This window comes from Delphinapterus leucas, chromosome 1 (genome assembly GCF_059928025.1).
Source record: "Delphinapterus leucas isolate spDelLeu-1000000601 "Yukka" chromosome 1, BTC_Dleu_Yukka2, whole genome shotgun sequence".
Taxonomy (NCBI): domain Eukaryota; kingdom Metazoa; phylum Chordata; class Mammalia; order Artiodactyla; family Monodontidae; genus Delphinapterus; species Delphinapterus leucas.
Window position 1 is genome coordinate 46152266 of NC_143129.1, and position 137106 is coordinate 46289371.

Here is a 137106-nt window from a genome sequence, read left to right on the forward strand (position 1 = left end):
AGCAAACCAACTGCACGGGCTATACGGACAGGGTGGGCTTTCCGGTCTAACAGACCCATGGTGCCACCTTGTGGTTGCTGTCTCTCAGAGCATCTGGTTAATCTTTCTCAAATCCAATGACCCTTTTTCAAATGCCTACGAGCAGGCTGTGCTTGGTGACATTCATTATTGTTTAAACAATAAAAGGCTGTAATGGTAAGTATGGTGTTGATGTCATGCAATGCACCTTAGAAATATCTTAGAAAGTGATGCTGAAGAAGCATCATTTGGGAGGACTCTCCCGGCTCCCCCGTCAAAGAAATCCTCTTCTTAGATTACGACCATCATTGCCCAAATACCCTCAGATGTTCCCAGCTTTAGGGGTGGAGATGCATAAGCAAATAAAAACATCACTCCTCAGTTTCCAAGCTTCTGCTCGCTTTCAAGTACTGCCCTATCACATCTCCCAGTCATGTTCGACTTTCCCCTCCCCTACTGATATCTCTTCCCGGACCACATACCCCACTCAAACCTCCCTTTTCCTTTTCTCCTCCACCCCACTTCAACACTAATGACCACCTCTTCTAAAATTGCACCCGCCCAGTCCTCCGCCCCTTTCGTGCTTCATTCCTCTCAGTGGCACTCAGCAATGACTCCCCCTACTTGGTTCTTCTTTGTTTACTATCTTGCCCCATTTGAACGGCACCTCCCTGAGGGCAGGGATTTTAGCCTTTCTTCGTTGCTGTACCTTCAGCACCTTAAACAGTGCCTAGCTGTAGTAGGTGCTCAGTAATTGTTGGTTGGTTGATTGAAGGAAGGAATGAAAGCAAAGGTGGAGTCTGAGATAGGGGAAACTAGAGAAGCTCTGCATGCCACAGGATTAAAACTGGAAAGAAATCTCATTTCCTAAGGTAAGAAAGGAGTTTCCTAAAGAAAGGGCTGGTTCACGAGTGTGGGTCCAGTGTAGTCACATAGGCCTCACATACAGAAGGAGCTGGCATTCAGAAAGGTCCACCTGGAGTCTAATGCTCTGTGCTTGCAGTCTTGAAACTTATCATGTGTTGCTGAATTCGTGTTTTGTAAGTCAAGTCCAGTGGGGCAGGGGTGCAGGTATGGGCTCAGGGCCTCAGCTCACATGGTCCCGCCTCCTGCCCCTGGGGCACCGAGCCCCACCCAGCCTCCCACACTCTGTTCCCAGAGGGGCCTCAGCATGGGCAGGGCAAGGGTGCCCAGAAGTTTCTCCGGAGAGGGGTTGGCGGCAGCTGCCTCCCAATGCCTTTCCCCCCGTCCTGGGCTGGCAGCCCCATAGCACGGCTGGTGGGCAGCCAGCTAGAGGCCTTATCTTGGCAGGGGCGATCCAGGCACCTCGATCAAGGTACAAAGAAAGTCCCAGCTTGGAGGTGTAAGATCCTTGGGGGGACCTATCTGCTGCAGTGGAGGCTGTGGGCTCCACTTCTCCAAACCAGCAGTGTGTAGGGCAGGCGCCAGAGTCACGCGTCCCCAGGCACCTGTCACAGGCATGTGTGTGTGTCTCTTCTGGCCAGCTTGAGTCACAAAATATGAATTAAATAATTTCAGTGATCCCACAGATAAGCTAAATGTGCTGCTACTTGCATTTAAAACTGGCATCATACTACATAAAAGATGAATAGTAAAGTGCATACTAATAATTTAAAATTTCAAATTCTCTTTACTTATAAAATTAAATAGCAAACACCACCACAATAAGCAGAGGGACCTTGGAAGAAAGGACAAGGCTTTATATATACCTTTACTTTTATCTATTTATTTATAAACTTTATTTATTTTTGGCTGCGTTGGGTCTTCGTTGCTGCGTGCGGGCTTTCTCTAGTTGCAGCGAGTGGGGGCTACTCTTCGTTGTGGTGCACGGGCTTCTCATTGCAGTGGCTTCTCTTGTTGCGGAGCATGGGCTCTAGGTGCGCGGGCTTCAGTAGTTGTAGCACACGGGCTCAGGAGTTGTGGCTCGCGGGCTCTAGAGCACAGGCTCAGTAGTTGTGGCGCACGGGCGGAGCTGCTCCACGGCATGTGGGATCTTCCCGGACCAGGGCTCAAATCTGTGTCCCCTGCATTGGCAGGCGGATTCTTAACCACTGCACCCCAGGGAAGTCCCATATGTACTTTTAATGGTACTTGTTTCCTGCTTTTTGAACCACATTTTTATTTTGCACTGGGCCCTGCAAATTATACTCAACATTTACATCAAAGTGGTTCTGTTAGGATTAATCTGTGGGTATACCATAAAGGCCTGGTAATCAGTTTCTGATTGTATTTCGATATTATATCTTTGATAGAACTACGTTATCAACGGTGTAATAAACCTATAATAAGATAACTAATAAAGGAGCTATTTCTTCCCATTTATGACATTATAACCCTTCATAACTTGGTCTTATTTCATTAAGCTAAAAGGATTAGCATTGCCAGGAAAACATCACATGAAAAATGTGATGGGCACAGCAAGGACTGCTAATTCATATTAAAAGTCAGACATGTAAAAAAAATCCATCAAAACCAAAATAAGTTTCCTTCAAGGGTGGGGTATATTCCAACAAGTTTCAGCTGAGATCAGGTTTCTCAGGCGTGGTACTCTGACATTTAGTTGTGAGGGCTGTCCTGTGCACTACAGGATGTTTAGCAGCATCCCTGGCCTCTACCCAAGAGATGCCAGTAGCACCCTCCCTCCAATCGTAACAGTTAAAAATATCTCCAGACATTGCAAATATACCCTGGGGGGCAAACCTGCCCCCGTAAGAACCACTGGCTTAGATGGACAAATGAGATGGGTAGTAAAGTGCCGTATAGCTCTTGAGAGCATCACATTCACTTCCCTACCCTCCAATGCCTAAATATCATAAACACAGACTCCCTCCAACTAAGATCAACAAATACAAGCGACATGGATACAGGAAAACTAAAGAATTCTTTTATTTAGTGAAAAAAGAGTGGGCAAATGACAGACAGCTCACATACTGCTAAACAGGATAAAAAGGGAAAGAAAAAGAGTAGAGACATCATAGTGATGGATTTTCACAAAAGGTGACAGATTTAAACTACAGAGCAAGGGGATATTTATAAGCGAGATGTCAAGGTATTAGTGACCAATCTATATCCAATTAGGTTTTCTCTAAGCTCAAGAACATTTAAAACCTCAGACTTAAATTTTAACTCTAGACGTGACAATTGTAAGCACACCACTTCAGTCTCTTAAAACTTCTAAGTGCTGCTCCTGGGTAAATATCTTTTTCTAATATTATTTCCCCACCCCAACATATAGAATATAACATTTCATGTTCCAGTAGTAATCACACACAGGATTAAAAACCCAACTGGCCAAGAAAGCGTTATTCTTTCTATGAAGCGTTCTTTACAAAAGAAAAATGAAAGGGGTGGACATTGGTACCTTTTTTTTTTTGCGGTACGCAGGCCTCTCACTGTTGTGGCCTCTCCCGTTGCGGAGCACAGGCTCCGGATGCGCAGGCTCAGCGGCCATGGCTCACGGGCCCAGCCGTGGAATCTTCCCGGACTGGGGCGTGAACCCGCGTCCCCTGCATCAGCAGGTGGACTCTCAACCACTGCGCCACCAGGGAAGCCCCATTGGTACAATTCTTGCTGAAAAACAGCAAGAGTAATACCAAACCACCCTGCTTACTATAGAAAAGGCACGGCTCGCAGAACCAAGTATACAGGCTACAGCAGTAGAATACCCATCGCGAAAGGGCTGGCAACATTAAACACTGTACACAGGTCTGTGTCTCTGGGTCAGGCTAGCGCATGCCCAGGATCTGTCTGCTTTTCAGTTGGTAAGTTTTTTCAATGTCTGACAGGGCTTGAGCGCGAAGCTGAGCAGCATGAAGCCTTTTTTTCAGGTCCTTGCACTTGGATTTGAAGGTGAGCTGATTCTCAGAATTCTCACTCCTCATGACATTCTCCTTACTCTCCCCACTGAAATGAACTTTCTTCTTCATTATCGAGGATGTAAGATCAAAAAGTTCTTTAGAAAAAAAAAGAAAAAGGTTTTTGAGTTTCATGAACAGGAGATGAACTCCTCCATACTTATCAAACTTACCAAAATATTTATTGTCAGTTTGCATGTGAAATCTGGGTACCTGTTTATTCTCTCTGGGATAGAAGTGTTAAACAAAATTCAACCGAGCAAATATTAAAGATCTTACTGGCTTTATTCAACGATTCATGAATCGGGCAGCACCCCATCCAGAAGACAGAAAGGAGTTCTAAGGAGCTGTACAAAAGGAAAGGCTTTTATAGGTAGAAGGGGGCAGGACCAGGAAGTTATACCAGCAAAGGGGGGATTGTCTGTGGCAAGGTCACCGTCCTTTAGGGGACAGCAGGGGTCTATCAGGCAGATGACCTCACTAGTGATGACCAGGTAATTCCAGATTAACTGGTTTAAGATTCCATTCCTGAGAGAGGCTGAAACTGAAAGTAAGTTAGGTATTAAGTCCTGATTTGGTGATATTTGGTGACCAGTGACTCCATTTTGGATCTGTTGTCTCTTTTTTAACAGGTTAGGGGCATGAGGTTGGCAGAAATCAATCAGCCTTTTAATCTGTAGCCAAAACTCAAGGAACCTATGTTTTATTCTCTCACAATCAACATTCCTCTTAAGGTTAAATGCACTGAGGATTATGGGCCACAATATAAAACTTCTGGAAACCCATGTTATTTATCTCTAAGCTTGAAAGCAAGTGCCATTCTACCTAGAACACAATTCTTCCAGAAAAGTACGGAAGCAGAAGCTCTTTTTCATAGCGAGCACCTACAGTTTTGGCTAAATACTTAAGAACACATTTTAAAGCAGCTTAACTGACCAGAAACTTCTTCCAAAAAGAACCTAAGCAAGATTCAGCATGGTAAAAGTAAATCGAGTTAACAGTGAGTGAACTGTACTTTTAACATGAAAAAAATAATAATCTACCTAAAGTGGCTACACTATTAGGAACTGACAACTATCTGGGGGTTGGGGGCTTGAAGGTTTGAATTCTAAAATCTTTTTGTTTTTCCTTTGCGTTCATTTAAAGGAAATACGTTCAAATATTTACTGAGCTCACTGTATGGGTCGGTGTGGACCAAACAAAGGCCCTATTGTGGTAGGAGGAGATAGACCATAAACAAATAAACAAGCCCACATGAGGAATACTTGAGGATGGTATGTGCTGTGAAGGAAATGAACACGGAGAGAGGGAGACAGAGGTGCTGGGGGTGTTGGCAGTGATGAAGCTGCATAATAAGTGACTTCTGAGCAGAGACCTGATGAAAGTGAGGAAGTAAGAAGTCACGTGACTATCTAGAGATGAATGTTCCAGTCCAAAGAAATGGAGACGCCCTGAGGGAGGAGCAGGCTGCACAGAGAAACGCTGCCCTCCGACTGTCCCAACTTCCTATTTCATACACTGCTTCTCTGCAAAGCATTTTAGGAGATTGCTTTTAGGCCTCAACTCCGTTGTTTCAAATAGATCCACCTTTATTACCACAAACACCTATACATTTGTAAACAGACAGTGTCAACTGTAAATCCTACTAATAAGACAGTTTTATAAGAAAGTGTTTAAAAAAAGAATTAGTATTTCACTAAACAGACTAAGTAGAGCTTTTAAAAAGATGCTGTTGCTTACTGTCATGATCTCAATTTATTTGTTTTCCTCATGTCTGAATTCTATAGCCCAAGGATGGGGAGAGGATATTTCCAACTGTCTTGAGTTCACAAGGGCACCCCCTCCCCACCGCTTTGTTGCTTTTCTTAGGGCTCTGACATGCTCAGTACTTTAAAACACCTCCTACCCACATTGGACACATTCCCACAGCTCATTTTAAGTCTTTGCCGTGATTCACATACCGGTAGATTCTTCTACCTACGTGTCCTACGAAGTGAAACATCATCCTTCGCCAGCTCTTCTCACCCTTTGCTCAAAGACTCTCAGGGCAAGATGTAAATAAACTCTTTGACTGGGAGAGCCGTCCCCAACAGGACCTTCCATATAATTCTCGGCAACGGGCTTGATGCATGACACTTACCCAGATAAAAATTCCTCCTCACTCTATCACAGTAATCATGATTTAAGTCTAGTTTATCTTTATGGATGGCAGTGTGGAATCTAAGAGAAGCTGAAATAAATATTATAAAAATACTGAAATGGTAGATAGCAATATTGAGAAAAACGAGATTTACTTCCATCACTGGTTTCATTTGTTTCCATCACGTATTACAGAGCATATGCAGGTATTAAGCAGTCACACTTTGACATACACGTTTCAACTGGAACGGGTCTTAGCAAAGATCCAAAAGTGATGGCCTATTCTACAGTTGGCTTATCACACCTTTTAAGCCATACTTTCTATGAAGGATGTGGCAAATATGAGTTGGTCGTGTGGTAATAGTAAAATGCTAGGATTTTCACTTGAAAATGGAGAGAAATGTAGAGTTTTGAAAATATACCCAGAGAAAAACCTGAAAGGCACAGCATTTTTTTAAAATGAACTAGTTTTTAAAAATAAATATCAAATACTGAACACAGTTTGATAAAGCAAATAAAACCGAAGATGAAATCATCCTGACTCATTGCCTCATGTCTCTGATCACAGTTAAGTCAGTCATTGCTAAAACACAATTTTTATCTCCACTGAAATGCACATATTCAATTCACTCCATCATAAAATTCAAGACTCTGGAAATTTAAAGGGCTGCCAAAGCCACCTTCGGGGCAACGCTGGTGCCCGTTTCCTCATTTGTGGCACCAACTTCTGTTCTCTGAGCTGGTTCTCATACCTGGACCACCTGCCAGAGACAGGAACTTCTGGTCCTTCAGCAGGCTGTAATTCCTCAACAGACTTTCTGCTCTGGCCAGCTTGTTCTCTGCCAGTCTCTCACGAACACAAAGCTCACGTTCCTTCTCTTTAAGAAAGAAATGGAACGAGAAAGAAAGAAATTAACAAGTGGCATAAACAATTCACATTTGGTAATCTTACTGCTTTTCCTTATCGCTAAGGCTAACAGCCTGACCTCCGATGAGTCATGTTTTGTGAAGGGTTTCCTACTGTATACTCCAGCCAACCGGACTGTTCCCGTTTCATAATGCTGTGTGGTTAGTATGTTGTATGTTGTCTTAGGTTTTCTCCTAAGGACTGGCTTAAGCACAAGGACAAAGTCAGCTTCAACCTTTGGTTGTGATTTGTGGGAATAACTCATGGGGGAAAACAAAGAGCTACTGCCATCCCTGCTCTCCGCGGAGAAGGGGCAACAGTTCATTTTCCGGGCGTTACCCGGCTGCGGTACAAACCCTTCTCCCTCTGGGTGAATGACAGCACCCAAATAGAAGGGAAAAAACCACAGCTCAGTTAGGTGGTACTAACAAAGGCTATTATTTATTCATGGCCCAGCATTCAGAGAGTTCAGATTTCAGCTGCTTTGTGAAATTACAAAACACTCGGGAAAGTTTTAATGAAAAGTTTTTGGTTGTTTGTTTTTTGTGGGTTTTGTTTTTTTTTTTAAAGAATTCTTTTGACAGAAGAGACAAAGATTTTCAGGTAAGCACAGGCTGTACCTCCCACAGACAGCGTATCTCACAGTACTAGACAATTATCATTAGGAAGTAAAACATTAACAAACGCATTTAGATGCTTTGTAAGTACGTTTAAATAGAAAAACACTTATGAAGTCTGCATTGGCATTGAGCTGCAGAAGCGAGATTGGGTGAGCCATGAGGGGGGAAGGAGACAGTCGCAGCCCGTCTCTTCCCTCGATGTCAAAATGCAGAGCTGCACTGCTGCTGCTGCCTTGCAGAATCCTAAAACCTGGGTAGCAGCTCTCACTTTAGTGGAGTAGACAGAGTTTCAACATCAAAAACTCATTAGCACCCAGTCCGTCAATACCCATCAGAGTATTTAAATATCTTGTACCAAATGCTCTGTGGAACTGCCCAAATACATCTAGTCTTACACACTGTAGGATTTCAGACCTGGGCTGTGTTGGAGCAGTGTATCAGAAGGGAGAAGCGCTGGCAAATTCTAAGACCTTCTTTACAATGGGAAACCTCAGGGTCCATATATTAAGAAAGATAAAGAAAAGAGTGACTCTACAGTACAGTGTGATGGCTACTGTGCTGGGCTGTCACAGTTAGGGCCCAACAATGTGACGACAACAGCTGATCTCAGAGAAAGGCTCAACGTGAAGGTGCAGCAAGCTTGATATGCATATCTTGGTTTCGCAAGTATTTATAAAAACCTTCTAATAGAACACAGACATGAGATCCTCTGTTCAGATAGATTTTCACATACATTAGAATAAGCTTCCTGGAGCTCTCTGTGCTTCACCCCCACTCAGACTTACGCTCCAGGTTTTCTTCCCTTGCTCTGAGGGCTCGCTCCCGCTCCTGTAACTGTATTTCCTTCAGTTTCAGCTCACTCAATACAGGGCTGGAGTCCTGCAACTTTCCTGGTTCTAATCGCCGCCCTCTTCTCTCAGGATTTCTCCTTTGCTCTTCTGCAACCAAGTCTGCTATCAAAGGATTCTCAAGAATTTCTTCAACAGAAGGTCGATGGTAATCCTGGGGAAAAAATATTCGGTGTTACAGGCACACTACATAATGGACTACTCATCCTGAAAGAGCAGTTACATTTAAAACAGCATATATTGTAGAGCTGATTCACTTTGTTACACAGCAGAAACTAACACACCATTGTAAAGCAATTATACCCCAATAAAGATGTTTAAAAAAATAAATAAATAAATAAAAATAAATAAATAAAACAGCATATATTTCCAAGGCAAAAGAAAGGACTCCTTTACAGATGGGTCTTTTCTTTTCTTACTTGCGCAGCATTATAGTTCAACATCTGTATATACTACAGAGTGATCACCACCACAAGTTCAGTTACCATCCATCACCATGCAACTGACCCCCTTCGCCCATTTTGCCCATTCCCCCCCGCCCCAACACACACACATGGGTCTTAAACACCTGAAAAATAAGTTCACTGGTGGCTTTAACTCATGAGGTTCTGGGTCCACAAAGTAATGCAGATTTTAACTTACCTTTGTTCCCCTTTTAACCTAAGAAGGCTCAATCCCTGTGCTGTGCTGGGTAGCATTGCTAGGGTCGGTCTGTTTCAGGGCACGTACTGCCCTTGCATCTCCAAACTACATTAAGCAGGGTGCTCTCTCACCGACCTTCAATCCTGTTACTTCACCTGCATCCTTCCTTCTCTTTGAACTCCCATGGCATTTAACTCTATTCTTACACAGCCTGATCCCTAGGACATCTCCCTCCCCATCCCACTGCCAGATTTTTTTCTACATAATCTCTTTATTTCCCCTCTACTCTTTTTAGTCAGCCCTCCCCCACGATTTCCATCTCTAATGATCTCTAATCTCTCAGAGCTAGAGGCAGAGTAATAAGGTATTATTCCTGGCCCCTTCCTGTACCACCTGCCACTTTGAGGTAGGCAAGGACAAGGGGAACTGAGGATTTGGATCCTTATTGCAATCTCTCCTTGCTACCAACCATCTGTTAGCATGGCAGAGTGGGAGGAGACACAAAGAAAGCACAGAAGGCAGGCCTGCAATGTGCCAAGGATACATGTTTTCACTCGTGGTAACAGTAGATTTAGCTAAAGAAATATATTTAATGTTTCTTTAGACTCATTGCTCCACGAGAGGATACACTGCAAAACTTAGCTGAGAGATGGAAACATACAGTATATCATCTTATAAACTTTACCTTTAAATTTAACATCCTTGTAATAATGTCATTTAATTCATCAGAGTAACGATATGGAATTCGCCTGAATTTGCCTTCTCTGATCTTCCCAGCTAGTTCTTTCTGGTTGAAAGCTGTAAATGGAGGCCTGGGGGAAAAAATTTTTTTTTAAATGTAAAAATGAAAATATATAAGAAGAAGCAAACCAAAAGCAGAGTTTAAGGTCCAGTTTGTATTTATGTTTCTACTTCTGGGATCTTCTTCTGTAGCTAAGTTTCCCAACCTTGGTACTACTGACATTTGGAGCCATATGATTCTGTTATTGGGACTGTCCTGTGCATTGTTTAGTATGTTTTGCAGCATCACTGACCTCTGTCCATTAGATGCCAGTAGCTATCCCTAGTTGTGACAACTAAAACGTCTCCAGACATTGTCAAATGTCCCATGGGAGGCAAAACTGGGGGGCAAAATTCCCCTTCGTTGGTTGAGAACCACTGCTCTACAGAATACTTTAGAAGGGAAAAAACAGAAAGAAAAAAGGGAAAGAATCAGAACTCTTTCCTGTCCAAACCCTAGACTGCTTCTCTAGATCTTTATTTCATTTTTTCCATAGGCTTGACCTATATGCTCTCCCCTTGAGCTAAGCTCAGTCTAACAGAGAAACATCTAACCAGGTTAGAAGCTTGAACAAGTCTAGATCCAGCCTCAGGGATTATATTATTAATTTGTAAATAATTTTTTTTAACCTGTCCATCTACCTTAATTTTAACCCACGGTATGATTCTTTCAGACTTGAATGTGCATGGATGCTCAAAAAGCTGAACCTGGTGAAAGGTGACAAATCTCTCTAAGTGTAAACCTCAGACTAAAAATCTGTCTTCATTATACTTACATTAATGCACACAGTTCATACAGCAAGCAACCTAGTGACCAGATATCTGACTTCTCATTGTAGGACATGTGATTCATTTGCTCCTTAAGGGGGAAAAAAAAAAAGGTAAGAAAATAGGAGTTTAAAGTTCATTTTGTTTTAAAACTTATAAAATTAGTCCTGGGACAAAAATGGAACCTTAAAGTTTGGTAATATTCACTCAAGGAAAAGAAGGGAACAAATTTTATATTATAAATATTTTATATCTATAACAAAAATTTCAAATACAAAAGGCTGATTACTCTTACATTAGATCTTGTATCATAACAACAAAAAGATGGTACTTTATACTTTATATTCAAATTTATAATGGAAAAAAGGCAATGATCTTATCCTAATACACTTTGTCATATATAATTCATTCACTTATTTTTCATTCGCAAATATTTATTATGTTACTACAGGCAAGGCACTGGCAAGTTAAAGGTGAACATGAGATAGCTCTACCTTCTACCCTCAAAGAATTCATAATCTAGAAACTCCATTTTAAAAGGACCAGAGAAAATTCTAGAATAACATCTAGCCCACATTTAAATGAATATAGACATAAATGGCTAATTGAATCATTCATTTATATATTTTTCCCTTAGTCCACTTATATACCACAGTAGTAAGTAATATTCTCACTTCCTATTTTAATTGTTTGCCTTTCTTCCACACGTACAGTAACAACAGTCCACCATGGCTCTTATTCTCAACAGAGGGCACAGAGGCAAGTACTGTACTGAAATCTTCAGAAGTCTTCTTCGTAATTTAAAGTCCAACAGGGGAGTCTGGTACCACTTCCTGACAATCCCATAGGGAAGGCTAAACTGATCTATTTACAAGGGCAGGGCGGAACAGGAACAAAAGAATTGTGCAGGTTTCAATTTTTCCAAGAACCACCTCTGGATAATTTTCCTTTATATCAAAGGCTTTCTATTTGGAATCTGCTCCAGTGAGTAAACGACACTGCTCTGGCCATGTCTAATCTGAGTCAAAAACAAAATCACTGGGCTTCCCTGGTGGCGCAGTGGTTGAGAGTCCGCCTGCCAATGCAGGGGACGCGGGTTCGTGCCCCGGTCCGGGAGGATCCCACATGCCGTGGAGCGGCTGGGCCCATGAGCCATGGCTGCTGAGCCTGCGCGTCCGGAGCCTGTGCTCTGCAATGGGAGAGGCCACAACAGTGAGAGGCCTGCGTACCGCAAAAAAAAAAAAAAAAAAAAAATCACTAATTTACAAAGTTTTATACTGTAGTCAGATTGGTTAACATAACTAAAAAAGACTGAGAAAATCCTGAAAATGTTTGTAACAGCTAAAAAAATAAATCTCTCTCCATCTTTATCTGCTCATCTTTCATATACAACACATTGGTGCTATCAATTATTGATTCTTTTCAAAACTCACTAGAGAGCCATAAACAGTTCATACCCTTTGACCCAGAAATTTCATTTCAAGAGCTAAACACCAAGGAAATAACCAAAAAGGAAGAAAGAATAATTCATACAAAAACATGCATAGCAGTGCTCTTTAGAATGGTGAGACATTTTGGAAACAAAATATTCAGCAACTGAGGAAACAGGTAAATCGGTGGGCTCTGCAGCTGCACTGTAGGAAAAGGCAATAAAAAAAGAATAAGTACAAAAAGTTAACACCGCAAAAATATGTTGTCAAAAGCGAGTGAGCCTCCTGAGCCCTGAATCTCCATGCACAAGAATCATCTAGAAGGTCTGTTAAAATACAAAGTCCAAAATAAAAAGTGGTGGAGGACAAACAAAGAAAAAAACAGTTGAGTGCAAAGACCTGTCCAGAGATCCAAATTCACTGGATTTGGGGCTCAGGACTCTGCATTTTAAACGATCACCCCAGATGAGTTCCAGCTGGTGTCCAGGACCTATGGCACTTTGGGAAGTGCTGCTCTTGAGGGCAGAGACAAAACCTATCTCATCTTTGTGATCCCAGAGCTTAGCACTTGGTAGTCATTCAATGAAAGCTTGATTTATATTGCTAATACAGGAACTTAATGGTCTGGTGATCCATTTGGAAAAATATAAATTTAAAATAAAACAGTATTGTTAATTCTTGGCTATTGGATATTACTAAACAAACAAAAAGTTGAGTGTTTAGCATTAAGATGTTTAAAAAGCATCTAAATTCTGAAATACTTACAGGAGACATATAATAAGGTGTGCCAACAAATGTTTTTGCAAAACTCGTATCGTGGTTTAATATCCTAGCTAACCCAAAGTCTCCAAGCTTAACGTTTTGCTTGCCATCCAGGAAAACATTGGCTGGTTTCAGATCCCGATGCAGCACAGTATGACCACCATCACTTCGTCTGTGACATTCCTTTAGGGCCAGAGTCAACTGAGTCATCACTCGAAGAACAAACTCTTCATCCAAGTATTGCCTGAAATCAAAGCAGTAATATAGCCTATAACTTCTGAATAAAACCATAACAAAGATGGGATGATGTGAATTATATAGTTTTCAAAGTGTACACATAGGGAAATAAATTGATATGAAATATGGGTGCTGACGTACCAGGGATTTTCTAAAGTACCGTGGACCCACCAAACAAACACCAGAAGACTCTTCCGCATTACTAAGTACTCTGTCCCTGATCTTAATACAGGATGCTTAACAGAAGCAAAACTAGGCCCATTTAAGAGATTTTACCTTTCCTTGGTCCCCTTTGTAATTGCACTAGCCAGGTCCCCTCCTTCACAATATTCCATTACAATGTACAGTGTTGTGTTGGTTCGGTCAATAATTCTATCATAGTATTGGACGATATTTGGATGCTTCAGCTCACGAAGTAAATTCACTTCAGAAACAAGCATGTGTTTCTCAGCTTCTGTCATGGAGCCATAGTCCAGTTCCTTCCAAACTAAGATCTGAAATAAAAATTTCCAAGGCACAAATAAACTCATTATACTCAAAACCTTTTTAAAAACTTTTAAAAATTACTTCTCTAGTAAGTAGATCATACAGTGACATCATCTAATGTAGTTCAATGAACCTAAGGACCCCTGAGTTTACTTCCATAATCTTCCCCCAATTTTTCAGCAGTAAATGATGCAACAGAGAGTGACGAGGTACATTAGACCTCCCCCAACCCCCTAACCTCCGTTGCTTAGTCAAAGCTGGTCAAAGCTGGGGCAGAGGTAGTCAAAGTCCTCGAGCATTCCAAGTCAAGATTTCCAAGGTAAGAGAACTTAGTAAAGGTCCTTCCGTCAGAGCCAATTTCCTCTCCATTGTTTCTTTGTGTAAAGTCTACCTACACACCTTGGGAAATCTGAATCCAACAATCCGAATAATGGGTATTTTAAATGAATTCTGACTACAAGACATAAAAATTCGACGTGCTGATGGTCATGACCGAGAGGGCTCTTCTTCTCTAAAAACAGCTCAGGAGGGCTTCCCTGGTGGCGCAGTGGTTGGGAGTCTGCCTGCCGATGCAGGGGACACGGGTTCGTACCCCAGTCCGGGAGGATCCCACATGCCGCGGAGCGGCTGGGCCCGTGAGCCATGGCCGCTGAGCCTGAGCGTCCGGAGCCTGTGCTCCGCGACGGGAGAGGCCACAACAGTGAAAGGCCCGAGTACCGCAAAAAAAAAAAACAGCTCAGGAGTCAGCTAGCTGTCACCAACTGAAGGCCCTTAGCAGGTCAAATTGGGAAAAAGGAAGAAAATGGAAGAGAAAGGAAAAAAGATGTTAAAAATATATATGCCTATAACATAAATATATAAAAATGCGCAATCTCATGTAAATAGCAAAGCGGTGTTATGTATTTGACAATATTCTATTTGGCACACTCTATTAATTTTATTTAAAGATTAAGGACAGATTCACAAATGAAAAATAAAAAGGAAAAAGGGACACAGTTTCCCATCCCTTGAGAGACCCAGGACCGACACAGACCTGAGGGGAGATGGCTAACTCTTCTGAGCGCCCTGCTTTCCAGACGCACAGCCCCAGGCCCCTCGCTTCCCTTCGGCGGCAGAGGGCGCGCCCCCCGCAGTTTGCACAACCGCGGCGGGGGCGGAGACAGGCACCGAGCCCGCGCTCACCTTGCCATCGCTCTTCCTCCGGATCTTCTGGCAGCGGCCGTAGGAGCCCGTGCCAATGGTGTACAGCACCTCGTAGTCCTCCGCCCGAGTCGGCATGGCCAGACCCGCGCAGGACACCTGAACGTCGCACCACCGTCGCGGATATGCAGCCACCGAGTCGGAGACCTCAAGCCACAGCGCCAGGCCGCCCCAGTCTCCAGCCCAGTTTAACCGTCGCGGGCCCCCGCCTCGCAGTCTATTGGCCAGCGGTAAGGCCGCTTCGCCTCTCTGATTGGCTAAGAAGAACACAACACCCTGGGCATCTTGGGAAAAGTGTATCGCTAGGCAACCGCGTCGGCGTCGGTGTCGGCGTCTGCTTCCGACGTCTCGGGAGAAAGGGGCGGAGCTAAAACCAAAGAGAGGGCGGGGCACAGAAAGCCGCAGTGACAGGCGGTTCCCCGCCACCCTGTTCCTCTGGCTGAGGCCGCGAAGGCAACCGAAGTCCAGAGCGCTCTTCAGACTTTTCTGCTCACTGCCTCAACCAGCTACCTTTGCACTCTGACCGCTCACACAACCCATTCTCTGTACGCGCCCTCCTCTCTCAGGTTCCTGTACCCTGAGCCCGGGGCAGGGTTACGCTAAAGTCTGGGTGAGAACTGAGTACAGAGATGAAAAGGACTGTCTCTCCCTGAAGGGTGCGCAAGTAAGTGCTGACAGTGCTGCGGGACTGTGTACAGTGCTTGCGGGACAAGCACTTTACATGTATTGTAAAGTAATAAAGCAGGAATTGGCGTTATTTCCGATGAGGAAATGGAAGCACAGGAAGGTTATAGTATTTGCTTAGTTCCAACATCCAGGAAGAGAAGAATAAATGCAAAAACAGTGGATACTCATAGTAATGATTTAAAGTTCACACATAACTTTAGGATGTAGTCCTCATAGAGAGACTATATCTTTGAACACCAAACTTAGAGGCCTGTTTAACATGCAGAGGGTGTGTACAAAACCTCAGGGTGCAATATGGAAGTCCCTGATGTTTTGGAATACCCAGGAGAATATGGTGGCTCTAAGGCAGAGAGAGGTTTACCTTTAAGACTCCTACAAATTTTTTTTTTTATTAGAAAAGACTACCAAATAGGTTATAAGGGGTGCCAAGCACATAGTTGATTGACAATACTTCATTGAATGCAGCCTTTTCTGGGCATGCACAGAGACAAACACTTTCAGCTCGCCCAGCCAGATGGAGCAGTCCCACTTTTACCTGTGAGAGGGGACCTGGAGACCTCCATCCAAAGGTGGAGGAGTACTTTACAAGAAGGCTAATAATTTGGCAATGCATAAATAGGTCAATTTTCTTTAAATATCTGATCAGCATGGGATTGAAAGTAACTTGATTTCCTATTAATAAGAATTACAAACCTCTTTATGTTAAAAATAAGGAATTTATTACCTGCACTGAATATAACATAATTGGAATTGCCAGCCAGGAGATTTTTAAAGTAACATTCAAGGGCACTGTCTTACCTCAAGGGAATGGAACCAGTTTAGTTTTCAAAAGTTATGTAAGGAGCCACAAGTGGCTCAGTTAATTGGCTTTATATTTTTTTATTTTAGTACCTCTTAAAGATTGACATCCCTGGAGCTCTTTCGCTGGCCCACCTCAAATCCAGCCCTGCACCTTCTCTCTGGCCATTCTTATGCTCTGATGCTTTGCCCCAATTCCCCAAACCCGACACACTTTCTCAGTTCCCTCCTACCACCACCACCTTTGCACCTGTTACTCCATTTGTCTGGAATACTGTCCATCCCACTCCCTTATCCACTCCCCTACCCCTGATCATGTCTGTCTAGAGGACACAACTTGTCTTTCAAGACTCAGTGCCAACTTTCTCTCCTGTACTCTGGAAAGCCTTTCCTAGCATCCTAGAACAAGCAATTCCTCCATCTATAGTGTTCATAAACCACTTTGTACATAAGTCCACCTTAACTTGTTATTTATCATTATTTGTTTATATGGATCTCACAGTGGCTCAACTTCAAATTCCTTGTAGCTAGCATAAGCCCTGTAATAAAAGAGGCATGCAAAAAATCTTTGTTAAATGAAAATATGAGAAAGCAGCTTATTAATAATCATGTAAGAATTTGGATAAGCCCTCAAGTACTCACGTTTCGATAGCCTCCAGCCCTGTGGCAGAGACTAAATACTGGGTAAAGAGCCATCCCAAGAGTATGGAGAGTGGCTCCTAGGCACATATGTTCATTCAGCAAATATTTATTGAGCACTTTTTATGTGCCAGATATAATGATAGGAATTAATATGCTGAGTGTTCATTAGAAGAGACAGAGATGGTAAAGAGTGACATGGGTATGGCATGACAAACCCTAAAAACATGCCAAAGTTAGCCCATATCATTGGGTGGGAGTGAGGGGCAGGACAGCCTAGACGCTGAGAAGAAAGAGACATTGGTGGCTGAGGAGCATGTGGAGGTCGATCAGGAACACTTTAGAGGAAATACCCCTTCCCCCATCACTTCCTCCCTCCTTCCTTCATATTCCACCCATCCTTTAAGACTCAGCTCAAGCCCAGTTTCTTCCCTGAAAAATTCCCTGGCTGCCCTCAACCCACGGTGACCTCCTAAAAGAGCAATTAACTGTGTTCTTTACTCATTTAGGATGTGCCATATAATAGTCTGAATTACTTGCTGCTCATGTATATCTATCTTACCTGACCTATTAAATCGAAAACTCATCCTTCAACCCCGCCAGGTGCTGAAGATACCCCAGTGAGTGGGACTGACGTGCAGTCTTGGAGGTGGAGAGAGTAGATGTACCAAGGAGACAGAGAAATCCAACCATTACAAATTCTGCTAAGAATTAAGAAAACAAAGAACTGAGACAGAAATGGAGAAGACTACATTGAAAGAGAAAACTAAGAGATGACCAGCTCCATAAGGGTGGGACCAAGGCTTGAACTTGTCTATAACCAGGCTCCCACACCCAGGGTCTGATTCAGTGTCTTCACAATTTCCTTGCTAAATATGCTGATTGTTGTCAGTTTTAATTTAAATTTGGTGAAATCTCAAATAAAGAGATTATTTGCACTATGTCTGTGTGTTCTGCTCACAAGTGCTCTACAGGTGTTCCCAAAGACACCAACACATTTTTTGGAAGACTAATGGGCACCTCCAACTTAACGTGTCCAAACTCATACTCGAGTTTTGTCCCAGACTTGTTCTACTCACTGTTTTCTTCGTCTTAAGTAACTAATGCAGGTGATTTTTTTGTTGTTTCTTTTGTTCACGGCAGTATCTCCAGCACCTAAAACGTGCCTGGAACGTAGTAGGCACTCAGTTGGCATTTGTACATTGAAAGAATGTACCAGTGAAGGAACAAACAAATGAGCCATCATACTCCATTGCCCTCGGCTTCCCTTTATATGTTGCATTAAAGACCCACTAGAGGGCTGTAAATCACCACATGATAAATGAGGAGTCAGTACGTCTGCACCAGCCCACCCCCAGACCTGTCCTGAGAGGTCACTTGGAGATTTGCATATTTAGCATTGCAAATCTCAGAAAAGGTGTTTGTGTGTCTTATCTTCACAGTTACTTGGAGCCATCTGAAGTCATGGATTATGGAAATTCTTTAAAGTGCTTAATAAAGATTTCTAGAAATAAAAGAGAGAGAGAGATTCTTTAGAAAGAGTAGAAGCTAAAAGATGTTAAAGAAAGGTGCACGACATAGTATGTGCTCAATAAATAACCATGTTCTAGAGGAAAGAATGAGGTGTTATGGAGACTGACCCTAATAGCGACCCACCACTTGATCTAAACAGAAGGACCAGATGAAGCTAAGAGACAGCTTTGGATTTAATGGCAGGCAGCTGATGGAAGAGGGTGACAAGAAATTTTTCTTTGAGACCACATTGTGGTTAGTTCTAGCTCTGTCACATTTTAAAGAGGGATAGCGTCATGCTTGCACCCAAGGGTACAAGTTAGGGAAAGGCTGACTTTTGTTCAATACAAGGATCAACTTTCAGACAAAGAGCCACCCACAAATTTTATGTTTTTTTTAATGATATTTGTATATTCAGGATATATATTATCAAATCTCTAAGAATATTGATAATATAAATTGGTTAAGAAGAAAGAACGAATCACAGATGCTGAAGCCATAATGTGTATCTAAGGGACTTCAGGAGCTTTTAGAGAACACTCCTAATTTTCCCTTCAGGGGGCAGCACAGTGAAATTGTAGGAGCAGTGAGCATGAGGTCTAGGGACCCAGGTTCGGCTAGTTCTGTTTTGATGAACTGTATGACCTAGGGAATCCACTTCACCTCCCTGTAAAATGAGGGTTTTAAATGTGATGACCTTTAGTGATCCTTCCAGCTTCACATGAAAACTGAAAACTGAAAACCCTCCTCCTGAAAACTCACCGGAACTGCTATCAGAGCCAGAAAGCTGGTCTGCTTAGCCCTTGGTTTGACCCCAGATAACAGCTTTTATTAAGAAGCTATGTCTGCATTAGCTTTCTCAACATCCTCTTCATTCTTGACTTTTATCAGCAACATTTATTGAGTAACAGACACAGTGACAGGTGCTGGAGATAGAAAGATAAAAGATCAGCACTTGCCCTCAAAGAGGTTCCCCTGGAAAGGTGAGACGTGTAAATCAGCTCTCCCTATTCAGTGTGTCAGCTCTCCCTATTCAGTGTGATAATCTCTCTGCAAGAGCTTACCTAAATGTCAAGGGAACCCAGAGGGAGGAGCCAGGCTCTGATAGGGATGGCAGGGAGTGCAGGTCAGGGCAAGTGTTCCTGGGGGAGGTGACCCCTGAACTACATCTAAAGGATGAATTAGAATTAGGAGAGAGGGGACTGTGGGTGAAAACATGAAGGCATGCCGTGGCCTGCAGGTTAGCGGACCAAAGGCTGCCTGTGGTTACCTCGTGAGACAGCCAGTTAGGTAAGCAGGATGACCCAGGAGTTGAGGCAATCTTCTGAAGGTGATGGAGTCACAGTGGAAGCTTTGAGCAGACGAATATTACCAGGCTGTGCTCTAGAAAGATCCCCCAGTAACAAGATAGAGAATGAACGTGGGAGGACAGGAATATGTTACGAGAGGTTATGGTAACAACTCAGGAGGAAATGATATCGGCTGAAATGAGGCAATGGAGGAGAAGGAGGGAGTCTAGAACCGTTTGGGTGGTAGATTAGATGAGATACGGTGAGCAACACTATGTAGGGGAAGTCGGGAGGACAACTCCTGGCTTGAGTGACCAGATGGATGGCGGTGTCCTCCACTGCAGGAGACGATGCTGAAGGAGGAGCAGGTTGGGGTGGGGGATACTGAGAGCATGATGAGCCCACAGGCCTATGGGGGGACTGGCCAGTGGGCAGCTGGATGCAGAGTCTCAACAGAGTAGTCTAGGCTGGAGCCAGAGAACTGGAAGTAGGTTGTGACAGAAGCCAGGTGTGGGGATGAATATGCCCCAAGAGTGGCAGAGAAGGGAGCCTGGAGGTTATACTGGGCTGTAAAGGAAGAAAAGTCAGCAAAAGAGACCAAGAAACATGACCAAAGGGGTAGAAGGCAATATGGAAATAATCTCTAACCCAGGTTCCAATAGAGGAGATCGTTTTAAGAATGTGGGAGTGGTCCACGGGGCCGGATGTTGCAAAAAGAGCACAGAAAGGATGGGCAGAAATGAAAACTGGATTTGGAGAGCACAGGTGACCTCCCTGAGAGCATTTGCAAGTCGAGTGGGGCAGAGACCAGCCTGCGGGGGTTGCCGCTGGACCAGATGGGGAGGGCGGGCAACAGAGTGTGTGTGTGTGGACAGCCCCGCACAGCCTTCCAGAGCAGCTGCAGGCCCGGCCTTTCTGTTTGTTTGCACCTTGGTCCTGTGCCCCTGGAGAATGAGTGACCTCTCCCGGAGGCATTTCCACCCTCATTGTCACCACTCCCATGACACCAGCCTGCAGCTGACGTCACGTAACACACTCATGACATGTCACCCAGAGGAGCGAGTGGTTCCTCACAGCCAACGCCTGCCCCAGGTTCCCAGCTGCTGCCAGCCACTGCCAGCACGGTGGCCACGGCGACCTGAATGCAACCCACGGAGACCTTGGGAGAGGCTGCGTTTGCTTAGTGAGGAGGGTTTGGAAAGAAGTCAGAGGAGGAACTTTCATTTCGACTTTTAGGAGGCAGAACTCAAAGACACCGGCTCGGGCCTGTTCCACTATAGGGACCTCCACGAGCTCCCAGGTGCCTCCCATCAGCAGCCAGCTTGAGTCTGGATTCAGTCCGCAAGAGCCCCGCGCCCTTTGTGTTGCTTTTCCGCGCTAATCCTTTAACAAAGCCCAGCTAGAGGGTCACCTCCGTGCTGCTGCCTTTCGTTTGGGAGGACACCCCAGGGCAGAGGCAGAAAGGAAAGCCTGCAGCGACAGCCTGTTACGGTGACCAGTGGCCGGTCACTGAGCTCAGGTCCAGCACCCGGTAAGCCTGTCTCGCTCCATCTCACAAATGCCCATGGGGACTTTACAGATGGGGAACTGGAGACACAAAGATGTTAAATAACCGACTCAGGGTGCTGAGCGGCAGATCCAAACTGAAGGCCTGGTGGCGTCCAGTACGGGATCCAGGATCTTGACGGCTAGTTTGTGTGACTTAACTGGTCTCGTCTAAGGGGGAGAGGATTTTCAACAGCAATGGCAACCACCCAACGTCTACTTTAGGTTCTGTTTTAACAGCTGCGCCTCGAGGCCTGGCATCTGCCTGCTGATCAGACTTCCCCACCCTCACTGGACCCCAGAGAGCTCAGCTACTGCAACCATTAGACACCGCGGCAAGAGGGGCTCTGAGCTTCTGCTCACGAATCATCCGGACCTGAGGTGGATGCCCAGCCTGGCACACAAGCTGGGTGAGACCATGGCAGTGACCCTGTAGAGTGGGGGGCGGGGAAGATGGTGCCAACCTCTCAGGGCTTCACTGAGGGTTGAATGCAATAATGTATGTAGTGTCTGCCCCTCTGCAGATGCCCCAGACAGGGTGGCTATTAGGGTCTTTAGTGCAATTCTCTCACTGGGTGGAACCCTGGAGGACGGCGCAATCCCTAGACTTTCTGCTGACTGCCAAGGCTTCCTGAGGGGCATTTTATCCAACCTGGCCACCCTGGCCAACATGGCTAAGGGAAAACACTTCCTCCGCTGGCCTGGCTCATTTCCTTGGCTTCTCTTCTCTCTGCCTGTACGTGGCATCCTGCCTCGGGTGGGTTCTCAAGCCTGCATTCGAGGGTATTTGAGCACATATCTCTCAAGACAAGGCAAGGGGAGCAAGGCCAAGACATGGTTGTTTTGGGGGTGTTTTAAAATCCACTTCCCCATTGATGAGCAGGTGCAAACAGCCCCCAGGTGCCTGCCAGCCTTCTTTTTCTGCTCTTACCTTCTCTCTCTCCCTTGTTTCCTTCTCTTCCCATCCTCAGCTACCCATACAGGGCAGAGAGGGTATCTGAGGAGAGGAGAGGCCCTGGTCCTCGGCCCTTCAGACCTTATTCCCTCCCCCACAAGCCTCGAGTTCCAGAAATGGCTTCACTCAGGTTTGAGACATGATGCAGAGACCTCACTCTTCCTCTCTTCTTTTTCAGGAAACATCTGGAAGCTCCGCTGGGGAGATCTGTCACATGGCCTCTAGTGAACTTCAGACTCCTGCATATTCTGCCAGAGTTCTTTGTTTGTTGAATATTATGAGAAATCATATATATATATATATCTATATAGCTGTCTCCCAAACACATAGCTTGAACCCAAAGCACAATGTTGTTAGTTAAATCTCTTAGTTAAGAGAACCCAACACCTGAAATCAGAATTCACCACACACAGTAACTGGGAAGGGGATGATTGGAGACACAAACCACTCATCACTTTACAAAAGAATTTGCTACTGATTATTTTAAATACCAATCTTCCCGAGTCCTCCTAAAACACAGTTTAAGTAGAAAATGTTCTTTGCACTTTTGTTTTTCTGGAGCAATGTTGTCGTGCATAGAGACCTAATTTGAGCAGGTCTTGGCAACTGTCAAACATACAACTCTTCAGGTTCAGGCCAGGCTGTTGCATCGTCACGTTGCCGCCCTCACACTGCCTCTGACCCTGGGCAGCAGCAGAGAGCTGTCCTGGAGCATCTGGTGAGCTGAGGGCACAGGTATACCCGGCCTGATGGATGTGGCCCGTGGAGCCGGGAATGATAACAGCCACTCTTCTGTGCCAGGCACTGTGCCCTTCACTCTCCACCACGTGCCCGTAACTGGAGTGTCAGTTTATTCGCATTTTTCAGGAAAGAAAACCGAAGCTCAGGATGGCTAAGCCTAAGGTTTCAGGCCACTATAACAGTTCTCATCTGAAAAAGAGAAAGCAGAAATGTGCCCACCCACCCTACAGATTCTTAGAGGTCTGGCTCACGAGACTCTGAGGAAGCTCCCTCATCCCAGCCCCTCCACTCCGGACCACCTAGATACCATAGGCTCCTGCAAGGACTCTGGTCGGAACTAGTGCCTGCAGGGGGACAAGTCAGGGGTCAGCAAGACCCCTGGCTCGGTGGGCGTGCTCATCACCCTGGATGGCTGTATACCAAGGGTAGGCATTTCTGCACACAGAGGGAAGGATACAGGTGGGGACGAGGGTTGTTTTTTTTGTTTTTGTTTTTGTTTTTTGCAGTACGCGGGCCTCTCACTGTTGTGGCCTCTCCCGTTGCGGAGCACAGGCTCCGGACGCGCATGCTCAGCGGCCATGGCTCACTGGCCCAGCTGCTCCACGGCACATGGGATCCTCCCGGACCGGGACACGAACCCGTGTCCCCTGTATCGGCAGGCGGACTCTCAACCACTGTGCCACCAGGGAAGCCCCGAGGGTTGTTTTTATAAATGAAAAGTCTGCAGCCTTCTCACAGCCTCGCCACAGAAAAAGGGAAGCCAGACAGAAACTGAACAACTGGGCCACAGCAAGCCCTGCCCAGCGGGGAGCTGGTGAGACAAGGAGGACCTGCCCTGGGCACACAAGGCTGGGGCAGGATGAGGCTGTGCAGCATCACCCATTCACCCGGGGACCACATTAATGTAAGACGTTAACAATGGGGGAAACTGGGTGTGGGGTATGTAAGAACTCTGTGCTAGCGTTACAACTTTTCTACAAACTGAAAACTCTTCAGAAATAAAAGATTTATTAAAAAAAAAAAAAGTCAGCCTGATCTCTAAGCTCTGCGAACTGAAAATTTTGTTCTCCTTTACCAAATGTGGATTTCTAACACATCTTTTCAAGTTGCTTGGCAGCATCTTGGAGCTTTCAGTTACTAACTGTGTGCCAATGACAAGTGGTTCCTTAAAGGAGGCCCATCAGGGGTCCTGCCAGGCACCTTCTCCAGTGGCCTGTGAAACTGTGACACTAACAGTGACAATAATGTAGCTACTCTTCTGGGGCCTTGGCTGCGTGCCAGCCGAGGCACAAGGCACCACAACCTGAAGACCAGATACTATAATAATCTCTGTTTACAGATGAGGAAACCAAGGGTCCAGGGGTTAAGTAATTTGCCAAGTTCAGACCACTAGAAAATGCCAGAACTGACCTTGGCTTTGCTTCTGCCCGACTCCAAAGTTCGTATCCTAACCACTGCTAAAGAAATAAAGCTGCACTTATTTTAATATATTTTCTAATTAAGAAGCCTCTCCCTACCCCAGCCCAGAGTATACTGTATTCCAAACCCACACACTCTGAGTTCAAGGAATCTAAACCCATGGGCCAGGATATGGCTGCATTCCCCAAAACACTGTGTGTAGACTATGTGTGAGAGCCTTCCTGGAGCAGCCTCCAGGCTTTCCCAGGCTCTATCAAATATTGGTGAAGTCCTGTGTCTCCAGGAGCCCCTAAGGGCCCTCATGCCGCCATCAGCCCTGTGAGGGGAAGAGGACCAGCATGACACTGTCATGCTCGTGGGGGACACTGTCCCCCTTCCTACCCAAATTACAGGGCACATGGCAGGGTGGAGACAGGACCAAATCCAGACCAGGGCTGCAGTCATCAGACTGCTGCACTGCATGACATTTTCCAGAAGCCACCTGGGCAGGGACGCCAGGGCGACTTCTGTGCAGGGCCAGGTCACCTGCCGTGGGCATGAGGGGAAGAAAGTGGCCTGTAAGATTTAGATATAGGCATTTAATACAAATATACCAGCACATGCTTGGACATGATTTTTAATGGTCTTGTATCTTCTGACCACCGAGATGAAATGGTATCACGAAAAATCAATGCCCATGGGAGGGAGGAGTTGAGGCAGATACCCAGGCTCCTGGGTGTGCAGGCCGGCAAATGATGGCACCATCCACGGAGATAAGGAGGAGGGAGGGGCAGCTCTGGGGAGGAGCTCATGCCGACCCAGACGTGGAGCCTCTGAAGTGCCTGTGGCCCTCCCACTGGGGATTCTGACACAAGGGAGATAGATGATCCGGGAAGGAGATACATAGAGATATGGGGTCAGCAACAGGTAAATGGTAGTGGCAGCCACAGATGTGGGTGTAGATGAGGTGGCCGGGAGGGTGGGGTAGGGTGCAGGGCAGAGCGAGGTGAGCGGAGGGTCACAGGTGGGCAGACACCAGCCACGCAGCGCGTGTGGTGACAGAACTCTCTATCTTCATGACCTTGCAGGCCCCTGTTCTGACGAATCCGAAACCAGCCAAATTCTGCCTACAGTCACTAAATTAGGCATGGTGCGTGGAATTGAAAGCAGTTCTCCAATACATTGTTTTATGTAATTATTGGCTGCTGCCTTCATTAAGATCTACTGATCAAAGCGTTAAAACTAAGTTTATTGAGCCTGATTGAAAGAAAGAAAATTAGAATATAGAAGAGAGTCAGAGATGCCCTCCTTCCCCGCAGTACAAGCACCACACACAGCGCGGTGATGGGCCTTGGGAGGAAGTGAGGGGGGCGGTAGGAATGCTGGCAGCAAGGCAGGAGAAAAGGCCCAGAAACAGCAGCGAGCGGTGTGGGGTGACTCTGCAGCAGCTCAGCCTGGCCCAAGTGGGTCCATGTCCGGAAGTGACCTTCTTTCCTTCCTGCACCACACAAAAGAGGTGGCAGAGAGCGGCAGTGTTGAAATTTGCACGCTGCACAGGAAGCACCAGAAAGGGAAGTCTGCAAGGGGAGCATTAGCCTTTTTGTTCCTCTGGCCACTCTTTTTTTTTTTTTTTTTTTTTTGAGGTACGCGGGCCTCTCACTGCCGCGGCCTCTCCCGCCGCGGAGCACAGGCTCTGGACGCGCAGGCCCAGCGGCCATGGCTCACAGGCCCAGCTGCTCCGCGGCATGTGGGATCCTCCCGGACCGGGGCACGAACCCGTGTCCCCTGCATCGGCAGGCGGACTCAACCACTGCGCCACCTGGGAAGCCCTCCTCTGGCCACTCTTGCCCTTGCCGGCAGTGTAGTGGTCTGGGCTCAGGGAGCCAGCCTCCCAGGGGAGAGCTGGGTCCTGGCAGCACCTGGGGGATGGGGCTTGCACCCTGGCCCCCACCAGGCCCTCCGCCTTGTCTGCCAATCCCAGGGAGCAGGTGCACCTGCTCTGCTGGTGTGGTCTGAAGCCCACTGCCCTGGGGACAAGCACCTTGGCCCACCTCCTCAGCGGGTCTTCTCATGGTCTTACTTTCACACTGCCTGCAGCATATTTTCCTTACAGACTTAAAAGTCATGTCAACAGACCACCTCTAGAAACTAAAGAAAAGGACCTACTTTTGGAAATTGTGCCTGGAAGCCCAACTGCTAAATATACCTCTGTTATAAGTTGAAATATGTCCCCCCCAGAAAAGATACGTTGAAGTCCTAACTCCTGGTACTTCGGAATGTGACCTTCCTTGGAAATAGTCCATAATTGTGGATGTAATTAGTTAAGACAAGGTCATTTCAGTGGGCCCTGATCCAATATGACTGGTGTCCTTATTAAAAGGGGAAATTTGGAGACAGACAGGCACACAGGGAGAATGCCAAGTGAGGATGAAGACAGAGAAATGTGATGCTTCTACAAGCCAAGTCACATCAAAGATGACTGCAGGGCTTCCCTGGTGGCGCAGTGGTTGAGAGTCTGCCTGCCGCTGCAGGGGACACGGGTTCGTGCCCCAGTCCGGGAAGATCCCACATGCAGCGGAGCGGCTGGGCCCGTGAGCCATGGTCGCTGAGCCTGCGCGTCCGGAGCCTGTGCTCCTCAAAGGGAGAGGCCACAACAGTGAGAGGCCCGCATACCGCAAAAAAAAAATTATATATATATGCCTGCAAACCACCAGCAGCCAGGAGAGGGGATGGAACAGATTCTCCTCTCAGGCCGTAGAAGGAACTGGCCCTGCCCACAACTGGATCTCAGACTTCTGGCCTCCGGAGCTGTGGGACAGTAAATTTCTGTTGCTTAAGCCGTCCAGTTTGTGATACTTGTAACAGCAGCCCTAGCAGGCAAGCACACCTCTGCCCAGATTACTGTGTGGTCAGGCCACCAGGCCCCACCTCTCACACCTGTGAAAAGGTGACTTCTTATGAGAAGGAAAGGAGGGAGCTGAGTGTCCCAGAACAGAATCTTCTGGCTTCTCTATTCAAGTTTCTATTCCAGATTCTCAACAAGTCACGCTCGGCCCTCTCCAGGGCCTGTCCACGACTCTCTGCATTTGGTCGTTCACGTCTTCGTTCATCCATTGTCCATCTGTTTATCCCTTCACCATGTCTTTCTTGCCCACATCCTGTGTGCAAACTGCTGTTCTAGATGTTTGGCAACAGTGGGGAACGAGGCAGACAAAAGACCTGTCCTCACGGCACTTTCATACGGTCAGAGGACAAGACATTAGTCAAACAGTGCTGAAATCAGGGTTAGTTCTGACAGTGGTAAGAGCTGCAATGACAGAAACAGCAATTAGCTGGGGTCTTGTTGTCCCAGCTAACCATGACCCTGACCCCCGCCTGCTTCCACCAACTGAAGACAAGCATGGCTCAGTTATAGATAAGCAGCCTCGTAGTGCTCTGAAGGGTCTTGCCGATCGTGAAAGGCTGTGTGTCTTGCGTCCAGACAGGGATGTTAGTTTGTGTCTGCCCCATCCCTGCAGCCGGGTATTTTGGGAGAGGTGCTTTCTAGCCAAGGTGGCAGGGACACATAACTCCTGCAGTGGCTGGATTTCCTAGATAAAGACCATGAGGTGACAACACCACAGGGCTGTGAGAGACTCGGGCGGTCTCTGCTGGAGGTTGGGGGCCCTAAGTGTAGTTCAGGGCACTGCAACTCGAAGGGTCACTACCGGGACCACTAGTGCCGCCGGCCCCAGATCTACTGAATCAGGACCTCTGGCGTGGGGACCTCAGCAGTTGCCACATGCTCCCCAAAGACGAGAAATACTGGTATCAGGTACAAGCATGGCAGTCCGGACAAATGGAGTACAGCGTGAGAACTGGCTCTCTGCTTTCTGAGGTTTAGTTCTCCTATCTTATAAGGGCATAAAAATAGCATAACTTCCGGTACCGCCTTCTAAAGTTACGCAGAGGATATTAATTAGTGCATGTAAGTGCCTGGGACCTGGCACGAGTACAGTAAACAGCAGCTAGCTTTTCTTTCATTATGATGTTGTTCTCCTGTCTGCATATGGAGAGCAGGCCTACCTACCCTAGCTTTGGAGCACTGGGAGTTGGTCAAAAACCTCAGCGTGACCCGAGGAGGCCTCTCTTGAACAGGCTGGCTGGCTGGCCAGGTGCGTTTTGCCACCCAGCAGGACTGGTGAGTCTGCTTCGCTCACTGTCTTGTGACCCTGAGGGCTTATAGGCAAGAGTTGTCAGGAATCTGGCCTCGACTTTCTCTAGGAAGTATGGCCTCAGATAAGGCTACACACGCACGCTGTCATCACGAAACCAGACAGTGCAAAATCAGTGCCTGGTGCAGGATCTGAAGAAGGAAGGCTGTGGGCACTGGAGGAAGAGTGGGTGCAGGAGGGCGAGGTGATAAATAGGTGTGTGTGAAAGGGGAGGGAGCCATGGATTTCCCGGGAGGAGCCAGACACCAGGCAGGGTGGGAGCACAGTCTTGGTGTTCATGTTGCCTCTTTGACTTCTTGGTTAGGGCCTTTTAAGCACCTCTGTTCAGCTACCCAGGGAGTAGGAGGTTGCTTAAAGCTGTAATAAAGCTCTGTGCTTGAACCAGCTCTGCCACTGCTAGCGACAGCTGCCCTGAGCAGTTAAGAAGAAAACCACGGGAGATGTATGCACACACTGAGCTAATTCCCAGAATGTGCATTTCCTGCCCCGCCCCACTCTTCTGCTGGGAACTTTTAACTGGGTGATGCTGGAGGGGCCCCCCATGGCATTAAGACTCCCAGGGCTGGCCGCATGGTGCAACTGGGCAGAGTCCGGCCAGCCTCCTGTGGCACAGGGCGGGAGGCAGGGCGCACACACCTCTTCAGAGGATGGAGGCCAAACAAGGCTCTTCCTCAGCTCCTTCCAAGGATTCCCTGGGAGGTAATCCGGTCGCTGGGCCACCATGCCAAGGCCACCCTGTCCCAGAGGGGGAGCCACAGCCCAGTTTGAAGTCCTTGCCTGCTAGGACACAGCCCTGGAGCGGCTGGGATGTGGCGGCCTCACCTGCATGCACAGGTGGCACCTTCCTGGTCTGTTCCTGACTTAGGTTTCCCTCTGCAGTGGGCTTCCTGACCCTAATCCCACCCCAAGCCCTGCAGAGATAACCAACAAGGTTCTGGCATATTCCATGGTGTGCTCTCCTGCCACCCCACCCCACCCAATGAGGCTCACAAAATAGGGCGAGAAGGCTAACACCCCAGCAAAAGATATGCCAGGCCAGGGGCAAATCAGAGAGAGAGAAAAACCGTCATCTATTCCTGTTGACCTTACATTCGGGTATGTATTTTTGCCAACGATCTCGATTTTTATGACATGATTTATATGTCTTTTTGTTATCTGGATTCTTGAAAAACCACTTAAAATTGTTGATGAAAGACATATTTTTTAGTGGTAGTCCACTCCTTATTTCAAACCGGGTGATATATAATTATGGGAAGAAAATGATCGCCAAGGCAGGGCACAGTCATGTCTAAGATACATGGAGAGTGCTGGGGTCTTGGTGAGTTGGCCACTGTGCCCCTTCAGCTTCAGTCCCTCTCTCCCTGCCCCCCTCTTCCCCTAGTCCCTGCCCACAGAAGAGGGTCCGATGCTCCTTTGCTCCTCTGGGAGCCCCACAGAGGCAAGGGAAGAAGGTGTCCCACCTCCTGTTAGCCCTACCCCTGCCCCCATTAAACAAGGCTTCTTGTCATACCTGTCCTCACGCAGCTTCCTGCGGCCCTCCCTGCCCAGCTCGACCCAGGCTCTGCCATCCTGCGGCTCCCAGACCTTCTGGCTCTCTCCCCTCCCCACACAGGGTTCTTTCCTCTCTGTCTTCCTCTCTGTCTGACCCGAAGGCCCCAGCATCCTGTTGCATCTGATGCCCTCTTCCACTGAGAGCCCTGCGTGGACTGCCCACTCCTGCTGGTAATTACCCCCAAGCCTGAATCTGCAGCCATGCCCACATCCGTGTGATGGCCTGGAAAGCCTCGGGGCTTCAGGCTTTTCGTGTGTCGCTTCTGTTCTGAGTGGCAGTTAAGCACAGTGCCGGATGCCGGCGCCTGCCCACTTGGGTGTGGGTCTGACACTTACTGTGTGCCCTTGGGCACATCTTCTCGCCTATTTTTGTGGTTGTTATTTTAATTGTGGTAAAACACACATAACTTAAATTTGACCATTTAAACCTTTTTTTTTTTTTGGCGGTACGCAGGCCTCTCACTGTTGTGGCCTCTCCCGTAGCGGAGCACAGGCTCCGGACTCGCAGGCTCAGCGGCTGTGGCTCACGGGCCCAGCCGCTCCGCGGCATGTGGGATCTTCCCGGACCGGGGCACGAACCCACGTCCCCTGCATCGGCAGGCGGACTCTCAACCACTGCGCCACCAGGGAAGCCACATGTAAGCCATTTTTAAGCGTACAGTTCAGCAGCATTAAGTACATTCACATCGTTGTGCAAATCACCACCACTCATCTCCAGAATCCTTTTTGTCCTGCCAAACTGAAACTCTGGGAAATTCTGTCACATGTACAACATGAATGCACCTTGAGGACATTGTGCTAGGTGAAGTAAGCCAGTTACAAAAGGACAAATGCTGTATGATTCCACTTATATGGGGGTCACTAGAGTAGTCAAATCCATACAGACAGAAAGTGGAACGGTGGGTGCCAGGGGCTGGGCAGAGGGGGAAGTGGGGGGCTGTTGTTTCAGGGGTACAGAGTTTCAGTTTTGCAAAATGAAAAGAGTTTTAGAGATGGATGAACAGCAATGTGAATGTACTTAAACACTATTGAGCTGTACATTTTAAAAAATGGCCAAGATGGTAAATTTTATGTTGTGTGTAATTTACCACAATGAAAAAATCTTAAACTAAAAAAAAAAAAAACCCCAAAGCTGGAAACTCTGTACACCCCTCCCCTCTTTTTGCCTGAGCTTCCTCGTTTGTAAAATAGGAATCATCATGCTACCCAGCTAATAGGGTTGTCATAAGGATTTGCTGCGTAATATATATAAAGGTTTCACATCGTGCCTGGCCGTCTGAGTGCGCTCGTGTCAGCTATTATCATTATTAATGTTTCAGGTTGAGCAGGGCAGGAAGGGGACGAATCCTAAGATCTATTTTTCAGAGAAAGGGGACGGAGATGACAGGATGACATGGTGGAGGTGTGTTTTGGGGGAGGGGAGTCTATTCTGGGATGTTGGGAATATGCCCCTCAAGAAGGAGGAATTCCTCAAGGCTTGTTGACCTGAACATCTGGGTCCCAGCAGAACTACCAACGTCTCCCAGTTATATAGACTCTAATCATTTTAAGCTTATGCACAGCAGACTGGAATTTCTGAGGCTTTTACCTAGCAAAAGGGTGAGCTGAATTCAGTTTTGGTACAAACCAGATAAGCCGAGTGCAGGAGAGTTTTCTGAATTTCTTAACAGAATAAACGACCTCCAAGTCCTTCGGCAGGTCTTTCTGGGAATACAGTGGCAAATTGTCTCACCTTCGAGTTGAGTACATAGATCCTCATAGCAATTTTAAAACATGTATTCATTTTTAAAGAATTACGACAATATAAAATGTAATGACATTTAATAAACAACTGTACTGACAGGAAAAAAATCACACCCTTGTGAATCCAGGAAGTATAGCCCCCAATTATATTGGGGTCCTACCCCAGGGAATCCTTGGTCCTGGACTCTGCCTCCCAACGCTGTCCCCCCTCTGTGACTGCAGGATGGCAACTGAGCAGAGTCCCCCAATGTTGTGGAAAGATCCAGCTGCAGATGGGCAGCAAAGACTAATGAGGGGTTTTACAGCATCTGCTGGACCAAATGTTTTCTGACATTTGTATTAACTCTCTTGGGCTCTCGCTCCAAGGCCTCTAATGACCTCATTTCCCCTAACTTTCCCCTCTGGCCGGCCCCAGGCAAGCACAGCGGTCTCCTGAGGGAGGGACTGGGGAGTGGGGACCATAGCCTGCTGCTCTTACACCCAGTGTCCAGGGTGTGAGCGTGGATGCGGTGGGCTTGCATGGCTGCCTAAGAGTAAGAGCTGCGGGACCCCTCAGCACCTCACCCCTTCCCGCTGCCCTCCATCCTTAGGCAGTGGCTGCAGCAGTAATGCTGGGAGCGCTGGAGACATCGGTTTTTCTTCCTTCTTCTTTTATAGCTTTTTGAGGCTTAATTGACATACAATAAACTGCACCTATTTAAAGTATGCACTTTAATAAGTGTGACATATGTAAACCCCATGAAACCACGAGATAATGAACATATCCACCCTCTCCTCCAATTTCCCCCTCCCCCTCCATACCTCCCTAATCCCCCCCCCCACAGGCAGCCATTGATCTGCTTTTTGTCACTACAAATTCATTTCATTTTATAAAATTTTACATAAATGGAATGGTACATTATATACATTTTTTTGCTCCAGATTCTTTTCACTCAGCTTAATTATTTTGTGCTTCATTCATTTTTGCATATATCACTGGCTCATTCCTTTTTGTAGCCGAGTAGTAGTCCATAACTTGTCCATCTAACTGATGATGGGCATTTGTGCACAGGTCTTTGTGTGGACATATGCTTTCATTTCTTTTGGGTAAATGGCTAGGAGTGGAAGAGCTGTATCACATAAAAGGTACATGTTTATTTAAGAAACTGTCTCACTGTTTTCCAAATTGGTTGTACCATTTTACATCCCCACCAGCAGTGCATGTGAATTCCAGTTCCTCCGCATTCTTGCCAGCATTTGGCACTGAAGGTCTTTTTTTTTTTTTTTTTTCCAATATATTTATTTATTTATTTATTGGCTGCGTTTGGTCTTTGTTGCTGCGCGCAGGCTTTCTCTAGTTGCGGCGAGCGGGACCTACTCTTCATTGAGGTGCACGGGCTTCTCATTGCGGTGGCTTCTTTTGTTGCACAGCTCGGGCTCTAGGCGCACGGGCTTCAGTGGTCGTGGCGCACGGGCTCCAGTAGTTGTGGCTCACGGGCTCTAGAGCGCAGGCTCAGTAGTTGTGGCGCACGGGCTTAGCTGCTCTGCGGCATGTGGGATCTTCCCGGACCAGGGATCAAACTCATGTCCCCTGCATTGGCAGGCAGATTCTTATCCACTGTGCCACTTTTTTTTTAATTAAAAAAAATTTTTGGCCACACTGTGCAGCATGCAGGATCTTATTTCCCCAACCAGGGATCGAATCCGTGCCCCCTGCAGTGGAAGCGCAGAGTCTTAACCACTGGACAGCCAAGGAAGTCCTGGCACTGAAGGTCTTTAATCACAGACATTCTAATAAGTGTACTTTGTGGTTTTGATTTCCATTTCCCTAACTAAAGATTTTGAGCATCTTTTCATATGCTTATTTGCCATCTGTATATCTTCTTTGGTGGAGTGTCTATTTTTAACATTGGGTTGTTTGTGTCTTTATTATTGAGTTTGGAGAATTTTTAAAAATATAATTTAAACATGAGTCTTTTATCAAATATATGCACTGCAGTCTGTGACTCGTCTTTTAATTCTCTTAATGGCGTCTTATGAAAAGTACAAAATTTTGATTTTAAGAAGTCTAGTTTATCAATTTTTAATTTTATGGATCATGCTCTGGTGTCATGTCTAAGAAATCCTTGCTTAACAGAAGGTCACAAAGGCTTTTTCTTATGAGTTACTCCAGATATTTTATAGATTTGGTTTTACATTTAGGTTTATGATCCATTTTGAGTTAATTTTTATATATGCTAAAAGGTATGAAACCAAATTTACTTATTTGCATACGTATATCCAATTTTCCCAGCACCACTTGTTCAAAGGCTATTTTTGCTCAACTGAATTGCCTTTGCACCTTTGCAGAATATTACTTATGCACTGGATTCTAGGACTGCCTAACAAAGTACCACAACTTGATGGCTTAATACAACAGAAATTTAACTCTCTCCCAGTTCTGGAGGCCAGAAGTCCAAAACCAAGGTATTGGCAGGCAGCATTCCCTCTGGAGGCTCTAGGGGAGAATCCTCTCTTGCCTCTTCCAGCTTCAGACATTCCTTGGTTTGTGGCAGTGTAACTCCAATCTCTGCTTCTGTCTTTACCTGGCCTTCTCCCCAAGTATCTCTGTGTCTTCCTTTCTTCTTATAAGGATAACTGTCATTGCGTTTAGGGCCAATCCTTAATCCAGAATGATCTCATCTTAAGATCCGTAACTTAATTACGTCTGCACAGACCCTTTTTCCAAATAAGGTCACAGTCACAAGTTCCAGGTAGACATATGATTTTCATGGAGGGGAACAGGAGTCACCACACTACTGGCATCTATGTGGCTCTATTTGGTTACTATAGCTTTATAATAAGTCTTTTTTGGGGGGCTGTGTTGGGTCTTCATTGCTGCATGTGGGCTTTCTCTAGCTGCGGTGAGCGGGGGCTGCTCTTCGTTGCGGTGTGCTGGCTTCTCATTGCACTGGCTTCTCTTGTTGCAGAGCACAGGCTCTAGGTGCACGGGCTTCAGTAATTGTGGTGCATTGGCTCAGTGGTTGTGGTGCACAGATTTAGTTGCTCCATGGCATGTGGGATCTTCCCAGACCAGGGATCGAACCTGTGTTCCCCTGCATCGGCAAGCGGATTCTTAACCACTGCGCCACCAGGGAAGTCCTATAATAAGTCTTGAAATCAAGTAGTGTTAGTCCTCCAACTTTGTTCTTTTTCAAAGTCGTTTTGGCTATTCTAGGTCCTTTGTATTTTCATGTGAATTTTGGAATCAGCCTGTCAGTTTCTACAAAAAAGGACTAGTGGGATTTTGGGGAAATTGTGTTGAATCTAGTTGGGGAGAATTAACAGCTTAACAACATTGAGTCTTCCAAAGTATAACCAAAGTATATCTCTCCATTTATTTAGATCTTCTTTAATTTCCCCCAGCAATGTTTTATAGTTTTCAACATACAGGTCTTTCTCATCTATTGTCATGTTTATCCCTATTTCATATTTTTTGATGCTATTGAAAAGGATATTGTTATTTTAATTTCAATTCTGCTTGTTCACTGATAGTGTGTAGAAATCCAATTGATTTGTGGATATTTACCTGTATCTTACAATCTTACTAGACTCACTTATTAGTTTTAGTGACTTTTTTGTAGAGTCAATCAGATTTTCTTCATAGATGATCATATCATCTGAGCATAAAAACAGTTTTACTTCTTCCTTTCCAGTTTGGATTTCTTTTCTTTGCCTTATGCATTGGTTGGAATCTCCAATGCAACGTTGGTAAAAGTAGTGAGCGTGGACATTCTGCTGTGTACCTGATCTTAGTGGGAAAGTATTCAGGCTTTCACTACTAAGTATGATGTTAGTTATAGGTACGGTGACCAACTGTCCCAGATTTCCCAGAACTGAGGGATTTCCTGGGGTGTAACACTTTCAGTGCTAAAACTGGGGCAGCCCCAGGCAAACTAGGACAATTGATCACCTAATTATGGGGTCAGTTTCAACGATTTTTTCTCCTTATCATAGGTTGTATTTTCCTATTCCTTTACACTAGTGGTAATTTTGTTTTGGATGCCAGACATTGGCAGTTTTACTTTGATGGGCGCTAGATATTTTTGTATTCATATAAATGCCCTTGAACTTGTTGCAGGATGCAGCAGTTTTATCCTTTCAGGTCTTTAAGATTTGTTAGGTGAGATGAAAGCAGTATTTAGTCTAGCGCTAATTGTTTTTCACTACTGAAGCAAGACCCTTCTGAGTAATCTCCCCATAAATTATGAATTTCTTCCCTGGGTAATTTGATAGTTTCAGACTTGACTGAAGTTGACCTCTACTGTACCCTATTTGGAGAATATGTATTAAATAACACCATCTCAGAGAAATGGGAGATAGAATTTGGCGACTAAGATATACCTTTAGAAATAAGATTGAAATAAAACTCTGAGGATTTAGGTGACATTATTCTGAATGTTTTGGCTTACTTACAGATTTCTGCATTACCTTTCCTGAAATCAGCTTCAGAAGGTCCTTATCAAGATCTGTTACCTCGAAGTTTATTCTACCAAAACCTTGAAAAGAAGGACACATCCTTAATACTACAATACCTGAGACAGAAGTATAAGTGTGGGAATATTATTCTGTACTTTGTAGTAATGGGGATGGAAACTGGGAAAATAAAATAAAAAATATAAAGTCAAAAAAAATTATGAATTTTTCCAGTCTGGTGGGAGTAGGAAGTATTCCCAGCCCTGTGTGAGCTCTGGGCACTCTTTCTTTCATCTTTTTGGGTGGTTATTTCCCCAGCCACGGGTAGTTGCCTTACACACATATGCTGATCTGCGCTCTGCTGAAAATTTGATTTCCAGGGTTTTCTCTGTGTAACTCTCTCCTCTTAGATACTCTCTTGTATGTACTATAGCTGCCTGGGTCTCCCCAGACCCCCAGCTCCTTCTCCCCATTCATAGATACTGCTGGGTTCCACCTCGGTTCCCCTTCCCTGCACTGTGGCTTAGACATTCTCTCAAGGCTGTAAACTGGGGCATCTCTTGGGTATCACTGACCTTTGTTGCCTGATGTCTGGTGTCTTAGAAGCCTCATTTCCTATGTCCCTCCATCAGGCTAGGAGCTCCCAGCAGGTGTTATGCTTGCTCTTATCAGGCTGGGTGCTGCTCAAGCACAGGTAAGACCTGAGCCTCCTCCTTCCTCTTTATCCTTTCTTCAAAGCATATTTAAGTCCATCACATTTTACTGCCTGGTTATTCTCCCCCAAATACCCGTTTGCTTTCATGTGTCACAAATTCTGCTTCAATCCCTTCAGGTTGCCCTTTCTTGCCTTGATTGTTCCTGAGGCCACACATCCTCCAGGAAGTCTTCCTGGATGGAGTGAGATAGATGACGCATCCCCTTGCCACACCATCTGCCCATGAGTTTATGAATCCTTTTTCCCTTGTTTACCGTTGTCACAGCAGCTCCTCAGAACTCCCATCCCCAATCTGCACAACTTCAAAGGGTGCCCTGCACTTGCATTCCCCTAGAGTCATGCAACACTCAGCCCTAAGGAAGGGTTTGAAAGTAGACACTCCATGGGCTTCCTCATTTCTAATCTCCAATCACATCATCGCTCTGCTTGGAATGCTCTTCTGCACATTCTCCTGTCGAAATTCTACTCAAGTCCCAGTTAAATGGGGCCTCAGTGAAACCATCCCGGGTTCCACAAGGTGTGGTAGTGACTTCTTTCTCTGCCCTCCCATTATCTCATCAGAGTCTGCCTTTGAACACCGCTGGTTGTGTCCGGGCCTTTCTCCCTGACTAGAGTGTGCCTTTCATGAAGACAGGGGCCATGAAATACTCATTTCTGTATTCCTGGCTCTTAATACAGGGCCTGGCCTGGCAGGAGCTCAGTGATTGAGGAGTAAATGACCAGATGAACTGAGGTCAAGTGGAAGCTGCAGACAGCAGACATCCTCAGCCCTTCCGGGAAAGTCTCGGGTGTAGCAAATCAGAGTTCTTTAGGGGCTCAAGGCAGGCTGAGGAGGGGGGCACTTTGGGCCATTAGGGTACATGGGTCAGCTCCGGGCAAAGCCAGGGGAGTGGCAAGACTCAGTTCAACGTCCAGCCCGCCGTGTTGACATCATCATGTTGCTGGACATTAAAACCTTGTAGAGGAATGCTCAGTGAGTTTGTGAAAGAGGACACCCACCACGTTCACCTGCACATGCTTGTGTGTGTATAGGGACCACTTAGGCAAACGCAGGAATTACCACACAAGGTCACATCCACATGTAAACGCGCAGATGTGCACTTGGATTGCCAGGCGTGTAGAGATGCACACGAGGCTTACATGAACACACACACAGGCTCAGCAGTCTTTGAGAGCCCACGAAACACAGCGAGTGTGATCACAGTTGTTAAAGGGCAGGGAAGTGAGAGCCCGGAGCATGGGCTGTCTCCTGACAACCAAAGCCAAAGGATGCTTGGAGGGGCTGAACACTGAACGCCTTCTTCTCTTTTCCAGAAAGTAGTCTGGGACTTTAGCTAGACCCTTGCAGCTTTGCCCCCCATAAGGAAACACAGCGTCTGATGCTCGGCAGCTGGAGAGAGCAAGGGGGCATGTGTGTGTGTCCTCTGCCCAGGAGCTCCCCAAGGGCAGGGAGCGTGTCTTCTACAATGAGGCTGAGCCTGTCTTGAGGGAAGACCCTGCCTCCCTTGGGCTCCTCCCAAGGGAACAGGCATTGCTTCCTCCTCACCTTCCCACACCTGGAGGGCCCCAGAGCAGTGGTTCTGAGCTGGGTTTCTCAGTGACTTGTTGCACACTCTCCCCTACAGATCTTGGGAAATCCTGGCTGCCGAGGCCCCAGCGAGCCACCAACCTTCAGGATTCAATCACTGGAGGCCTGGGCAGTGATTCTGTTCAGTCCCCGCTGCAGGGCCCCCAGGGCCGGTGCGCTCAGGTGTCCTGGCAGATCGGAATCGCTAGGGAGTTGTAGAGAACCTGAGGTTTCCTCCATAATTTACATCCTTGCTCCTCCCTGGACGGGATCACATGGCCCCGGACAAAGTGGGTGAACCCTATGCCGGGGGAACCTGATCTCCTAGGTCGGGTAACAACAACAAGGCGAACAATGCAAGGATTACCCTGAACTCTGGCCAGAGCTCAGGGAGCTCCGGAGCCGAGAGCCGGCAGGAGGCCAGTGACCTGATAGGGGCGCTTAAGCTCAGCAGTGGCCTTTCACTTGCTGGGGGTGGAGGGTAATTAGGGAACAGGAAGCTGAATGCTCTGGGAGCCTTAGGAAAAAGAAGGCGGCTCTGTTTTGCCCAACCTCACTAGCCTGTGGGGCTGCTGAATGAGGTTACTCCGGTGTGGGTGCCTCACTCCCCACCCTGTCTCTGCTGTTGACCAAACTGGAGTGTCTGCTGATCTCGTGCCTGTTCCTTGTTCTCTACCTGTGCTCCGGGCTCATCCGCTCCCCGTGTCCCATGCCTTGCTTCTCCTGAATCCGCACCCTTCTCTCTCCACTGGCTCCATTCCCTCAATGTATAAACACACCTGGGACTTGGGTATCTTAAATTCCCCTTTGTCCCTCCAGTCACCAGCCCCCTTCTCTCCTTCCCTTCTTGGATCAGCCACTGGAAAGAGACTGAGGGCAACACGCCCTCCACGCTGCACCCTGCCCACATTCCACTTGTCTCCACCTGCTCCACTGACACAGAGACACCCCCATGATTTATATACCCACAAACTCTCCTGGGCACCTGAATGTTCCACAGGCAGACTCATTCATCAAACGTTTGTAAAATACTTTCTTTGTGACAGACATTGAGCAATAAGGTGAGTACAATGAGGGATAAAGAGCTTATTTGATGGTAAACAGATATGTAAACCAACACTTACTGATCTGATTATTAAGGAATGTAACTGAAATCTGCCCAGAATGTTATGAGAACCCAGGGAAGTGCATCAAACTGGGAGGGGAGGAGCAACCGGTCATGGTAGTCTTTCTGGAGGAATTGGGTTGGGACTGAGTTTTAAAGGATGTATAAGAAGTGGGTAGAAGAAATTGGGATTCTGGCTGCAGGACTCTTTCAATTTTAAGTGACAGGACTAACTTAAGCAAACCAGGACTATATAACTTGGCCGACCAGGTGAAGTGGCTTCAGAGCCTCAAAAATAGAACTACCATATGACCCAGCAACCCCACTACTGGGCATATACACTGAGAAAACCATAATTCAAAAAGAGTCATGTACCACAATGTTCATTGCAGCACTATTTACAATAGCCAGGACATGGAAACAACCTAAATGTCCATCGACAGATGAATGGATAAAGAAGATGTGTCGCATATATACAATGGAATATTACTCAGCCATAAAAAGAAACGAAGTCGAGTTACTTGTAGTGAGGTGGATGGACCTAGGGTCTGTCATACAGAGTGAAGTAAGTCAGAAAGAGAAAAACAAATACTGTATGCTAACACATATACATGGAATCTAAAAAAAAAAAAGGTTCTGATGAACCTAGTTGCAGGGCAGGAATAAAGAGGTCGACATAGAAAATGGACTTCAGGACATGGGGTGGGAGGGCGAAGCTGGGACGAAGTGAGAGTAGCATCGACATGTATACGCTACAGAATGTAAAATAGTTGGCTGGTGGGAAGCAGCAACATAGCACAGGGAGATGGGTTCAGTGCTTTGCAATGACCTAGAGGGGTGGGATAGGGAAGGTGGGAGGGAGGCTCAAGAGGGAGGGGATATGGGGACGTGTGTATGCATATGGCTGATCCTCTTTGTTGTGCAACAGAGACTAACACAGTACTGTGAAGCAATTTTACTCCCATAAAGATGTATTAAAAAAAAAAAAAGCCTTCAGATCTGCTGCTCTTCTTGTCTCTCCATGTCGGACTCATTCTCTCCTAACCAGTTAAGCTTCCTCTGTGTTTCAGTGGGCAGAAGGAGCATGGCCACAGGAAGTTCCAGGCTTACATCACTTCAGTTTGTTGGCCCCACAAGAAAGAGAAAACTATCCCAGCACCCATATATGAAATCCCAGAGAAGGGCTCTGATTGGTCCAGATTGGGTCATGTGCCAATCCTGGACCAATCACTGAGGGCTGGGGTACTATGATTGATGAGGCCTGGATCTCCTGCCCAATCCTGGGGCTGGGGAGCAGGATACTGTGATTGGTAGCTCCATCAGGGCCACACAGAAAGAGACAGGGGAGGCAAGCCAAAGGAGGGGATACTGAAAACACAAAAACAATATTCGTAATAGAGAACTTTCTAAACAGAGAGAATCGCATGTACAAACCTATACAACAGCCATGGAATGTGCCTGGGAATTACTAGTAGTTTCCTATAGCTGGATCTAAGGATGAACTTGGATGAGTGGCAAGAAATAAACCTAGAGAAGAAGAAAGAATTTGGGGGGCCATATGTGCTGAACAACAGAGTTTAAATATTATCCTAAAAGCTATGGAGAACCTTGGGAAAATATTACATCATGTATTTATATGATCAGATTCTTATATTTGGGAAAAAATCTTCTTGGCCCTAAAACTGTTCTTTTCTTCCTTATTTCAGTTAATGCCATCCCCATCTTGCCAGTTCCATGAGCTGAAATCTGGGGAACTTGGGGCTGTCTGTCTCCCTCAGCCAAGTTCTCCCTGGATCCCCTCCACATTAGCCATTCCTTTCCATTCTATGACACTGTCTTAGTTCAGGCCCAGGTCTGTTCTTGCAAAGACTACTATGGTGGGCCCTGCTAACTTAGACCAAGGCATCCACTCTTGGGAGGTTTCTGTGACCCAGCCCAGGCTGGGTTAGACCTAGTTCTCTCTGCTTCCATCCATAGTACACACCCTGCTCATAGCAGTCATCTCTGCATTGTAACTGTGCACCATCTGGCTCTGACCATATGCTCTGTGTACATAGGCTCTGTGGATGCCTCAGGAGCATGACCCTGCTTTTCATTTCTTACCCTAGCTGCGCTGATGGTGTCCAGTACACTATAGACACTGGGTAAATATTTGTTGATCAATGAAAAGACAAATGAATAAATGAATCCCACCTCCTGCCACTAAGGCAAATTTAAACGCACCCATAACTGAAAACAAAACAAAACAAAAAACATTCTAAGGCCTTAGTGAGGCTCTTGAAACAATGGTGTTTTCCTCCTGAATTTCCAGTGCTCATGCTCTGTTTTCTCTATCCTTCCAGCTCCTCTTTTCACTTTCCCTCACTCTTTGGAACCGTGAACAGGGAATGTTGCCTGTAAACAAAGAAGGTTGCCCGTCATCTCAGTTCTACAAGGATCAAGCCTTTAGCCACTGCAGCCACCCACCGACCACATGCCCTTAAGGGAATTCAGGATATAGAAAAGCAGGATGCATTCTGTGCTTTGGATACTGGCCCTAGATAGTTAAGATGCAAATCTAAGGAATAATTTCAAATGATCCCAGATTCTTGCCTCTTCCCGTGCATAGAAAAGTACTAAAATCATTAATTCGAGATGTCTGTTCTTCGTGATGAGCAATAATCTTTAGGTGTTCAACTACATGTTTGTTTGTTTGTTTTCCAGCAAAAAAACTCCTCTATATCCTGGCTCCTCCCTTACCACTTCAGAGCAGTTCCTCAGAGCTACCTGAGAGGCTGTAGTCTCCTGGGCTATAGTCCTCAGCAGGTCCCCAAATAAAACTTAACTCACAACTTTTAGGTCGTGCGTTTTTCTTCAGTTGACAGAACTTTCTATCTTGTCTATCACTGCACACTGAAGTCTGCTGTGTGTGTGTGTGTGTGTGTGTGTGTGTGTGTGTGTACAGGAAATGCTTTGTAACAAATCCCTCCAACCATTAGTGGCTTAAAATATTACACACGCATTATCTCAGAGTATCTGTGTGTCAGGAATCTGGGCACAGCTGAGCTGGGCCCTCTGTTTCAAGGAGTGTCACCCAGCTGTAACTAGGCTTCTGGGGCCTGATCCACTTCCGAGCTCCTTTACATGGGTGGTGGCAGGGTTCAGTCCCTTGCTGGCTACTGGCTGGGGGCCACCCTCAGTTCCTTGCCAGGTCAGCCTCTCCACCATGGCAGCTGGTTTCATCAAAGTCAGCAAAAGACAGAGTCAGCTACATAATTTTTTGTAACCTAATCACAGATGTGACATTCCATCACCTTTGCTGTGTTGTATTTGTCAGAAGCAAGTTACTAGGTTCAGCTCATACTCGAGGGAAGGTTGTGAGTACCAGGGGATGGAGTCATTGGGGACCATCTTAGGAGTCTGCCTGTCACAGGGTGTAGCCATTAAAATCATGAAACTGTTTGAATGTCACCTTTGCTCTTTCATACTGAATAAAAACAGAGCTCCATCAACACTTTTGTGTTAACCCCCTGATTAAATCAATTTATTTATTTAAATAAATACTTTGCTGTCTAACATTAAATTGAAAACCAAATGATTTCTAACTTTGTTTACTGACCTCCTTATGGGCAAAGTGAGCTGACATATCTTTTGGGGCTAAGATGATAATTCAGAGTGTTGTGTTTGCAAGCAAGAGGGCTAATAAGTTGGCTCCAGTAACCGAGCTATGGGAGGGGCCTAGGGACAGCCGCAACAAGACCTGCAGTGTCCCCAGGCCTCTCTCTGCACACCTTGTGTCTGCATTGTCCCTCATGGCCACCCACGGCTCCAGGCTCCCTCTCCCAGCCTGGCCAGTAGAATAAAACTGAGACTCATGCTCTCAGGCCTTGAGGTCTAAATTGCTAAGAAGAGGCTCTGTTTTCCTCAGTTTGACTCACATGCCCATCTCTGGACCAGTCAAGGGCAGTCAGTGGTGGTGCCATGGCGCTCAGTTTGGGGCGGGTGTTGGGTCCCAGGGCAACCCCTGTGCTGGGCAGTGGTGGTTCTGTCAGAACGTGGCTGTCTCCGTGGCACCACATGATTGGAAAAGGCCAAGCCAATTTGCTGGAAGAGGGAGGAGAGCGGGACAGATAAGACGAAAGCTCCGTCTTGCCCTCCCTGTGTGTCTCTCTCACAAGGCGCTTATCTAAAGGGAATAAAACTTGGGTGGTGGGGCAGGAATTGAAATCTGGGATCTATCCCCACCCACTAGTTATATGACCACAGGCTGGTTCATTTCTCTCTAGACCCTGGCTTCACAATGCATGAGGAGGGAATTACAGTACCTGTCATTCTTGCTCCAGAGAGAGGCTGCGAGTGGAAGCTGTAGAGGACTGAATGGTGTCTCCCCAAAATTCATGTTTACATAGGACCTCGGAATGTGACTTTGCTTCAAGAGTATCTGGAGATATAATTAATTAAGGATCTTGAGACGAAATGATCCTGGGTTTAGGGGGGCTCTAAATCCAGCGACTGGTGTCCCTATAAAAAGAGAGAGGGCACAGAGAGACAGAGGAAAAAGGCCACGTGAAGACGGAGGCAGAGATTGGAGAGGTGCGCCTACAAGCCAAAGGACGGTGAGCACTGAGGGAAGCCACCAGAAGCCAGGAGACAGGAACAGGGAGGTCTCTCCCTCACAGCCCTCAGAAGGAACCAATCCGGCAGGCACCTGGACTTCAGATTTCTGTCCTCCTGAACTGTGAGAGAATAAATGTCTGTTGTTCTAAGCCATTGAGTTGGTGGTAATTTGTTATGGCAGCCGTAGGAAACGATACATAAGGTTAAGATGAAAAGCGTGAGAAACACACAGCATTATGGGATCAAGAATGTTATTACAATCAGCACAGTGATTACACAGAAACCTATTGGACTCAGAGATCTTTTATGCCTGGTTCTGAGCGCTGCCCGGATCTCTTCGTTATGTTGTCGCCACATCCATAGCCTTAATCCAGCCGTAGCCACCTCTCTGTCATCTGTGCAGGTGTGACCTGCAGCTTGGAAATCATCACTGAGCTCAGAGGAGGAAGTTACGTGGACAGCTCTGGACACTGACCACTGAGTGCTCCCCCACTTGCTGCCACTGTTCTAAGCGCTCCATGAGGGCACCGTGCTCTCGGCGTTTTTTTGCAGATGGAGAGATTGAGCGCCGCAGTGAAAGTGGCGGCGCTACGAGCAGAATCCAAGGGTCAGGCTTCAGAGCCTGTGTGCGTGAACTGCCTCACTGTGCTCCCTCGGGCAGTGAGGATCACCCCTTCCTGATTTATTGGGGACAACACAGCTACCAGAGCCTTGGGCTGCCAGCCTGCCCTGCCTCCTCCCATCTCTGCCCCCTCATCCAAAGCGATGGCAGACTCTGAAAATCCCCGTGTTCTCTAATCCCGCTCCACCTCAGGCCAGTCCGGCCTTTGGTCTCCTCACTGGATGCCCAGCCCCCAGTAGCAAGGGAAATGAGCTGGTTAGAAATGGGAACCATGGGCTTCCCAGGTGGCGCAGTGGTTGCGAGTCCGCCTGCCGATGCGGGGGACGCGGGTTCGTGCCCCGGTCCGGGAAGATCCCACATGCCGCGGAGCCGGTGGGCCCGTGAGCCATGGCCGCTGAGCCTGCACGTCCGGAGCCTGTGCTCCACAACGGGAGAGGCCACAGCAGGGAGAGGCCCGCGTACCGCAAAACAAAACAAAACAAGACGGTTGTTTATAGTATGAGAGCTGAAACAAGAAGCTTCCACCTCATCTGAATGTGCACATCAGCCACTCAGAATTTTCACTGCCCTTTACTTGTCTCTGAATGACTCCGAAAGTACTGGATGTATTGATCTTGGGGTTGCAAATAAGTTCTAGCAAATAGGTGAGCTTGCAAATAATGGAATCTGAAATTAAGGAGGATCAGCTGTATTCAGTTGTGTTATATTTCTCCTGACTAGAAGATAAGCTCCAGGAGACCTCGTCTGCTTTGTTCACTGCCACATTCCCAGCTCCTTGGTACAACGCTTAGCACACGGGAAGTATTCAGTACATGACTGCTGATTGAAAGAAAAAATAAAAGGCAGGAAGGAAGGCGGGAGGATGTGAGGGAGCTCCTCTGGGGGTGGTGGAGGAACTTACCACGTTCTTCGTCTGGCCACCTCCCCATCCCATGCTGTCAGGTAACACCCTGGTCTCAGTTCCCCAACCCAATGTCTGACCAAGAGTTGATGATCAGATTCTCTTTTATTCTCCCCTGGACTCTTCTGGGAGGTGAGAGCAAGGAGCTGCCTGACCTTCCAGTTTAGTGTCTGCGGGCATTTGCACCTGCTTCTGTTTAGCTCTGATTTCGGTCTCTCGCAGGCAGAGTGCAAAGTCTCCTGGGACAAGAGTCAGAAACCCTGATTTATGATATCAGACCTACCACCAATTAGCTGTGTGACTTTGGGGGGGGGTCATTTCCCCTCCCTGGCCTCAGTTTCCTCATGTGTTTTAAAAAAAGGATAAGGTCACTTATCCTCTTGTCTTTTGTGACAATCAAATAGCATAAGTGTACATAAAAATGCAGTGCAAACTGTAACGTTCCCTCCAATGGCATGTATTATCAGTGTTATTTTACCCCTGGTCCTCTTGTCAATGGAATATTAGATTACAAGTGGCTTAAACCGATCCTTGTCTCACACATTGAGAAGCCTGGAAGGAATTCCAAGATTCAGCAGCTTGACACTGTCCAGGCTCTGGGTTAGCATCTCTACCATGCTCTTGACTTTGTCACTAGAAGGCTGTAGCCACTCCAGGCTTTAGCCTCTCACACCGCCAGTCACCACAGGAAGGTGCGGGCAGTGCGGGAGCCGGTTAGAAACGTGAACCAGCTGTTGTCAAGCTCAGGTGCTTAATATCAGGTGGGAGGGCACAGGCACCGGGGGAGTTGCTGATGGGGAGGAGGGAAGAGGCTCCCTCATCTATTTAATTTTAATCAAGCATGAAAAACTCTTTCTCGGAAGCCCCCAACAGACTAACTCTCAGATTCTATTGCCCGGGACTGGGTTACACTAATAAGCTGAATACTGGTACAGAATGAGATTCCAAACCAATCATGGTTCATCCATGGTTCATGGGTGGGGGGAGGGCCCTTGCGGGCGCAGGAGCCAAGATCACCTGCCACATGTGCTGCCTCGTCTTCTCCTGGCCCTCCTGCATCCCCTCCTGCCTCCCCTCCTGCATCCCCCCCTGCATCCCCTCCTGTATCCCCTCCTGCAGCCCCTGTTCCATCCCCTCCTGCATCTCCTACCACAGCCCCCAGCCTCTCTCGCTGCCTCCTTCCAGGCTCTGCACTGTGGGCCCTGTCTTGCTCCTTCTTTCTGGCTCCTGCCATCCCTCCCAAGACTTACCATTTTCTTCTTCCTTTTCTGGGACTCAAAGTCCACTCCCTTCCCTTTCTTCTTTCTGACCCCCCAATACCTTCATACAACCACCACCACCGAAACGGTGACAACTACCGGTACCCCTGGTTGATAAAAGGAAAAGTCTTTCTCTTGTGCACTGACTTTCTCAGGAGATTCAGGAAGCATTTCAGGATCTCATCAGGCCTGGTGGGTGGATGTGTGCTGTGGAATCAAGTCAGAAAGCCTTTCCTCAATAGCGACCCCCAACATTTACACAAAACTTGAGCATTTAGTTGGCCCTTTTCATCTAGGTTGACCCTCATGAGCACTCGAGAGGCAGACAGGGCAGGCATAATAAGCCCTTTTGTCAGATGCAAGGCTCTAGGAAATCAAGGAGGTTGCCCAAGGCCGCGGAGCTCCTAAGAGTTGGATCTGGAGGGAGAGTTCCTGGCTCTGGCCCAGGATTGCGTGCCCCTTCCATCGCACCACGACCCCAGACAACTCACAGCTGGCCTGTGTGAGTGTCCATTTTAGATTCCAGACAAGCAGGAGTTTGCCAAGTGAACAAGTTCCAAATAACAAAGTCCACTGCGTGTGCCAGGAAGGTCTAAAGCGATGCCAGGCGCAAGGGCAGAAACAATGGTTATTATGTTCCACTCACATACAACTCCAGGGGTTCAAAGATCCCACCCCCAGGTCTTGTTCCCTTTGGTCTCACAACAGCTCTGTGAGGTGGACGTAGCAGGGCTGGTTACTGTTGCAGATGTGGAAACAGAGGCAATGTGACCTCGCTGGCTACAAAGAAGCTGAGCTGGGACCTCACCCTAAGGTTCCTATTTCCCAGGCCTGGATTCTTCCCCTCACAGATGCGTAGAAATCATAAATCGATCTGAAACAGTCAAACAACCAAAAAAACGATCATAAACAATCATAAACTTGCCCAGGCTCAGGGCTTCTGGGCTAGACAGACAGCTTGTCAACCAGTTTCTCAGAACAGTATGGGAGGCAATCAGAGCCTAGAAAGCGGTTTCGAGGAAATGGAGCCAAGAGAAGAAAGGACTTGGCAAGAGGCTAGGGGCAGGCCCGCTGAACCAGCAACCCTGACTCAGCCTGGACACCCCAGGCCAGCAGCCAGGGAGCTCCCCGAGAGCAGGATGGGGCTGAGGGGCCTGGGGTGGGGGGGGTCTCCAGGGTTCGCCTGCCAACGGCAAAGGTTCACTCTGAATCCTTGCCTCGGCTTCAAAGCTCCTTCTCCAGGAAGCCTCCTGGGATTAACCCCTCCTCCGAAGCCCTTCAGCAGGGCCACAGCTAATCTCAGTGATGCCACCTGGGGTGTGTCAACATGCTGCTGGAAGGGTGACAGAGCTGTGTCCTCTCTCCTCTCCTTCACCCCCTTTCCAGTCCACCCAGTAAACACACCCAGCAAACAACAGCTGACTGGCCCCACCCCACTGTCCCGCTTTCCCGGGTTCTGGTGCTGGTTCCGTGGTGCGACTGGGCAGGGGGCGGGCTGAGAAGATGTCTCAAATAACAAACAGCTGCAGTCAGTGAGGAAGGGAGAGGAAACAAAAGAGATGCACAGGAGAAGAATGCAAATGGCGTTTTGTCCACAGAGCTTCTTGCCGCCCCCTGCCCCTATGGGGAGCCAGTTCCTAGGGAAATCTGGTGGCCCCTAGACAGACCTCTTGGGTGTCCCTCACCGTAGTCCCCTGGCCCACTGTCTTCAGCTGTCATTGCAGTGGACGGCTCGGGTTTCCTGGGGACTCACACTCACCTCAAGTAGGCACCCTGAGTCTTTCTGCTTTTGGCCTGGGGGCTTCTTTACTGTGTGTGGGGGGAGTGGCTGGAGGACACTCATTGCAGGGGCAACCCTCAAGTCTGGGGACGTTACCAGCCACAGGGCCAACCCCTCACCAACGGGGGGTGGGTGGGGCAGGAGGTGGTGAGTGACGGCCCGCCTCCAGCAGAGCTGCGCTCCCACTGCCTGTGATGGTGGCCTCAAAAATGTCCCCAATATTACTTTTCCTCGTTCCTTTTCCTTTCCATGCTCTCTGCTCCCTGTCTCATTCCAGGAATCATCTCCCAAATAACTACCTGCACCCAAAACCTTATCTCAGGCTTTGCTTAAGAGGGATCCCAAACTAAGACACCCCTCAGATGCATGGTTATCTCTGCCCGTCTGGGCAGCCAGAGCTCCCGGCAGCCTTGCCCGCCTCCTCGGTGGGTCTGGTGTGGTTTTACTAAGGGCAATAAAGGAGAAGAGGCTACAGCCCGGTGATCCACTTCCATTCCTGCAGCAGTTTCACCTGCAACTGTTCCCCCGTCTGAGCCATTGCACGGAACTCCCCTGGAAAAAGAGGAAATCATAGAGGCTAAGAGGTCAGACTCTGAGGCCAGACTGCCGGCATCTGAATTCTGGCTCCGCCACTGCTGGTTGGGTGGTCTTGGGTAAGTCACTTAAACTCTGTGTCATTTCCTACATCTGTAAAACAGTGATAATAATAGTACCTACCTGCGGGGTTGTGAAGGTTAGAGGAGTTGTGTGGGACATGCTTAGAACACTGCCTGGCTCACGGCGATGCTTTTTGTGTTTGGGACTCTTATCTCCTCCATAAGGGCTCCTTGTGCAGTGCCTTGGGGAGAGGGACAGAGCGGGGACCCTGAGGACCCCCAGGGGCCTGGCTCCTTTCCGTTCCTGTTTCCTCCCCGGTGGTCCTGGTGGCAAGGCTGACTTCATAAGCCAGTGACCTGCACTTGGTTAAATGCTCTGTTGTTTCCCATCTTGAAAACCTTTAAATTTTTGAACCACGGCCTCCACGTTTCATTTTGCACTAAGTCCCACGAACTGTGTAGCTGGTCCCGCCTGGTGGCTTGAATCTCGGGGAGAGGCCTCTGCAAATGATGGAGGGTGAAAGGAACCCTGTCCTCTGGCCAAGCTGGGCTCAGCTTCTTCCCTCCCCTGAGCAGAGCAGAAAATGCAGGCACAGTGGGAGCTTTCATCACAGCCAGTGTCACTGACAATGGCTCCTGGGGTGAGACAGGCCTTAGGGGCCAGCTGGTCCAACCGCTCCCCGGAGTCATGATCTCCTGCCCGGCACCCCTGGCACAGGCTTACCCAAGCCTCTTTGTGAATTCTTCTAGTGCCAAAAAGGACTCCTTTCATTGTCGATTTTAATTGTAACTGCCCCTCACCCTTGTGGGGTGTTTTGAGGCTCTCCAAACCTTTTCACAAGGATTAATCTCACTGGATTCTCACCAACCCTCTGACACGATAGGAGTTTTCTTAGGCGTAGAAATTGAGGAAATTGTAACTTCCAGATTAACAGCCTTTGTTGCCCCACTCAGCCTTTCCCTTCCATCTATCAGCAATTGAAATCTCACTTCCCCTATCAAGGGAGAAGAAAAAATTCCTTAATTCTTTCTAGTACTAAGTTGTTTTCCCCCCTGGGCTGTGGGGAATATAATGCCTTTTTTTCAGATGTGCTTTCTTTGAATAACAGTCATGAAAATGGCATGAGCTAAGCAGACTTTCAATGAACTGAAACTCAGAAAACTGAGCTGAGGCATTAGACTTCTGTTTAACGATGGTGGAATAAAGCAGGATCACAGAACCTCATTGCGTTTTTGCCCAAAGAAATAACACAGAAATTTTAAAACAAAACAAAAACCCAACAACCTCAAACAGCTGAAGAGTCCATCATACAAGGAAAGTGGGTAGAACACATGGCCCTTCTAAAAGGGCCAGGCAAGGAAAGAGGCAGAAGCTTCTAGAACCATGTGGTTTCATCCCGCCCCAGACTGGGGAAATAGGTCCATTGAGAAAATCCTGAGCCCTTCACCCGTGTCCTCGGATTCGAAGGGCAGCCACCAGAGGGAGTGGGAAGGGCAAGGAACTACCTGAGGGTGGAGGTCCCCGGGACCCGGGGGCCTGCGTGGGCAGGAAGGGCTGTCCTTGGCTTGCTGTCTGCCCGGTGGGTGCAGGGTTGACATGAAGAGCTGGAGCCCCTGGAGGGGCTGCACAGGTAGAATAAGCCTCACGTGCTGCCTCGCCAGTGAGCAAACCCTGCACCGCCCAGATATCTGTGGCTGAGCACGTGGCCAGGCTTGCTGCTTCTCACCTGCTCAGTAGGACTAGTGCTCTCCTGTTTCCCTTACTCAGAGTAAAGCAAAAGCCTTTACTTTCATTTCCTTCCTGTCCGTGGTTTTCAGATTCTCTGTTGCTCTGTTCTGTGCCCACCACCTCTCCTCCCTACCCGACCCCAACCATAAATACCTTTCAAATGAAAAACCCATGGGGCCTCCACTTGGGCTGGTCTGTGTTAGAATCTGGGTAAGACAGGTAGCTCCAGCGGGGATGGGCAGGTAGGCCTCCTGTCACTCCTCTTCCTCTTTCAGTAGAGAGTCAGTCAGTCTGAGTCAGTGCTTCGCCTGACACACCACGTTTCCTCACTATTCAGACAGGATTCAGACAGGATTCCGATCTATTCCAATGACTATTCCTGATCTAAAAGGCAGTGGATTCTGCAGGTTGAGTAGTCAACTAGATCATGTCTTTGCCTCCAAGGAGAAACTGCTTTATAAATTCCACATTCATTAACTCACTCAGTCCCTTGCCTTTTTCAGTAGTTCTTTAGGAAAACAAAGCCAGGATCTCCTCATTAGAAGCCAGCCCAGGACTTCTCTGAATAGTATCATGCCGGGGCAGGCACAGATGTATCTCCATGTGTCATCACCGGCCGATAGCTTCTAGGTGTTTCCAAATCTCTTCTAGGAGACCTGTTCTGCACTCTCATCTTTGCCCTTCATCCTCTTTCTTGTGGAGTTCCACCTTCTGGTGTCAATACTCTGAAGAAGTTCTGTGAGTAGTGGACTGAACAGCCTGCTAGCTATCAGGCTGGGAAATCAAAGGCCCTTAGGGCCAGACTGGACTTTGAAACATCACCTTTATATCACTTCTCCACTCCAACCCTCAGCAGAGCCAGGCCTCAAACCCATACCTGCTGTCCCGGCTCTGCCTTAAGTTCCTCTGTACTTTACCATGACACCTCCATAACCACAGGCAACATTTGATTCTAATCTGCCCACTTCCTTCTGGTACCCAGATTTCCAAGAATTGAGTATACCGCACTTAGGACTGGAAGATAAAATGTCAGTTCTCAAGATATAAACCTCAGAATCTTCTGCACCTAGAAAGAAAAAGGTTTTCAAAATTAGTGCAGCTTCCTAAATCTTTAGGATGCTGTCAATGCAGGCTTTTATATTTAGGATCATATAAATTATTCATAGAGAACTGCTGGGCTGGTGGATAGCTTCTAACTACTAGAAATTATATTTCCCTCCCTTTTGATAATTAGTTCAAGGTCTTCACCACAAGTGACATCATGTCTCAGAAGCAAAAATAGGTCCCTATTAAGACTATGTAATGTCTTCTTTCTAACAGGTCCTATTTCCTCTTTAGGCCCTAGTCTCCTCACCTTTCTAGTTGGCTCTCTGACCACAAAGCCTTTTCTTGCTACTGTCTGGAGCCTTAGATAATTAGATATAGTCTGACTAGGTGAGGTCAGGAGCTTGGCTATGCTGATTGCATTTCAGTTTACCTGGGTCAAAGGGCCCAGGGCTCTGGAAAATGAGATGGTGGGTATTATAGCCTATGCCGCAGTGATACAATTCTAATGAACCGAACAGGTTATTTGGACCTTAGGCACAGCTAGGTGTAGGAATAATTTATACCCTTTGTTAAACCTAGTTGGGGTGGGATAAAACAGCCTCCATTACTGAGCATTCAGCACGATGTGCTTCACATACACCGTCTCATTTAACACTGAAAATACCTCTTTGAAAGTTTCCCATTTAACACATGAGCATGAGGTTGAGAGGATAAGAAACTTGCCAAAGGGGTTGAGATTCAAGCTCATGGGACAAGTCCTGGGTTCTGCTGCCTCTCTGCGGGCTCCTACTTGGACAAGCCCTGGAACCCAGAGGCCACCATGATGGAGGGCCATTCGGGCACTAGAGGTAGTCATGAATTTACTACCTGCTGCCAGTTTCATACCTGGAATTCAGAAATGAAAGGAATCATTATGAGATTGAAATCTCTATCCCCTTCAGTCCGAAACGAAGGCATTCTCTTCATGTTGTACTCTACAGGGCTAAAATAAAAACAAAATACATTTCGTGTCCATATCCAAAAAGATAAAAAGCATTGGATTTCCGACTTTTTAGTGGCTAATTGTATCTCTGCAACAGCTGAGGGGAACACATATTAAAAAGTAATCTTCTAGGGTTTGGGAACTATTATGTTTATTTTAAAATCGGGGGAAAAGGAAATTATAGAAGCTTTTAGGTCCATTACCCCTTTAACAAGCATACCTAATCCTTTAGATTTAACCGTTATTTACTAAAAACAGAAATCCAACGGAGGCAATCTGCTGTTTTGAGGAAAACATTTGAACGGAAATCAAAAGACCTGGTTGTAGTCCCCACAATACCATTAAGTAGCCATTTGAGGCTACCAGCAACGGACCCAAATTGCGCCAGAATGAAATCTACCATCTCAAAACAAGGTGATTTCTAAAGTTCCAGTAGCTCTGAAATTCTAAGGGCTAATGAGTTACACATCAATCGGTGCCAAAGATAATATAAAGGTTACTCCCAAACAAAACCTGCATTGTTTTAGATGGGTGTTCCTTTGATTAATGTGACTTATACGAATGAGTGATGGATCAACAGATCTAATCCCCTTAAAGTATTTGGAAACAAAAAATTTCCAGCTATTGAAATTATGGGCAAACTTGTCGAAGTGAGAGAGCTCTTCTAGACCTATGTAGCGTCCTTTAATTATTCAAATAGCTGAGGAATTTTTTTTTTAACTGTGATAACTGGTCTTCAAAGATGGCTCCCAATGAGCCATGCCTCCCGGGGTTCATACCCTTTTGTAGACCCTCCCATATTGCCCTGTGACTCACTTTAGCCAAAGTGACATTGTGCCAGTCCTGGCTCTAAGCCAAAAGAAGTCTTGGTTGCTGCTACTTTTGTGCTTTGAGGGAGCCCCGAACTGCCATTCTTCTCACCGCTCCACACTAAACATATCAGAGTTCAACAGACCCAATACGGGCCCAGATGCCTCATTTCCAATGCCATCCTTTGTCCCTATTAAAAAGTGTACATATCAGGGAAAGAGAAAAAGCCCTATTGTAGCCTCTAGATTCCTTGATTAAAAGAGGCTCCTTGTCACCAATATTGAACTGTCCCTTTGTCTGGCGTCCTGGAGATGCCTAATGGCTCAGAGGCATATTTCTTCTGCTAAGAGGGCAAGAGTACGTAAGATGGCAGCTGGGATCCTCTAGAGGTGAGCCCTCAGGAATGGCAGTCTGAGGACAGTTCACATGGAAGTTGACCTCCTTAAGACCACCATGTCTGAATACTCCCTGGGGTCCTCACGTATCAGGGGTGTGTGTACCTGTCTGTAGACAGCGGACTTAGGCATTTTCTTTGTTTTTTAACACTCCTGGGTTCCTCTTCCTAGTACTCCAAGCTCTTCTAATCCCCTCCCAACTCCCCCCACTTCTAGGTATCTATTTTCTTTTCCCTTAGCTGTCCATCAGCTGATCCTGACAGTGTTAGGTGTTAGTTAACGAATAAAAACTGAAGACCTTTTCAGGGAGTTTTGCACCAAAAACGAAACAAAGGCATGAAGATGCAGCAATTCATATTTTGGGGGAGGTATCCTAGCCACGTGATTTCTCAATGACACCACTAAGACAGCTACTATAATCGCAAGGACGGCCCGGTGTTCCCTCTTCAGCAGTGAGAATTTTACCACCATCTCTAGAGTGAATCTCACACCTAAAAGGCAGAAAGTATTCCAAGGAGAGGCAACAGAAACTTTCCAGGGGAAAACTCAGGAAGGAGCTTTGTGATATGTTCATGATTTCTAGAAAGAAAAAAAAAAAGTTCCAATTTCTTCCTTTGGAAAATGGGTTTACGCACCTAATTAAGAGTATTTTTCTGACTAGGAAAGGAGCCTGTCTCATTTCCAGTGGTTAGCCAACCCTCCTCTCACAATACATTTGTGCGTGTGTTTATATGTGATCTGGGTAACTGATACTTAGTTTAACATTTCTCAAGCCTCTAAGAGTTAAGGACAAGGTTATCCAAGTCCTGAAAGGTAAAAATTTATTGATTTATATTGTATCAGCCTGTTATGATATGGTCACACCTGCTCACATGGCTGACTTTTTCTTATAGCCAAAGGAGGAAATTTTTTCCTTTTAAAAATATTTTTTCAGCAGGAAGAAACATTTTCTAAAAACAAACATTTTCCTATTAAGTGGAAGTTAAAAGCAATGGCTTTTCTTTTTTTCCCAACTCATGCAGAATAGGGCTGGTCAGCAACAGATCTCAGAGTGCTTCAAATTTGCTTTCAGGCCTTTGCCCTCAGTCTGTTGTCTTCCACAGAAACCACACTAGGGAAAAAATTACAGCCTCACCAAAACAGCAGCCTAAATCCAGATGGAAAAAGAAGAGGTAGGCTGAACTGTAACTATTTAACTTATTTGGTCGATTGTGTAAGATATTTAAATGCATTTAAAATTTTCAGTGGGATCAAACATACTGTCCAAAAAAATACCTAAACAATACATATTTTCAGTGCTCAAAGCAAAATCTTAGAGATGCCTGTTATCAGTTTACTTCGTTTTGAGAAATGAAAGCAAAGAACAAAATTTAGAAATATGCAAGCTTCCCATGCACTTCAGGAAAGATTTGCTGTTGTCAAATTCTTCAAATCAAAAGCACGCTCTGTAGGACAGATATTAATGCTTTCCTACCCTTTAAAGGGTCAGTGATAGGAATTTCCTGAGAGCAGTGAGTTTACTCAACACTAACAGTTACATTAAAAAAAAAAAAGCACAAGGCCCTGCTGGCGCAGTGGTTGAGAGTCCGCCTGCCGATGCAGGGGACACGGGTTCGTGCCCCGGTCCGGGAAGATCCCACATGCCGCGGAGCGGCTGGGCCCGTGAGCCATGGCCGCTGAGCCTGCGCATCCGGGGCCTGTCTGTGCTCGGCAACTGGAGAGGCCACAGAGGCCCGCGTACCGCCAAAACAAACAAACAAACAAAAAAAAACAGCACAGGGCAGTGGTGTGCTGGACAGCCCCTACTGGCTCCCTACAGCTGATTGTTAAATTTTAGAGTTTTGCCAGCAGTTGCTAAACAGTTGTTATTAAAATTAAATTATATAAGCTTACAATGAGTGCTGAACCTAAAAGTGGTTCACTTTAATGAGTATAATTTGTACAAGGGTAAGAAATAGTTTAACAGATCATGTATCAGATTGAATGACAATAAATTTGAGAAATAAGTGGATTACGATGTAATTCCATTTTTTAAATCATGGTTGAACTGCAATCATAGACTGGCTACAAGAGTTCAGCAAAAATCAATTAAAGTATTCTGGGAGAATCAACTGGCTATATGGGCTATAAAGTATATTTTATTATTTGTTAACTGTGTTTATATGTCCTTGCTATCAGCAAAATTTTAACAAACGTATGCACACTTGAATACAGAATTCTTTTTCTAGGAGAGCAGTCTATTCAACATTTACCAGTATACCACTGGATGGGGAAAGTGGGAAGGAGTGGGGGGAATAGTTTAAAGCCAAAGGAGGAAGGACAATGTTTTTTCATTTGGATTTTCAGTTTGCCCTCAGCATCCAACTGCCATGATACACGTCCACAGATGTTAATGCCTAAATATCTCCAGTAAAATACAACCACCCATCCCCACTACTAAGAATTAAAAGCACTTTACTTGAAAAAAATCAACTTTATTTTTTCTAGGTTAAAAAAAATAGAACCAGCTATTAATTTTTGTTGAGAAAATGCTTCTTTTGGTGTTCACATCTAAATTTCTGAAAAGGTGATCTGGTTACGAAAATAATCCCAAATGCATTCATAAACCAGATCCACATGTGACCAGCCCTTTGCAAAATTTAATTACAGTTGCCACAGCCTTTACATTCATTCTTATCATATATTACAACATGCAGATACACAAAGAAAGACAGGTCAACAAGCTAAAGTAAACATTATGGCATCAGGAAAATGAAAATCCACCTGTATAAAATAAATACAACTTTGTAATAACTGTAAAGAAAATGAAAGCACTTAATACAACAATGGCAATTCAATGTACAACTGTTTCATTACCCAATCATGAAATGAGTTACTGTAAAATGCATAGACTCCTTACATGTAAAGAATTTGTGCATCACAGTCATGTGTTCAACAGTTTTACACAATAAAAATAAAGCCATTCAAAATATGTGTGCATACCTCGCAACTAGATTACACTTAAAACTTTTTTTTGCTCTTTTAACTGTTTTAAAAAAATATTAAATGTAAAAATCCTCAAATGGAAATTTGCAGAAAAACCCTTATTTTATTTTCCATATAGCTACAGTCAGCCTCCCCCAACAGTTCAGCACCCTCAGCTTATCCCCAGGGTCCAGTTCCTAATTGTTGGGTACCCATGCAAAACGATTACAATAAAGCACCAACCGGCGACTGTTCCAGAGAACACCTGGCCCCTCTGTGACTGAGAAATGTCCAACTTAGGTGGTTTTGGTCCCAAAGGTATTAGTCTCTACTGTCTCATAAAGTGAACCAGTATACTTGCTGCCCAGGGTGGCTTTGACTTTGCCTTTCATGTTAACAGATGTAAAATTCACAGCACTACATTGCAAAAAAATAAGAAGAACCATTTTTATCCATCCTTTGTGGACCAGAGCTGACATACTCATAATGGTAACTCTGGAAGGAGGTCCTATGTAATGAAGGAAATAGCTGACTCTTCCTATTCAGCAATGCAAATAAAAATTTCTTAAATATAAAAAGAATCCAATAAGGCTATCCATGATTAACTTTCTACGATTATAACCAGGTCCCAATAGTTCAGAACAGTCTGTAGGGAAGTGATTGTCAAGAAACGTTACTAAGACAAATCCACCAGAAGTGAGTAACGTGAGCAAAGAATGAGAGGCATTCTTAACACCGATCCAAACACTATTAACGCTACAGGGATGTTCTGAGGTTTACATCTGGTGATTTAACGTTTCATTTTCACAAAAAGGCTCGAGAAAAATTACAGTACCGCCAACTCTTGATTATTCATGGATTCCTTTTCTAGCCCATGGATTATTTAGGCTTTTGTGTTTTCCTCTTCCTGAAGCTGTCTTTCCAAATCTTTTCACTACTCATTAACAGTCATAAATATATAGGCAATAGAAACTAATAAACTCAAATCATTTTTTTAAATTAATATGCATCCCTAGAAGAAAAAAAGTTTGATGACAATAAAAACTCAAACACCTAAATACAATTAGAGTTTTGGCTTACTGTGACTTATTACTGGATTAACTATCCAGTAATCTCTAGTTCTTTTACTGTGGAAAAGTAAGGGTTGGTTGTAATATTAACAACTACTTAATAACATGACAGATCTGAATTCATAACTAGCTTTAAAAAAAATCTATTTAGATTCTCAACTCGTTTGCCCACCCAAAACATCATTTTCCATTCTGTAATTTTCCTTTACCTTCTACTGGCATATAGGTTTCTCCACAATATCTGTATATTTCAACACCAATGAGAGTTTCTGAAGTTAAGCATGAACTGCTGGGGTGGTCACTTCTGTAGTCACTGCGCCTGCCTGTGGCCAAGCAGATGCTCCCCTCACTGCGACTCGTTGAGACCAGGGTCCAGCAGGGAGTTCTCAACCCTCTCTGCTGTGTGAATCTAGGCAGATCAGCTGAGACCAAGAAGTGCTGAGATTCTACAAGGCATAAAACTGGCACAGTTTTATTTTCCTTCCCCTTGACAAAATGTATATTTTCTAAACATCCTTTGATCTCACTTTGCAAAGAAAATACAAATTAGGACTTTTAATTCAGTTCTGTACAGTGGCATATTGCTGCTTCCCTGATTGCCATATAAAAACATGGATTCTCTCTTTACATTCTCTAGTACAAGCAGGAGAACTCCAGTTACTGATAGCGGAAAGCACTATCAATGCTCTCAAACATTTTGCCAACAGAAGAGAGAGAACATGTTGATGAAGAATCAAAGAGGGATAGGGCAGATCAAATACACATCTATTTACAACTCACAGATCTATTTTCAAAAGTTAACTCACACATCTACCGGTATTTGTCACTCTACAGACTGCTGAAATGACTGCGCTTGAAAAGTAAAGCATCTTACATAATAGTCTGTTTAACATATACAGTATATTAAACAATACCACGTTCCTTTGGAGCACAGTGATGGCAAAAGTGGCCCTAAACCACATTTATATATGCATGTATGCATTCCTCTCTCTTTCTTTTTTTCTTGGATGGGAGAACTGGCCACGCTATCTGTGGCTTGCTTAGCAACGAGGAAAAGGTCTATTGGCTAGGACTGTGCATGCCATACTCGACAGTGAGCAACTTATCCTCCAGATGGCTGACTAATCTCTCAAATGAACAATTTCAATTCATCTTGTCAAGTAGTGTTTGCTGGGCCTCGAACAAAAGCATCTTTAAGCTTCTATCCGTCTTCCTATCATTATCCATACCTCTATATTGAGATTGGCTTCACCTATTCACTGTCACTGTAAAACACATAAGGAAATGCTTAGGTTTCCAAAAAACTGCATCTTATAACAACCATTACCAAACTAAACACATTAACACTGTCTTCTGCATTTCACCAGTAGTAGTCTAATATTCAATGAGGTATTTCAGGTAACGCATCATTCTATTTCACATAGGCATTGAATTAACCCTAAAGATGAAGATGCTGTGGGCTTTGATTTGGTGTTGCTTTGCCTTTCCCACATAGCTGGGAGAAAATTCACATCTTTCCAGTTTTTTTGGTTTATTGAAAAAAAAGATAACGCTAGCCTTTACTTTTATTTTCTGGCTACTTCTCAAAATTGTCATTTGTACGATTGGTGGCGATAGGGGAACCTACAATGCTCACATCACAGATAACTACCACTGACTCACTAGGATCTAAATAGTTTTGTAGTCCCAAGCTAAAAAGTAGCCTCTCTCTCAACACTGGGAGTGCAGGTGATGGGCTGATGGCATGCCAGCACTTTCTGAGAAGTGTTTGGTTCTACTATGAGGTCAATCACATGAACATAGTGACACATTTAAGAAAAAGAAGTTTTCTAGAAATAGAAACTTGACTTTATCCTTTCCAAAGGCAATTGGAAGAGACTGAGAAGCCTTTTTGCTGGTCTCTCTCCTGGTTACACCACTCTGACATGGGCAGCTCCTTGATGTGCTAAGGGAACACAGGTTCCGGGGGTGCCATGTGACAACTTGTCACCACTGGAAGCCAGCGCCTGGCTTATCTCTTATTTTTCTAATAAACTAGTCTATTTCACCTTAAATTGATCATTCAAATGTCTTACCTTAATTTGTTTCAACCATCCCCATATGCATTTAATGCTAATATGCAAAATGGAGGGAAAAAAAAAAAAAAGGCTCTGAGTGGGACGGAAGCCTCAGTGTGGTTGGTGCCCAATGCAGGCAGCGCTGGAGAGCGCCAGAGCACAGACCCACGTGCAGACAGGCAGCCTCTCAAAAATCCCACTCACTGATTACACTTTGTTTTTAGGTTATAGTACGAATCCTTTGCTATATATGCATCTGACAAAAGTGCATCCTGTAAAAGACAATCATCACCCTATGATATGTCTTCTACACAAGAAGATAAATCAAATGACCCACCCCTCATACAAGGGGAAGCACTAGTGCATGTAAACACAGCATTGGACTGAGCTGTTCTTTCTGAAGAACACATTCTAGTACCAGAATATGTCCAGTGGACACTGCTTTGTCCCCCAGAGTATGCTTGACACTGAGCTTCATGTAGCTGTGGAGGACCGGAGTGTCGCTGCGAACAACAGGGAAAGAGTTCTTCAGAAGGTGCCAACCAGCTCCCCTCGAGGTTACCAGTAACACAGCAAGAGTTGGTGGAGATGAGGGCGCTCTACAGCACTGCCTAACAGAGACTACTAGCTAAAAGGAACGGATGCGTACAACTTTCTGAGCTTGAACTAGATTAACAGGTATATCTGGTGGCAACAGAATTTGTCTCAGAGAGTCTTCTAGGATGATTTTATGATTTCCTCTTCTCCAAAAGTGATGTTTGCTTAAATGTGTGGTGGAGTGTATCTTTTTAAAACATGAAAAGTCCTTAAAACATATTTGCAGGTCATTATATTATTGATCCTCATTTTAGTAGAGTTTTAAAATATCCCAAAGGGGGATAAATATTAATCCATCCATTGAATTTCCTTTTCCTTTTTTTTTATATTCTGATTTGTACATGTAAAACAATGCACGCTTATGAAAGTCCAAGCTCCAGTGGTGACCTTGACAAGTCCAAGTCAATTCCTAAAACAGGCAATGGTAAAAATACTGAAAGATGCTGTACCACATATAGCCTGACAAAAATGCAAAAGACTGTATGAGAAATAGCCACGTATTGCTGAGCGTCATTTCCCTGGAAACAGCTTCCTCATGGCCCTTGGGAGGTGGAAAAGCCCCTAAAAGACAAGACAGAAATATTAACTTGTTTTACTGTGGTGGTAGGTGTCCTAGAATAAAAGTTGAACATTAGTTTAACTAGAGTTTTTTGCTCTTGTTTTTTTTTAAAGCATCTTCTGTGACTTCTTGTTGCTCTTAAAGAGAGATACCATTTGAAATACAATTTTCAAACCGCTAAGCCTTTTCCTGCCTTTATTCTCTGGCTGGTACGCTCCTCCTCCACCTCAGTGAATGGCAGGCTCCTTGCATTCTTCCAGTATCAGAAAAATACCACCCATCTAGTCTCCCCTTCCCCCGTCAGTCACTCTTATCTCCGTGTTTATTTCCTTCTTGGCACTTTCCACAATCTGTATTGATTGCAATCTACCTTTTCTTTTTTCTACAGACTGGTTTACTCTCTGTCTCCTGCTGGAATATAAGCTGCATGACAGAAGGCACTATGGCTGCATTGTTTTCCACTGCATCCCTATAGATTTCCACAATGGCCAGGACACAGGATGTGTGACTCAATTAAATAATTTCCAGGGAATTCCCTAGCGGTCCAGTGGTTAGGACTCTGTGCCCTCTGTGCCAAGGGCCTGGGTTCAATCCCTGGTCGGGGAACTAAGATCCTGTAAGCCATGTGGCGAGGCCAATAAAAAAGAAAATATTTCCAGAATAGCATATTTTATACTAATTCTTCTATTTACAAATTAAATGTTTTTGCCACAAAAGGGGTTGTAAATTTCTGATATTATTTTCAAAAGGCAATATGGTTTATGGAATATGTCTTAATAATAAAAAGGAGAAACACAAAGTAAACAGATGTCTGTAAATTCTCTTCTGGAAAGGAAGGCCAAACACTTTGGAGCAATACTACCTAAGGTCATCCTGAAAACACTCTTCAGCATTTCAAATAGTCTTTGTCCTTGCTGATAATCCCCTAGGATAAGCTGATTCAAGAGAGGATTTGCTTCTCACAAACAATTTACAGAGAACGCTTTTAAGTTTCAAGGTCTGTTATACAAATAGCTTTCTTAAAAAGAGTTTCTATTATTGTTGCTACTATTTAGGCCAAATATCATAAAGAGATTGAGATTGAAAAAGAAGACAGATCTTGCTGGCCTTTTAATCACTTGATGCCTTCTTAGATAGCCATCCTATCTCATCTTGAAAGAAATTTCTAGAGTAAGACCAAGGAATGCACACAGCAGAGAGAGGCATCTTGTTCAACTAGTCTTACTAGGAATTCTAATGGCATACACAATGTCTTACTTCTGTCATATTAATATGCACTACTCCAAAGCCCCAGGGTCGGAAAGTTGAGGAAGGAATCCTATTGAGGACAAAGTGAAACAACCCTAAACATAAAGAGAAAATCCTTAGAGGTAATTAACAGTATCAGCCTTTGCTTATTAGTATTAGACCTTCTATAGTCTGATTCAATATCTACTTTAATTCTGTACCAAAAAAGTCTAGGTGGGAAGAAAATTGGGCCTGTACTAATCTAAAACCCCATGGCTATTCTCAGGCCCGGGACAACTTTCTCTTCATCTTTTTATCCCTATTGCAGGGTCTAGAAAATAGATCCATGGCACAGCTAACTGTGAAAGCACTTTGGTATGCCTGGTGTTCTACCAATGTTATTTCCTTCTTTCCTAACTTCCTTTTTTTCTTCCCTCTCCCCTCCCTGCCTCCTAGGTCTTTTTCGCTCATTGTAGTTGTCACAGAACGTAGAGAATATTGAGTATAGAAAAGGGATCTTAGGGTAAATGTCTCCCTAGGAGAAAAATGTAATAAGGTTATATCCATGCAAACTTAACATGTAAACTTTATCCCTCCATGTAAAGAAAAGAATAAAGCTTGTGAAAATGCAGTTATTGATTTATTTGGCCGCACAGCATGCAGGATCTTAGTTCCCCAACCAGGGATTGAACTCACGCCCCCTGCAGTAGAAGTATGGAGTCTTAACTCCTGGACCACCAGGGAAGTCCCTGAAAATGCAGTCAAAAGTGACCTGAAACAACTGTATGGTGAAGGTATCAGTCACACAATCAAGTACAATGCCAACACATGAATGATACTTGCTATCTCATAAAACAGACCATATAATCGTAAATGTATGCTGGCCGTCTTCCAGACTGTGTGCTCTCTTGAACTAGATCCATTTATACAAGGGATACTCACCATGTGATCTTTCCACACTGGCTGATGAAGAGCCTGAATAAATTTCACATAAATTTGTCTTTATAAAAATTCTAAGCTGAAATTCTTAAATACAGAAATACTGTGATTCCTTTAGGGTATCTGAAGAATCGAAAAATGGTTATCTCCCCTAAAGTACATCTTTGAAAGTATCATAACATCAGGAACATGTATAATAGGACTCTGTGTACCTGTTTCATAAAAATGTGATAAGAGGTCCTCTTTTTCAATAAAACGCTGATAGAGCCAGTCAGCAAGGTTATCAGTCTCCAGGGGTATATCTTTAATTGGAAAGATCCTATCAAGAGTCAGAAAAAAAGCAAAAACTACTTTAATTCAGAAGTCAAAATCATTCAGAACCACAACTTAGCTTTAGATTATCCTATATCTACAAATAATTATTGAGAAATACCTGTCTCCCCATGTTTGTAGGTTTAAGTAGGAATGGTTTTTGGAACAGGTGAAGTTGTTTTTTTGTTTTTGTTTTTGTTTTTTTGCGGTACGCGCTCCTCTCACTGTTGTGGCCTCTCCCGTTGCGGAGCACAGGCTCCAGACACGCAGGCTCAGCGGCCATGGCTCACGGGCCCAGCCGCTTGGCGGCATGTGGGATCTTCCCGGACTGGGGCACGAACCCGTGTCCCCTGCATCGGCAGGCGGGCTCTCAACCACTGCGCCACCAGGGAAGCCCAAGAGTTTTCTTTTTTATCATGAATAAGGGTTGCATTTTATCAACTTTTTCCATCTACCGAAATGCTTATATAATTTCTCCCTTTATTCTGTTAATGTGATTAATTAAAGGGACTGATTTTGAATGTTAAACCGAACTTTCATTCCTGGAATGTATGCTCTCGGTATATAATATGATGCATTTAAAATATTTTGGTGGGTTAGTCTTATATTTATAATCATGTAAGAGATTTGCCTATAAATTTTCCTTTCTTATAACATCCCTGGTTCAGGTTTTGGTATCCAAGTTATGCTGGTCTCATAAAACAAGCTAGGAAGTATTCCCTCTTTTTGATGCTCTGAAATAACTGCACTTAATGTCCTTTAATTTTTCTTTTTAATGGCTGTAGGATCTGAGATAACGTCCCCTTTTTCGTTCCTGATATCAGTAACATGGACCTTTTTTTCCCCCTTGATCAGCCTTGCCAGGAGCTGATCAAGTTTACAGTGTTTTCAAAAAACCAATTATTTTTGGTGTCATTATTCCTTCTATTGTATGTTTTCTATTTCAGTAAATTCTCCTTTATTATCCCCTGTCTTCTACTATCTTTGGATTGCATTTACTTTTCTTTTTCTAATTTCTTGAGATAGATATTTAGATCGCTGATTTTCAATTTTCTTCTCTTCTAATGGAAGCTTTTAAGGCTATAAATTTTCCTCTAAACACAGATTAAGGTGTATCCCATACATTTTTATAGATCATATTTTCATTATCATTCTGTTAAAAATATTTTCTAATTTCATTGCAATCTCTTAATACACAGTAAACATTAAATTCCTCTACTCACTACTGATGGGCAGTTTCTCATCTTTTGTTATTATAAACAATGTTACAATGAATAACACCGTGCAAATGTCCATTCATATGTGTATATCTATAGGATAAAACTCCAGAAGTGAAACTGCTAAGTCAAAGGCTAAATGTATTAGTAATTTTGAAAGATGTTGCTACATTGTCTTCATAAAGATTAGACCGCTTTATACTAGCAATTTATGAGAATGCCTCTCACAGAAAGATTTTTAAGCTGGAGAATAATAAAATCAGAAGGCTCTGATTAGGTATAGAAGATGGCTAGCAGTGTTTCACAACTGGGATATGCCAATTTGGGGACACATTCTTGGGAATCCATCTATGAGCTCTCTTTAAGAAAATAGATATGTTATGTTTTCATTTTAATATTAACCTTAATAAAAATATTCTGAATCATAGATAAACATGTGAGTAAGTACTGCCATGTGACTTTGGTGCCTATGTTTATAGTCATTTTGGCACAATGCAGCACTACTTTAAAAGGCCAGAGAAGTTAACGGGGGGCATACTTAAGAGCAAAATCTATTCTTTCACCTCTTAAAAGTCACCTCTCCCTGTGATCTTTAACATCCATTAAAATAAAATGAGAGAGGGGCTTCCCTGGTGGCGCAGTGGTTGAGAGTCCGCCTGCCGATGCAGGGGACACGGGTTCGTGCCCTGGTCCGGGAAGATCCCACATGCCGTGGAGCGGCTGGGCCCATGAGCCATGGCCGCTGAGCCTGCGCATCTGGAGCCTGTGCTGCGCAACGGGAGAGGCCACAACAGTGAGAGGCCCGCATACCGCAAAAAAAAAAAAAAAAAAATGAGAGGAGTTCTGCTTCTTGTAATTGTAGAGTAATTCATAGGTAACAGTTATAAATTCTGGACAAAATGCAAAAAGTAATTAGTGGAAGGCACTGGAGAGTGACTAAAGGCAGGCAGATTGGAGCAGAGTCAACACTTGGCAGACAGGAATGGCACTGGTTTTCCAGTTTTTATAGCTTTTAACCTGAGAATAGTTCCCCTATGTAAGTCTTACTGGTTGAAGAATCGGAGGACAGAGATTAGGGTGACCATAGCAGTTGTAAAGTGAGGAATCCCAGAAAGAAGTAAGCACTGAGTGGGAGCCACGACTTCTGAGTATAATCCCCACTCAGATCTCTGGGTAACCCCTGAACTATGTATGTATGAGGCAGACTCCAGCAGAATAAAGCCAGCGGACACAAGGAGATGCCCAGAGCTATGCAGGAAATATAACTATTCAGGAAATTTAATCATTTGTTTATTTTTCTTTTTGCCAAATTAAATGTCCTTAATATTTGGATTTTTAGGAAAGTCAGTTAACATCATCCTGATACTAGTGGAATGTTTTGTTTGTTTGTTTCTTCCGTGGAAGTGCTTTTTTTTTTTTTTTAAATTGTAGTATAGTTGATTTAGGGAATGTTTTAAAAATTTAAACTTAAAAATCAAATTTTATTTTTTAAATGAATGGTATTACAAATTACTGACTTTTTACTTTTAGATAATTTAATACTGTCTTAACACAGTTTTGTAATATAAGTAGTGCTCTTTAAACTATTCACCTCTACCACACTAGGTACAGTCCAATGGTTTGGGAAATTATTTGTATTATTATTATTTTTTTTTTTTTGCGGTACGCGGGCCTCTCACTGTTGTGGCCTCTCCCGTTGCGGAGCACAGGCTCCGGACATGCAGGCTCAGCGGCCATGGCTCACGGGCCCAGCCGCTCCGCGGCATGTGGGATCTTCCCGGACCGGGGCACGAACCGTGTCCCCTGCATCGGCAGGCGGACTCTCAACCACTGCGCCACCAGGGAAGCCCTGTATTACTTTTTAACCTCTAAAAATATACTATTTCTATAAATATAAAAGCAGGTCTAATCAACCTAAGGATAACTAAGAAAGAACCATAGAGATAAAGAATATCCTTGGGCTTCCCTAGTGGCGCAGTGGTTAAGAATCCACCTGCCAATGCAGGGGACAAGGGCTCAAGCCCCGGTCTGGGAAGATCCACATGCTGCGGAGCAGCTAAGCCCATGAGCCACAACTACTGAGCCTGCGCTCTAGAGCCTGCAAGCCACAACTGCTGAGCTTGCGTGCCACAACTACTGAAGCCCACGCGCCTAGAGCCCGTGCTCCACAACTAGAGAAGCCACAGCAATGAGAAGCCCGTGCACAGCAACAAAGACTCAATGAAGAGTAGGAATGAAGAGTAGCCCCCGCTCGCCACAACTAGAGAAAGCCCGCGCACAGCAACAAAGACCCAACCCAGCCAATAATAAATGAAAGAAAGAAAGGAAGAAAGAAAGGAAGGAAGGAAGGAAGGAAGGAAGGAAGGAAGGAAGGAAGGAAGAAAGAAAAAGAATTTCCTGATTTCCTGAAATAGTACTTAAAGCAGCTTTATAAGGAGAAAAGTGACATTGAATATAAGGCTGAATTAATAGAGGAAGTTTGGGTTTACCAATTAAACTCTTGAAAGAATGTGGTGAGGTTGGTGAAGTACCTATTGCTTTAAATGGGGTGAGTGTGGGAGTGGGGCTGTGTTTTAACCGAAAACCTACCCTTCCATTCGCCTAGAGCAGCTGGGACATTCTCTTGCCTTAGGAGGCAGCCAGGAGGGCAGACCAAATGCTCCCTCAAGGGCAATCTACCTCTATTACTCCGATTCTTTGGTCACCATGGGATTAAAATATTAAAACAACTAATCTTCTAATATGGCAGAGTGTCAAATGCACTGAATACCAGTCCTCTTGGAATCAAATAAAAGGAGTTCTTGTGGGATATAAATAAATAACAGAAACAAATCTTTCCAATACCAATAGCTATCCAATGAAAACTTAGCTCTTAATTTTCAAGAAATAAAAATTATTATCAGTAATCCAGAATGTGCTCTTAAACACAGAGTATTCCACCAAAATCCACAGTATTAGATTTAAGAGCACTAGATAAATTATACTTTCAAAAAAAAGATATAAAATAATGCTTAGCTGGCACCTTATACATTCTCACTAGAATTTTCATGCCACAAAGACTCCCAAACGTGAGCTAACAAACACCATGGCTAAATCCTCAATTCAATTATGCCAACCACATATTAGGAGCTAATAAGCACTGAAGAAGATAAACTGTTTGGGCTTTCTAAAACCTAATAACCTAGCAGAGGGATCAGACAAGCAAAAAGTCTAAAATCAGAATGTGGTAAATGTTATATAAGGAGTCTAAACAATTTCTGTGTAAGTTTAAATGAAGAGGTGTGCATGTCTACTTATGACATAGGCTACACGGAAAAGGCATCACTTGAGCTGTCCTAAAAGAGTCAGTAGGTTTAAAAAACTTAAAACAAATTTTTAACAATATGCATATAGCTTTCAAGAATCAGAGCAGTACAAGGTTCACAATGCAAAATAATAGACCTATTTTTTCCCTCGTCAGATCCCTGTTCCCCAGATACAACCCCTTTCAGCTTTCTTTTGCTGTTCACTTCCACATTGCTTATAAACATGCTAGACTGTCCAATTTAAAGTGTATTCATTGACTTCCTACTAAGGAAGATAAGGATTTGGCTTTCTTCTACCTTTGTCCTCTGCTCCTTTGGCTTCCTCCTCCTCCTCTCCTACAGTTAATAACTCCTCCTCAGTGCCAACTCTGTCCTTCATAACTATGCTTATTAGTTTATGTTCTATTTATTTTCTTATGTGTCTGTTTCCTCTATCAGACTGTGCTATGCTCATCTTTGCATACCCATGTGCACATCAGTGCCTGCTCCTTTGTGGGAACTCAAGTTTGCTGAACTGAATTAAATGCAAAGTAATCCGCCAGCATAAAACATGATGAGGTGCCATCTGGAGACAGCCACAATACCACAGGTACAGTTAACTGACACCACCAGGGCTGGTATGACAAGAATAACTCAGAAATGCGGAAACTACTTGTCACCAAAGATAGATTTATGGACAAGAACAGATCCTGTCAAATTTAACGTATCAGAAGATCTCCCAGCACTCAATTCCCAGAAGTTTTGCTTTGAGCCATTGTCCTTAGGTAAGCTGCTCAGGCCTCATCCTCAACATTCTAAAACGTAATATTTGTAGCTTCCTCCTGCATCCACTAGAAAGGTTTAAAAAAAACCCCACTCAGCTATGTGAAAAAAAATTTCAGCAACTCAGATATAAACTTTTTTCCACTTTAATAGAGGAATAAACCAAGGCTCTAAGGTAGCAAACCTAGGGTCATATAGGAGAGAATTTTGAGTGACTTTTTAAGGTTTCTGTAGAAAGGGAGATGGCAAATACTCAGCACCTAGACTACTGCTTCCCTTCACAGTCAGGGACAATTGAGCCTGTTACGCCTTCCCCTTGAGTCCTGCTCCTTGAAAGAGTCAAAGCCATAGCAAACTAACATGCCACTTGAGGGCATAAACAATGAGATGGCATTGTTTACACCTCAAATTTATTTATTATATCTTTTATCGTATTACGTCCTTTGAGACACAGATGCTTGCTGAATGAACTGAACTATCCAGTAAGCAAAATATAAGATTGGTATATTTGCTTAAGAGAATCACTATTATGTTTTCCATGAGTCTAATGACATTTAAAAATTTTTCTTAAGGCTTTTTTTTTTTAGAGTAGTTTAAGGTTCACAGCAAAATTGAGGGGAAGGTACAGAGATTTTTCCATATCTCCCTAATGACTTTTAAAATAATTTTTATTTTGAAATAATTTCAGACTCAAAGAAAAGTTACAAAAATAGTACAAAGAATTCATATATATGCTTCACCCAGATTCCCCAAATATCATTATTTCCCATATTTACTTTATCATTCTTTTTCTCCATATATATATTTTCTGATGTATATATTTTCTGATATATGTATATATATATACATATATGTATATATATGATCTTTCCTCAATTTTTGAGAGTAAGTTACAGATGGTGTGCCCCCTGAACACTCCCATGAGCATTTTCTAAATACAAGAACAGTCTCTTATATAACCATGCTGCAATGATCAAAATCAGGAAATCAACACTGATACTATTACCTAATCTACAATCTACAGATTTCATTCAAATTTTGCCAAGTGTCCCACCAATGTCTATAACAAAAAAAAGAAAAGAAAAAAGACAGAAACAAAGGAATAAAGAAACAAGAAAAGAAACAAAAAAAAAAGGTACCATGCTTTAGGAAGAGAATAGCAGTGAAATAACACAGGGTGAAGTATCAATATCAATAAAGGGAATATATTTTTTAACATCTTTATTGGAGTATAATTGCTTTACAATGGTGTTAGTTTCTGCTGTATAACAAAGTGAGTCAGTTATATGTGTACATATATCCCCATACTCCTCCCTCCCACCCTCCCTATCCCACCCCTCCAGGTGGTCACAAAGCACTGAGCTGATCTCCCTGTGCTATGTGCTGCTTCCCACTAGCTATCTATTTTACATTTGGTAGTGCATATATGTCAGTGCTACTCTCTCACTTCATCCCAGCTTATCCTTCCCCCTCCCCATGCCCTCAAGTTCACTCTCTACGTCTGCATCTTTATTTCTGTCCTGCCCCTAGGGTTCATCAGAACCATTTGTTTTTGTTTTTTTTTTAGATTCCATATATATGTGTTAGCATACGGTATTTGTTTTCTTCTTTCTGACTTACTTCATTCTGTATGACAGATGGTTTTCTCAGAGTATATGCCCAGTAGTGGGATTGCTGGGTCATACGGTAGTTCTATTTTTAGTTTTTTAAGGAACCTCCATACTGTTCCCCATAGTGGCTGTATCAATTTACATTCTCACCAACAGTGCAAGAGGGTTCCCTTTTCTCCACATCCTCTCCAGCATTTATTGTTTGTAGATTTTTTGATGATGGCCATTCTGACCAGTATGAGGTGATACCCCATTGTGGTTTTGATTTGCATTTCTCTAATGATTAGTGATGTTGAGCATCCTTTCATGTGTTTGTTGGCAATCTGTATGTCTTCTTTGGAGAAATGTCTATTTAGGCCTTCCACCCATTTTTGGATTGGGCTGTTTGTTTTTCTGATATTGAGCTGCATGAGCTGCTTGTATATTTAAGAGATTAATCCTTTGTCAGTTGCTTTGTTTGCAAATATTTTCTCCCATTCTGAGGGTTGTCAATAAAGGGAATATTTAATAGGCAAATATACTCCAGGTAAGAAGTAATGAAATCTGAGCTAGGCTATGGCATTGAAATAAGAAGAGGGAATAGAAACAAACATTGCAGAGGTACCTTTCATAGGAAATGGCGGCTGGATTTGAGAGAGAGGATAAAATTTTAAAGTGTAAGAGTCAAAGAACTCCAAAATTTTTATTCTGGGTGAGGGCAGAATGATGTCACCATAAACCCCAATTGGAAAGCCAGGAGAAACAAGTTGGTGTGAAGGAAAATGAGTTCAGTTCTAGACATATTAGGTTTGAAGAAGCAACAGGGTATCCAGGTGGAGGCAAGGAAGTTAAGTGAGGATTTGGAACCTGGCAGAAAGACTGAGAGCTAGAGGTACACCTACAGAGGATCCACTGCTACATAGTCTCCTATTATGGACTCAACCTCCACAGGAAAAAAAGAGAGGACTAGAAACAGGCTCCTAGAGAAGGTCTATACTTAAGTAATCTCTGTGTGTTTGTGTGTGTATTCCTGTATTAAATGGAAGGTTAGACAAAAAGACCTAGCTAGCCCTTTCTACTTCTCAGATCCAATCCAATGACTTTATGTAACTAAAATATAAATAATGATCAGTGAGAGTTATGCTTAACCACTATTCACTTAAAATTTAAACTCTAAGAATTTTTTTGAAAATTTGGGGGACATAATATTTCCAACAAAACTTAATTAGAAAACGAAAAGCATTTTTTGAATACCAATGGCAGGCATTGTCCTTGACTCTAGAGAAATCTGAAAGTGAAAAAAGACATGGTGAGCCCCCAGAGGGCCAACAAGGTGGGATAGAGCACTTCATTTCCAAAGCTTATTATGTCCAGATTCATATATTGAAAAATGACTTAGCAAATCAGATTTTAGGTTATGTCTTGGTTCTATGTTAACATTAAAAATTTCTTTCATGTATATCTATAACTTCTTATAAACATTTGAGAAGAAATTAAGCATATCTTCTAACTAGAGGATAGAGATTTTATCTTATTTGAAATGATGATTCACCTCTTTCAAATCTTCAACTTCATTACAGAAACACAGAATTCAATCCATAATACAGTCAAACCTCAATTAAGACCACTTATTTAATACCATCAGCACCCTGAATGGTGCCAAACTAAAATGCTTCTTAAAGAAAAGGGAAAACAACTGCTGGGGCAGAAAAGAAAAAAGAACTTGGGGGTGGTGAACATAAACAAAATCAGTCAAGCAGAACTAAAAACTTGAAGATTAAATTTAATGTGTAACTTTCCATTTTCCAACTGGAAGCTTTGAATAGTGACTTATGACTAAAACATCCAGCCTTTTCCAGGGAAAAGCTAGGGCCCAGAGGCAAAGCAATAGAAAACAAGAGATGACAAGAAAAGCAGACAGGAAGAAGAGAATCAGAAGTAGAGGTGAAATGAGCAATAATTGTAAGTGCTGATAGACAAAAGGCCCATAAGAAAAACTGAAGACAGGACAATGTCTCCTTCTCCTGGGGAAAAAAGCCACTTTTAGTTCAAGAGGCAATCTAATGACCTCACTCCCAGGTAAGTAATTTGGGGGCCAGGGCTGAGGGTGGTAAACCTCTAAACCGGCATCATTACTACCTGTGTATACCACTTAGGTGTGAACCACTTTAGTGTTACTGGGAGAAGGTGACGTGAAACCTCATTATGTTGAATAACTGATTTTTACTATATTAATTATATTCTACTTTATTCTAGATTTTATACTAAAAAATTATTATAGAAATTTAAGCCTCACAAAAATTATGGGTGAAACACTAGAATATGAAAATCTAGATTATATAATTTGAGCATTTCAATACCTTGATTTAAAGGGGTAAAATCTATTTGGTATCTATTAAATAGTATGCATTTTAAATGTGAACTTATTAAATTCTTATAACTACCTGACGAAAATGCTTTTGTTGCAATTACTCAAATGGTTATTAAACCAAAATTCTAAATTGTGGGCAATTTCTTTTTTCAATTAATACATTCACACTGTAAAAAAAAAAGGCCTAAAATAGTACAAAGAGAAGTAAGATTCCCTCCCCAGAGGCATTCACTGTCAACAGTCAAATACCAACCATTCAGCAGTCACTGCGCTGCCTTTTTTGGGGGGATGGGGGGGGGGACAGGGGAGAGGTAGCAATTACTTTTTGGACTTTTAAGTGCTGCATGCCAAATATACAATTAAATTATAACTAAGCCTTTATTATACTGGTTTTTAAGATGCCTCTCAGTTTCAGAGATGTTAACATGTGAAAAAATATGTATCTTAATGGGTGAAATATGGTATATGATAACTCGCTGATTGTGTTTTTCAGAATTTAAATGCAGTATCTAAGAAGTAACACTACTTTATGGGATGGGCTTCAAATATCACCTTTATAACTATCAACTATAAGAAATATAATTAGAAAATCATCAATCATACACATGTTCCCAAGTAAATGTGGCTTTTCTAATCTTTCCATTGATCTGACCCTGCCCTCATACCACACTGCTTTAATTACACTAAGCCTTGACATCTGGTAGGAAGAATTCCTCTGTCTTGTTCATCTTCAACACTAGCTTAGCTATTCATTTATCTTTACTCTCTCAAATGAATTTTAGAACCATTTGTCAAGTTTCCAGAAAAACCCTCCTGGATTCTGATCATAATCCTCCTGGATATAATGTATTTGCAATTATGTTAAATTTATAGATTAATTTGGGAGAACTGACATCTCTATAATTTTCAGCCTTCCCCTCTATGAACATAGTATCCCTTTCCACTTATTCAGGTCTTTTATGTTCTTCGATGCAGTTTTATATTTTCCTTCATAAAAGTCTTCTACATTTTTTCTTAAGTTTTATTGGTAGATACTTTATAGTCTTCTTGCTTCTCAGATAAGTATCTTTAAAAAAATTACATTTTCTATTTATGTCAGTAAAAAGGGATAATATTGATTTTTTTCTGTGATGATTTTATATCAAGATTGCTAAACTCTATAAATAGAAGGTGAACTCAGTTTCTTGGGTTTTCTATGTAGACTATTGTGATGGTTAACTTTTTTTTTTTTTTGCGGTACGCGGGCCTCTCACTGTTGTGGCCTCTCCCGTTGCGGAGCACAGGCTCTGGACGCACAGGCTCAGCGGCCATGGCTCACGGGCCCAGCTGCTCCGCGGCATGTGGGATCTTCCCGGACCTGGATAAGAACCCGTGTCCCCTGCATCGGCAGGCGGACTCTCAACCACTGCGCCACCAGGGAAGCCCTAACTTTGTTTTTATATTTGACAACTCTAATGGTTTACACCTATGAAAATATGTTACCTGTTTACTTCCAATGGATATGTAATTTGAGTAGTTTTCCTCTTTAAAGGCAGGCTTTTGTGGCAATTGTGATCTTCCTTGGGACCAACTACTCCCTTAGTAACTTAGTTGCCATGTGTTGAGATCTTTGACGAGGAGATAAATGGCTTATAAAGCAATCAATTCTATCCAGGTCCTATCAGCATCATTTTTTGATATGAATACCTATACACATTTACCTCAAACACTTTAAACAAAGAAAGGTCTATATTAAAAAAATCTCAAGGAGCTGTTGCAGAATAGTCAATAAATGGTTTTGCTGTTGTTCATGCAAAAGACATAGGCATATTAAAATATTAAAAATTTGGAAGTGTAAGTCATTGCTAAATTATCAATTCAATCATTTAGAAAACCTTACATGACTTAATGATTTAAAAACAAATTCCATTTCTATTAATACAAATCTACTTACCCCAGTTGAGTACATATTTATCCTTGATATTTGCCCTTTAAGCTAATTACTTTCACTCAAGAGTGTCAGGCGATCAAATACTCTCATAGTGCCTCTAGAATGCCGTTTTTAGAGACTTTTATCACTCAGTGAAAATAACTACTTCAAATGATATTTTCATATTAAAAATTCAGCATAAGAATGATTTTGAGCCAACTGTTTTCACTATCAATTATAATTTAATATTAAAACATTCACAATGTCCTGAGATAGTACTTTATGTTGGCTTTACGCTGAGTACTAATGTGTAATTCTTACCTGTAATGTACATGTGTGACTACTGGTTTCCTGTATCCAAGGATCCAGGTTTGAATATCTATGGGTTCAGCTTTGGGATAAGCTATGGTTGTATCTATTATCCACTGGAGGCCTTTTGATCTGCTGTCTGAGAACAAAATAAAATTGGATCAATTTTTATATTATTTGCAGCAAATAACATAGTATAGAATTATAAAGCATACTGATATATCCTTTGCTTTAAGAGAATGAACTTTGGCGTTACTGTTCTATATGATGCACTTAGGATGAAATTAAGCATTTCCTATTACATTATAAAATGGCTGAATCTCAAACAAATTAAACAACAGAGTGCTATCGTTTATTGGACATGCATCATTTAAGCATTCAATACAATTATGCAGTATCAAGGTCTAATTTACATTTTATCACTCATAAAAACTGGCCTACAAAAAAAGTCAGTAGCTAAAGTATCACATCACAAAAGCGAAAAGCAGACCTTAAAACAAAAAACTCCACTCCCTAAATATAACACCATATAATACAAACACCAAGTTTTCTGATACTTGGGAGGCATTAATAAATATTGAAATAAGGCAATAAAATTAAGCATTTTATTGATGCACATGATCATCAGTTGCCGCTCTTGTTCAAAACAAACAAAAAACTCCTCCCATTTTAGCAAGAGTTATATAAAAATAAAGCAATAAATCTGTCTACCCTTTGGTAGGTACAACAGGTAACTACCGTTGTGAGAGGGGCTGGGGAAGTTCTGTTTACTTTGGTCCTCTGTGCGCTGTTTTTATTCCCAGCACGGAGTACAAAGTTGAGCAAGAAGCATGGACATGTATACACTACCAAACATAAGGTAGATAGCTAGGGGGAAGCAGCCGCATAGCACAGGGAGATCAGCTCGGTGCTTTGTGACCGCCTGGAGGGGTGGGATAGGGAGCGTGGGAGGGAGGGAGACGCAAGAGGGAAGAGATATGGGAACATATGTGTATATATAACTGATTCATTTTGTTGTAAAGCAGAAACTAACACACCATTGTAAAGCAATTATACCCCAATAAAGATGTTAAAAAAAAAGAATTGAGACGGGAATTCTCAAAGAGAACGCTGATAGCTAGACTTTAAAAGTGTAATGGTCTATCCTTTGTTTGAAGTATTTAAAGGATCCCTAAAAAAATAAAACTTATTTTTAAATATAAGGCCAAATGTACAGTAGGAATCAATAATATTTTACTTAAAATATCAAATAATTAAAAACTGGCCTTAAATTCTTTTAAAATTTTAGACAACATTCTGAAGGGGAAGAAATAATCATATAAGACATAAGCTTAAAAAATTTAATTTTTAAATAACATATTGCTAAAGGAACAGAATGTATGTAAAGAGACACATTTTAACAAGCTACCAGTGATGTACATGCTACAATGTTTAGGGGTAAAGTACACCGATGTCTGCAACTTACTTTGAAATGCATTAAAAAAAAACAACCAAGATGGGCTAATAGATGGATAGAAGGATGGAGAGAGATGTGATAAAGCAAATATAGTAAAGTGTTAATTATAAAATCTAGTTGGCCAGCTCATGGATATTAACTGCAAAATTATTTCAACTTTTATGTATGTTTGAAAATTTTTATAATAAAATGGTTGGGAAAAATCACCAGAGTTCAGTTTAATATCTATTAAATCATACAATAAACAAAAAAATACTAATCCTTTTAAAGTTAATTAGAGGGACTTCCCTGGCGGTCCAGTGGTTAAGACTCCGCACTTCCATTTCAGGGGGCACAGGTTCAATCCCTGGTCGGGGAACTAAGATCCCACGTGCCGCACGGGGCGGCCAAAATAAATAAATATATAAAAACTTAAAGTTAATTAGATACAACTTAATTTTTATATGTGTAGGGACTGACCGCACATTAAAACAGACATGAAGGCATGGTTTGTGTTTATATGGAATAATATACTAAATAGTGAGTATGAATACTAAAGAAAATAAAACACAAAATGTCCATACCAAAGCAGAGAAGCAAATGGTAAAATCTAAGTAAAACTAGTTTGGGGGTATACGGTTTTCTAAAATTTCTTATGATTTTCCTGAACTGCTAGAATAAAAAATTTTTTCTTGATAGGTAAGAAGTGGATTTATTTAGAGAGATACACATTCCATAGACAGAATGCTGTCCATCTCGAAAAGCAAGACTGGCCCTGGGAGAATCACACTCCACAGACAGAGTGTGGGCCATCTCAGAAGGCGAGAGGCCTAAATTTTAACTAAGGTAAGATAAGTAATAAACAATTTCACTTTGGTTATAAACAGAGATTGCTTCTCTCCAAAAGAAAAAACCATTTTTCTTCCCTCTCGTGTAATCAGTATGACAAGTGCCCATTCATTTCTCTGAGGTCTAGACCACAGGGTATTGACTGGGTAAAACTACTTAAAAGCAGCGGTATTTATTAGTGCAATTAATCCTATTTGGAAGACCTTTGCCTTCAAGCTTTGGCTTGGCTGACATTGCCACAGTGTCTCTCCAGCAGTGAAGCTATTCTGAACCTTCCTTTTCTATTAAAAGACTCTTTCAATTCGTCTTTTTAATAGATGATGAAACATTAAGAGAGCTGACTGCCAGGCAGCTGTTTGGAAAAAACAAGTGAAAGGAAAGCTCAGCACAATCTCACGGGCATTATTTCCATGTTTGGTCCTTACCATCACCTAAAATAACACATATTTCTGAGGGCCAATCATTCCCATTTTATTTTATCTGAAGAATATTAAAAGAAATAGCAAAATGTTGTTACGGAAACAGGCCTAGTAAGTTTCTTTCGGCTTTTTAATTTATAATTTATCACCAAACTTTCATAGTGTCTTGGATAAAGTAGTTCAAAACAGTCTTCATGCTGTTGGCACAAATATCTTCTGCAAATATGCACAATTCACTAGGCTATCTCCAAGACAGTTGCATCTTTTTTGTTCAGTTTTGTTTGTTTTTTAAAATAAATTTATTTATTTATTTATTTATTTTTGGCTGCATTGGGTCTTCGTTGCTGCGTGCGGTCTTTCTCTAGTTGTGGCTTCGTTGCGGTGCCTGGGCTTCTCATTGTGGTGGCTTCCCTTGTTGCAGAGCACAGGTTCTAGGTGCGCAGGCTTCAGTAGTTGTGGCTCACGGGCTCTAGAGCATAGGCCTCAGTAGTTGTGGCACATGAGCTTAGTTGCTCCGTGGCATGTGGGATCTTCCCGGACCAGGGATCAAACCCATGTCCCCTGCATTGGCAGGCGGATTCTTAACCACTGCACCACCAGGGAAGTCCACAGTTGCATCTTTGAGTATGGTTTACTTTTTACTGGCCATAAAAGTAATACATACTCACTATATTTTTTTAATTCAGAAAAGTATTAAGAAATGGAGAAAAATTATCCATAATGTTACAACTCAGAGAAGCAATCACTGCTAATATTCTGAAATCTTTCCTTTCACTGATTTTCTACTGCCTTATTATTTACATATTTGAGCTCATATTGTTTACACAAGAGTTGTATGTTTCTCCCACCCCGTTAATATTATAGAGCATAAGAATTTTCCAAGCCAATAAACATCATTTGTAATGGCTGTGTTGTATTCTGTTAGATGGATATTTAATAATTACTTATCTGTTCTCTCTTCTGGCTATTTCCAATTTCTTGCCATTAGAAATAATGCTGTGATAAACTACTTTGCCAGTATTTCAGATCATTCCCTTTTGATAAGTATTATTTGCAGTAGAATAACTGAGTAATTTATCAACATTTTAAGACTCTTAGTAAATACTGCCAAACTTCATTAAACTCATTCTCTGTATTAAAAACAAAAAAACTTTCTAAATTTGATAACTGCAAAAAATATAAATCATTATAATTCCATTTGCATATCTATGACTAGTTTCTCAAATTTGTCATTTCTATTCCTGTATCTTTTAATCCAGCAATTCCACTTCTACGAATTAATACTACAGACATGTTCCACAAATCTGTAAGGATATTTACAGGAATGTTGACTGCAGCAGTGGGAATGGCCACGAGTAAGGTGTACAGTAAGGGAGAGATACCTTCGACTTTATACATTCCTATATTATTTGAATAAATTATTGTAAGCATGGACTACTTTTGTAGAAACATTAAAAAGTTATATTTTCATCTTCTCCCTCAGTATTATTTCTGTTTGACAAAAATTATAAATATAAAAAAGAACAATGTTATCTTCTGGAACTCCAGAAAATCCTTTAATTCCAAGAAAAGAAAAAAATGCTAAAAACCATCATACCTAATTCCTTAGCATCTCCTCCTGCTGGACTTCCATTTTCCTGTCGTGCTACAAGTGCACTCAGAATAATTTTTGTTGCCCCAATCCTTGGCAAAGTGACATGTGTAAGAAATGGCAAGTTATTTTTCTTGGCAAATGCCTGACTGGTTTCTCGCCTCTTCCTGAGGAAGCCCCCTTCTGGAAACAGAACAATCCATTTTCGATCTCTGTTCCTGTAATTATTTTCTAGGTGCTTCTTGAGAAGAAGAAGCTGTTGGTCACGATGAGATTTTCCCTAGAAGGTAGACACACATAGAGCAAGTACAGTCACATCTGAAATTTAAAGGCTGCAAAATTAAATAGAAATAACTGCTTCTAGAGTAAGTCCCAATCATAGGCTAGAATAGTGATTTCCCCCCACTTACTTCCCCTTTTGACCATACTGGAAAAAGTAAGTTATTAGCACTTACATAAATAAACCCTTCCCCCTGCAGAAAAAAATTGCTCTAATTGTACCCGAAAAGCTCATTCATTCATCATCAGTGAGTATTTACTGAGCACCTACTACTTACTTGCCAGGCACCGTCCTGGAGATAGAGAAGTAAGAGACCCTCACGAAGCTTACTTGAATGGGGAAGATATATAATACATATGCATATGTATATGTGCATATGTACAAATGCAACTGGTGATAAGGTTAGGAAGAAGAGTAAGAGACTAGAGAAGCTCAACAGGGTCAGGAAAAGCAGCTCCAAGGAGGTGAAATTTGAGCAAAGAGCTGATAATGTGAGGGAATAAACCATGTGAAGATGAGTGGCAGAGTACTCCAGGTGATGAGGAGAAAAAGGACAAAGGCCCTGAGGTGGGAACATGTTTGGCATGTTCAGAGAACTGTGGCAAGGTCAGTGTGGCTGAAAATTGCAGAGAGAGGCAGAGGACATATAAGAAAGGCCTTGAGCTTGGTTAAGTAGTAGTTTGGGATGGAACATCATTAGATAGTTTTCAAAAAGGGAGAGTCATGATCTTATTTACTTAAAAAAAAAAACCTGCTGGCTCCAGTGACAAAAAGACTATAGGAAATAAGTCAGGAGACTCCTGTAGAGTCTGGACAAGGGAGTTTGATGAGATTCAACTGTGGGATATCGATGAGAGGTGCACACATTCACGGAAAAATCTGAAAGCTAACAGGACATTCTGATAGACTGGATCTTAGTTGTGAGGGAAAGAGAGGAAAGAGGATAACTTGGAGACTGAAAAGAGGAACCTAGAAGCATTTTTAGGAAAGCCCAAAACCCATGACTAAATATAAGAAGGTTCTTCCTTTCAGTATGGTCAATTTGCTAATAATTTTCCAGCCAACACAATTACAGAAGCTCCCCAAAATAATCTGTACACTTTCAGTCTTTAGACTAAATTATTCTAAATGCAAACTAAGTAACAATTTTCTTAGCTAATTTACAGAATTGAATTGATTATAATTAAGCTTTACTTTTAAGTTCCCTAGAGTACATGTAAAATATTTTTAATATTCTTGGAAATATCTTGTCAAAAATGTTTAGTAGCAAAGTCCCAAGAGATTTTCTTTAACATTAATACTTTTTTTCTCTCCCCTTCCCCCATGTTATAGATTTTTATTACTATCAAACAGGGAAAAAATTTTTGCTCTTCAGAAATGAATTTGTAAATCTCTCCTGTCTTCGCCTCCAGTGACACTCTAAGATATTAGGTTAGTTTCTTCCTTAAGTTGTTCTGATCATTGTTTATTTTGTCTCAACCTTGTTGTGGCCAATCCCCATTCCCAATTCTTCCTAGGGTTCCAGTGCCTGCTTTTTTCCATCTCTCTGCTCAGAAAAACCAAGGGTGTTTCCAGAAAAAACTAGACAATTACACAGAATATGAAAAACAAAAATATGTTTTGTATATAAAACTGTCTGGAGGGGACTTCCCTGATGGTCCAGTGGTTAAGACTCTGTGCTCCCAGTGCAGAGGGCCCTGGGTTCGATCCCTGGTCAGGTAACTAGATCCCACGTCAGGGAACTAGATCCCACATGCATGCCACAACTAAGAGTACTCATGCCACAACAAAGATCCCGTGTGCTGTAACTAAGACCTGGTGCAGCTAAATAAATAAATAAATATTTAAAAAACTGTCTGGAGCAAAGTATAATATATGTGTTTGGGGAGACCTATTTTCATAGAGCTTAGAAGTTTTTCTACACACTTCTAGCTTATTTCTGAATTTGTGATGCTCAGAAGAGGCTTAATTAGATTCACCAGCAATTCATTATGTAATTACTATGTGTAAGGTACTGCACCATCCAGGGTGAAGTGGCTAAATATATAAACACCAGATAAGTGTAGCATTATCATACATAAAAACTCTTGATATCATATTTTGGTTATCCATTTTTGAGAAAATAAAGCACGTAGCATATCAGGGAAACACTATAATGTAGTGCTGACTTTTTTTTTTTTTTTTTTTTGCCATGCTGCGGGGCATGTGGGATCTTAGTTCCCCAAGCAGGGACTGAACCCGCAGCCCCTGCATTGGAAGCGCGGAATCTAACCACTGGACCGCCAGGGAAGTCCCTGTATGCTGACTTGATGAGAGGGTATTATTCTTTTTCCTATACTAAACTATCCCTAATGCTTACGACCCATTCCCAATCCACCTTCCTCCATCAAACCCGTACTCATTCTTTAAATGTATGCCACATATCATCTTCTCCTCTAAGGTTTTTCTGGATTTACAGAAATTTGACGTACTCACTTTTCATACTATGAATTTGCAAAATATTTCCTCTTATTTATTTATTTAATATTCTCCCGACTGGTAATCTTATTTATTTAACAATCTCCCAACTGCTAACACAGATACCTTCTGTATCATATAACGGTGACTTGTAAATAAAAATAACAGTGATAATATAGATGATGATAGTGGTAGTCATGATGAAGTTGATGAAAGTAGCAGGGACTGTTCTGAGCGTGTAACACGTATTACTTCATGTAATCCACACAGCTACTCTGTGAGAGGAGTACCCATTATTCTCATTTGAAAAATGAGGAAACTTTGAGAGGTTAAATAACTTGCCCAATTCACACAGCTAAGAAGCAGAAGAGCTGAGAATGTGGCAGGCGCTTGGTAAACTGTTTAGAAGCGAGGAGGGTAGAGATTAAAATATTTGCATTTTAATGTTTATGCATACTCAAATTCAGACTGAAATAAATGTTTTAGGAAAAAAGATTCCCAGCTCCCTCAGATAACTAGAGCTGGCTCTATCTATTATAACTGGTTTTGTGATGCCTCTTTTTACAATAAAGAATCAGATTGATCAGGTTATCATTGTGGAAAAAAATGCTCATTACTTACCTGTCTGATAAAGAAGTCTCCGTGAATTAGAGAAACAATTCCAAAGTTTGTGTACTTAAAAATATGATCCATCAACCACATCATTTGAGCAACAACCTAAAATATTTAAAAGCAAGAAATAAATGTTGAATAGAAAAAAAAAACAAAACCTGACTATAGTCTAGCCAGTCTCTAAATTTTAAGTATAATCATCCAAGCATACTTTTAATTAACCTATCTTAAATCTAATGTTACTTCTACAAATAAAGCACTACATGAAAAATTACAGGTCTTCATGCATTCTTTAGAAATGTGTTGTATAATTTCCAAGGATTTTGAGATTTCTCTGCTGTTTTCTGCTACTGAGTTCTAATTTGACTTCATTATATTAAGATAACCTATTCTGTATTAGGTCAATGTTTAAAATGTATTGAAGTTTGTTTTATGGCCCAGGATATAGAATATCGTTGTATATGTTCCACAGACGATTAAAAAGAACGTGTATTCTGTGTTTTGGGGTGTAGTATTCTACATGTTTTGATTAGATTTTATTGGTTGATGGTGTCGTTGAGTTCCAGATCATTGTTGATTTTCTGTCTATAAGTTCTATCAGGTGCTGACAGATGGGTACTAAAATCTCCAACTATAATTTTGTATTTATCTATTTCTCCTTTCATCTCTATCAGTTTTTGCTTCATGCATTTTGAGGTTTTGTTGTTTTGTGTTTATGCATTTAAGATTGTTATGCCTTCCTGGAAGATTGGTCCTTTTATGTAACGGTCCTCTTTGTTTCTATTAATTTTCTTTCCTTTGAAGGTTACTTTTTCTGATATTAATATGGCCAATCTCACTGTTTTCTTTGATTAATGTGTTCATGATATATATATATTTATATTTATATCCTTTACCTTAAAACTAACTAGTTCAGTGTATTTGAAGTAAGTTTCTTGTAGACAGAATATTGTTGAATAATATGTTTATCTACTCCACCAACCTTTCTTTAACTTGCTGTATTTAGACTATTTAAACATAATATATGTATTGCTATGTTAGTGCTTAAAAAAAAAAAATTACAGGTCTTGATTCCAAGTCTTGGATTCCTAGGTCACAGGTATATACATATCACTGGGTAACAAATAAAACTGAATTAACTTCTTAAATTTGAACTTAATGATTTCCAATTTGTTCAATGTAAACAAAACCTTTGGAAATTCTTATATAACTTGTAAAGTTATTTTGAAACAACACAATATGCCTAAGTTATCAAATGAGGGCTTCACGTTTAATTAATAAGCACTAAGGCTTTGTAAAATGTGACCTTAACTTAATGGCTAAAATATTAAAAGTCATAAAATATAAAGATGTAAATATAAAAATTTATAAAAATATAAAATACAAGAATATCCAAAATAAAAGAACATTAAAGAATTCATTTAGTCAATAAATACACTGTAAAATTTTTAAAAATTCGTTTAGTAGAATGATTTACACATTCTATTATATCATGAAGAGTATCTGTTAGTTTATACAAGGCCTTACTCTTTGCCAGCATAAAAATACTCAGTTTCTTAAACACAAAAATATTATCCACTGCTGATAAGAGTTAATAGCCATATCAAGAGCAGAAGACTTTATTTCAAGCAAATTTCAAAATTAAAAGTAAGTGTAAACAGGATCTAGTAAATGAATTGGTTAATTGTTCTCCCCTGCTGAGATAACAGCATCCCTTGTTATAAGCCTTAAATAAATAAAGTGAAAACTACAGCCTCCATCAAGAAAGCAACAGAGCTCCACTTTGGTTCCTATAGGAATAACAAATGTAAACTTCATCTCTGAGCACCAAATTGTATGAACTAACATATAAGGAAAAAACTAAGCATTGACATCCATGTGCTGCTTTTACAAAAACATTATAAAAGCCCACAAATAATATTCAAGCTTCTGATGTAATTTTTCAGTATCACTGAATAGTTCATTTATGACTCCTATTCCAACAGTTTTACCATATAAAATAACTTTAAAAAAATAAAGATACATACATGAAAGACTGATTCCCAAATCAATTAATACAGAATAAAATAATCACCAACATCTCATTTTTGAATCTTGTTTTGCTTTGTAATGATAACCACTTTGTTTAGATAAATTGAGATCTGAACTAAATGGAATTTGCTGAAAAGTGCCCCAAGAAACAAAACAAAAAGCAAGTGGAGTCAACCTGTAAAACCTTTGAGCTTTATACACAGTATGAAGTGTGGCTGCAATTTATTGCTCTCTGGGTTTAATACCAACACTAAAGTAACTAGCTTTTATGTTTAGTCTTACATTTATAGTGGATTTACCGCCTCAGTTAGAAGGGTAACGTAAAAAAAACAAATTCAGTAAGACAGCCAAGCTATCTTCTGAGATTTGTATGGATAATTCTGTCCTAACTTATTTTAGGGGAAATGTTACAAGTCAATAAATATTTATTACATATCTAAAAGTTCTATCGATAGAAATAAAAATTCTTGGTTTTATCCTCAATTGCCACAAAAGGGCAAGACTCCTCACTTCACAGATACTTATTAAAAAGGTACCAGCACGTTTAGAAAATATAACTAATCCTTTGTTTCATATTTCTGAAAAAATGAGGTCAGTAAACACAAGCTGCCTGAATCAACTCTGTCAACGTTTCACAGGCTGTCACTCAGAATGTTGTTAGGTATTTCCAAGGGACAAAATTGCTCTACATCAATTATTCTTTACCCAGAAGCACGAATTTTCTACATGTCAAAACATCTGGGGAGGCTTACATGAATGGCTCCATTCTTCATATCCTTCTGAAATTTTAGTGGAGTCAATGGTTTTCCCGTTTAGAAGTCTACAAGGACAATTTTGGCTGTCACAATGACTAGGGAGTTCTACTAGCATGTAGTAGGTTGCAGCCAGGTAAGGAAAACAATGTGCAGCAGGACAGTCGAGAACAACAGTGCCGTCCTACCAAAATGCAAGCAGTGCCCCCACTGAGGAACAACGACAGGCGCTACAGGAATTCCTGAATTCAAAAAGCTATGTTATACTCACATCACCATTAAACTAGTATTTTTAAACTGGCCCACAATTTAGCATTAGCTTTCTTTCTTTGAAAGTGCCCATGGAGTATGCAATTAATCAAGTAAACATTCCTACTTGTGAATGTAAATTAATATTGCCCTATACTTATTACGCAGGAGGCAGAAATTTTCATGTTTCCGCCTTTTTATTTCTCAATTACTCCTTTATGAAACAAGATAAAAAATTCTTCAGGGTTTCAAATTATTTTGTAGTATTAGATAGTAACATTAGTATAATTAATCTGAAAATAAAAACAAAATAACTCTGGACAGAAAAATGAACCAAAGACCAACTAACTAAAATGTTTTTACAAGAGCAAACAAATAAACCAAAATTTTTTTGGTCCACAATATCGGTGAATCTCAGATTACCTGATACTCTGGTTAATACAGTTCTCATCTCTGCCAAACTGGAGTTAGAGTAACAAAGTTAGGCATATTTATAGTCACCGTTTTAAGCACTCTTTGAGATTCAAAAACCAACAGAAGACACTGTAAGGCCCTCAGAAAAATCACTATAAATTTAAGTATCGTATCGGTAAGCATAAAAATGTTCTCCTTCATACAAAGCCAAACAAACTAGTTTTTACACAATTTTAACATCAAGAATTTAGGGGACAGGCAGTAAATATTATTATAATGCAAATATATCTACACAGTGATATAACAATTCTGAATATGATTCTGAATATAAGAAAGGACTGAATTTATTCTACATTCTAGCAAAATTATGCCTCTGCTTTTCAGATAAACAACAAAAACAGATTCCATAATAAGCAAACATATTTTCCAATTACTGTCACCTCATTTTCTGACCCCTGAGCTGCTGAATCAAACTCTGGGACCTAAACACACCAGGCGTATCCTTGCCTTAGTGTTTTGGCCAAGATTATTTCACTAAAGAAGAGGCCCTTGCTTCACTACTCTGCCTAACTAAATTCTACTCACCCTTCAAGGTCAAGTTTACGTCCTCTCCCCTCCACAAAGTTTTCTATATCCACCAAGTACATGGTGAGCTCACTTTCCACTGAATATTTCTCAGTTTGCAATTAAGTATTGTTTGCTATTCCCTCTCTCCACCTACCACTAGATTATTAGTTGCTTTAAGGGGATAGTATCTTATAGGATGGTCTTCTATATTTATAGTCGGTGACCATAAATATGAAACACTTATAAAATACCTATTGTTTTGTTTCTTCACTATTAGGCCAAATATTAATTCCATTAATTTTATATATTTTCTATTTATTTACTTTTCTATGAACATAACTGCTTTACCTACTCTTAAGGTAACAATTCTTTTAATGTTAAGGACTGACTTTATTTTAAACCCTCCCAGTTTACAGGTATGTTTTAGTTAGCAATATAAGCAATGTGAAATCAACAGTTCAAACACAGCCCTAGAACACTGAATAAAATGGCCCTAATGTCTTTCCTTTCAATTTGCTTTCTAAGTGAAATCCAAAATAATATTTACCTTACTTTCTTTTGGCTAAAGATCCCCAAGATCACCTAATTCCCTGTCCAATTTTACTCTTCTACCTTAAGCAAACTGCTTTTTGTGTTTGTAATTCTCAAACTGGCAATCCACCACTCACCTCAAGACAGCCCCATGCTGAACCATACTAACTTTGCTTCCATTTCAGTTATCTTTTTTAAAAAACAGCTTTGTGGAGATATAATCCACATTATCCCAGTTATTTTTCTTTAGGTCTGTAAATTCCTCTCTTAGAATAATTTAGAGTTATATACATAGTATATTGCTCCTTTTAAATTTTTCTAAATTTTCATGAAAAGTATACATATTAAAGTGTAAGTCTACATTCCCAACTGTGGTAAGATCCGTAAACTGATTCTCTGTTAACCTCCCCTTTCTGCAGTCTATCTCTGCCTTCAGGATGGCTTACCAGTCCTTTGTCCTGGAGGCACATCATCAAAGTACACACATCTCCTGTTGCCTGATGATTCACCAACATTACTGCTTCATCTTTTGAAATTGCTTTAATATCTTCCCCCCATTCCATCACTGTAAGAACAAAAAGTTTCAAAGCTGTCATTTAAAAAATTTATACATTTCCAGAAGACTTATATTAGAAACACTGGTGCACATTAATGATGATACATCACTTAGCTAAAACTTCTAAAAGTTTAGAACTAAGTTTATTTCCTATAAAAATCAGGATGTTCATATTTTATAGAGACTCAAAATATCCGTTAAAATGTAAAACGGCCATACCTTTGATTTAGAAATTCTATTTAAGAGTTTATCCTATAGAAACATTTGTCCAAACAGGCAAAGATATGCACAAAGGATATTTATTGCAACTTACACGTTCACCAACAGGGGAATGGATAATTTTTATATAATGGAAGAGTATAAACCCATTAAAAGAATGGAGGATATCTCTATACACTAACCCAAAAGGACTTCTTATCGAGTAAACAAAACATACCACAAAACAGTATATATAATATAATCCCATCTTTTCAAAGAAGGAATAAAATTTACATGGAACTTAATACATTGAAAAAAGTCTGAGGAAATGAATTCAAAACTTAATACTGATCATCATTGGGAGGTGGTTCCCAAAGCCCCCTTAAATTCTACTTTATAATAAAATATGCAAATATTATAAAATGTGTAAGCATTTTCATTTTACAAGAAAACTAATTAAGGATGTTACATTTATTAAAAATCTCCAGATGAAAAGTCAATGCACCAAAGCCTATATGTACACTTTAAGGAAAACAGTGATATCTCCAGGTAGTTACGCCTCATTTTATACCAAATTTACTACACGCAAAAAAATAAAACTGAGCATCAGTGTCAAACATCAGGACTCTACAAAGAAGGTTCTAGGTTCCTCAAATGTCTGACGTGAATTACTGGAGGCTGAATAGATGTTAGCATTCACTCATCTCACTCACTGCTATAAGGAAAGAAGTTGAGTCACCTGTGTGTAATAGTTCTGGATGAGGATACCTGTTGCTCACCTGCTTTACCTCTGCCAGCCTCCCTCCTTCACAGTCACCTTTCACTGTCACCCCAATACAGCGGAGCTCCTCATAAGAGTTCATTTGAGAAAAGAGTTCTGTTAATTTTTTTTTTTATTAAAAGCCATTTAAGGGCTTCCCTGGTGGCGCAGTGGTTAACAATCTGCCTGCCAATGCAGGGGAAACGGGTTCGAGCTTTGGTCTGGGTAGATCCCACATGTCGTGGAGCCACTAAGCCCGTGCGTCACAACTACTGAGCCTGTGCTCTAAAGCCCGCGAGCCACAACTACTGAGCCTGCGTGCTACAACTACTGAAGCCCCCACGCCTAGAGCCTGTGCTCTGCAACAAGAGAAGCCCCTGCTCGCCACAACTAGAGAGCCTATGCGCAGCATGGAAGACCCAATGCAGCCAAAAAAAAAAAAAAAACATAACAGCCATTAAAGCAAGGTATCTATGCATTCATTTTAAAGATCTTAAAGATATGTATTAAGGGAATTTCAGCTGGGCTGAACATATATTCAGTTGTGGTACCTACCTGCAAAGTGAGGTATTCCAATCATTCTCTCAGAAGTTATTACTAACACACAAATAGCTTACACTGTACGGTGAAAGTTTTTAAGTTTTTTTTTTTTTTTTTTTTTTTTTTTTGCGGTACGCGGGCCTCTCACTGTTGTGGCCTCTCCTGCTGCGGAGCACAGGCTCCGGACACGCAGGCCCAGCGGCCATGGCTCACGGGCCCAGCCGCTCCGCAGCATGTGGGATCCTCCCAGACCGGGACACGAACCCGTGTCCCCTGCATCAGCAGGCGGACTCCCAACCACTGCGCCACCAGGGAAGCCCAGTTTTTAAGTTTTTAAAATGAATGCAGAACGGAAACTACATTACAGATGTCAAGTAATCCTTAAGGAATAGATGTAGAACACTGGGGACAGCCCGGCAACACCAACTTTCCTTCATAGCGGCCTTTCCTCTCCAAAGTTGCCAGTGAAGTTTAGCTGACAAGGTAACTTTACTGAAACATACTTGAATAGCTGATATACACCGTGTGTGGGAGCAGGGGGAGTATAAATTGGTACAAGAGTTTTGGAAGTCAATTTGGCGATATATATATCAGAACTAAGAAATGTGAAAATCCTTCTACCTAGCAATTCCATTTCTAGGAATTCATCTTACAGATATACTTATTCATGCGTAAAATGACACATATGCAAAGCTCTTTATTGCAGCATTGTTTATAAAAGCAAAGATGAAAACTAAAAAGAGAGACTAGCTCAAATTCATAGAAATTTCTAAAATGGTGGTTGACAGGAGGGAAAACTGGGGAGTTGTTTAATTAGTATGGAGTTTCGGTTTTGTAAAATGAAAAAGTTTTAGGGCTTCCCTGGTGGCGCAGTGGTTGAGAGTCCGCCTGCCCATGCAGGGGACACGGGTTCGTGCCCCGGTCTGGGAAGATCCCACATGCCGCGGAGAGGCTGGGCCCATGAGCCATGGCCGCTAGGTCTGCGCGTCCGGAGCCTGTGCTCTGCAACGGGAGAGGCCACAACAGTGAGAGGCCCGTGTACAGCGAAAAAAAAAAAGAAAAAGTTTTGGAGATTGGTTACACAATAATGTGAATATACTTAACAATACTGACACTTAAAAATGGTTAAGATGGTAAATTTTATGTTGTGTGTCTTTTGTCACAATTAAAAATAAAAAGGGAGACTAGTTAAATAAATTATATCCATGCAATGGAATATTATGTAATCATAGCATTTTTACACTAATATGGAATGATATATTATAAGTAATAAAAGCAAAGTGCAGAACAGCGTGTGAAGAGAGAACATATTTACTAAATGAAAAGTCCTCATATCACATCTCTGTTGACAACCCTTCAATGAACGTGCGCGCGCACGCACACACACGCAAACACACACACCCACACACCACCATTCTTTCATTAATTCAGTCTTCACTCAATAAATCAGCATCAGGCACTGTGGATATAAAACAAATAAGAACAAAAGTATTATTCTAATGCAGTTAAAACACTCAAGAAAAGTCTAACTTGGTTCTATAAATATTAGGCTATTAAGAGGTAATGTGGAAAGTCTTCTAGTTCCACATCTATATAAATAGATGTTTCATAACCAAATAGTCCTTTAATGCAATTTCTGCTACATGAATGGAAAATACTAGATACCTAGGCCTGTGCAGTAGGAAAGCATATGTGTGAATATAACTGCAAATAAAAATAAGTTTTCTACTTAAAACGTATCTTACTTGCTTTATATAAAGTAGATAAATCTAGTGTGTTGGTTTAAATCTCAAAATAAAAACTGAATTTAGAACTCTCTGTTCTGGCTTAAATAGTGTCCCACAAAATTTACATCCATCCAAAACCTGTGAATGTGACCCTATTTGGAAACAGGGGCTTTGTAGATGTATCAAGTTAAGATGAGGTCATGATGGATTAGGATGGGCCCTAAACCTATATCCAATATGACTGGTATCCTTATAAAAAGAGGGAAATTTGGACAGAGATACACAGGCAGAATGCCATGCGACAATGGAGGCAAAGACTGGAGTGATGTGTCTACAAGCCAAGGACTGCAGACAACCAACCAAAGCGAGCAAGAGGCAAGGAAGGATCCTTCCCACCAGAGCCTTCAGACAGAACACAACCCTGTCAGCACCTCAGTTTCAGACTTCTAACCTCTGGAACTGCGAGAGAATAAATTCCTGTTGTTTTAAGCCACAGGAACTTTGCTGGTGGTACTTTGTTATGGCAGCCCTCTGAAACTAATATGCTCCACCCTCCTCAATTTACCCCATCCTTTCTCTTTTCCATTCTATTCCCCCCAAATTATAGTTTTTTTCTAACCAACTATAGGAAAAGAACAACAGCACTGTATTTTAAACATCCAGAACATTATCATAGAAATCTACCATTATGTATTATAAAGGGTTCTCAATGTTTATTTCTATAATACTTTCAGGGTATAATCATTAAGAGTTAATCCAATACATATTTTATCTCTCAGCCATAACTTAGCTGAAATTAATTTTCAAACTAAATGTCAATTTGCTAAGACTCACACACATACTAAATCAAACAAGTGAAGGTAGAAGGATCAACTTTTTAAAATTATCCTGATGTAGCAATAAAGTCATACTGGATTTTATGATAATCTAAATTTTATTCAACAATAAATTTCATTTCCAGTATCTACGGTATTCTTCTTTTACCAAACCATTATATACTTCAAAGATCACTGTTAGAAAGTTATATGACTAACAAAATCAAGATTAAAAAATGCTTGTAGAGAAAAAGCATTTATGTTATGTATGAAATAGCTATGTTCCTCAAATCATACCCTGCTATCCAAACCAGTAAGTATAATAATGGAGCCAGTATCTTAATCAAGGAATAGAATTATTCTCATGTTAAAGAACAGAAGCTATGGATGCCTGCCAGTTCTTACATTGTACTTGATTAGAAGGACAAAAATATTTTAACACACTGTTCTGTGAAAGGAATTCTCAAAAAAGAACTGGGTCAGGTCCACTACTTCCAAAGGGAATGAAAAACAACTGAGTAAAAACTGGAAGAAAAGTTCCCTAGTTGTAATTGAATTTTTTAAAATTCTTGTTAAAAGCCAAAGATTATCACCTACTACACACACACACACACACACATATTAATAAACCTCCCCCCAAAAGTTTTAGACTAAAATTGATCATGACAGTTCACATCTCAAAAAGAAAATAAAAACAATAAACCATCACAATTTCCTTTAAAACAGTGATGCTAAAGCTGTTATACTGACCCACAAAACAGAATTAATGCAGAGAAGAAAGGCTGCTTTATACACGACCATAATAGCTTACTTCTCAAAGTTCAAAAAAAAATGCCTGCAAGCTGATGCCACAAACTATTTTACCATTCTGTGACTCAATTAAGAAACATTAATATCATTATGCTACTCAAACATATTGTGAAGATGAATGAGATATAAATGACAGAATCACAGACGTCCTGGGCAATTAGATTACATGACAGTTGAAGTTACTTTTGAAATCACTATTAACTAAAAGAGTCATACAACTACCGTGTCACGTAAGGTCAGGTATTCTAATATGAATAGTAAAGATTAGAGAGCAAAAAAACACATAAAAGAATCTCATGTAGCTCAAGAACTGTGACTTTCAGTAACACACATTGGAGGCAGAGTGGGTTGGACTCATCCAAAGTTAGGGGTTAGCAGAGGAAGATAAAAAGGGAGTGAGGACATGAAGGGTAGCCGTGAGAAAGTAGATTAAGGTACTGATTAATGGAGAGGAGACTGGTGAGGAAAGGAACCAAGCAAGGGGGTAAGTCACTAAAGAAAACTGAGGGAGGGCTACTATAGTAGAGATACTTGAAGCCATCCCCCATCTCCACCTTTACCCATCCTACTCAAACCCCCATAGATAGGGCCCAGACGTTGTGAGAAAGCCCCCAGGTGAATCTAATGTATGTCTGTAAATAAGAACCACTGGAATTTTAGCTCTGACGAGTTTTGTTTTATTTTCTTAAAACAAGTATACTGAACATACTAGGAAGTTGTGGTCAGTGCCTTTTGGCACTTTAATTAATTTAATTTAATTTAAGAGGTTAAATTTGAGGAGGCAAGGCTCAAGGTGTAGCTTTTGGAGGGGTTGCTTAACTAAAAGAATAATAGTAGCATATATTATTAAATAGATATATAATTAATAGCCAACATTCATAGAATGCTTACTATGTGTCAGGCATTAATAATTAGTAAGAGAAAATAATTCACATTATTTTCCTATGTAATCTTCACAAAATCCCAAATGTACAGACACTGTTATCCCCAATTTACAATTGAAGAAAATGAGACACAAAAGGTTAAGCAGTATCTTCAAAGTTACACAGTTATGCAGTAGGGGAACTGGGATTCAAAACCACTGTATCATGCTGTCACTGCTGGCAGGCTACACCAAGGAACCTTGAGAACAGTAACGGGTAAGTTGCCCACACAGCCCCTGACGTTGCCCATGATTATGCCAAGAAGTGGGGTGGACAAGCCAAGTCCCAAAGTCCTCAACAAATAAGGTTAGTGGGCGGCAACAATAAGGAATGGTGCAGAAGCCAAGGATCAAGAGTTTTTTGCATGACAGCTGAATAATAAACAAGTCTAAAAAGGCAAAGAGTATCTAAGAAAAAAAAAAAAAATCAACATTGTCTTTGGGCCCAGGATACGGGTATCTTAAATTTAATGTGCTCAATACAGAACCAGCTCTTTACCCTAGTCTGCTCCATCTCAGCGAAGGACACCATCATTCACCCAGTCAGTTCAAGACCAAACCTAAGACCACTTTTGACTCCCCCCTTTCCTCAATTCTCCATATTTAATCCATCTCTAAGTCCTTTGGACTCTATCTCCAAAACACATCCTGCAACCTCTGTCTCTCCTTCTTTACTACTACTACTCTAGACCAAGCCATCAGTACCTCTTTCTTGGACTTCTGAAGTGACCTCCTAACTAGTCTTCTCACTTCCACTCTAGCCACCTGCTTAAAAGAAAACTTTAAAATAGTTGCTAATTTCAAATACCAGTATAATCTAAATCACCACTGGCAAGAATGGAAAAAGAAAGAGCAAGAAAGTCAAAGATAATAAGTGATAATTAACTCTAACTGGTATTGAGATTTGCTTTAACTTAAACCTAGACAGTTTCCAACAGGGGAGATATTGGTATCTCGGGAGAAGCAATTCTTCCTGCAGTCATCAGCACTGCAAAACTTTTAGCACACCTGGCCAACATTCTCTGTTACAACCCTCAAGAGCCTACACATTTCCAAACATCCCACCCCCACCTCTATCCATTTAAAACCACTACGTTAGAAAGTTCAAAATGATTTAGGTCAATATAATCCTGTGGTAAAATCAGAGTGAGGTTAAATAACAAATGAGAATAGTACAGACAACATGAGGACTAAGTGAACATGTGCTTATTAAAAACAAAGATCAAGCCCTCTGATGCCTAATCTTTACCCACTCAGCCCCAGGATATGGCAGCAAGAGTTTGGAGGAGTCTTCTCTAGGAAATCTGATCAGCTCAAGAGAAAAGATCTAAAAATATTGACATTTAGGATTCTCCAGTGAAGTATTCCAATCAGATTATCCTACAATGAGGCTTAGTGTGGACAAGACGCAGCCACAAACAGGGCTACCAATCAACTTTATAGTCCCCTACTCTTAAATAAGAACAGATGGTCAGGTATTACCAGATGCCCAGAAAAAGCCTTTAATGTGAAAGACAGAAAATAAAGCAGCCTATTAAATAAATTGATTTTATAGTCAGAAATCTTCCAAAAAATAATTATTCTGGCCCAGATGATTTCACTAGCAAATTCTGCCAAACATTTTAAAAAGAAATAACACCAATTCTAAACAATCTCTTCCAGAAAATAGAAAAGAACGGGAAAACTGTCAAGTTTACTTTATAAGGCCAGCATTACCCTTATACCAAAACCAGAAGCAAACAAACAAACAAACAAAACTATAGACTTATATCCATTAAAATCCTCAATACATGTTAGGAAATGGAATCCAATAATATACACTGCAACCAAGTAAGGTTTATCATCACAGGAATACAAGGTTGATTGAATATTAAAAATTAATCAGTGTAATAGTCCACTATATTAACAATCTAAGGAAGAAAAACCTCATGATTATATTGCTATGGTCTGAAGGTCTGTGTCCCCCTAAAATTCAATTGTTGAAGTCCTAATCCCCAAAGGTGATGGCATTAGCAGATGAGGACTTTGGAAAGTGATTAGGTCATAAGGGTTGAGCCCTCATGAATGGGATTAGTGCACTTATAAAAGAGATCCCACTGAGCTGTCTAGCCCATTCTACCAAATGAGGGCACAGTGAAAAGGCTATGAACCATGAAGAGAGCCCTCATCAGAAGGTGACTATGCTGGCACCTTGTCTTGGACTTCCAAGCCTCCAGAACTATGAGCAATAAATTTCTGTTGTTTATAAGTCACCCCGCCTGTGACATTTTGTTATAGCAGCTCAAACAGACTAAGACACACATGAATTGATGCACAAACAGCACTAAACAAATTCCAATATACATTCATGAAAAAAACTCTCAGTAAATTAAGAACAGAAAGGAATTTCCTCAATGTAATAAAGTGTTTCTACACAAAACCTATAGTTAACATAATATTTAGTATTAGTTATATATGAGTGCTTTCTCCCTAAGATTGAGAACAAGGCAAGGATGTCCAATCTCACCTCTCTTATTTAACATTATTCCAGAAGTCCTAGCCAGTTCAATAATGCAAAAATAAATAAATGAATAAATAAGAAAAAGAAATGAAAGTCATACAGGTTGGAAAGGAAGAGATAATTCTGCCCATATTCACAAATAGCATGACTGTCTCTGTAGAATGTCCCAATTAATCTACAAAAAGCTCCTATTATTAATAAGTGAGTTTAGCAAAGTTACTAACAGTAAGTATCAATCATATTTTTATACTAGTAATGAATGATAGGAAATTTTTAAAAATTAAATCCCACTTACAATAGCTCAAAAAATATACTTAGGTATAAATCTAAAACACATGGACAGGATCTGTACGCTGAAAACTACAAAGTCCTGATGAAAGAAATTAAAGAAGGCCAAAATGAAATGAATACCATGTTCATGGATTGAAAGATTCAACATATTAAAGATATCAATTCTCCCACAAATTGATCTACAAGTAAAACACAATTCTAATCAAAATGCCAAAAAGAACTTTTGCAGATACAGGCAATTGGATTCTAAAACTTATAAAGAAAGGCCAACAAACCAGAAAAACCAAAATAACTTTGAAAAGGAAGAATAAAGTTGGAGGAATCACACTACCCAATTTTAAAACTTACTATAAAGCTACAATAATCAAATGGCATGGTATTGGTGAAGGATCAGACACACCGATCAACAGAGCAGAAAAGAGAGTCCAGAAACAGACCACACAAATATGGCTAAATGATTTTTGACAAAGGTGTAAAGTCAATCCAATGGAGAAAGAATAGTCTTTTCAAAAAACAATGTTAGAAAAATATGAAACCTAAACCTTATACAACAATTAATAACTCATAAAAGAAAAAAAATCAGTAAATTGCACTTCATCGAAATTTAAACCTTTTGCTCAGCAAAAGACACTGTTAAGAGAATGAAAAGACTGGGAGAAAATATATGCAATCACATATCCAACAAAGGATTTGTGTCTCTGTATCCAGAATACTTATAGAACTTCCAAAACTCAGCAGTAAGATAACAAACCACCCAAGTAAAAACCAGGCAGAAAACTTGGACACCTCACCAAAGAGGATATAAGGATGGCAAACAACCATATGAAAAGATGTTCAACATCATCAGCCACTAGGGAAATACAAATTAAAACCATGACGAGCAACCACTATACATTTACTAGAATGACTAAAATTAAACATACTGATAATACCAAATTTTGATAAGGATGCAGAAAAATTGGAACTTGTAGACACTGCTGATAGAAATGCAAAATGTACAGCCACTCTGGAAACGGTTTGGCAGTTTCTTATAAAGTTAAAAATACACTTACCATCTGACCGAGGAAACCCACTCCTGGGTATTTACCCTAGAGCAGGGGTTAGCAAACTTTTTCTGCAAAGGGTCAGCCATTAAATATTTTAAGCTTTGCAGGCCACATATGGTCTCTGTTGCAAATTCTTCTTTTATTGTTGTTTTTTACAAACCTTTACAAATGTAAAAGCCATTCTTAGCTCATAGGGCCATATAAAAACAGGCAACAGGAAAATTTGGCCCATTGGGCATAGTTTGTTGACTCCTACCCTAGAGAAATGAAAACTTAAGTTAATACAGAAACCTGTACATGAATGTTGTACCAGCCTATTCATAACTGCTAAAAACTAGAAACAAACCAAATGTCCTTCAGTAGCTGAATGGATATAAACTGTGGTACATTCATACAATGGAATACGACTCAGCAACAAAAAAGAACATTCTAATGATATATGCAACAACTTGGATGACTTTCAAAGGCATGCTGAGTGAAAGAAGTCAGTCTCAAAAGGTTACATAATGCCTGAATCCATTTTATGACATTCTCAAAAAAGACAAAATTATAGTGAAAGAGAAACAGATCAGGGATTGCCAGGGTTAGAAGTTGGGGGAGAATGTGATTACCAAGGATAATGATGACTAAAGCGTGGCAGAACTACAGATAATTCTTGCTCTGTTATTTTTCTTTCTTTTCTTTATATTTTTCTGTTTTCAGCATTTGACTTATTACTTTTGTAATTCAGGAAGGTTTTTCTCCCCAGATCAAAGTATTAATGGAAGGGCTTCCCTGGTGGCGCAGTGGTTGAGAGTCTGCCTGCCGATGCAGGGGACACGGGTTCGTGCCCTGGTCCGCGAGGATCCCACATGCCGCGGAACGGCTGGGCCCGTGAGCCATGGCCGCTGAGCCTGCGAGTCGGGAGCCTGTGCTCCGCAACGGGACAGGCCACAACAGTGAGAGGCCCGTGTACCGCAAAAAAAAAAAGTATTAATGGAAGATACTACTACTGGGCTGCACTCTTTTTGTTTGTTTCTTAAATGTTCATTTTCTCACTTTCACTAACTAAAAACCTCTCCCCCTGAGTAGTTTGGTTCAAATGTATTTTATTAAACCACTGAGAGCTGAAGTAGCTAAGACTTTACATCTTACGTTTCTTTTTATAGTATGTTCCAATAAAAGTACTTCACTCTATGCAAAATGCTCAACTTGCTCAAAGTTTTGTTTTCTCAACCTTTTAAATAGCTTCTTACATTCACGTGTAAGTTGACCAACAGAACACTATACTAAATTCAGAGATGGGGATTTAAATCAAAGGTACTTTAATTTGTTTCCATTGGGAAAAGTGTAAGCAGTGGGATTAAGTACTATCTGCCTTAGGCTGCTAAAATGAGTAACTGGAAGAAGGGAAATTCTAACTTCTCCTAAAGGTAAAGGATTGCACCAAATTGCTAGGAAATAAGAGGGCAATGTAGGTACTTCTCTGCTTTGCTACTAGAGCTCTAAATAGTTTTAGAATCAGACTATTACATATGGTAGGGGTTTTGATTTTAATGAAGTTTACAGCTAGAAAGGAATTTACAGATATCTGAATCCAAGTTCCTCACTTCACAGATATTTTATCAAATACAAGAAACAGAACTCTACGGCTGCTTCTTGACTGACCGAATTAGTTGCAAAGAAAAACATACAGATGGTAAGGATAATTAATTTACAGCACCTCCTGCTCACTATCCCCCAAAGCACTTACTGATGTATTCATTCATCAACTAGTTTTATTCTCTTCATAGAGAAACAGGATTCTGCCACTGCGGGGGACATAAACGTATACAGGGGTTCTATCACAAGGTAATTAACTCATTAAATTCAACTATAGGAACTTAGCAAAAAAGAAAGAAAGAGAGAAAAAGTAAAAGGTGAGAGAAGAGAGAGCATGGAAGGGCAGAAATAAAAGTCTGAAACAGAGAACATTTTAAATAGTGCAAGCAATTTTGCCAGCCTTTCCAGTCCTCAGATCTATGCCCTGGAGGAAGCTTGAGACTGGAATTGTGAATCTGCTGTTCCTCATCAATTCAGCTGGCGTGTGCCTGTCATCAGGCCAGCATCTTACTGAGGCAGCAGCTCGCTGAGCTGGATGATTTCAGTTTTTTAAAAAATACATTTTCTTCCAAATAAAACTTAAGCAAACTTTTTAATTGATGTAATATGATCCCTGCCCTCAAGAGGTCTGCTCACTTATTGGGAATAAAAGATAAATTGGGGATTAATGCATTACACATGAAGATACGTACCACAGGAGGCAGGGAAAGAAGAAATCATTGGGAGCTAAAACATGAAGGGAAGAGATACCAAAGACATGGGGGAAATGGCCTTGAACAGACAGTTGCTACTGGAAAAAATGGAAAATGAGGTTCTATCTGTAAATAAGAGGTCAGATTACAGAGGTACTTTTAGAAGTCAGATACTACAATTTAGGCCAGGAGATATAAAATCCCTTTTCTTCTCACCAGGCAGGTGACATAAGTGAGGGAAGTGGGCTTCCTATATGACAGAAGAGAGCAGTGGGACTGTGTGAAAAACAGAGTGCATGCCCCACCCCCAAAGAGGGCAGCTACCTATCCAGCTCCAGGCTGTTGCTGAGATCTGGGAATGTGGCCCCGGTTACCAGACCCTCCAATTTTTTAAGAGTAATTGGAAATTTGAGAGTTTTTATGAAAGTTAAATAAAGAGGAGATAACAATGGAGGAAGGTTCCTGGGCAAGCAGGAAGGAATGGAATCTAAGCAAAGGGACTGGCTCTTGATAGAAAGGACATCCTGCAATGTAACAGGAAGAATAAAGGAATACCAAAAGATGTAGCTTAAGAGGTAGGCTTGGGCCAGGCTACTAGAGCACCAGAATTCTGCACATTATCTCACAAACCACAGAAACCCAGCAGGAAAGGAACTGACAATATGTGGGATGGAGGCAAGGGATGAAGGGCTGCAGGGATTTGGGAGAGTAGCTAGTTGTTAAGTGGGGGATTTTTTTTTTTTAAGGTGAGAATGTCTTTAGTATCTTTATATCCTGGAAGACTAAGAGCAAAGATAGAAGGAGATAGTAATCAGTAACGTGAAGCAAGAGAGATGGGATGTTAGCTTTGGGTAACAGACTTACCTACAGATGAATGGAGGTGCGAACAAGTTGGGGGAGGAGGACAGAGAACAGGGGAAGGCTCTCCACAGCACAGTTCCAGAGCACTAACCAAACCCATGGCAAAGAGGCAATGAGAGGAGTTAAAAAGTTAAAAAGAGAACTGCTCAGAAAATCACCACAAACGTAGATATCCTAAGTGGCGCTAAGCTAGACAAAATTGGGGATGCCCCTTAAAATGAAAGAGCAGAAAGCACATACAAGCATTCATGCCAGCCAACTGTCCAAGAAGCCTGAAGCAAAGAAGTTCATGGTTGGAGCAAGTATACCCTCTGGGTTGAGGCTTGGCCATATTCCTAAGCTTTGAAACCTAGGATACTGAAAGAAGAAAGTACTAAGAATATGATAAAAGGAGAAACGATTTAATTGTACCACATATTAGGAAAACTTTCTTATTTTAAAGGACTTTCACTCATATTCTCTCAATTGCCACAACAGCACTATAAGGCATAACAGGCCATATATCAATCTTATTTTTTTCTTTATGTGGGTGAATAATGTTTTTTTAACATCTTTATTGGAGTATTATTGCTTTACAATGGTGTGTTAGTTTCTGCTGTATAACAAAGTGAGTCAGCTATATGTATACATATATCCCCATATCTCCTCCCTCTTGTGTCTCCCTCCCACCCTCCCTATCCCACCCCTCTAGGTGGTCACAAAGCACCAAGCTGATCTTCCTGTGCTGTGCGGCTGCTTCCCACTAGCTATCTATTTTACATTATATCAATTTTATTTAAAGATAAGAATCTGAGAAGATACTGTAAAAGATAATACTGTGAGTAAGCGCTATAAATCTGACTGAAATCTAAGTCTGTTGGACCCTAAAACCAAACTATGGATAGCCCCTGTCTAATGAAATTATTAACCATTCAATTAAAAGGGAAGTGTGCTGTTTTCAAGGTATAATGAAAATAGCATGGGCTTTAGAGTAGAAGACTTTCATTCAAAGACCAGCTCCATCCCTTGCTAGCTCTGTCACCCACATTAAGCAAGTTACTTAACTTCCAGAAGTCTTCCTCTTCTCATTTGTGTAATGGGGTTGATATTACTTCCCTCTCAGGACTGCTTTCAATATTTATAGGAAGCCACATGTAAGCACTTGCTAAAAGGTCTGGCACATCAGGTACTCGATCAAGGTAAGTTCTTCATCTCACTGGAAGGATTACCAGTTATCTATAGCTTACACAGAAGTCAGTCTCCTCACGATAGAATTAAGTAAAAGGGATCGGAAAAGGCTTTTATTTTAACAGTAAATCTTATTAGAAGATAAACAGTTCCTAAAGGAACCAGAGAAACTAACTCAAAAAACATACGATAAATTGAAGAATCTAAGTCACAGGAAGAAAACATCATTTCTAGTATTAATAGGAGACATGACGTAGAGGAGAGAGTAAATAGACTAGAATACACTAAGGTGTAAAGCTCTTCTCACTGAGCATGGAGCTCAAACCTGGAGTCCACAGGGTCCATAAACGGACTTCAAAGAGTTGTAAACCTGTTGAAACTGTTTGTAAAACTGTGAGCACGTGCAAAGGTGCTGTGGTAAGCCAAAAAATGCTTCCCTACCCCCACTCCACAAGATACCCATGTCAAACCTCTGGAACCTGTGAATGTTACGTTGTATGGTAAAAGATGTGATTTAGTTAAGGATCTTGAGAAGAGGCACTAATTCTGGATTACCCAGATGGACCCTCAATCAGTGACAAGTGTCCTTACAAGAGACACACAGAGAAGACACATAGAGAAGAGGAGGCAGCCACAGGACCCTGAGGTAGAGCTTGGAGTGATGCAGCCACAAGCCCAGGAATGCTGAGAGCTACCAGAAGCTAGAAGAGACAAGGAATCTCACCCTAGAGCCTCTGCAGGGAGTGCAGCCCTGCTGACACCTTGATTTGAACTTCAGCCCTCCAGAAATGTGACAGAATTAAGGTCTGTTGCTTTAAGTGCTTCTGTAGTCACTTGTAATGGCAGCCATAGGAAATTAATATAGGTGTACCTTTCTGAGAGGAGGGTGCAGAGCTTTCATCAGACTCTAGAAGAGGTTCTTATGAACCCCAAAAGGTAAAAGATCTACTATGTAGAAGACTAAGCAAAACCACCTATAAACAAAGGAACTAGAAATTTTTTTAAAACCTGCAGAACAAGTAGTTACTTGGATAAGGTCCCATAGTTAGTAAATATTGAAGTAAGAAAATAACAAGCTTTCCTATGATATCTAATCCAATATTCATTTCACTATCTCTTGGAGTTCAACCCTACAAATGCATTAAAAGGCAGTGATTCCCAAACAATTAAATAGCCTGTTAAAAATATAGGTTCTCAGGCTCCATCTCAATATATTGATCAGAATCTCCAGGGTAGAGAAGTTCATATATGTACATGTTAAAGCTCCTCTGATAATGCAGATGTGCAGACAAATTTGGGAACTACTACTATCAGGCAAGGATCAGTAAACTTTTTCTCTAAAAGGTCAGATGGTAAACATTTTAGGCTATGCAGGCCAAGAGGCAAAATTGAGGATATTATATAGGTATTTACATAACAAATTTGTTTTCCAACACATTTCTACAAATTTTTTATTGACAAAATTCAAAATACAAAAATAACTGAATACAACTTTTTGCAATATTGGTCTACTCATGAGTAGAATAAAATTCTTTCTTGCGAGGGGTAAGATTTTACTTAATTGGGGTTCAAAGTTCGTGTTTCCTATCATCAGCTCAAAATCAGTTGCAAACCGTCATCTATAAAAACCTCCTGAGCTGGAGAGGACTTGCAAAACAAACAGGCAGTGGGCTGGATTTGGCTTAAGGGCTGTAGCTTGTCAACCTCTGCATGAAGGTCTAAGGAAGAAGAAGGAGCCACAGCCCCTGCCCTGAAGCAACTGATGAGTTAAAGAGACAGGAACAGCAAAGGTGAAATCAACAGTGAAAAACATGAAGCAGAATTCTGAATGTTTTATGTTGTAGAGCAGTGAGTCCTAACTGTTTCAAGTATGAAGAGTCTTTTTTAATGTCACAAAATGTGACAAACCCTGGGCGTGGCAATATGGGCACTCAGAGCACAGAGAAATGATACATGAAATCTGAGCATTTCACCAACACTTGTCTTACTGTCCTAGATTAGTAGCCTAATAAACAGTTGGCTTTATATCTTGTAACATTTACCCCCTCCATCATTAATAGACTGTTTCTCCAAGTGAGTGGTACAACAATCTGAAATTAATTTAAATTAAAAAAAAATGTGGCAGAGATCTAGGCTAGTAGTTTTTTTTTTAGCAATGAGTGAAAAGATCTGTAACACAAAGCAACTGTAAAGTCTATAATGCTTTTAAGGGATTTCTTATTAATCAGAACAGCAGCTACATATATTTGAAAAATATTAACATGTATTTATAAGACCCATTATTTATACAACCACAGATGTTACTTAATATGTGTATGGATTCTTGACCCCCTGAGAGAACTCTGAAGCACTGCCGAAACTCTCAGCCCAAAGGTTCATAACCACAGTTACAGAGTAGATGCCAAAGAGGTTCAGAAAGAAGGAAACAGTAGAAACTGGAGTAGGGGGCAAGGACATCATAGGCTTAGACAAGGAGATAAATTTTCAAAGAAACTGAAGAACAGATTTTAGGGACAGGAAGAATATGAATGAGAAAATGCAGAGGGGCCAAGGGAAAGCAGCCTTACTGAATAAGAGTTGAGAACAGGATCAGATTATGGAGGCCCTGCCTTGCTGCCTGCCTCTGTCACCAGAGCCAGCATCTAAGTGCTTTCCATGTTTCATCGTATCATGGAGCCCTGATTAGCTTTCTCTCATTCAGTCTTAGAATAGATTCCTAAATACCTGAGGCATGTAAGTAAATGACCCTGGTTTCATCAGGTACAACTCTAAGTGGATTGAAAGCTAAACTTTTAAATCTTAAAAAAAAATTTTAAAGCCTTCCCTTGACCCAATTTCTCTCCTGCAACTATCACTCTCTATTCCTTCAGAGCCACGCTTCTGGAAAGTCATACATTCACGTTTCCATTTTAGCTCCTCCAGTCACATTCATCTCCAACCCACTCCAAGCTAGTTTCCACTTCTACCACCTCAACGAAGCTGTTCTTGCCAAATCAATGAAAGGCTAAACCAGCTCTCATCTTACAAAAGGTAAACTCTCAGCAGCTCTCATGGAGAGCCCCAGCCCTGGAACACTGCTGACTCTGACACACACTTGTAGGGCAGGCATTCATTCTACTTCTCTAGCTGCTCCTTCCCAGGCTCTACCACCCTCCTCTCCCCAACCTCCAAATGTTGGCATGCCCTCAGTGTCTGACCCTGGGCTTCTAATCATTCAGTACTTACAATCTCCGTAGGTGAACCCACCCATCGCCATGGCTTTAAATACCATGGGTAATTTCCCAATTTATCTTTCTAGCTCAGGTTTCTCCTCTGAGTTCTAGACTGCATATCCATGTCTACTTCAGAGCTACACTTAGATGCTTCTCACTCAGCCTGTGCTCAATTTTCATCCTTCCTCTCGACACTGCTCCTTCTGTGGGCTTCCCTATCCACCCAGCATCTCACACCAGAAACCTCATGGTCACCCGCATCACCTGCGCACGTATTCCATCCTTTATGTTCAATCCCTCAGCAAGTCTTGACAGATTTCCTCCTATAAAACTCTCCAATTAGTTCACTCCTTTCCATCTCCACTGCCGTCACCCTTGGGCCAAGCAACTATCTCCTCACCAGGGGAAGCTGAGACTCTTCCAGAGGGTATCGCCTGCACACTCTCACTTCTCTCTAGTCCATTTCCACAAAACAGGCAGAATTACAGATACGAATCTGATTTCATCGTTACAGTTACAAATTTCAGATACGAACCTGGGTTCATCATTCCCTTGCTTAAAATCCTTGCATTGTTTCCTCTTAGGATAAATTTCAAAATCCTCAGTAAGGACTACAAGGCCTCAGTGGACTTGGCCTCATCGGCTCACCCCCACCAACACCAACACCCCTACTACTCTGCTCTTCATTCACTCCATGCTGCAGCCAACCTGGCCTTCCCTTTGCTCCTCAAACATGACAAACTCTTTTCATGCTCTGTATATGGGGCTCCTCCCCCAGCATCACCTGGTCCACTCATACTTGAAGTCTGAGTCTCCATATCACTTTCTCAAGGAGGCCATTCCTCCCTGACACCATCATCTCCAGAACAAGCTCTCTGTTACTTATTCTTATAGCCTCTATACTTGTTGTTTTCACACTTGTGATTACACGGTTATCATGTGACTCCTTCTGTCTCCCACATGAAAAAGTCAACAGAAGCTGTCCTGTTTTATTTGTCACTGTTTTATTTCCACCACCAGCATGGTGCTTGATGGAGAAGGCACTCAAATATTTGGTGTTAGAATAGGTGACTGAATGAATTAGAATGTAGTTAAACATAAACTGCTTTGAAGCATTTCATTTACAAACATAAAATTCAGTTAATATTTTAGTTAGACTATGGCTTAAATTACTAATAATAAATTATTTTTATTTATTGATTACAGCACAAGAACTATATTGAGATATACTATTAGCTAAGTGTGAATATCCTCAAATGTATTTCTAAAACTATTCCATAAAGTTAGCTTTTATTCATTTAGACATACCTTTCCCCCAAAGGTTAATATAATTGTTTTCCTAGGCATTAATATAATGATAATAATAATGGTAATAATAATATTATTATTATTTATAGAAACATCATGCTATTCACTTTACATTTAAACTTCACAAGAGATAAATATTATAACCTCCATTTTTAAAGATGGTGAAACTGAGGCTCAGAGAAGTTAAGTAACTAGTTCAGTAAGTTAAGTAGCTAGTAACTATAACTAGTTATACAACTAACAATGGGTGGTAGCAGGACTCAAACTCAAGTCAATGTTTTGGGACTTCCCAGGTAGCGAAGTGATTAAAAATCCGCCTGCCAATGCAGGGGATGCAGGTTCGAGCCCTGGTCCGGGAAGATCCCACATGCCGTGGAGCAACTAAGCCCGTGCGCCACAACTACTGAGCCTGCGCTCTAGAGCCCATGCTCTGAAACAAGAGAAGCCACCGAAATTAGAAGCCCGCGCACCACAAGGAAGAGTAGCCCCCGCTCAAGGCTACTAGAGAAAGCCTGCACACAGCAACGAAGACCCAACGCAGCCAAAAATAAATAAATTAAAAAAAAATTTTTGTAGGTCAATGTTTTTTTCTAATATGTCGTGCTGTCTCCAATATCATACTTATTTAGCAATAACTATTATTTGTTAAAAATACAACACCTGTATATAAGTATTTGAGGCTTAAAACAGCTTTAAATTATTTCAGCTTTAAAATGATTGCCTAATTTAGCCTCTCATATACAAAAACTAATTCTATCCCACCCATAAAAAACAGCCTGTGACTCATTCAAAATGACATCCTATTTCCTTATCCATGTAATCCATACTTTATTCTACAACATAAATTTAGCTTCTAGTTAATTTTCTTCTCTGCAAAGACCTCAATTAACTTTAAAATTAAATTAACTTTAAAAAATGGAACCATCACATGAGCGGGAAATCTGTATATTGAGCTCCATTTTTCAGAAAACTTTTCGCAGGAGCATTTTGAACACATAGTTCATAGCAAACTCAACTATTCCCAAAGCCATCCATCAAAGTAGAAACTATGCCAAAAATCCTTTTGGTAGAAATTAATCTAAATCACACTCTCTAACACAGCATTATACAAATCAATAACTTTGCTAACTGGCAGTAGGCAGTCAATAAGCATTTGATTGATCAATCACACAAGATACTTCTACAATTAAGGTCCTGTTTTCTTGACAGAGCAACAGGAAAGAAATATCGTTATTCCTAATCACACTATTTCTAAGACAGCTCCTAGTGAAATACACAGCTAGTAAGCATTTCCTCAACACAGAGGTAAAAAGGGGTGATTTAACCCAATTATGAATGTTAATTCTTGAAAAACACGGTTTTCAGTAAACACTTTTAAATCCAAAACAGCTTTAAACTAGTTCTGATTAGTGAACTAGCCTCATTATTGAAGTCATTATACATATCAAAAAGGATCATGAATTTTTAAAGAATTAAAATACAGCAAAATATACTTAACATTAAAACTTAGTACAAAACTACAGTAATAAAGAAAGCGTGGTACTGGCATAAGGACAGACATATAGATCAATGGAACAGAATTGGGAGGCCAGAAATAAACCCATATGGCCAACTGATATTCAACAAGGGTGCCGAGATCATTCAATATGGAAAGAATAGTCTTTTCAACAAGCAATGCTAGAACAACTGGATATCCTCCACATGCAAAAGAATGAAGTTTGGACCCCTACCTTACACCATATAGAAAAATTAACTCAAAATGGATCAAAGATCTAAACATAAAACCTAAACTCTTAAAAGAAAACATAGGTGTAAATCTTCGTGATCTTGGATTAGGCAGTGGTTCCTTAGATGACACGAAAAGCACAAGCAACCAGTGAAAAAATAGACAGGGTATAGTATATCAAATACGAAAAAAATCTTATAACTCAATACTAAAAAGACAAATAATCCAATTTAAAAATGGGCAAAGGATTTGAATAGACATTTCTCTAAAGACATATATAAGCACATGAAAAGATGCTCAACATCATTAGTCACTAGGGAAATGCAAATCTAAACCACAATGAGCTATCACTTCACATCCACTACGATGGCCAAATTAAAACAACAACGACAACAAAAACCCAGAAAATAATAACTATTAGTGAGGATATGGAGAAATTGGAACTCTTCTACACTGCTGGTAGGAATGTACAATGGGACAGCTGGTATGGAAAATAGTTTGGCAGTTCCTCAAAAAGTTAAACATAGAATTATCATATGACCCAGCAATTGGACTCCTAGGTCCAAGAGATTTGAAAACATATGTTCACCCCCAAATTTGTATATGAATGTTCATGGAAGCATTATTCACAACAGCCAAAATGTGGAAACAACCCAGATGTTCATCAACTGATGAATGTATAAACAAAATGTGGTCTATCCATACAATGGAATATTATTCAGACATACAAAGGAATAAAGTACTGACACATGTTACAATATGGATGAACCTTGAAAACACTATGCTATGTGAAAGAAGCCAGACATATAAGGCTAAATATTGTACAATTCCATTTATATGAATGTCCAGAATAGGCAAATCCATACAAAGTAGAGATTAGAGGTTGCCAGGGGTTGAACGGAGGAGGAAATGGAGAGTGACTGCTAAAGGGTTTGGGGTTTCTTTTGGGGTAATGAAATGTTCTAGAATTAGTCAGCGCTGATGGTTGCACAATATTGTGACTATAGTAAAAAACATTTATTTGTTAAATATAGTGAAATTTATGGTATGTGAATTATATCTCAATTTATATATGTATATGTAAATTTTTAACATATATAGTAAAGTTATATTGATCATAGTTTAGTCTTTTGATGATTCAAAAACATCTTGATGTGTTTAAATTTACAGGTGTTTTATCCCTTAAAGTGTCAAATAATGTAAACTCCAAGTTAATAGCATATGCAAAGTGTGTTTATATACCTGATTCATAATGGTTTCTTAAAGTTTAATGAGTAATAAAAAAGTTTGGGGTTTCCCTGGTGGCGCAGTGGTTGAGAGTCCGCCTGCCGATGCAGGGGACACGGGTTCGTGCCCCAGTCCCGGGAAGATCCCACATGCCGCGGAGCGGCTAGGCCCATGAGCCATGGCCGCTGAGCCTGCGCGTCCGGAGCCTGTGCTCCGCAACGGGAGAGGCCACAACAGTGAAAGGCTCGTGTACCACAAAAAAAAAAAAAAAAGAAAGAAAGAAAAAAGTTTGGGGAAAAGTGTTTTACTAGCAAAACTTGATCAGATCTACCAAACCTTAAGAAAAAGTATAACCTCATAACTAAAATTTATGCATGCTTTTTACAATACTATTTTAAAATTATCTGCACTATAATTTAAAGAAACAGAAATCAACTAGACTTGCTTTGTTTTTCATATTCAAAACATGAAAAGCAAAGAGAATAACCAATTTTTAATAATCTAGATTTTTATATGACTATATTCAAAAGAAGAATTGAGACATTCTACTAATTAATGAGTGTACAAATAACAGGAAACATTTCACTGGGCTAGTAATACGGTACATGAAACTTGAAAAACCCGTGACCACAGTTCTTACTAATGGAACTTTATTTTTCAGTTTTCATCACAGGCCTCTGCTACATGAAATCAGCAGCTGAGGTCACTAACAAGCTTTCAGTTTTAATGGTAGAACTCGTTAGTATATAGGCACTATTAAGGCATATAAATGCAAAACTATCATATGCCCAGCAGAAATAGCCTAGTAATTGTTACTTGAGTATTTTTTAAATGAACATCATCTGAGCCTCTGGGGTCCAGGCAGGTAATGTAAACGAGCAAAGCAGGTCCAGAGTAAAACAAGGAAGGCGTGGGCTCTTGGGTGAAGTGGAGAGCACAGGCCCATCTAAAGGAGGCGGTCATCACTTAGCTCCAGCAAACTGCTGCTGGATGTGAGAGCCCCACACAGCCAGATTTCTAATTTCTCAAGAGCTGGAAATCTTGGTTTTATCTTTTGCATTTTGGGAAATCCCCCTAATTTTGAAATGTTGGCAACTAATTAAAAGAAAAGTTGAAATACTGCGAAGATCAAATAAAGCCCATCAGCTGCTGAATAGGGCCACTAGTTTGCAAACTCTGAAAAGAAACTCTGGAAACTAGTTTGTAACAGATAAACTATAAATATACCATATTTAATAGAGATAATACACTTTTTATTTTACTAATATATATTATATATACTTAATATATTTAATCATTATAATATACTATAAATATATTTTCAAAATTTGGGGGCACTAGTCATCCTTAAAGTCTTCAAGGTGGTCTATAGACCAGACCCTAGAGAGCAGTAGTAATGTTACATTTCATTCATATTCCTTACTCAAGTATCAAAGGTAACTCACTTCTTCCATTCATTTTGGTGACATTTTCTGACTGTAGCCAAGTGGAAACAGAGTGGATATCTTAACTATACTCCAGTGATAAGTATTCCAAGAATCAAAACAGTTTGAGAACCAAAGCCCAAAACAGTTTAGGAGGAAAAAAAACCTTGGGGAGGCTATTTCTTGCTTTTGGACAGACCTTAAAGAAAATTAATTATGTAATAAAGTTGGTCTCCATTTTATAATAATCAACTAGTAATGCATTAGAATGGAGACAGAGTTGACTGAATTATAATTACATAGCTGAATAAAAGTCTTATGTTGTACTTTCTGGCATAAACACAGTAGAGTTATAGACGTGAATCTTCCTGGAAAATATACATAGCAACAAGGAGAAAGAGGAAAAGAAAACCTCACAAAACTTTTCCAGCAAACCTAGGAGAAAAAGAAAAATACAAAAACTCCAAAATACATGAGATCTGACTGAGATCAAACAAAGCTGATATCAGACAGAATCTATATTGGGAGTGGAGAGCAGAGACAGAGACAGAACGTGTGGCATGTGATAAGGAGGGCCCAATAATGGCAGATCTCAGAAAGCAACAGCAAAACCACACATTCTTAAGGAGAGGGATTTACACTGGCATGCTGTGGCTGTGTCCCTCCAGTCACAGCTGCAAAGGAAGGAGTGGGAAGTCCAGAATTGGTGGCAAAAAGCCTCCTAGACTCAGTCTGGTTTGGAGAGGCAGAGGACTTGTGGCAACACAGAGAACACACCCATGCGCCATATGTAAAAAAAACTATCTCTGAGGCAGAAATCTGGAAATATACCTTGGCCCCACCCACACCTCCTACAAATAACTGAGGAAAATCCAATTTACTAAATCACAGGGAATAAAAAGGTAACTGGCACAGCACTGACTTGGAGATACTATAAGAGAAATGGTAGAAACGAGCGGCATAACGTACCAGCTGTCAAACAATACTGCTAGAAAAACATTACAATGCAGAAGATAAAACTATAACTAAATATTCTTGCATGAATTTAAGAAAATCAATGAAGCCACCCCACTATGAAGAAGCTCACAAAGCATAAATAAAATAAGAACTCAAGGAAGAACTGTCTAGACAACAGGAACAAAGGAAGCATGAATTGGCAGAACTCAAGGAAGAAACAGAAGAAAAAACAAAAGCATCACAGAAATGAAGAAGAAACTGAAAGCAGAACAAAGAGACACTGCAGAAGACACAGTAAGAGACATTAAAGACAGAAACAAACAAATGAAAAAGTGTTTAAAAGGGTTAAAGAGAAAATAATAAACAAAAAAGATATACAAAGGGAGATCCAACAGACATATAATTAGGGTCACCAAGAAAGAAAACCAAAATGATCAAACAAAATAAATATTTAAAGTTATAATTAAAGAAAACTTTCCTGAAATAAAAATAGATTTGAATCTACATATTAAAAGGCACACATGTGCCAGTATATCCTACGCCACCATATCCTAGTAAAATTACTAAATATTAGAGACAAAGAGAGAATCCTTTGGGGCCAATAGGCAAAAAGATCAAATCATTAATCATGGGAAAAAATTCAAGTTGGCTTCACACATCTCTACAGCAACATTTAATGCCAGAATACATCTGCACAACACCTGTAAGATACTCAAGGAAAGAAAGAGTGAGCCAAGGATTTTATACCTGCTAAGCCATCCTAAGTGTAAAGCAACAAAAAGAAGTTCTGAAAATGCTGTAAGAATAATATTCCCATATTATTTTCATGACTCGTTATTGAGAAACTACCAGAGGACAAACTTTAACCAGCCGCAGGATAACTGGGAAAAACTTCTGCAAAAGTGCTTGGGTGAGCATTATATATATATTTAACTGAAAAAGTAAGACTAAAACAGAAAGAGATAAAGGTGATAAAATAGAACACAAACATTATAGGCTATAACAATGCATAAATTCAAATAACAAAAACTGGGTGAAGGAAGAAAGTGAGCAGGAAGTATAATAAACTTACTGCTTACCTTGATGTTAACAGCTGGGAGTCAATAGATAGCCTTAAAGCTCACAAATCAAGCAGTAGAAGTAAAAGCATACATAATAGTGCAAATGTAAATACAATTGTGAATAAATACTATTCACTATTGAGTAAAACTGGGTGATGCAGAAGAGAAAGGGGAAGAGAGAAGAGAGTATTTTAAAAGAATTTTACCTTTCTTCATAGAAAACAGCTAATACTATGAATAGAGAACTAAAAATATCCTATAAAGTAACTAATAAGACAAAAATACAAACCTTTCTAAATATCAAAAGAACAAAAAAGCAAAGAAAGACTACACAGTGAAAGACTTAACATTTATATAATTAAAAACAGAAAACACAAAATACAATGATAGAGCCCAGACAAAACATGTCTGACATATCAATAAATGTAAATGGATTCAACTCATATTGAAAGAGATTTTCAAATTGACTCATAAGGCAAAACCTATCTCCATGCTGATTTAGAGATACATCTAAATCAAAATAATTTAAATAGTTTGAAAACAAAAGGATGGGCAAAGATATACACAGCAAATGTAAAAATAAAGAAAGTAGGAATTATTTGACCCAGCTCTTTCTGACTCCAGAATCTAAGTCTTACCTATAAACAAAAACTGCAAATAACGTTTCATGTGCTTCTGTAATAGTGCATGTATAGGGTATGTGTACATGAATGAAGATGCCTTATATATTTTTAAAAACTATAACAAATTACTCAATTATATACAGTTTTTGAAATAAGACTAGATATCAAATTTCTGAGTTTAAAGAATTTAGTAATATCTACCTTTAATGGTATATAAAAATTTTTCCATATAAAAATGGTAATGGTATATAAATGGTATAATGGTATATAAAAATTTTTCCATATAAAAATCAAAACACTACTGAAAACTCCTCACCTGGATTTATGTCAAGATAAGCTGTTGATCTAAAAGCATGCAGTAACTCCTTATTCTGATGACAATCTACTGTCAAGCACTCAAATACTAAAATTTGAGTTGTTCTCTGAATTTTAAGGAAGTGGCATTTTATGAAATTTATAGTATACTACAAATTATTCTGTTGAAGCAACAATTTTTTTTTAACCTCTTGCAGAAATCCACAGCTATAATATTGCTTTCAGGTGTTAAAGATCTGTAGCTTCAGAAAGAGATTTCATGCCTCAGAAACAAAAATATGGGTAGTAAAAATTAAGAAACATTCTAGGAATATTATATAAAGGTCAATAACGGCTCTATAAATACAAAAGTACACTTGTGGCAGCATCAACTCAGTTAATGCATAAGAGGAAGTAACTGTGAAATCTGTTTCAATTTCAACATCAATAATAAAAGGGGGGATAATAATAGTATCAACCTGATAAGACTGCTGTGAGCATTAAATGACTGAAACATTTAGCACACTGCTTGGCTTATATTGCAATAAATGTTAGCTAATATTATCATCACAAAGATATAAATTTCAAACTGATGTATTATTCAAATCTTTTAAATCTATTATAATTACTGATGATAGAATTAGCCCCACAGAGAAATATTTCCCTAATGGAAAAAATAAAAGAATGTAAAGCTGCTCCTTTCCTAAATGCCCTACTCCCTCTCTGCTACCACCTACCCCTGGGGCGAGATCAGGAGCCCTTCCTCTTCCATCCCATGGTACACATCCATTAGAGCATTATACCAGGATGTGTTCATTGTTGTTGGCACTGTCTTCCCCACCAAGGCTACTGTGAACTCCTTAAAGTCAGTGATTATGTCTTTATGCATCTCAACACCTCCAGGGCACCTGTTCCCACACATAATATAAGCTCAATTAAGGTGTGTTAAATTAACAAATGTGGTATTGTAGGTTTTGTGTGTGTGTGTGTGTGTGTGTGTGCGCGCGCACGTGTGTGAAAAACATGATCCAGTTCAGGGTTTATATTCTGTGGATTGCAATGATCTTGATTACAGACTGAGCTGCCTTAGCTGCCTACCTTCCTGAAAGGTCTGTTATCAAGATCAGGAAGGAAGGCAGCTAAGGCAGCTCAGCTGGGACCAAGAATGAAAGAAGGGATCATTCAAGAAATATTTAGACACTTACAGAGTACCCTGTGAGCACCAGGCAATGAACCGGGCTCTAGGGTTGTAAAGAAGACCACATCTCTGTCTAGAGAGCTCACAGCCCGGTGGGCACGGAGCAGGTAAGGATCTCCCTCCTACTAGTTAAGTAGGGATGCTAAAGTTAAAGCTAGATCAAGACAGCTGATGCCCAGAATTCTCCTAAATTTCAGTGCTCTTTCCACGAGAACAATGCCTTTCAAATGTTGACAGGGCTCATAGTAAAAAATGTATTCTGTAGCACTACCCAGTACAGACACGTACACTTCTGGTATTTTCTATTTAATTATTTTCTATTTCACTTTTTTTAAATGTTCATCTTGACACATTAAATTGGTTTATGACTCAAAGGTGGAAAAATACTGCTCTAGAAGATATATTTTAAAACTCTCTCTAAAATGTCAAAGTCAGATATAATTCCTAATAATTAATTTTTCTCACACAACGAATGTCCCAGCAAAAAAAAGTAAAACACTATCAAATAATCAAATAACCCCCAAAGACTAACACAGAGCCATGACAGCTGTCAACTGGGGAGTGGGAGGAAGCTAAACCTAATCTCCATCAGCTTTCTCTAAAGTAAATACCCGATCTAAGGGAAAGAGCTATTGCTAAGCAAAAAACAGGGGGCTTGGTGGCAAGTCCCCTGGCACCTCAGCTCTCTTCCAGACAGACTGTGGCCCAAAAGACTCTCATCATCCTACACAAGAAATTCTGCAGCTTCCACTTACGTTGAATATTTTTAAATTATTTTGTGTAAGAGACTTTAATTAAATGTGTTTGGATGGGGAACAATGAATTTATTAAAATAAGTGAATGAAAATCAAAATAAACATCTTATTTTAACAAAATCTCTCACTGATATTTGCCAATCTTCACTTAAATTGAGGGCAGGGGAGTGTACTGATTTATCCCAGATCTGAATGAAGCATGAAGAAGTGAATCATTAATTAAGGTAATAGGTTTTTTTTGGTTTGCTCTTGAAATAAGAGAGCAAGGCAGTATACAACTTTTCCTCAACATAAGATGCTTATACAGCACTTCCCACTAAAGGAAATATGATAACAACAATCATCACTACCTAGCTGCATATTAGAGATGAAGAAACCCCAACATTCTCAGTTATTTCAAGAAATGTATTCCCCTGAACAGATGTAAAGTCAGAAACACGCAGAAAGACCAGAAAATCCCTTTCCCTCCTCTGTGTCCACAGACAGTACTCCAGCTCTGAGAACGCAGATTAAGTACAAGAACGTCCAGTCAAGCTCTTGGGCTTTACTAGCCTCACCATTCCCCATGCAAGAAGCATGTCTGAGTTTAAAGGACTCATTTTTTGTGACATTTGCCTCAAATTAAAGGACAATTTTATAAAACTTTAATAAATCTTCCTGTCCTCCCCAAAAGAAATCTGTTTAGAACGATGTTGAGAAAAATATTCTTTTATAAAGATAAAATGCATTTTTTTCTAAGAAAAAGGAGAATGTCATACCTATTATTTATCAGCTCCATCCAGTAGAACTTTCTGTGATGAGGGAAGTGTTCTATTATCTCACTGTCCAATACAGTAGCCACTAGCCATCTAGTACCGAGCACTTAGAATGTGACTGGTGTGGCTGAGAAACTGAGTTTTAAATTTATTTCATTTTAATTAATTTAAATTTAGCCATATATGGCTGGCAGCTACCATTTGGGGCTGTGTAGATTAGATAATTAACTTAAGTCCTCAGCAGCAAAGCTGAGTAATTGACTTACCTTAGACAGAATGACACAATTTGAAAATATATTCTATACCAATATTCAATTTTCAGCTTCCTAATTAATATTTAGTTAACTAACATTTAAAGTTTCCTCAGAAGTGGCTTTTCAACAAAGTTTGGCAATTTTTATTCTAGAACGTGAACACACTAGATCTGCTGAGCAGGATTCCTTTGGCAACGTTCAATTTTCCATCTGTGAAACTTAAGCACAGGGAAAGGGGAAAAAAACCAACTTAGGCCCACCCTCCTCTTGATACAAAGGTAAGAAATAAAACACATAATCTATACAAAGCCTAATACAACCTCCTAGACCCTTCTGGGAACATCTGCTCACCAACCCTTGCTTATGTTTGCTTCTTTAGACCCAGTCGTGGCTTTCAACAAAAGTCATTCCTACATTTGCTTGACCTTTTGACTGTGCTCTGTTATGACCAGACCCTCTAGAAGTATTCTGCTTATAGAAAGACCATTTAAAATGTACACACTAAAATATCCTATATTTAAATGAGACCAACTGATCAAATGGTCAAAAAGCAGTAGCTTGAAGAAGAGCAGATGCTTCAGAGAGACTAAAATATGCAGATCATGCCAAGACCACCTTCCAAGCAGGTGGCAAAAGAAAATGCGTAGCTCTATAGGCAGCAAGGATGAGACTCCCCAAGAAAATATGCTTAAAAATACACTGCAGCCTTGCTGTGGCCACAGGATAACTAACTTTAACTTCAATCAGCACCACTGCACTCCTTACAATCTCAAGGTAAATGCCAAATTATTTTTTTCAAGCTTCTCATCATGCTAATACTTATACGCAAATATTCCACAAACACACACACAGGCACAAGTGTTTCAGTAATTTCATTATTTTTAAGTAGAGTGAACTTCTAGAACTTGTATCTAAAAATACTATGAGCTCATTTAAAACAAGCAAACTTAAGTATACTGTGCAAAGAACAAAGCCACTCATACCGCATAGCATACTGGGGAAAGCTCAGACTATACAGAGCAAAGCAATTCTATGACAGCAGTGCAGTTCAGGTAAGAATTCAACACCATAGATGAAAACTTCATTTTTTTTCCTCTCCCACTACTACTGCTACCACCAGGTCCCAAAAAAAGGACTCAAAGTTCACCTACTGTATCTAAAGAGCATTGGGATCTCAACAAGACACATAACAAAGAAGCAATGCCTACACTATTCCCCAGGCTTCAGGTCTTGCAGAATAATAAATGGCATTGACAGAAGGAGAAAAGGCTTCATCTGGGGCAACTAAGAGCACTCTGATCTAGCAAGAGACTGTCAGACTCCATAAAAGCTGTGTGCTGTCAGTGCCCTCACATGTGTGGATAAAATCTGGAGATGTAGCCTGGGCAGGAAAGAGGGAGACAGAAAATTTTCAATGGGGAACTGCAGTGCAGTTCCACCCTAAGAGTGCCCTCCTCACTCTTCCAAGATACGACCTACAGCACCTGCGGCACTATCTCTAAGGAGCTTATCAGCTATAGAATTCTATGATAAAGTCTCAATGTCTAAGACAAATGCCAGAAACCTCAGTGCCTTTTTCTTTATCCTAATTCTTAGAGGAAAAAAGTCAAATAAATATAATAAACAATACAGAATTTTCACAGCAGGGGCATAAGTTCTCAAAGCACATAAGGCTTATAAACAGAAAAAAACCACTACTTATTCAGTTCTTTAAAAGTTCACTTCAGAATAGAATTAATAAAAATCTACTAAAAGACACTCAGAAGATAAATTAGCTTAACAGGGATAAAACTTAATTTCTTATACTTAATATTCTAATATAAAATTATGAGATAAAACATAGATTCTAGTAAACAAAAGAAACACGTAACAGAAAAGAAAGCCATTTTTTGCTTGGCTTCAAATGTGAACACAGTACGTCACACTGTGAAAAAACTTATTAAACTATCTTAGCACAAATGGGGCTCAGTACTTTTTCTTAATGCCCAATGATTATGGGCTAAATATCTCACCTCTTCATTTTCAAAGCCCCGAAGCCCTATAAAACTCACTCCTACTCCTCTAGGAGAGCTTTCACATACTGGTTTTAATAGACGTCAATCATTTTAAAACGGTATTTAAGGAATTTATCAATATATAATTATGAAATTATACTTCTGAAAATATCATTCTTCCTAAATTAGGATTCTGGAAAAAAACAACTCAATAGAATTGTTTTCTATTTATTTTTTCAATAGTCAAAGCATCTTCCACCCAAAGTGTAATATATATATATATATATATATATATATATATATATATTTTTTTTTAAATCATGGCTCCTGACTTAAGCATAACATTACAAAATTTTTAATATGCATTAAAAAAGTGCTCCCACTCTTACCTGTATATCCAGCATACCATCCCCAAGAAGCCACCATTCCTAAAAGCCATTTGTACATGATTCCTTCAATATACCAGAACCGCTTACTGTCCAGCAGTCGAAGGGGCTGAAGCACAATTACATAGCAGATGTAGGAGGAAATAGCAACCAGGTTGTTGGCGACCATGAAGGCAAATCTCATCAGGGCTTTCACCAAGATCCAGCCCAGCCACGGAGCTTCTTCCAAAGTCACAGCCATTCTCACATTGGAGACTCTCCTGTCTTTCTGAGATGAAAAGAAAATTCATTTAAAAAGGAAAATGGATTAAACACATCTAGATAGTCACCAACAGAGAAATCACCTCCAGCACAAAAATAAATGAAAAAATCGAGGGTCTAAGCTTTCTTAGTGTATTACCTCGGCGATCTGTCCGGGAAATTCCAGAGGGGGACAGAGAGCAAGGGAGGAGGAGCCGCACAAGGTCAAGGGAGCTGTTCACGGAGGCACAGCTATGTCATAATATATTTAGCAAATGATAACACTATTCCCACCAACTAATCTGTGGCCGGCCCGCACCGCGTCTGACTGCAGTCTTCTGTTGGACTTTAACGAAGAAAAATAGACCCACTTGCTTCACACACGCTCAGTTATCTCCAAACTGACGATACGAGTGAAAAGACGACTAAAACGGGGACCTCTAGATCAAATCTCCCAGACACTGCGACCTCGGTACCCTCACCACGACCCTTCCTGCACTGATTCATTCCTTTAAAAGGTCTCTCGCGTTAGCAAAAAGAGTTAAGTTGAAATTGTTCATTTGCGGCAAATCGGGTTTTGTGTTCCTTTTTTTTTTTTTTTTTTACAGAAAAAAAGGGGGGCGGTAGAAAAGAAGGCAAAAGGGTGAGAGGAAGAAAGTGGGCGATAATAAGGAAAAAAGGATTAAGGACAGGAGTAGGGGGAGGGGAGCAATAGCAGAAGGAGGTGGAGGCAAAGGGCCAGGGATGAGGAGCACCGTCCCCGACCAGAGGGCAGGGAAACCAGGGATGATGAAAGAAGCAGGGAAGAGGAGGCGACGGCAGAGCTCAGGGGGCGGGTGGGGCCCGCCGCGGTTTCCGCGATGTGGAAGCGTTAGGGCGGCGGTCTCGGCCCGCGCGCCAGGCTCACCTCGGCGGGCGCGGGCGGCGAGCGGTGGAGCGCGGGAGCCGGTGGGGCCGGGGGTCGGCGGCCCGGGACGCGGTGCTGCGCGGCGGCGGCGGCGGGTGTCCCCGGCCGAGAAGTCGCGGTCATGGACCCGGCAGCGGCGGCCGAGGCGCGGCGCGAGCGGGCGCGCGGACGCCCTACTCCCCTCGCGGCTGCCTGCGGACAGAGGGACGGCGGGGACTCAGAGGCCAGACCTGTCACCGGGGCGGGTCCCGGGGAGGCGGGCGGATGCCCAGCACCCCCGCCTCCTTCTTGGGGCCTACCGCGCTCTCGTCCCTCATGCCGCTGCCGCCGCCGCCGCCGCCGCCGCCTCCTCCCCGGGCCACGCGACTACGACACCCCCTTCCCGGCCCCCCAGCGCCTCCCCGGGCCCAGCCCGCCGCAGCCCCAGGGCCTGAGCCCACCGAGCCTGGGGTTACCTCGGGCTGGCCCGGCTCCGGCTGGGGCTACGGGAGCCAGAGGAGCCGGAAGAATGCATGGCAGGCGGAAGGAGGAGCGGCGGGGCCCGGCCCCGCTCCGGCTGCGGCGCGCCCCGCGTCCCGTCCACGGCGGTGCCGAGACTCGATCCCCAGGGCCCAGCCGCGTTCGCCGGGGCTGACGGGGAGGGGCGGCGGGGAGGAAGCGGCGGGAGTCGGGACTGCTGCAGAGCCGCCCCCAGAGCGCCCTCTAATGAAGGCGCGGCCGCCGTCGTCCGCCTGCTCAACCCGCCGCCTGCGCTGCCGGCGCCGCCGGCGCCAGGGATCCCGCCGTCCGCGGATCGAGGGCCTTGGGGCTGCCTGGCCCCTAGGCCGGGACTTGGCTCAGCCCGGGACCGAGGAAGAGGGCCACTCGGAAAGATCTAGGAATGAGCACCAATCCTTACACCACACGAGTGATTTGGTCCAAATTGAGAGCCACTTTTTAGCCAAAACAGCCGTTTTTCATTGTTAAGGCTTTCTCTCCTGACAAACGCGATCGCTGCCCAAACTGGAAAGCTGTCTCCTTGAAGACTGAATGTCCTCTTTTCTTTCCTAATGAAACCCAGTTGCTCTCATGGCTTTTCTTCTGAATCTCCCCAGAGTATTAAGGTCTAGAGTTTAAAATCAATTCATGTTAAGTGCCAGAACTCTTGTTCCTGGAAAGCACCTGGAAGCACATTAATGACAATTATGATGCCCCATCCATCCTCTCGCGCCATCCGTCCCCAAAAGAATCCAGTGGGAATGAGCGGTCCACACAGAGACACTGAAATTTAGTTAGTCAAGGAGGGAAAAGCACGTAGGCAGTGACAGTCATTGAGTAAGTGCTCAAAATTTTGTGGCCAATAAGTACCCCGGACAGGCCTGGTTATTCCCGAGGTACTGTAGCTGCATTCTGTTTCAAAGGTTGGACCACCAGAAGAAAAATAGAGAAATAGCCCAATGGCCTGCCCATCTGAACATTCTCATATGGCCTACCTAAATTTCAGTATTAAAAAAAAAAAACGTATAAAATCTTGTTATATCCCTTAAATGGGGGTAGAGGGTGTGCATTTTTTTGTGTTCCTAGTGAACTGCCATGTTTAAATCAGAATGCCACTTATTCCGCCTATAAAATGTTTATCACTGTGTTTGTTTTGGACTCTCAACGACTTCTCTCTCTTTCTCTCTCTCTCTCTCAACCCTTAACTTCAGCTCCTCTTTGGCTCACAGATGAAGAAAAGAAAACTCGCCTTACGAACATGTGAAAGAATATATTCTATTTCTGTTCCCTTGGGTGATGAGGAAATATGAAAGCACAGAGCCTGGCTGAAATAATTTATTAGATTTCTTTCCATTTATTATTCATTTGTTTTTATTTATTTATGTTGCTTATCTATTTCACCAATATTATATTCTAACTGTACAGGGCATAAAAAGGCACAGACCTTGTCAGAGATCTTTCTATGTAAGATCAAATGATGTATAGCAATGGAAAAGTTAAATATGACCTTTCTATTCCTTGTATTTCCTCTGAGAATTTAGGTGCCAGGCAATAGAATCTTTAAATAAATCTCATGAGAGAAATAATATATGTACTGTAGATTATTGTTTAAAATATATCATTATACTCTTAAGTGGGTAAGACAGGTAAGGCATATATTCTTCCAAGAATCAAGAATAAACTCCCCTAAGATTCCGTTAGGTCCATCCCATTCAGCATTCCTCACATACTGGCAAACACTGGCTGACACCTGGAGAGAGATAACCTATGTGATCTGTACCCGGTTCCTGGATCACAGAACATCTGCCAGAGCTTCAGATACTCCAGCACTTGCTGAGATGTAATTAGTACCAATCAGTCATGCCCAGAAAAGGGCCAGAGGTTGGGCAAGACCTTGCACAGTGCGTGTCAAACTTCAGCATGCAAAACATCACTTGTGGTGCCTACAAAAAAGATTCTTGGACCTCATACCAGAAAATTTTAATACTCTAGGTCCAGAGGGGCCTGAGAACATGCTTTTTAAAAAGTGTCATAGGTGGTTCTGATGCAGGTAGGGTATACAGACCATGCTTTAAGAAACTCTGACCTAGAGGTATCCTGAGATAATCACAACCTTTTCTTGACCCTTCATGATTTTAAATCATTTAATCATATCTGTTCTCATCTGTATTAGTTTGCTAGGGCTGCCATAATAAAATACCACAGACTGGGTGGCTTAAACAACAGAAATTTATTTTCTCACGGTTCTGGAGGCTGGAAGTCCAAGATGAAGGTGTTGGCAGGGTTTGTTTCTTCTAAGGCCTCTTGCCTTGGCTTGTGGAGGACCATCTTCTCCTTGTGACTTCGCATAGTCATCTGTCTGTGCATGCAGGTGTCTGGTGTCTGTCTCTGTGTCCCAATCTCTTCTTATAAGGACAACAGTCCTTATGCCAGTCACACTGATTAGCACCCACCCTAGTGACCCCATTTAATTTAATTACCTCTTTAAAGGCCCTATCTCCAAATATAGCCACATTCTGAGGTACTGAGGGTTATGGTTTTAGTATATGAATTTTAGGGGGACACAATTCAACCATAACATCATCCTTCTACTGTTTACACTGCAGAATTCTGCCATTTCAGTGGCTTTTTATGGGAGAGATGTGGAAACCCTAATCTTGAATCTTTCAGCTAGTCCACTCTTGACTGGCTCCAACTTCATTAGACTTATCTTCAAGCTAAGCACATCGTGTTTCAGGTGTAGGTATGTCCTGTTTCATTGCCCAGGATGAATGAGAGGGCTTATCTTTTTAACTTTCTTGACCACAGCAGCGTGTTCAGTTTCCAGACAATTCAGTGCCTACCATGGATAAGGAACTGCATTTGGTCTAGCTTCTTCAGGGAACAATTGTTCAGGGAACAATTTCAGATGACGCTTATATTTATTTCTTGTATTTCAGAGTTCATTTAAGATATATGTTTTGTATTCTTTTACCTTACATATAATACCTCCCTCTTGCCTATATGGTTTTTTTGCCCCGCCAGCTTTCAATTTACTGAGACAGCCTCCTGAGATTTTTCTGTTGCTTATTTTCACAATACCACAGGCAGACAGATGCATATGTGCTCTGAACGACTGTAACAAGAAGGTTGGGATGGCCAGTTGTTCAGGGTAGAAGATCTCTAGAAAGCAAGGGCCTTCTTCAATGACTAACTAGCCTCCAGTCCCCTATCCAACTACCTTAGAGCCAGGTTTATCAAAACACAAACATAAATTAAGAATTTTGCCATCTTCCTATAGTATAGCCCAATAAGGGAAGAAGGAAAACAAGGAGACCCCACCCTATAGCCACAAGACTTATAGTTTCAGTTTCAAAAGCCCACATTTGAATCACAAGAGGATGGTCCTTTGAAAGAGAAATATGACTTCTCGCATTTCCAAGAGTCTCCAGACATTTTAAAACAATCTAACCACAACACCTGAGAAGGTTTAATTCCACCCATCTGGTCCACATACATCCAACAAATTAGGTTATAACCAGGGAGGAGCTCCCTTGGGCAGAAGAATCCTCCTGGGCTCTCTCTTTTTCCTGGTGGCAATTATAAAAACATTTCACCTACCTTTACCGGGTTCTGCACTAAAGCGCCAATGAAATATTTCCTCATATTTCTTCAGGGGAAACCCAACCAGCAGTTTTATAAACATGCAATGACTTGATACCGGCCTCCCACATCACTAGAAACAGTTGCAACCTAGAAATTAGCACCCAAGACAGTCATGCATTCTGACTGTTGTTAGCTTTAACTTCAAACAAAAAGGGAGATATATATATACCTAAATATATATAAATATATGAAATATATAATATATAGTTTTCTTCTATATTAGTATCCATAATCATTTTACACAAAATATGTTAGGACTTATAACCTTAAAATTTTTTAGACAAGACTTGACTACAGTTTTATTTAAGCCATTTCAGCAACTCTTGTTATTAACAAGGTTGACCCTAAACAGTTTTGTGAAGTAAACAATTCTCTTTTCTTCACTATGTCCCTCTCCTCTTCGACTAATTTCCCTTTTCCCCTCTTGATACTGAAATGGTACCTAGTTTCCAAGGGGCACTGAAGACCCCACCTAAGACCTCCACCCCCAACAGACAACACTCTTTAAGCTAGAACCTTCTTTCTCACCTATCCAACATTGCATTTCCTTAGTTCAGCCCAGCCTTTCCTGCCTAGTGTGGTAAACTAATCCCTGCTGAGTTGCTAATGGCTAAAACCCACATTCCCTCTTCCTGAAGTATTAACATTTTATAAAGGACTTCCTTAAAAGCATTTCTGTCGGTAGATTCCCAGGTACTGTAGTGGAGAAGTATTCTTGTAAGATATTTTGGAGAGGCTATTTCAGCAAGTTCCTTCGCTGACAGAACCTACGAAATCATGTAGTACCCCTAAGAATAAGACAAATTCAGATTTAAAATTGTCTTTTCCTAACATAATAACTAAAATAATGACATGTTGATGATTATGTTAAAATAGTAATAATAGCTGACACTTATTGATCACTTTCAACACTGCAGGCCCTGTTCTCAGTGCTTGCTTTCCATGCATCAACTCATTCATTCTTCACAAAGACCTTATAAGGACCTACATTTTACTGGTGTAAAGATTAAGTGATCTGCCCCAGGTCACTCAGCCAGCAAGTGGCAGGGCTGCGACTGGATTCCCAGTTCTCAGGCTCCAGAGCCCATTCTCCTGACCACAAACTACAGTGCCTCTCTAGGAGAGGCTGGTAGAAAAGCCACTCTCCACCAAAAGGGTGAGAGAAAGAGAGATTGAGAGGAAGTTTCAGAGGATGCTACTCTTCTCCAGCCTCATCTCTTATCACTCCCTTCTCACACCGTCTTGAAAGGATGCACTGTGCAACTTCACACATACAAGCTCATGCATTTTTTTGTTCATGCTTTTCCCTTCTCTGTGCTTTTTTTGGGGGGGTGGTACTGCACTACACAGTTTGTGGGACCTTAGTTCCCCGACCAGGTATCAAACCAAGGTTCCCGGCAGTGGAAGCGTGGAATCCTAACTAGTGGAAGCATGGAATTCCCCACCAGGGAATTTCTCCTCTCTGTGTCTTTTTGATTCTACTCATCTTCGTGGTCCAGCTAAGATATCAAAGGACCCATACCCCCAGCCCCACCCCCAGAATTCATTCTTCCTCTGTGTGCATTCTTATATCCCAATGCTTACCATACTGTAACAGGCTTGGATGTTTTATATTTCAGGTTCTCTGCTAAAATTAGAGGTTCCATATCACCTGTCTTTCTTATTTTTTTCCAATGTCTAGCTTAGTGCCTTATATTTGGTAGGAAAAAAAACTGAATTCAATGTTTACTTAATTTATTCAGACTAAATCATTTCATTTTTTTAAGTTGACAGTAGGATACCTTGAATGGTGACATCATCATCACCATCATTATCCAAACCATGGCCAGAAGCAATAAATGTTGCTAATACTTCATCTTAAGATGTATTTCAACCTTTTAAAAATGATTGTTTCGGACTTCCCTGGTAGCGCAGTGGTTAAGAATCCATCTGCCAATGCGGAGGACACGGGTTCGAGCCCTGGTCCGGGAAGATCCCACATGCCGAGGAGCAACCAAGCCCATGCGCCACAACTACCGAGCCTGCGCTCTAGAGCCCGCGAGTCACAGCTACTGAAGCTCACACACCTAGAGGCCGAGCTCCGCAACAAGAGAAGCCACCGCAATGAGAAGCCCGCGCACCACAACAAAGAGCAGCCCCTGCTCTCTGCAGCTAGAGAAAGCCCGGGCACAGCAACGCAGAGACAATGCAGCCACAAAAAAAAAAAAAAGATTGTTTCAGTGGCTAGAAGCACCTCAGCTAAATCACTAATTGTGCAAAATAATATTACCCCTTTTATTATTAAAATATCTTCCTTCCTCATTCTCAAGCTATCATCTACTCCCAATCCATCCTAGATGATGTGGTTGTAGTATTTGGCTTAAAGTACCATTTTTAACATTTTATTTTCCTGCTCAAGTTTTGACATTGCTTTTACACGTCCTAGCAAATCAAGTGTGACTCTCCCTGTCTGGTTTACTTCAGGACCTCAACACCAGATTCCTCACTCATTATCCTAAAGTTTATCAACCAACGGGCCATGCACGCTGCTGTGTCTCAGTGAGGTTCCCAAGGCAGAGCTTGGCACTCTAGGGTACAAACTGGTGGCCTCCATTTACCCCAACCTATTTTCACCATTGTCAAGGACTGCCGTGAAATGAAAGGCTGGGAAACATTGTCAAATTCTACTTCAGTTCTCATTTACTTCCTAACCAGCCTTCTCTACTTTTTTTTTTTGCGGTATGTGGGCCTCTCACTGTTGTGGCCTCTCCCGTGTGCTCCAGATGCGCAGGCTCAGCGGCCATGGCTCACGGGCCCAGCCGCTCCGCGGCATGTGGGATCTTCCTGGACCGGGGCACGAACCCGTGTCCCCTGCAACGGCAGGAGGACTCTCAACCACTGCACCACCAGGGAAGCCCAGCCTTCTCTACTTTTAAACAAACACATTCCGTAGCTTTGCTTTGGCTATTCCCCTACCTGGAAAGCCATCCTTCTTTCTCTCTGACCATCTTTTAACAACCACAGGAAGGCTGTTTTCTTGTCCAGGACTCCAGAGTCCCTTCTCTGAATAACTACTGCATTTATATAGAGAGCACCCCACAGTTTTGACTTAATTCTTTGCTCTCACACATCCCTTCTGCATGCTTGTTGCAGTGGATAGCACAATTACCTGCCTGATTCTGAGCCTGCAGTACAGGGAGGTCTCGGCATATAAACTGTACAGATTGAGAAGTTCCAGGTGCATAATTTCACATTACCCCACTCAGACTGCAAACAAGTTCCAGCCCCTCCTTCTCACTTCTTTCTCTGATGGTCCTTCAGTAGCTTGATCCTTTCAATCATTCTGTCCTTCCACAGTCCATCCTCCAGTTTAAAGCCAAATCTACTTTCTTCAGCCTCTCTAGACCCTCAGAAAAGTTAGGTCTTTTCAGGGTCCTGGATTCTGCTTACCTTCCAGACAAAACCGCTCTCCTTACAGCTAACCTGAATTCCACCTTGGCAATTTCCCTGGACTGTGTCCACAGAATTTCCCAGCACTGACTTCCTTCTGGAAAGAGTACCCTATCTGCTTTGTACTAGCTTCTTCTCCCTTTCCTCTGACCTCATATTTATCCTCAGGAGATCCCATGGAGTCACATGTCTGAAACTTTCTTTCACAATTCCAAGTCCTACCATTGACAACGGACTCCTAACTTGTCTGGAAGCTTTTAACTCATAAGTATCCTATGTTTATGGGTTTTCCCACAAATTAAAAAAAAAAAAGAAAAAACAACACTTTGTTCTGGCATTGGGGTGGTGAAATTTAGTGATATTTGTTAAGGAAGAGGAATTCCCCTGTGGAAGAGGAACACAGGATAATTTCACTTATGAACAGAGGAAAGAAGGTATGGGGAAGTTACATGGCTTGTTCATCCCAGACAGCACCAGAAACAGCTGCTGTGGTCTTAAGGCGACCAACTCCTGATTTACCTAGGACTTTCATCATTTTAGCTCTCAAAGTCCCACAGCCCAGGAAACTACTCAGTCCTGGCCAATGGTTGGTGACCCTCTATGGTGTCCTGGGTCCCCATGCAGTCCCTTAGCCAGGTTACAGAGGTCCAGCTTCCCTGCCCAGCCTACCTTTTCTCTGCTACACCTGCTCTCTGACAATTTGATGCATCAGAAGTTAACAAGCCATTCAGGTCTGATACTGTGTTTAATGTTTCTTCTAAAGCGTTATTACTTGTCCTTATCTGGGTTAAATTTCCCCTCTTATTCAAGTCTTCAGCAGTGCAGCTTGGCTCTTTCCGAAGTTCTCATCAGCTTAAATCATAAGGGGTTTGAGCAGATATTTTCACCCTGCTCCTTTTCAAACTGTGTGTTTAAGATTGATTTGTCATCTTGGGGACTGAGCCTGTTGGCTGAGACTGTTGTAATGAAAATCATGCCACCTTGCATTTTCCCAGTGCCTTGCAGTCAACAAAGTGCACGCGCTCTCTCTGTCTCTGTCTCTCTCTCTCTCTCTCTCTCACACACACACACACACACCCCTTGCTTCGTGTTACCAATAACCCCCTGAGGTAGGCAGGTACTTACTGTTTGAAAGAAGTAAATAGGGTAAGGAAATAATTTCTTTACAAGTGGTTTTCTCTTGAAATGTCTTTAAGAAACAGTTTATAAAACATGCTTTCAAATCCTTTGTGTCTCTTAACTTCTGTCTTCAAAGCATAAAGATCTAAATTATTAAGAATCAGCTACTGGCAGCCACACAGCCTGGAGAAGCCCCAGAGTAGGGCTGGGGGGATCCCAGCTCCTCCCTCCCAGCACAGCCAGCCGCAGGCCCTGGAGGGAGGGTTCCACCCTCCATCACCCCAAAACCTGGCAGGCCCTGCCTCTCTACTTCCTCTCACCTAGAACATTATTTCTATGGGGAAATGCAAACCCACATGCTCTTGAAAGAGAACCTGATTGTAAATTGGGAACCGTCGACAAAGAATCCCTCATCTCTTGGTTTCCTATTATGAGGTCTTCTCAGCACAAGCTCCTGTTTTAAGTACTGTGAATTAAACAAGGCTATCGGCAAAAGAGTGAGGCTAAAATGCTGCCTCTTCAAGTGTTAGGGTGAACACTGACCGAAACCGCCCACCCTGGCCAGGCAAAGACAGTAACAATTTGCATGAATTATTTTACGACAGGAGATCCTGGTAAGGAACACGGTACTAACAAGCCACCACCAACCGGAAGAATACGGGAAAGGTCAAAAGGAGAGAGGAGACGCCAGTCCACGTGTCCTACCAACCTCCCAGAATCCTCCTGGCTGGAATCCATCTTGGCTGAGTGGTTGAACGCGCCGCCAGGAAGGACCCTGAGTCAGAATGGCTGGCCAGAGACAACCCGGAAATTAATCCCATCACCGTAAAACCCGACACTGCGAGCCACGTGAACCCACCCTTACCCTCCTGCCCTCCGCCTGGGCGCCTTTTCCCGATAGTCTCTTGCTTTGTCAGTAAGTGTGTCTCCTCGCACAATTCATTTCCAAGTGTTAGACAAGAGCCCACTCTCAGGCCCTGGAAGGGGTCCTCCTTCCTGCAACAAAAGGATGGGATTTTTAAAGTTTGGAGCCACTCAACTTATAGTAATTCTATAGTTTAAGTTCTTACATGAGGTTTTGGTAAACCTTCAGCAACTCCACGTCATGTTGAATTGAATGACATTCTTCTGAAAATGTACCTACTCTATTTCAATGTTTTTAAATATGCCTAATCATGAGAAACATCTGCAGTTCTTTTTAATTTGAGACTTTAGTGTATATAATCATCTCCTGGAGAGCTTGTTAAAATGTGGATCCCTGGGCCTCATCCCAAAGATTCTGATTCAGTCTGTCTGGGGTGGGGTCTGGGGATCTTCAGCATTAAAAAGCATCTTCACGTGATCTGAGGCAGGTGCTCTGAAGGTCCCTATAAGCCTTGCTATTTACTGTGTGGGCTGCCAACATCGGTGTCACCTGGGATGGATTAGAAATGCAAAATCTCAGGCTCTGCCCTGATCTTCTGAATCAGAATCTGCATTTTAATAAGATTCCCAGGTGGTTTGTGTGTACATAACATTTGATAAGCAGTGCACTACAATACAACGAACAACATCACATCACCTCAAAACTTGAAACCAGGTGAGAGCTATCAATGGATAACCTGGAGCAAGCCTTCTTCCATGGGGGCCTTTAATGTGTACTCAACAAATATTCATTAGATGAATATATTTTCATGGAATAGGTACCATGGAAGTCTCATTGTGTAGACTAACTTGCAATCATGAATGAACCAGAGGTCTAGATAAGTGTTTGAGTATATAAACAAGACTTTTTTAATGTATTAATCAACAAGTATTTACTTATTAGGTGTTTTCCATGTGCCCAGAATTTTGCTTCTCCCATTCTATTTGGGGGAAAGAAAGATAATATAGAAAAGACTTATAGAAGATAATGAAATGCCTCGACGCTATGTGGACATTTGATGTTTGCAATTGGAGTTCTAACAAGGGGAAAGTATACTGACTGGAAGAGTCAGTGGAACCTCCATGGAGGAGGAGGTGAGCGGGTGGGTAAAGTATGGGAGGTGTTATGGAAGCAGACAGGAGGCCTTCCCAAGAAGGAAAGAGAGCAAGGAGAGTAAAACTTAAAATGAGCTTGATTTGTCTGGGAGACAGAGAAGTGAACTGCCCTATTACGGCAAAGGTTTTAGGGGACTGAAGGATGGAAAACAAGAAGGTTATGTAGGAGGAAACTAAATTGTAGACGGTTTGAAAATCAGAAGTAGAATGTGCTATAGCATGTATTTGGACAATGTTGGTTATTTCCCCCAATCCATTTTTTTCTTTCTACTTTACAAGAAGTTTTTTTTTAATTGTAGTATAGTTGACTCAGGGGATTCTTTTTTTAAGTTGGGCTCATAGCCAGCCAAGACGTAGACTACATTTCCCAGCCTCCTTTACAGGGCAGTGTGATCATATGACTATCTTTTGTCCAATGAGATATAAACAGAAGTGTTTATATCAGGTGAGACTTCTCTAAAGTACCTTTAAAGGATGGGGGCACATCCTTTTTTACATCTTCCACTTTCCTGTTAACTAAATAGGGATGAGGGTAACTAGAGCTCAAGTAACAATTTTGGACCAGAAGCTGGAAGTCACAGGCTAACATGAGCAAACAGTGACATAGGAGGAGTCTGGGTCCCTGGTGATCAGGCCATTCTAACCCCAGACTGCTTTCCTCTGGTCTCTTTAACATGAGAAAGATGTAATTTTATATCTTCCTTAAGTCACTAATATTATACTTTGACTTTTCTGTCATGCACAGCCAAACCTAACTCGAATTCATAAAACATGTAATTGAAAGCCAAAAATGCAAGTGTTTATGCATCAGGCACCATCCTGGTTCCAGGTCCCCAGCCCTATGACCCTAATAGATTAGTTACCTAATCTAAGCCTTTGTCTTCTCATATGTGAAGTAGGGAGAACATTCCTCAAGGGTGGTTATGAGGAGCAAATTAGATTATATAAAGTATCTAGCACAGTGCTGGTGTACAGCACGCTCTTAATAAATATACTCTTTCTAATTATATACAGGGACATAGCAACAGACCAATATGGGACACAGTGGCTGTGAAAAGTCAGAGGGTATCTACATTTAGAAGATAAGTTTGGCGGTAGTGGACTTCGTGGTTTAAAAGGTGAATAGACTACAAGCAGGCAAATGCTTCAGAAAGTCTTCAGGCTAGCCTGTGGCATTAACATTGGAACAGGAGCGTATACTTACTGAGCCCTTTTTCTGTCCCAGGCACATTCTAGGAGTTAAAGCTACAATGACAAACAAAAACACACATGTTCTTACACTCACAGTGTCTACAGCCTGGTATGGGAGTCAGACATTAAACTACTAATGAGTAATGATATGACCGTGGTAGGTGCTGAAAAGGAAAGAAACAAAATGTTCTGAGACCTTGTGTTAGAGGCGAGTAACAGAGTGAGGTAGGATTCAGCTGAGATGTGAAGGATGAACTTGAGTTAACTAAGTGAAAGGAGGCAGAAAGTACATCCCCAGCAGGGAAATGAAAGGCAACGGCCCTGAGATGGAAAGGAGCAGCATAAGTTCTCATGAATAAGATAAAGCCAGTGTACCTGAAGTGGTGAGCCCACAGGGGAGCCTAGTATGAGAAGAGCTGGAGAGGAAGGCAAGAGACAGGTCCTATAGGGCCTTGTAGACCATCATAAAGGGTTCTGTCCCAAGGATGATTGGCTGCTGGCAGGTTTTGAGCAGAATCCTAGGACGGCAAACCATCCCGGTTTGCCTGGGACTGAGGGATATGAGACTTCAGTGCTAAAACTGGGACAGTTCTGGGCTAACCAAGAGGTTGGTCACCTTAGTGATCTAATTTTTCCTAAAGATTACAGTCTGGCTGCCATATGGAAAACCAAGTATAGGAGGACAGGAATGGAATTAATAAGAGCAGTTAGATTGTTGGAGTATCCAGGCAAAAGAAGACAGTAGCTTGGGCTGGGGTGGTGGCAGTGAAGTTGAGGGGAAGAGGATGGATTTGAGAGAAATTTAGGACGTAAAACTGGCAGGACATGGTGAGAGGTTGGAAATGCTATTTCCAAGACCACATGGATTAACTCAAGACCACATGGATTAACTCAAGTTATTTCACTTTCAAAAGTGAAATCTGGACTGCAAATCCCACATAGGAGCTCCTCTGATTATATTCTTCTAAGCACTGAAATACTAGGGTAGACCCAAAAGGACATCACCTTAGCCAAAGTACAAACTATCTAGTCTAAGCCTTGGTTTCAAGAATCAAAGGCTATAAAGAAAACATTATGGCTCCTTAACTTGCTGCCTTTAGGCAAGGGCCATTTAAATCACCTTAGATCAATGTGTTCCCCAAGGAAAACAATCTTTTTTATAGCCTAACAACTACACCTAATCCCAAAATGAAGCCAGGAACTCTTTCACCTCCTCTAAAGTACTTTTCCTCCTACTAGAAAGTGGTCCAATAGTTACCATGAGCTATTGATCTAGGTTTTATTTGTATGAGAACTTGTGGTCTGACAGTATTTCCAAGTAATCATTTGCTTCTCTTACTTCTTAACTGATATTTCTAAACTGATAACAGTTAAGGAAATTTTTTTAAGTTTTATTGGAACACAGCTCCCCTCCCCCATCTGATTACATTTTGTCTGTAGTTGCTTTCATCCTACAGTTGCAGAGTTCAGTAGTTGCTTTTGGGGTTTTTGGGGGGTTTTTTGCTTTTTATTTATTTATTTACTTACTTTTGGCCATGCCACCCAGCTTGTGGGATCTTAGTTCCCTGACCAGGGATCAAACCATGGTCCCCGCCATGGGAAGCTCAGAGTCCTAACCACTGGACCACCAGGGAATTGCCAGGAAATTATTATTTACTTATAAATGTCACTGTAGTTTTATGATCATTTTAACATTCTTTGCAAGATGTTCTACCTTTTTAGTAGCAATAGCAAACACTACATATAACTTTTTTTTAACATCTTTATTGGAGTATAATTGCTTTACAATGGTATGTTAGTTTCTGCTGTATAACAAAGTGAATCAGCTATATGCATAGGTATATCCCCATATCCCCTCCCTCTTGCGTCTCCCTCCCACCCTCCCTATCTCACCCCTCTAGGTGGTCACAAAGCACCGAGCTGATCTCCCTGTGCTATGCAGCTGCTTCCCACTAGCCATCGATTTTACATTTGGTAGTGTATATATTTCAATGCTACTCTCTCACTTCGTCCCAGCTTACCCTTCCCCCTCCCCGTGTCCTCAAGTCCATTCTCTACGTCTGCATCTTTATTCCTGTCCTGCCACTAGGTTCATCAGAACAATTTTTTTTTAGATTCCATATATATGTGTTAGCATACGGTATTTGTTTTTCTCTTTCTGACTTATTTCACTCTGTATGACAGACTCTAGGTCCATCCACCTCACTACAAATAACTCAATTTCGTTTCTTTTTATGGCTGAGTAATATTCCATTGTATATATGTGCCACATCTTCTTTATCCATTCATCTGTTGATGAACACTTAGGTTGCTTCCATGTCCTGGCTGTTGTAAATAGAGCTGCAATGAACATTGTGGTACATGGCTCTTTTTTGAATTATGGTTTTCTCAGGGTATATGCCCAGTAGTGGGATTGCTGGGTCATACGGTAGTTCTATTTTTAGTTTTTTAAGGAACCTCTGTACTGCTCTCCATAGTGGCTGTATCAATTTACATTCCCACCAACAGTGCAAGAGGGTTCCCTTTTCTCCACACCCTCTCTAGCATTTACTGTTTGTAGATTTTTTGATGATGGCCATTCTGACCTGTGTGCGGTGATACCTCATTGTAGTTTTGATTTGCATTTCTCTAATGATTAGTGATGTTGAGCATCCTTTCATGTGTTTGTTGGCTATAACTTCTTAATTGCTGCCTCTTTTTTGCACCATAAAACTAATTGGTAGCTTAGGAAATGAAAGGTTAGGATTGTGAACCAAGCAAATAATGATGAAAAAAGCTTGATGTTATAGAATCAAAATTTATACTTAAACACAATTATGTTTTTTTTCCCGTTTATATTTAATCTAAAGTTTCTAATAAACCTGCAGGAACTTCTTTGTTAGTGTTTTTTACACCTGTAAATTGTATAAATGTTTTCTTAGCAAAGTAATAAGTAGCATATCTTAATATTACTAAATTATACTCTATAGGAGCTCAATTATTTTACTTTGCAATAATTAGCACTTTTAACTTAAATTAATTTCATTATAAAAACACTAAAAATAGGGGCTTCCCTGGTGGCACAGTGGTTGAGAGTCCGCCTGCCGACGCAGGGGACGCGGGTTCGTGCCCCGGTCCAGGAAGATCCCACATGCCGCACAGCGGCTGGGCCCGTGAGCCATGGCCGCTGAGCCTGTGTGTCCAGAGCCTGTGCTCTGCAATGGGAGAGGCCACAACAGTGAGAGGCCCGCGTACCGCAAAAACAACAACAACAACAAAAAAAACCACTAAAAACAATGTTAATGAAATAATTCTGAAAATCTTATGGCGGTGACCAGGATGAGTTTGGATGATTTGGGGGTCAAATATGTGTGTGGCAGGAGCAGGCATGTTTCTGTTTGCCTTTTAAAGGTAGCAATAAATCCAGCCTCCATACCTGAGGATAACTAATTCAGTCAAAACAGCTAAAAGGCTACCCCAACATCTAGGAGCTCTAAGGAAAACTGTTTGGGGATAGAGTAGCACCCACCCAGCCACAACCCACTGTCAGGGTCACCTTGGACCTCGTCACCACCCAGACTGCTTCAGTTATGAAACCTGAACCTCCGTATTCCAGCCTCTGGTCACAATCTCCTGTTCTTCGGCTTGATCCTCTCACTCGTGCTCCCCTAAAACTCCCCAGTCTTTCCTTTTCTCCCTCTCCATCTCTCTCCACTAGGCTTCTCTTACCTCGCTTTTCACTTTAATTGCTCTCATCGTTCCCCTCAACTTGCCCTTCCCATAGTCTTCAAATTACACCTGCCCTGCAAAACCTGGGATGGTTCCTGAGTCCATTTTTTGGTCATACTCCTATGGGGGCTGTTGGGTTCAGCCGAAAAAAAATCACACAGCTCTGAACGGAAGGGTGGTATTAACACGCTATGGATTCCAGACTCAACCAGGTGTCCTGAGCCACTTGGAAATCCTTTCATATATCCCTGATCAGCTTCCCATCCCATTCGTCTTGTTTCAAATACAGTCTCCTCTTTACTTTAAATTTCTGAGCTGCATTCTCTCCTCTCAGACTCATTGGAAGGCCTCGTCAGCTGGAAACCTATCTGCAGCTACCTTTATGTGCTGTTGATCATCTAGAGAAGTTTTAATTTATGTTTCTTAGACACATTAAATAAAAGAGTTACTAGGAATTTCCTCATTTTGTGTTACTATTTAAAAACCATCAAACTTCTAAGTAGTGAACAGGACCTGTTGAATAAATGCTATTTCTAAGAGGAAAGGAGGAAAAGACACAGACTTGAAGGTTTTATTTATATGTATTTAAATTGCTATATATATATCAATAAGTAGATACTGATATTATATATACCTATATATATAAAACAGCTTTATAGATTTATAGTAAATATATATAAGCTTTATTGAGATTTAATTCACATACTACACAATTCACCCATTTAAATTATACAATTCAACCATCTTTAGTATATTCACAGAGTTGTACAGCTATCACCAAAATCAATTTTAGAACATTATTATCATCCCAGCAAGAAACCCTGTATTCATTAGCAGTCATTCCCTGTTTGCTCCCAAATTCCCCAATCCCAGGAAGCTGTTCCCCTGTTTTCTGCCTCTATGAATTTTCCTATTCTAGGCATTTCATATAAATGGAACCACACAATACATGGCCTTTTGTGTTCAGCTTTTTTCACTTAGCATAATGTTTTCAAGGTTCATCCATGTTGTAGAATGTATTAGAACTTCATTTCT

General features: G+C 41.8%; 2 protein-coding genes across 4 annotated transcripts; both read right to left on the reverse strand.

The window, feature by feature from the left end:
* Positions 1 to 2901: 2901 nt before the first annotated feature.
* On the reverse strand, positions 2902 to 14916 carry NEK2 (NIMA related kinase 2). The gene is made up of 8 exons (XM_022593284.3): positions 14695 to 14916; positions 13303 to 13520; positions 12793 to 13033; positions 10606 to 10688; positions 9735 to 9861; positions 8345 to 8561; positions 6785 to 6910; positions 2902 to 3991 (listed from the first exon to the last, which is right to left on the reverse strand). Exons 1-8 carry the CDS (start codon positions 14788 to 14790, stop codon positions 3765 to 3767), a joined length of 1335 nt encoding a protein of 444 aa, XP_022448992.1. The 5' UTR covers positions 14791 to 14916; the 3' UTR covers positions 2902 to 3764.
* Positions 14917 to 56775: 41859 nt separating this feature from the next.
* Positions 56776 to 121133, reverse strand: LPGAT1 (lysophosphatidylglycerol acyltransferase 1). 3 transcript variants are annotated; one of them, XM_089909501.1, is made up of 9 exons: positions 120939 to 121133; positions 120484 to 120675; positions 119340 to 119600; positions 88143 to 88261; positions 83162 to 83257; positions 79810 to 80083; positions 75522 to 75648; positions 63948 to 64054; positions 56776 to 61571 (listed from the first exon to the last, which is right to left on the reverse strand). In XM_089909501.1, exons 3-9 carry the CDS (start codon positions 119575 to 119577, stop codon positions 61420 to 61422), a joined length of 1113 nt encoding a protein of 370 aa, XP_089765627.1. In that variant the 5' UTR covers positions 119578 to 119600; positions 120484 to 120675; positions 120939 to 121133; the 3' UTR covers positions 56776 to 61419. The 3 variants fall into 3 exon arrangements, with proteins under 3 accessions (XP_089765627.1, XP_022449143.1, XP_022449146.1); XM_022593435.3 differs by having other exon boundaries at positions 119340 to 119604; positions 120939 to 121052; XM_022593438.3 differs by lacking the exon at positions 120484 to 120675 and having other exon boundaries at positions 119340 to 119604; positions 120939 to 121052.
* Positions 121134 to 137106: the final 15973 nt, after the last annotated feature.

Bases quoted from the DNA above. Each gene is read 5' to 3' on its own strand.
- LPGAT1 (XM_022593435.3), bottom strand. From the start codon at position 120,606: ATGACCGCGACTTCTCGGCCGGGGACACCCGCCGCCGCCGCCGCGCAG. The intron at 83,258-88,142 runs GTAAGCCATCCT...TAAATATTTTAG, and splicing joins GCCTCCAGGACAAAGGACTG to GTTGTTGCTCAAATGATGTG. The intron at 80,084-83,161 runs GTAAGTAATGAG...TCTACCTTCTAG, and splicing joins GAGACTTCTTTATCAGACAG to GGAAAATCTCATCGTGACCA.
- NEK2 (XM_022593284.3), bottom strand. From the start codon at position 14,790: ATGCCGACTCGGGCGGAGGACTACGAGGTGCTGTACACCATTGGCACG. The intron at 13,034-13,302 runs GTAAAATCTCTT...CTTTGATTTCAG, and splicing joins ACAAAGGGGACCAAGGAAAG to GCAATACTTGGATGAAGAGT. The intron at 10,689-12,792 runs GTAAGTATTTCA...TTCCCCCTTAAG, and splicing joins CACCTTATTATATGTCTCCT to GAGCAAATGAATCACATGTC.